This window comes from Pituophis catenifer, unplaced genomic scaffold, assembly GCF_029215685.1.
Source record: "Pituophis catenifer annectens isolate HBS135680 unplaced genomic scaffold, rPitCat1.0.hap2 SCAF_3, whole genome shotgun sequence".
NCBI classification, from domain to species: Eukaryota; Metazoa; Chordata; class Lepidosauria; order Squamata; family Colubridae; genus Pituophis; species Pituophis catenifer.
In genome coordinates this window covers 75,761,332-75,883,227 of record NW_027256883.1, presented here as the reverse complement: position 1 = coordinate 75,883,227, position 121,896 = coordinate 75,761,332, and the positions used below count along the sequence as shown (strand labels likewise).

Here is a 121,896-nt window from a genome sequence, read left to right as displayed (position 1 = left end):
AAGTCCACAAGTCTTAAAGTGGCCAAGGTTGAAAACCCCTGTACTAATTTACCAACTGCAGTGATTCGCTTAACAACTGTGGCAAGCAAAGTCGTAAAATGGGGCAAAAATCACTTAGCAACAGAAATGTTGGGCTCCGCTGTGGTCGTAAATTGAGGACTTCCTGTATTTAACGAACGTCCCCTTCCTCACCCCACCCCCTTGCAACTATGGGGAATCGAGCGATTCCCTCAGGCCTGCCGGTATCTTCAGGAACCGGAAATGCAGCGAGGACGATCTCGCGAGAGTTCCTATGCGGAAACCGAGCTCGGAAAGACAGGAGGCGCCCGGGCGCGCGCTCGCGAGAGAGCGAGAGAGGGATTGGTGGGTTGCCGCCGGCTGCTGTGGTAACAGGGTTCGTCTGGGGCGCAGCTCGGAAGAGCGCGCGGCTCTGGGGGGAATTCCTCTTCTCCCAAGATGGCGGTGGTGGGGGGCGGGGGAGTGAACCCCTTCCTCAGTGACTCCGAAGAGTCCGAGCCAGAGGAGACCAGGCCGGGGGGCAGCAGCAGCAGCGACCCCGGCGTCTTGGGCGCTCCTCTCCCGGTGTCGTCTTCCACCTCCTCTTCGCCACCCCTTCAGCAACTGTTGCCGCCGCCTGCACAGGCCGAGGAACCGCCCCGGGTGCCCGTGGATGCTTTAGCGGCTCAGCTGCTGCGCGACCAGTTCGTGTTGACGGCGCTGGAATTGCACACGGAGCTTCTGGAGAGCGGCCGAGAGCTGCCTCGCCTGCGCGACTATTTTTCCAATCCTGGCAACTTCGAGCGGCAAAGTGCGGGCGGCGCCGGAGCCCTGGCACCGACTCCTTCCGCCTCAGTAGCTCCCGGGATCATAGCGATGGTCGGAGGCGGTAAGGAGCCTGGCGCCGGACAGCTCCGTAAGTGGATAGCCGTGCTTAACAAAGGGAAGCTTAGAAGGACTCACACTCTCTCTCTCCTTTTTAAAAAAAATATTTCTTCCCCTTGCCAGGTTTCAGCCCTTGGTTGACCTTGGCTTGGGTGTGTTATTTTCAATAAATTCCCCTCATTTGGTGTTGGAGCGTTTGTCAAATCTTGGTAGAAAAGAGGCAGGGATTGCCTCTGTTCTGCAGACATTTCATTACCTTAAAATAGGTAGTAAAGAGTTCTGTTTGCTGTCAGTTTGTATTCTGGTGTCTTGCCTGTCTGTGTGGGTGGGAGTGGACAAGACAGGTAAGATACCAGAATATAAACTGACAGCAAACAGCACTTCTTACTGGCACTGATGATGTTATGGAGTTAGGATATAGGATAATGAAATGTCTGCAAGAAAACAAGCAAGCTCAGAGAGCACCAAGGATCCCTCATTTCAAACACTAAGCTACAAATATTCTCCCTCATTGGTGCATGTATGAACTGTTGATCATTTAGATGACATAGATTGCAACTGCTGCCTATTATGAGGCTTTTACTATTTTTATAGCAAGGTTTTTTTAGGGCCATGATGGGTTGAATTATACAGCATAAATTTAAAGTTTTTGGGTAGTTCATGCATCACCATAGAAAAGAATAGTCTGTGATTTCAGCTGATTTGATAATCTGAATTTTATATACACACACAAACACAATACTTTCACCTGTCACAAACATTTCAGTTCAGAGATAAGTTTGGGAGAGATTCTTAATTTTAGAAGGTCATCATATGAACTTGCTATGGTATGCAAGTCATTCTAAGTCATTAGAATAAGACCCCAGCCAGTTGTGATTTAGTGAACAAACTAGGAGTAAACATAGTGTGATTGATGGCAATAATCAAGTTGGTGTTGACTCTTAATGAGTCAACCTCATCTTGATTACCAGCATCATGTTGGTAGATTTTCTTCATAGTGATGTGTCCTTTATCTGGTTTTTCAGGTTTTCTAATGGTGTACCCATTACTACTGAAATCATGTCCATATATTATGCTGCTGGTTGGTCCCTTTTTATTATTCTCAGCATTATAAATTACTCAAGAGAGCTTGGTTATACATAATACATCCAAAATGTGATAATTTGAGCATGGTCATTTATACCACAAGTAAGAACTCTGAATCGATTTGATCATTTATTTTCTTGTCTATCCTTTATATTTTCAGGAGTCTTTGGTAACACCAAAGTTTAAAAGCCTCAATATTGTAATGCAGTATGTAAAACCAGTCCTGAGTTCTGAATCAGCTGGAGTTTTTCTGGTTCCTCTTGCCATTTGCAATTTGATAGAAACTAAAAAGTCATAGCTAAAGAAGCCGCAGTTTTTAATCTGTACTAAACCATTGGCAAAATAAAGATATTAAGTTAATACACTTTATTGATTTTAGCTCTTGCTCTTTCAAAGACAACATCTTGAAATATCAATGCAGGTACATGCTTTGTTTTAGAATACTGTGGTGGTATAATTAATGCCGAGATATTGGATTAGATAATAGAAGTTTCATTGAAAATGTATGTGTTGTGTATATTGCTTATAGCTTCAGATTGTGGGAGGATGTTTGGACAATACTCAGTAAATCCTGTTCAACTTAATGTAAGAATAATAAGAAATATTTCCATGCCAATGTCAATCTTTAGTATCAATATAGTGATAAGTGATTTTCTAAAATGTTAAGTCATTTCTAGTTTTTATTGGAAGATTATGAAGAAATATACACTGGGAAGTCAACAACATATCTCATTAGACGGCTAGTGTCTAATAATGTTGAGTCAGGAAAGACTTTATGTAAATGATACCATGTAAATGCTTGTAACTACAATAACTACCAAGAAATGCATACACTATACAAAAGGTAGAACATTTTAAGCACTTCAGCAGTTTAGAGAGAGAACAGCATTCTCCAGCTAACCAGAAAGCGTCAGTCAGGCTGGGATACGCCTCGTCTAGCGTATGACCGAGTCTTGCAAATTTAAAGCTCCGCCCTTCCGGATGCCCCAGTTCTTCGGCTCGGTCTACGCGTGACGAGACGTGTCTTCACCTTCTGATCGCTTTCCTAGCTGGAATTTCTTCTATACAGGTCTGATTACCTTTAAAAACTGTTTCTGCGAATTAACTGACTTAAAAATTGCCGCGGAGGCTTGCGGCGGACTCGCGCCCCTCAGCTGGGCTCCTCCGGCGAAGGAAGTTGCTGCATCTAAAAGGCCTTTGCCTAGCAGCTTGATTATCGGCTGGAGCGGCTGCTCGCCGATCGGAGTCGCTTTGAAGCCGGACGGCTCGCGACTGGGCTCCAGTTTCCTGAGATTGTGGATTCAGCGCCGGGGCTGGTCGGAGCAGCTTGCGAACGCCCCGCTCATTTCTAAACCACGGAGGAGTCTCTCTCTCAGCATTTCTCTCTGCCTTTGCTAGTCGAAAGACCTTTTATAGAACCGGCTCAGTTTTCCGCTTCTTACAAGCGCTCACTTATTGCTCCGTTGAGGCTAGAGCGGGTGTCGGGGCCTTTTAAAAGAGCGGTTTGCTAGCCGGGAGCTTATAATTAACGGCGCAATTCGCCCTCGAGGCTTGGCGCCTTTTCCCTCAATTGAAAGACCCAGGGAGCTTTTCTTGTGCCGCCTTCACCTCAGCCTCTCTTCTCAAAATGGCGGACGCCATGAGGTCTGGCTCCAACGGGCGCGGATCCTCCTCTCGTCGCCCTCTGGATAGTGATCCACTTGAGGGCACTTCCCGGGACCATCCCCCACCTGCTAAAAAATCCAGGTCTCGGAAGGGGGCATCTTCCTCAACAACCCGCGAGGAGCAAAGGAGGCATAATGCCTTTGAAAAGGCCTTCCAAAAGGCGCGCTCTCAGGCACCTGCAAGAGAACCCGATAGGCCTGATCCTTCTCCATCCCCTAGGCCCAGATCCCCACGTTCTGTGCGGGATCTTTCCCCGGATCTACCTGGTTCGCCTTCACGTTCTCCTGTTCCAGATGCGCAACACCTGTTCCAAGCCCTTCCAGACTCTGGCCTAGCTCCTCTGGCGCCTCCCTCTGGACCATCGCCAGCGCCTCTTCCCAACCCGATGGCAGACTCCTTGGAGGCCTTCATCGCTCGGGCCATCCGCCAGAGTCTGTCTGAGTTCTGGCATCAGGCTCCTCCTCCGTCGGCTCAGGCTCCTCAACCGGCCTTTCAGCACGATTCTAACAATTCTAACCTCAGAGAGGATTCTATCCTGGATGGGGACCAGGATCCTTACCATGACCAAACTGATCAGGTTTCGATTTCAGAAGCGGGTGAATTTCAGGACCAGGCTTGGTCAGATGATGAAGGTCTGGGTCCGGACCCCCCTTCGTTTGTGGGCTTATTTAAGCCGCATCTTTTTCGGTCTTTACTTTTCAAAGCTATTGCCACAACTCGCTTGGGCGGTCCCCCTCCTGCGGCTACAGCTTCTGATTCTCACGATCCGGCTGCAGCCATGTTTGTGGAACCGACGGTGAATCCGGAAACCATCCCAGCACCCAAGTTGTTCACAGACGTCTTACAACGCCAGTGGGCTCTTCCTGGGGCGGGTCCCAGTCCTAACGGATTGGACAAGCGCCTCTACAATTCGGCGACTCCATTAGCTGATATTTTACAACCTCCTAAAGTGGACGTACCCATTGTGGCTCTGGTGGACCCTGTTCATCCCACGGGTCCGGCAGAAGATTCCCTTCGTCCAGAGGACAAGAGAGCAGAGAAGACCCTCCTTAAGGGTCACCTTGCCACTGCCTGGTCTATCCGCGCTTCCACCTCGGCGTCCTTTTTTAATAGGGCGGCTCTGCTCTGGATCAAACAACTTCAAGCCCGTTTGCCTTTGTCAGATGCAAGATCCCACCAGGATCTGAACAAAATAGCTGCCGCTCTGGAATATTCGGCGGATGCCACCTTGAATTCTGCTAGATTCTCAGCCAGGGCCTTGGGATCCACCGTTACGTCACGACGCCTTTTATGGCTTAGGCATTGGCAGGCCGATATGCGCAGCAAGTGGCAACTGGCCTCTTCTCCCTACTCTCCTGGACATTTGTTCGGGTCCTCCTTGGATCCTCTACTCGTTGAGACCAGAGATCGTCGCAAAGTTCTGCCTCCGGCTTCCCGCAGGGGAGATCCTCGTTCGGCTTCCTCCAGGTTCCAGTCCTTTCGGACCTCAGGGGCCCCTTCCTTTCAACCTCGTTTTCAACGAAGCTTCCCTTCCAGACCCCAACAGGACTTCCAGGTCAGGCCGGGGGCAAGATTCCCCCCTCGTCGGTCCCGGGGTGGGAGGGGAGGGCGGTTTCCTCGCAGGTCTAGATAAGTTCTCTTCCCAGGCACCCATTGGAGGTCGTCTCTCATTATTTTATCACCAGTGGGAGACCTCCACTTCCGATTCCTGGGTGCTCAACACTATTTCTCAGGGTCTTTCCCTGGAATTTTCCTCCCCTCCCCCTGCCCGCTTTATTCCCTGTCCAGTTACTCGTGACAAGACGAAAAGGGACCTTGTGGAAGCGGCTATAGTTCACCTTCTAGATATTGCCGCTATTGAGCGGGTTCCCCAATCGCAGCAGGGTCATGGTTTTTATTCCCGTCTTTTTGTTGTCCAAAAGCCCTCTGGTGGGTGGAGGCCCATTTTGGACTTAAAATCCTTGAACCGACACATTAGGTACCGTCGGTTCAAGATGCAATCCCTCAGCTCTATTTTAGAATCGGTCCGTCCTTCGGATTACCTGTCATCAATTGATTTAACGGAGGCTTACCTCCACGTTCCCATTTTACCGGCTCACCGTAGATTTCTTCGTTTTGCCTTTAGAGGCTCTCATTATCAATACAGAGCGTTGCCCTTCGGGCTGTCCTCAGCCCCTCGGGTTTTTACAAAAATAATGTCCGCCCTCGTGGGCCACATACGCTCTTCCCCTCTGCGTCTCCAGTTTTATTTAGACGACATTTTAGTACTTTCCTCCTCCCTTTCAGCAGCACGAGTTGATTTGGTTACCGTCCTGAACTCGCTTCAGGCCCATGGTTTTTCTATTAATTGGGCCAAGAGCCACCTTTCCCCCTCAACACGCATACTCCACTTAGGCGCCCTCATTGACACGGTCTCTTCCACTGTGTCGCTTTCCACTGAACGCCAGGCTAACCTTCGCTCCCTGGCTCTCAGGTGTTTACTTGACGGTTCTGCTCCCATCTCTTCCCTTTCTCGATTATTGGGCATGATGGTGTCCTCCTTCGGCATTACTCCATGGTCCCGTTTGCATAGCAGGGACCTCCAGTGGCTGCTGCTACCCTTCCAAAAGTCGTTTCAGGACACATCTCCTCGTCAACTTCGTCTGCCTCCGCATGTCATCGACTCCCTTCGTTGGTGGACCTCGACCGCCTTGTCCCGCGGCTCCTGCTTCCGAGAACCTCATCGAGTTCAGTTAACCACGGATGCCAGTCTCTCGGGTTGGGGGGCCCACCTCCTTCATCACATGGTTCAGGGCCGTTGGTCAGCCTCGGAATCCCGGCTCAACATAAATCTGTTGGAACTCCGGGCTATCCGGCTGGCTCTCCTTCACTTTCAGGACCTTTTAGTAGGGAAAGATGTACTCGTCCTGACGGACAACACGACTGCCAAGGCCCACGTGAACAAATTAGGGGGCACTCGCTCACGCGCCTTGATGGCCGAAGCTCGGCTCCTGGGCCTCTGGTCCGAGACCCATCTGACATCGCTGCGGGCGGACCACATCTCAGGGGCAGCGAATGTCCAGGCAGATTCCCTCAGCCGGACTCAGGTGGATCACGGAGAGTGGTCGATCCCATCTTCCTTATTCCGGGAGATCACGGCCAGGTTCGGAACCCCTCTCGTAGACTTGTTCGCTTCCAAGATGAACCATCAGCTGCCCCGTTATTTCTCGAGATTTCTGGATCTTCAGGCGGAAGCCACGGATGCCCTCCGCAGCCGGTGGCCTCCGGGTCTCCTTTACGCCTTTCCACCCCTTCCAATAATTCCCAAAGTGCTCCGGAAACTTCTTCAAGAACGAGCTCAGCTACTCTTGATCGCCCCATATTGGCCCATGCGCCCGTGGTTCGCGGACTTGATGACCCTGTCCGTCGCTCCTCCTTGGAGGATTCCCAACTCCAAGATCCAATTGTCTCAAGGGGTTCTCTCCCATCCGGATCCGGCCTGGCTTCGCTTAACCGTTTGGCGGTTGAGCGGGGCATCCTGACTGCAGCCAGAATTCCATCTCCTATCGTCTCAACTATCCAGGCGGCCCGCCGTCCTTCTACGATCCGCGTATATGATTCTACATGGCGTTCCTTTGTTTCCTGGTGTACTTCAGTTTCAGTTGCCCCTACTGATGCCTCCATCTTGCACGTTCTTTCCTTCCTTCAACGTGGTCTGGACAACGGCCTCGCCCCCAACACGCTGCGTCGCCAAGTGGCTGCCTTGGCATCAGTTCTGTCCTGTGGCTCTCCTGATCCCATATCTCGCCATCCCATAATTCACGACTTTCTACGGGGCGCCACTAACTTACGCCCTCCCACCATTCACCGATACCCGTCATGGAATTTGAACAAGGTTCTCACCGCTCTGATGTCACCTCCATTTGAGCCTCTCCGCTCTGTTCCTCTCCGATTTCTTTCGTTGAAGGTATCTTTCCTGGTGGCGATTACCTCCGCTCGCCGCATTTCGGAACTGGCGGCGTTATCAGTTCGGGCGGATCTCTGTATTTTTCATACAGACAGAGTAGTGCTTCGCCTGGATCCGGCCTTTCTAACCAAGGTAAACTCAACCTTCCACAGAGCGCAGGAACTCGTCCTTCCAGACTTTTGTCCTCGCCCTTCACACCGTCTGGAACGATCTTGGCACACTCTCGACGTGCGACGAGCTCTGAAGATTTATATAGCTCGGACAGCCGCACATCGCAAGTCAGAGTCTCTCTTTGTCGCTTTTCACCCTGCTTCCATCGGGTCCCGGGTTTCGGCTTCCACGCTGGGACGTTGGATAAGAGCCACCATCTCCTTGGCCTACCGCCATTCGGACTTACCTCCTCCTCACAGAATCACGGCTCATTCTACCAGGAGCGCTGCAACATCGGCTGCCTGGTCGACTCAGGCATCTCTGGAGGACATCTGTCGGGCAGCCACCTGGACGTCTATCAGTCCTTTCATCAGGCACTATAGAGTGGACTCGTTTGCCTCGTCCGATGCTGCTTTTGGCAGACGAGTACTTCAGGCCGTACACCTCTCCTGAGAACCACCGGAGCCGTCTCGCCCGCCCGGGTACATCAGGCTTTGGTATGTCCCCAGCCTGACTGACGCTTTCTGGTTAGCTGGAGAATGGACGTTGGTCTTACCTGATACGTCCCTTCTCAGCATGTAGAAAGCGTCAGTCAGCCCCGCCCCTCTCTCTCCGGTCCGGTGGGAGGTTGGGGGGGGTTGTATGCTAATTCTTTCTCGTTACAGGGAGACACGTCTCACGAGTCTACACTTCGCCCTCGACGAAGAACTGGGGCATCCGGAAGGGCGGAGCTTTAAATTTGCAAGACTCGGTCATACGCTAGACGAGGCGTATCCCAGCCTGACTGACGCTTTCTACATGCTGAGAAGGGACGTATCAGGTAAGACCAACGTCCATTTTGTGATTCTATTGAGAAGCTTCCATAAATAACACATCTGCATGCAAACAAACATCTGCAGCAGCCAGATTACACCAATGCTAGAATTTTTGCAAAATGTCTGTTATTATGAAGAGTAATTTTAGTTCTTTATTTCAGTCACTTATATTAATAAAAATAAGGAGTTTTTTAGTGTTTGCAAATAACATCAAACCATAATGTTATTTGTTTATTTTTGATTTACACATTTTTTCTAAGCCAATAATATGTGGATTACTGTATGTTGTGATTTATTTAGCAAACTAAATCAGTTTAGTATCAATATCTGATACTGATAAGGTACTGGGATCACATAAGGTACAATACTATACATGTGACTATTTGTACAGGCAATGTAGGACCAACTAATTCACCTCCTTCTGTGAATTGAAAAACTACAATGTAATATCTAATTAGCAAAAACATAGGCTTTAAATATACTGCTTACTAAAACTGCTCATATGAATATTTATTTGCCAGTACAGCTGGTACTGTATAAGAATAAAGAATTACTGTATATAAGAATAATGAACCTAATTTAGTATTATATTAGGAAAATATATTTTCCTTAAGGCAGGGGTAGAGATCATATAGTATATGTTGAACTTACATGGTATTTATTTCTTTTGTGCTTTTTTAAGCATCTGAAGATGTGAGATTTGATACCATTTATTTTTTTACTAGCATGCAATTATCAATTATTTTGTGAAGCAATCATGTGACAGAACTTATGAGATGGCTGACTGTGGTAATGTGGTAGTTTCTTAGTTTGATTTTACAGTTTTGTAAGCTTTTTGTTAGCTTAATATTGAGATTAGTGATTGATAAGATTTTATTCCTAAGTACTTGCTATTATTGTAAATACTGATTAGTGTAAATTAGGGATGTCATCAGGCTATTCAGTTTGTTTTGTAGGTTGTAATACAGGTAATCCTTGACTTACTACAGTTCGTTTAATGACTGTTCAAAATTCCAGCAGCTCTCAAAAAAGTGACTTATCATTTTTCACACTTGCTACCATTGCAGCATCCCCATGTTCACATGATTAAAATTCAGACACTTTGCAACTGACTCATATTTATGATGGTTGCAGTGTCCTGGGGTCATGTGATTACCTTTTGTGACCTTCTGACAAGCAAAGTCAGTGGGGAGGCAAATTCATTTAACAACTATATGACTAACAACTGCAGTGATTCACTTAACAACTGTGGCAAGAAAGGTTGTAAAATGAGGCAAAACTCACTTAACAAATGTCTTACTTCGTAATTGAAATTTTGGGCTCAGTTATGGTCATAAGTTGACTATTAGCATATCACCAGAGAATCCTGCAGCTCTCTGCCTTGGTTAGGCATCTGTATATAGAACATATCCTTGGAGTAGAAGACACTAGAATTTCTTGCTGATCTTTCATTGTTGTTTAGCCTGGCAGAACTATCCTTCACTAGATATCTTTGCTTTCACATGGACATCGACAACAGCAGAAGTTTATATGTAGGCTCACCCATACTCCCTTGCTTGTCCATCAGATTTTTAGTAAAATTTGATAAAAGCCTTCTGACAAATGTTATCTCTAGTTTTTAGCTAAAATTACATTCGTAACATTTTTTTAACCTATGTATTGTAATGTTATTTGCTAGGACTATTAAGAAATAAAATAACAAGAAAGATGAAGAAAAGAAGATTAGAAAAATTGGCCAAATTTTCTTGTTTCTCCTGCTGTAAAAGCTTGTGCTTAACTGAACAATGGTTCATTAAATTAACATGATTGAGTTTACATAACATATTAACTACTCCATAGATTTAACTACATGGACTAAACTATGTTGGCTAATTTGGAGAACCAGAATGTTATGTTTATATACCCTATTCGTTGTTTCTCATTTTGTTGTTTCCCTCTTGTTCTATTCACTGTTATTGTGTAAATTGTTTTAGCTATTGGTCATAAGTAACTAATATTGTTAATGGTTCACCACTAATTACGACTGAAGGATTCAGAAAAGTTATTCCAGAGTGGAAAACCCCAAAACTTTCTCCTTTGAACAAAAAAAAAAAATATCTTCTTAATAAAATAGAGTATATTTATATTCATTATACATGCTTCATATTTTCCTTTCTCTGTAAATGAGGAAATGATTGCAGCTCATAAAACAAATGAAATAGAAACCAGAGGACTTGATGTAATTACTCCAAGAGCTGGAGCAGTTATTCTATGTAATTTGCTTGTCAATGAAATAGTACTTCAAAACTGTGATTAGGCAAAACTGTAAACATATTAGCACTTAAACAACTTTAATCTTGAAATAATGTCAGAGACAAAGTCATCAAGGGTTTAATGTTAAGTTAGCACAACTAAAATGTAATTAATAGATAATTAAAAATTAACTACTTTTCTGTATTCTTTAATTCTTACTCTCAAAGAACCATAAAAAGGCTGATATTAGAGGCCATTTCTTAAGATTGTATAATTTAAAGACAGGTCTTTATTTAAACACATTACAAGCTAGTATTTCAAGAGTGATTTTAGAAAACTATACGACTGTCACACCCATATAAGGCTCATTGTTGTTGAGCTACATTGTGGTTGTTACTACATACCCTGTTTCCCCCAAAATAAGACATCCCCTGATAATACGCCCAATCGGGCTTTTGAGCACATGGCAATAAGGCCAAACACTTAGTTCAAAAAAATATAAGATAGGGTCCTATTTCGGGGAAACAGGTAGTTATCATCAACTACATCTACAACTAGTTTTTAATTTTATAACACCTTGCATCTGTACTGCAACGCGAGGGAAAGCATGCCACTGGAATTCTTTTGAATAATAGTTCTGTATTATGTAACCAGAAAGAAGGGAGAGTTTAAAGTAGAAGAGTCTGCAAAATTCTGTCCAAGTGTTTGATCATTAAGGAATTCATCTTTCCTTATACATTAACCTTTACACAAACATTTAAGCTTGCAGATTTTTTTCCAAGTCACTTATCATAAGTCACATCAGTAAATCAGCCTCTAATGAGCAATAACTAACCCAGCTGACAAAATGTTATTCATCTTGTGATGATAGAGGTAAATAATTGTCGTAGTACAAGACTAGCAGTTAATAGAGTACTGTATTCTTTCTATTCGGGGAAAAAATAAAAATATTGCAACTGCCATCTGAAGTGGAGGACTAGTAGAATATTTGTGTGTTCATTCTTAGGAATATAGCAGCCTGTAACACTTTTATTCTCTGTACACACAGAAGAGAAAAACAGTATAATCTGAAATGTCATCCTTCAGAATTTTGATTGAATTAATTCCTAACAGTAAAAGTTGGGATATTATCCAAGTTGAGCTCCTTATAGAATGTATACCCGAGGTCACCTCAGAAAGTGTTAAGACCACTAGAATAAAATAAAACCTAAAATAAAATAAAAAAGGGTGAGAGAAAATCTTTCCAGAATTACATTGATAGTATGCTGGATATTTTGAGCTATGAATTTAGCATGCTTCATATGGAACCTAGTAAAATGGAAGTAATCTCCCAATTTTAGAAGCTGTAAATTCATTCAGTAACAATGTTTACACAATCCGATGTTTTGATTTATTATCTTAAATAAAATGTTCCAATGGGCGATTGCCTAGACTAGAGAACTCCCCCCTGAACTATATTTAACATGTAGCATGTAACATATTCACACATCATACGTGTCTACTAAGTTTGCTATTGTGTAGAAGTTTGAACTGGCAAGTTGTTTGAGTACACAGTTAATATAAAGATTAATAACAGAGGGGCAAAAATGCTAGCAGCAGTTCATGTTAAAAGGTTTAAAAAGTATTTTGGGTCACACATCAATGTACACATACTTGTTACTTGCAATTTCTAAACCCTAAATACACTTTACCTAGGATCTTGTGACATTATAACAAAGGCTAGGTCAGCACTTATTTGTTCGGCAACACACCTTTTTGACTCTTAATTCAAAATACTGCACTCCCATATAAAATGTATCCATTTTACCGTTATTGAGTTTGGAATAGAGGTAGAAGAACTACCCACTAATTCGATATCTTACTCTGAAAGAAACGTTATCATGATAGGAACTGTTAATAAATGATAATAGACAATAGTCCATTGCAGAGTCTTTTAGAGTTTTGGCCTATGGATTAAATCAAAGCTTTAAAATCAGAAACTGCCACTTAAGTGGGATGCTGCTTTATTTTTAATTATATATATGTTGGGGATTCTACAGTTGATCTCCCTTCTCAAATCCTATCTGTTGTACAGCAATTAGTTTTTCTTTTTCAATCCATTTGTGTAATTTCTAGAACAGATTTTTGTACATAGTTTGGGGGTCATATTCATTGAATAGGTTCATTGCCCAAAGTGATGATACCAAAATTTGTTTGTACTGCATGCAATGCAATGCTATAGTGTTTCAACTGGGATCAAGATTTTTCTGTATTTTGTCTCTCCATCTCATAGGAGGTCAGTCTTACGGCCAAAGTTATAAAGTTACCTGTTTGTTGTCCAGGTCCATGTTGCTGTGCATGCATACATGTTCTGCTCATTGATAGCTTTTGGGCTACTTTGATGACATCTTGGTTTTTTATTTTTTTATAAAGTTTGATTTGAGATAAAATACAAATAGAAACAAAAATGAGGAAAGATAAAGAAGAAAGTAAAGGGGTGTAAAAAAAGGAAGAAGAAAAAAGTAGTGATTTCTGACTTTAAGTGCTCAACCTTTTGCTTTACATTTCTGTCTATTTCAGACCACTTCTATTAACAACAAAACCAATCTAATCACCAGTACCTTAAATCAAAGTTTCCTTTTTTTCAGTTTTGAGCACAAAATCCAGAAGCGGTTTCCAAACAGAAACAAAACTAGATAGATTCTTCTCTTAAATTAAAACAGTCAGTTTTGTCATCTCTGCCAACTCTATCACCTTTACTATTCATTCTTCCATTGTGTCTATCCATCTTTGTACATAAGCTCTTTATCCATCAAATCTAAAAAGAACTACTTTGATGATGTCTTTAAATCACCATAAGTTTCTGCATTCCAGATTTGGTCTCTTGAGTTAGATTTCTGTAGTACTTGCCTCTTGATTACGCACTGCATTAGTAGAAACTTCTCTGTTTCTGTTTATTTTAGAGTTCTGCTCTTCACAGCAGTAGTTCATCATTAGCTAAAGGATCTGATTTTGCTTTGACGTTTCCCATCTGTTGTAGAATTTGCTTTATCAAAGGATATTCAACCATTGACCATTCTTCCTGGTTTTAAACTGTCAAATTGCAAGGAGAATCACATCTAATTAATTTTTGATGCCATTAGATATAATCTGAGTAATGGTGCTCTATGTTGGCTATTTTTGAAGCAAAAAGATCAGTATAAAAATGCTAATTTTCAGCTTCAGTTTTTTGTCAATCAGATGTGATTATCCTTCTTGACTCCTTCAAAACTCATTGGTTGCATTTTTCCCCAGCCCTTTTGATATTGCTTTTCTGTTGTTTTTACAAGTTGTTGTATTGGGTAATTTTCATAGTCTTTTGATTTTTGCTTTAACTTGCAGTTCTGCTCACACAGTACAATCATATCAAATTTATTTTCTCCCTTGAGTTCTTCTTAATTGCTGTCTAATTTTATTGCTGGAAAGAAGTTCTTCCAGTTATTTTTCTGAATTTTTGTGGCTGCTACCATTTTTTAAAAAATAAATTGTTTATAGTGTCGCGTTATTATACCAATTTTATTGTAGAATTTGTTTCTCAAGTAGAATTGTACCTACTGTCATATTTCTTAAGAATTGCCATTGAGAAGGGATGTTCAGGTTAGGCATTTAAATTGGTTTATATGTACTGCCAATATTGAGTTAGTGCTGTACTTTAACACTTGGGATAAAATTGGCATCTTTGCATAGTATGTAGTTGATCTCTGCTTTCCTTTCCAAGTTAGGGGAGTGTCAGGTCCAGTATTTCCCTGCTAATTTCTCAAAGTATTGAAGGTGTTTATCATCTGTTTCTTTATAATTAAGATTGCTAATTGTTCATCATACTCATTTTACTTCTCTTTTGAGAAAAGGCCCATAGTTTTCACCCACTCCACATGAGCCTACTTAAGCATGTGGATATCCTTTGATGAACTTTTTGTAGGCCAGTTGAGCTAGTTGTTGTTTAAGTTCTTCATAAAAGCATTGGTTTGATCTTTGTCCAAATTACTGTAGGGAACATAACATGGGATGATGAGCAGTTGGTCATTCTGCCTTTTATTTTTAATTTGAGGGTTGTAAGACATTTGCAACTATTTGTACTGACTGAATGTTTTGTACTTGTTGGTTGGCAACAATGATGCCAACTCCACCATTATGTGGGGTTTTGCCTAGGGCTATTATTATCCCATTTGGATAATATGGATTAATGCTCTTGTTTTGCTGAGACCAATGATGTCATAGTTTAATTTTATGACTTCTTCAAAGAGGTGGCTTTGGCATGCAGCCCTGAATCCACTCTTAGTGTGAAAGGGAATTTAGAATTTGGTTGGGCTGTCTCTTTAAATCCATATTTTTGTTCTACAAGCTGATTAGTACTTGTAGAAATTAGAGTCCTCCAAAATACCATTCTTTGTCTCCTTTGGCTCACCTTTGAAACGCCCTCTTGTTTTTTTTCCCCCACTAGCAATGAAGATGGATGGTTTACTCCTTGTTGTTTTCTAGTCCTGGCAGAGATGCAGGTCTGAAATTTCAATTGTAGGATGTTTCTGACTGCCCCATGGATGAGTTGACATATAGTTTTATTACGTTTAAAAGTCTAAACGTATGTGAAAAGAAACTGTTTCACACATTGACATGTAAATATGTGTATTTGAGAAAAACGTTCAATACAATATGGTTATTTATTTATTTTATTTATTTTTATTAATTTAATTTATATACCGCCCTTCTCCCAAAGGGACTCAGGGCAGTGTACAGCCAGAATAAAACACACAGATATAAAATTTAAAAAACAATTTAAAAAATATTAAATAGTTTGGCCCATATCTAATTAAAATAAAAACTACCCATTTTAAACATATAAAATTAAGAATTGACGATTAAAAAATTTAAAAAATTAGGCCAGCCTGGCTTGTTGAAATAAAAGCGTCTTGAGGCCTGGCGGAAGGTGTGTAAATCGGGAATCCTCCACATCTCGGGGGGCAGTTCATTCCAGAGGGCAGGAGCACCCACAGAGAAGGTTCTTCCCCTGGGGGTCGCCAGCTGACATTGCTTGGCTGACGACATCCGGAGAAGCCCCTCTCTGTGGGAGCGAATTGGCCGGTGGGAGGCTATTGGTAGCAGCAGGCGGTCTTGTAGATACCCACGTCCTAAGCCACGGAGTGCTCTAAAGGTGGTAACCAATACCTTGAATCGCACCCGGAGGACCACCGGGAGCCAGTGCAGCTCGCACAGGAGAGGTGTTACATGGGAGCGCCATGACACTCCCATAATCACCTGTGCGGCCACATTCTGGACCAGTTGGAGCCTCCGAGTGCTCTTCAAGGGGAGCCCCATGTAGAGAGCATTACAGTAGTCCAGGCGGGAAGTGACGAGGGCATGAGTGACCATGCGTAGGGAGTCCCAATCCAGAAAGGGACGCAACTGACGGATCAGGCGAACCTGATAAAAAGCCCCCCTGGCCACGGCCGTCACATGTTCTTCTAAGGACAGCTGTGCATCCAGGAGGACACCTAAGTTGCGAGCCCGCTCCATGGGGGCCAACGACTCACCCCCAATAGTCAGAGATGGCACCAACTGACTATATCGGGACGCCGGAAGCCACAGCCACTCAGTCTTGGATGGGTTGAGCTTGAGCCTGTTTCTCCCCATCTAGATCCGCACGGCCTCCAGACACCGGGACATCACATCAAGGGCATCATTGGGGTGGTCCGGGGTGGAGATGTACAGCTGGATGTCATGAGCATACTGGTGGAACTGCACCCCGAAACCACGGATGATCTCACCCAGCAGCTTCACATAAATGTTGAATAGAAGGGACGAGAGGACCGATCCCTGCGGCACCCCACACATAAGGCGCTTTGAGGTCGACCTCTGGCCCCCTATCAACACAAACTGCGACCGATCAGAGGGAAAGGAGGAGAACCACTTCAGCATGGTGCCTCCCACTCCTAACCCCTCTAACCGGCGCAGCATGATATCATGGTCGATGGTATCAAAAGCCGCTGAGAAATCTAATAGGATCAGGACAGAGGAAAAACCCCTGTCCCGAGCCTTCCAAAGATCATCAACCAATGCGACCAATGCCATTTCCGTGCTGTACCCAGGTCTGAAGCCCGACTGGAATGGATCAAGATAGACCGCTTCATCCAGGTACTGGGGAAACTGTCGCGCCACCACATTCTCAACAACCTTCGCCACAAAGCGGAGGTTGGAGACTGGATGATAATTCGCTGAAGCCTCTTTCAAGGCGGCAGGAAAGCAACCGTCACTCAAAGAAGCGTTGATAATCCTCTGGTGCCAGCCTCGTGTAACCTCCCAGGAAGCCAGCACCAGCCAGGAAGGACAAGGGTCCAATAAACATGTGGCCGCGCTAAGTCTACCCATAATCCTGTCCATGTCTTCAGGAGTCACCGGGTCAAACTTCTCCCAGATATCACTGTCAAGACCTTCCTCCATCACCCCGTCTGAACCTATCCCATCGGAGTCCAAGCCTTCCCGAATTTGAGCAATTTTGTCATGCAGATACTGTACAAAATCCTCAGCTCTACCCTCCAAGGGGTATTCCCGTGCTCCCAGATGGAGCAGGGCATGGGTCACCCTAAACAGGGCGGCTGGGCGGTTATCTGCAGACGCGATAAGAGCGGAAAAGTAGTCAGACTTTGCCGCTTTTATCGCCACTAGGTAGGTCTTAATATGAGACCTCACCAGTGTTCGGTCAGATTCGTACCGGCTGGCCCTCCAACCGCGCTCTAGGCGTCTTTTCTGGCACTTCATTTCCCTCAGCTCCTCAGAAAACAAGGGAGCCACCTGGGATCGGCACCGGGTCAGAGGCTGCAAAGGCACAACGTGGTCCAAATCTCCAGTGGCCGCCCTATCCCAGGCGGCCACCAGGTCTTCAGCTGCGTCATAAGCCAGAACCTCAGGGAATGGTCCAAGCTCCGTCTGGAACCTATCAGGGTCCATCAGGCACCTGGGGCGGAACCACCTGATCGGTTCCGCCTCCCTGCTGTGAGGTGTAGCGGTTTGAAGGTCAAGTCGAAGGAGAGAATGGTTTGACCATGACAAGGGCTCGATCACAATATCCCCTTTATCAAAACCATTCCGCCACTGGCCAGAGACAAAAACCAGGTCCAGAGTATGTCCCCCCCATGTGAGTGGGGCCATGAACTAACTGGGTCAGGTCCATGGCCGTCATGGAAGCCATGAACTCCCGAGCCACCTCAGACGTTCCACCGATAGATGGCAGGTTGAAATCCCCCATGACCATAAACCTGGGGGTATCAACCGCCACCTCGGCTATCACGTTGGGCAGCTCAGGCAAGGCCGCCGCCATGTGGCAGGGAGCCAGGTACGCGACCAGCAAGCCCATCTGGCCCCCACGGTCCCATTTCACAAGGAAGGACTCACATCCGGCTATCTGAGGCACAGTGGCCTCCCTCGGACCAAGACCTTCCTTAATAACAATCGCCAACCCCCCCCTCCCCTGAGACCTTGGCTGATGGAATACGCAGAAACCTGATGGGCACATTTCAACAAGGAGGACTCCCCCCTCCAGGCCCAACAAGGTCTCTGTAATACCCGCCAGGTCCGCTCCCCCCTCCTGAACGAGATCACAAATGAGGGGGGCTTTATTTACCACGGACCTGGTGTTGCACAACATCAACCGAAGGGCCGGGCCCTGAGGATCTGCGCAACCCAGGGAACAAGAAGAGCATAGGGGGCCGGAGCGCGCAATCGCTCGAACATAACGAGTATGCACTCCCCTAACATGATATGGCCCCCTGCTCCCGCCATATCTGCCCCTCCCACACACAGTACCGATGGACCAGCCCTCATTGGTATGGAAACTAGCCCCCTTCTCAACCCCCGACCCCGCACCCCCAGTCACATAGCCCTCTGGCGGACTAGGCCCAACCCCTCATGGGTTAGCCCCCCAAACCCACATTCATAAAACCCACTATCCCCCTCCCAGAACCCCTTAAAAATTTAACAAAGGACACAGCTAAAAAACCCCACAGCCTCCTTTTTGCCAAATGCCACCTCTCAGGGCTCCAAAGCCCGTCATCAAGATAGGTCCTCGATAGAGTGGAGGTTCTTAGATTGAACACATAGATTTAGGTGAGTTGGGAAAGGTAGAGTAGATCTTTAACTAAAGCATCACAATAAATTCAGCAATGCTTAAATAGAATTACTAATCTGACAAAAGTCACACAAGTCCTCTCAAGAAAGTGGCCTTGAGTGACTAAAAATGGATTAAAAATGAAGTGAAACCTATTTCCTCATAGCACAATTCTACCAGGAAGAAACTGATCAAAAATTTCAAAGTAATATCTGGCCATAACCAGAAAGATGTGACCTCTGTTATTACATTGTTAAGTAAATTATAAGTTTATATGGTGACTCTAAAGGTTCTTAATATTTCTTTTAAATTTATTGTTTCTTATGTCAATATATGGTCATTGAGCAAAAAAGCAAAAGGTTGAGAAAAGAATACAAGAGTGCAAATATCTAGTAAAACAAAAACCACTTGTACCTGAAACTAAACATATCACAGTCAGATCCAGTAACGACTATTAATTCTGTGGCACAAAATTTGCCCACCATTCTGGAAACCTCTTGGTCCTGGTACTTTGGAAGATAATGCACAATCACTTTGGGAGATTGATTTGAGTAGTTTCTGATAAGAGGAAAGATTAGCTCTATCCTCCATAGGTGACAAATATGCATTTCATAAGTATATGTGCTCTGGTCTTGACTTAAGATCTGAACAATATTGGTAAGGAATCCATTAAAATTTCCCAACAGTACCATTGCTGGAAATATATCCAAGCCTGCCAGTGTGAAAGCCTTCCTATACAATGGGACAAACAAATCCTATTTTACATTATACTAGTGAATTTTGAAAAAAAAGCCCCATGTTTTATTGTTTTATTGCCTCAATATTCAGAAATAAATAAGTACTGTAAATAGAAAAATAGAAACAGAAACAAAAAAAGAGCAGTGCACATTTTTAAAAGTTCAGTTCTTAAAACATTTAAACTTTGATCACATGTTTAAAGTATAAATTACATTACTGAAAGGATTACTTTATAAAATAAGCTTTATGCCACATTATGAAGGAAAGCAGAACTCGGCCAGTCTTGGATGTAGTTTGCCTGGCAAACAAGGAACAAAGCCATGTTTATCTAAAACATGGTCTCCTTAGTTTTGGCTTTGTGAATCTAAACATGGTGGTTTTTAAATCATGGTACCACACAACCCCTTAAAAAGAGCTAATTGTGCTAGGGACCCACTACTTTTTGGAACAAAAAAAGTGAATGTTGATCCAGTGTATTCTGTAAAGCTATAAAAGTACACTTTTGGGTGGGGTTTGTTTAACCAGAAACTCTCAATCTATTAATAGAAACTCAGTGAAGCCCATATCACAATTTGCATCAGTCACAGTGCTTCAGAATTACAGAAAAGTTCATACTAAAGCACAGGTGCTAAACTCACATCACGTGATGTTTCACAATGTTTTTCCCATTCGCAGAGCTGGAGTGGGTGTGGCCTGTGCATGATGCATCCTGCCCGCGGACTGCCAGTTTGACACCCCTGTCAGTGCATTCACACTCTTTTTCTCACTACTGTAGTTTTATGTTTGCATCGTTTGCATTCAGAAAGTTGTCTCTAAAGTAACATTTTTGTGGGAAAAGGCAAATGAAAGGAAAACAGATGTTTATTTTTATAAATATAAGAAATATAACTTTACTTTTGTTAATTTAGTTATGTCCTGCCTTTATTATTTTTTATAAATAACTCAGGGTTGCAAATATACATAATACTCTTTCCTCCTCCTCCTCTCCTTACAACAACAAACCTGAAAGGTGGATTGGGCTGAGAGAGAGAGTGACTGGCCCAAGGTAACCCAGCTGGCTTTCATGCCTAAAACCAGACTAGAACTCATGTCTCCTGGTTTCTAGTTTGGTACTTTAACCACTAGACCAGCTGACTATGAAAGTTGATAGCCATTAAAGTTGAAAGGTGGGCACTTCATGGTTCTAGTGAAGACAGTCATAAAACTTAACCTTTTGCAAATCACTTTTTTAAAATGAAATTCATTGTAGGTTGTGGCAAAACTAATATACAACTCTCATGAAAACTATCCTTTGCATGTCGTTTTATCCTATTTGAAAACAAAAGATATTTCCCTTTATTTTTTTCTTTAGATCGAGCTGGAAGCATTAGCACTCTTGATTCCTTGGATTTTGCAAGATATTCAGATGATGGAAATAGGGAGACTGATGAGCGAGTAGCTGGTGAGTAAAATTTCAATAAGATGCCAAGTGGGCTTTGCACAAATCATGCTTCTTGGTGAATTTTTATTGGTATCAATGTTTGTAAATCACACACTGCCTAATATTATGTTATAAATTTAATTTACAGAGTATTGTCTAGAAACAAGTTATTGAATGGATGGTTACATTATTAACATCTTCACATTTCTTCACATTAAAATAAAGTTCATTATAGAAATTATTTTCTTGCATGATTTTTCCATTACTGTATTTGTCACAAATCAGTGGTAGTACAAGTGTTCCTGAGAAGCTCAAGTTCTTTTAAATAATGAAACTTTTCAATTTACTTTATTTTTCTGCTAATAGATTCTTATTCATTAGAAAGCATCATAAAAATGTAGTGATATGAATTAAATTCTTTGTGGTAAGATTAAGAAAAGTGGAAAATATATACAAATCACATATTTATTACAAATATGAGCAACTCTAATGCAACAATAGAAAACAAAACAATATGTTACTTTTTTGCATTTTTGTGTTGACTGACCAGATTCGGAATCATAGGGAAATACATTCGATCCTATAATATATTAGTGGTTATAAAGATGATGGAACATTCCATTTATGCAAATCTGCCACCATTCACACCCAGTAGTTGAAGGATGGCTAAAATCACTTTCCAGAGCAGATATATAAAGCAGAAAAAAATAATGGCTGCTTTAATTGTTTGTGAAAAGATGCCCCATCCATAATCTTACACATTTTGAAGCTTCCTTTTTTAAGGAATTGCACAGTCCTAATAACTAGAGATGAGAAGGGAAATGAGAAGAACGTTGTTGTTTCATTTATTTAACAGTAATCTTCAGCTTGAGATTGGTCTCAGGATGTTGATATGGAAAAGAGTATTTTGTTAAAAGCAGAATTGTCAGAGCATCATTGTTTTCCATCCATCTCAAATCCAGGCTGAGATTAGCAAATAATAGCTTAGAAAACAATGGAATATGGGTGGATAGCCTAACTTTGGGGAAGGTCTATCTTTTTTTTTGTTTTTTGCTAGATTTGTTTTGCTTCTCTGAATCTGTTTTCATAGATCAGTTTTCTTTCTCTGTCTCTCTCTCTTTCTCTCTCTCTCTCTCTATTTTGTTGTTTGTTTCTCCTCATTCACTTCCCTTTTTGAATTTATCTTCTTTTTCTGTTCCCCTCCACCAGCTCTACATATGATATGGTACTATTTTGTGATGGTGCATATAATGTGATATTTGAATGTAGCCATTGCAAATTAAGCATCTTGGAAAACTTTAGTAATTTATTTTTTGCAAATCACGTTAAAAACAGTGACACATTTCAAACATAACATTGCCTTTCTTAAGTTTAGGTAATAAAAATATGTGTTGATTATACAATTATTTCCAGAGCTAGTGAACCTTCAGGTGTTCATTGCAAAATGATAGCTGCTGCAAATATAGAGTACACAGAGGTGGAACCTCTGAAAATTTAATTCTTGCTTGAATTACGTAGCTGTCTCTTTTAGTAAATGCAGTTTAATTCTGTAGCCTTAAAAGAGTAACAAGTGAAAGTCTTTTGCATATTTATGTACTATGGGCATTTGTGTAACAATTATGAAAAATGGCACAGGGTGGGATCTACAAAAGAGGAAACTGGGGATTTGGGTAGGATCTTAGGATAGTAAATTATAGTATGCTTCTAAAGGCTGCCTGAATCCCAATCTAACACATTTATTACTACATAAACATTTTAGGATAGGTATGCGTTATTATGTCATTTTTCTAAAGTGAATGTGGGAATAAGAGAATTAAGTATTTGTTTAGTTCCATATTAAGTTGAACTCTGTTCTGATTTAATTTGAGCCAAATATAATTACTTAATTCTGGATGAACAGTGTGTTTTGTTACAGCTATGAGTCATTGTGGATATGTTATTGAATTAACTAGCTGTTTCAAAATATTAAGATATCTGAAGAGAAAGCATGCAGCAGAGTAAACTGTTTTAATAAAACAAATAGGCATACCGTAATTATAAAATCTGCTCTGTATGTAGTAGGATGTCATAATTAGATAATGGAAATACTTTGCCATCTGATATACTGCAGGTATATGTTATATGAGTTTTCTGGATTTCTGTGCTCTCAGTGATTTGTCTCGCTACTGAACTTCAGTTTTCTTTTTGGAATTCCTGAGCTTCTCCACAATTTGTTTTTTGGTGTGGTTTTTTTTTTTTTTTTTTTTTGCTATTTTTCTTAAAAAAAACCTTTCTATCATCCTGTTGCAGGGCATTTCTGATCTGCAATAGTTCTGTAACCATGCATTTCTACATTTTAAGGAAGAAATATTGCTCATCATAAATTCTTTTAAGCTAAATTAAATTTTCAAAAGATAAGCTTATCCAGATGTTGAAAACATCTTTGTTGCACAGAAATATTTGCAGATCAGCATTGCTGACTACCACAGATTTTTTTTTTATACTTTTCCATCAAATCTTCAGTTATGCTTTTATATTTCTGCATTAAAATTCTGTGCATCAAACAGGTTATTTTCGTGTAGTAGTTGTGATGTACTCTAATTATGCCTTCTGTTTTTGAAGAAGAAAAATGCAAACTGAGTGAATATTTTTTCCATATAGTCCTATTACTAACCTATCGGTATTACCAATAAATGGAGCATTTGTAGAAAAAAATGTTCTAAAAAATCTGTAGAATATTTCTAATGATAAAGAAATACCTATAAAGAAGTAGCTAGTAATTGCCTGTTAGTGTACCTTGGTGTCTTAACCAAGATCAATTACAGGAAATGTTCAAAGATTAGATAATCTTTTATGAATCACTTTTCTATGGCAGAAAGCAATTCATAAAATTTCAGGTAACTTAAATCATGAAATCAATGTTCTTTATGAAAAGAAATATTAAATGATTTTTTTCAAAGTTTGCAGATATTTAAGAACTCAGTTGACATGATAAGCTGCTCTACCCAACCGACATGTCACATAACATGCCACAAAATGGGAATTAAACCATCCTTTGTAAATGGCATTAACATGAATTATTTCATTTTTGTAATTACAGATTATTCAATTCTTTTTTTTACAAAACTATAGTTTTAATCATTCTCCTTATTCCCTAAAAGCAAGATGGCCTCATATTTCCATTTGTATAAGGTAAAAACTTTAAAAGCTTAAAATATAATAATAGTTTGTAATGTGAAATTTTCAAGATGTTCAAAAAGAGATACATTTTATTTCTTAAAACATGTAGTACTCCTTGTCAGAAAGCTTAGATTTTTTAACTAAAATTAGGTTTGAATCATGGAAACCTTTCACCAGTTTGCTGCAGTCTAACTCTGCTGCATGCGTTCATGAGTTCCATAAAGATTGCATGCTCTGTCTTTAATACAAATTGTATTTTATTTTTACACCCATCCTTGCTTTTTTATATTTCATTTTTGTTTCCCTATTCTTGATTGGATGCCTGTGTATGTTTAATCCAAATCCTTGTCCAGTCCTGGAGTTTGAACTACGGAAAGCAAAAGAGACCATTCAGGCCCTCCGAGCCAACCTGACTCAGGCTGCAGGTGGTGTACACAAACCTTTTCCTCAGTTTTTTGTATTTTGATAAAATAGAAAGAGGTGGTGCATTACTGCCTGAAGAATAATATTTTTTATGTATTGCTGTTTTCAGAAAATGAAGTTCCTTTGCAGGAACGAAGAAATTATAAATCAAGTCCTGAAATTCAGGTGAGTGATCCAATGTGCTACATCTGCTGTTACTGTAGAGCAGGGATGTCAAACTCAATTTCATTGAGGGTCACATCAGGGCTGTGGTTGACCTCGGGGGGCCAGGCAAGCGTGGCTGACTGTTTCTTCTTCGCATTGGGTAGACCGGGCAGAAACGACCAGGGGTAGGTTCTACTTACCTTTACTACCGGTTCGCAACGGGGCCACACACATGCGCAGAAGCTTCTGTGCATGCAGAGAAGCTTCCAGATGATATCCGAGTCGGTGGCCGGAGTCTCCCGCTGGTTTTACTACCAATTCTTGTGAACCGGTCCGAACTGGGGGCCACCCACCACTGGAAGCGATGTGGGTAGACCGGGCAGATGTGAAGCGGGCCAGCCCCTTACATTTTCCAGGGTGGCCCCACAGGCTGGATCCAGCCCACGGGCCTTGAGTTTGATACCCCTGCTTTAGAGCAATGTTATGTTCCCAGCATTCTCACATCTAACCAAATAACATGCTTAGGTGCAGAAGTTCAAGCCTATAGGTTTTATTTTGAAATGGGTAATCAACTCGTTTAATATCTGTTAAACATAATAGGAAAATGTTTTAATGACATCAAGATTTAAATGTTATATGCATTTATTTTTCCTAGGAACCAATTAAACCTCTTGAAAAAAGAGCTTTAAACTTCTTAGTCAATGAATTTTTGTTAAAGAATGGATACAAGCTTACTTCAATAACTTTTTCAGATGAGAACGATGATCAGGTAAGTTGGAATGGCACCTTTGTGACATTCTGAGCTTGGGTCTTTTTCCCTTTTGTTCCTAACGTGGTCTAGTTATTTTTAATTTATTTTCAAAAAAAAATTCTTTGTTTATTGTGTATCTCTCACATAAGTTAATTAAAGTAGGATTATTGCTTTATTCATAGTAAAGAATAATAAGCTAATTCTTAACTGTAATGCTGGTGTTTTGAACTCCAGATTACCAGGTCCAGGAGCACTAGAAGAAAATAGATTTCTTTTTCACCCTTCTGCAATGTTCTCTTTCTGGTTTATAAAGTGCTAAACATATGAAGTGTTAGGTCTGAATCTGAATGCATCATTGTTTTAGAACAAATAAATAACAACAAAAAAGCTGATCATAAAGTTCCCAAAATAGTTGGGAATATTTTTTTTAATACACTCTGTTCATTCCTGCCCACTCCATCTTAATGCTTTCTCCCTGCTTCAGTCTGGGATACATAAGGGAGGAGAGATGAATTTCATAAAAAGGATAGAAAAGAATATAATTTTCTTTCTTTTTGAAACATCAGTAACAAGGATTCTGTTGTGAATAACTGCAATTAAAAAGGTCCCCATAAAAAGCATTTAATGGATGCAGAAATAATTCCACCAAAATCCATAGATATATCAGCTGGTTTATTATGGATACTGGTATCTGGTGTGCATAATGAGGGCCATCTTTTTAATACAAGGAGAACAGAGGTGGGTTCTACTTACCTTTACTACTGGTTCGCAACAGGAGTGTGTGCGCTAGCTTCACTTGCACACACACGCTTCTGTGCATGCATAGAAGCTTTTGCACATACGCAGATCATCAATTAGGACGTCTGGGCGGTGGCCGGAGCCTCCCGCCTCTTTTACTACCGGTTCTAAAGAACTGGACAGAACCGGGAGCAGCCCACCACTGAAGGAGAAATAATTTTTATCTCTTGATATAAATCATAAATTCCAATGATTCATCTATTCTGTATTATTAATTTTGTTCCAATAAGGCTGATTTTAATGTATGAATGATCAAAAGCTGATGACCTACTGTGAAGCTACACCACTGATGCTTTTGATGGAAAATCCTGAGCTGATGTATAGCTAGGAAGTTTTCCCGAATCTTATATTAGTGAAACAAATGTCATAAAATAAAGTAGTACAGACTGTTCTTGACAGCCATCCCTTTTTCCTACTTCCCAATAATCAGTCAGTACTTGTAGACCTTAAGTGTGATGAACCTTCTTTCTCCTATATTTAATCACTTCATACTCCATTGTGATCTAGCAATTATTGGTGGCTTACATGATATTTTGAAAGTTCACCCTTCTTGATTTGTTTTTAATTCTGGGGGGTTTGTAGTTTCCCCTAATTTGCTTAAATATTCTTATTTCCAGGAGTAAATAAACACCATCTATTTATATATGTTAGAGGGGTGCACTGTATTTTCCAGGCCATGTACTACATTGCAATTTTGAGTAGCAGGCTGGAGAATGTACTCCCCAAAGTAATGAACAGGACCAGGTTTGAATATGTTTAATTAGTGGCAGCTAGAATGAAGCCAATAACTAAAGTTTTCTTCTGGAAGTTGCATTTTATCATTTGATGTGATAACTTGCACACTTATTTATGGAACCTCATAAATATTTTAATTTTGCATATATAAAGGATTTTGAACTGTGGGATGATGTAGGACTGAACATTCCAAAACCTCCAGACTTGCTACAACTGTACCGTGATTTTGGAAATCACCAAGTTATTGCAAAAGATATTGTAGATGTAGCAGTTGGTCCAGAAGAGGATGAATTAGAGGCAACTACTCCTATCCTAGAAAACATTCCTGTATTTGGAACATCAGAATCAATAGAGGTATAATTCATTTTGAATGATGGCAAATTAAATTTATTTATTTATTCAATTTAAATTAATTAATTTAATTATTTTTTTCTGGTCATATTCCTTTTATTTAGCAATGTGTGTTGGTGCAGAAATTGGAAGATCAAATTAATGCATTAAGCACAGAAAAATGGTCTCTTATGGAGCAGATACAAAGGCTTGAAAGGTATGTTAATGTGTTGACATTTTAAAAAATTATACAAAATAAGCAATTTGCTGTACATGAACCAGTGTATCCATCTCAGTTTATTATGCCTTTAAGTGAATATGGCATTGAGTTAAACTGCTTTTAAAAACTTGTTTCTCTGCATTTTAGTTTAACAGCTTTCATTACCAAAACCTATTATATGCCTCAAGGTATCTTTGTCAGAATTATTTTCATGCATCAAAAGGAATGAAGAAAATAGATTTTGCAGGGATGCTGGATATGAATAAACCAGCATGGCGGTAGCTTATTTTATTATTTATTAAATATATATGCTGCCCATCTTCCTGATAAGGCAGATCTGGGTGGCTTACAGATAATAAAATATAAATAGAAAAGCTGTTTAACTTTTAAAACATTGCATATTAAAATTTTTAAACTATGCAAAAAAAAAAAAAAACAGGACCAAGATATGGACGGTATAGGGATGAGATCTTACCTCATCATCCACCTCCAGCAATGAGCGTCCCCTTGGGCCTAGAGTCACCCAGCAAAACCGAGTTCTCCTCTCCAGTGGTAAGAATGTTCCACAGAGTTTGGGCCACTATATTGCTATATTTTTAAATTTGTGGTAGATGTGTCCCAATAAAATATTTCATAAAATTCATTCATGAACTAGATAAGTCATTAAAGGTGATTTATTTCATACTAATTTTTTGTTTCAGAAGCTTTTTCTTTTCTCTGTTGCAGTGAAATAGACTACTTGAGAAGTCAAAAAACTTCTATTCCAATGATATGTGACACAGTACAGTCATCTTCAGCCGAAGTGCCTCCCACGCTCCCAGATGATAATGGAAAATATTTAGACATTAAAAGTTCAAGTAATGATGATAAACTTGGGAGAACTGAAGAAGAAATAACTTTAATGGAATCTGAATGTAGGACTTCTAAAGAGGATATTGGAATACCTTTTGCTTATAAAGAAAGAGAAAAATTTCTACCTTGTTCCCCATCAAATAAAGCTGCCATACATTTTGATAAACCTAATAGGTTAGTTAAATTCATCTATTCTTTGTTTTTACCATAAAATACTGTATTGAACATTTAACAACTATATTCAGGTTCTGAATTTATACTATCAGCACACAAAAATGCTTGTGAGGTTTCTTTCTTTCTTTCTTTCTTTCTTTCTTTCTTTCTTTCTTCCTTCCTTCCTTCCTTCCTTCCTTCCTTCCTTCCTTCCTTCCTTCCTTTCTTTCTTTCTTTCTTTCTTTCTTTCTTTCTTTTTTGAAGTAGGAGTTTTATCATCTCCACCTTTAATTAAATAGCTACCCTACCAGGTTTGATGTAGTACATTAAGGTTATGGGATTCCGTGTGAACATTCTTAGCTCCAAATTTCTCTTTAAATACTGGCCATCAATTATCCATGTTTTCTTACCCATGTAGCAGTCATTTATTTGGAGTGAAATCCAGAAATGCATAGGATTATATTAACCATGACGAATTGTAATGTCTTAATGGAAGGAATCTTGACATGCTGATTATTTTTCAGTTGTCTTCCTGTTTCAGTTACAACATGATTTCAGAAATTAATTTATTATATTTCTCTAAGTATAGACATATTTTGCCAAGCCATAACATAATTTTTCATTTTTGGCTTAGCATGTTGTATAAATGATAAATTATGGTTTAAGGTTTAAGATATTGAGCAACTCCAGTCAGCTGTGCTTTATTCAATAACTTATGATTAAATAAAATATAACACACTTGGTGAATCCTGTAAATTATACCTCTGAAAATTGTTCAGGCTCCAATATAGAATTCTTAATTAAACTTTTAAACTGAACATTTATTTTTTAATTATTACGATAGTTGTGAAATAAATAGATTTGTACAAGTAACTTTTTGTTATGTTTTATATTTCCTTTCCATCCCATTATTTCAGGAAGTTATCACCTGCATTCCATCAAGCATTGCTGTCATTTTGCCAGATGTCAGCAGAGAGCCGTTTGGGATCAGAGGTACATTTATTTTTGTAAAATAGTAATTCCTTTTGAATCATAAGAATTAAGCAAAGGAACCTATTTCAACTTTGATTGTTAGTCTTTCATTGTTCTTTCATTGTACCTCTGCCACTTGCTTATGCATTTGAGCTGATAATATATTTGACCACCTTACCCAATTGTCACATGAGTATGTTGGTCTAGGTACCATTTTTTGAAATCTAGGTATATACTAATCTAATATCCTTTGGACAGTCATTCACACAGTGGTACTTTCTCATTATCCCAGTGTGTTCTCTGAATCAATTACATAATTACATTCAGATAGCTTTTACTTTTCCCCAATATGTTTAAGGTGTGCATTTTATTTTAGATTTGAGTTGTGTGCTAATTTCTGAAAGAAATTCAAACCATTTTTATCGAAGACTTATTGAATAACTCAATTGCTGTATATGACTTTGCCAAAAATATTGCAATTTAGGTGTCTCGAATTGCTGATAGTGAAAAAAGTGTCATGCTGATGCTTGGACGTTGTTTACCACATATTGTTCCTAATGTCCTGCTTGCAAAACGAGAGGTAAGAAATATAGGAATATTTGTTTAGTTTCATGCAATATTTCTATTCATTTAGAATTATGTATTATTTATTATACTGAAGTCTGTTACTTGCAATCATCTTCTCACTTTTGTACATGCATCTCTACTCTCAGAAAATGGTTGCACATCTATGTCAGGTAAGTTTTTAGCAAAACAGCATGGTATCCTGCTATTTATCCTTTTGCTTAAGATCCTTAAGGCACTTTGCAGGGCTGTTACTGTGAGTCCATCTGTTTTGCCCTTAAGTTTGCTTACTTACATTAGCTAAACTCGGTTCTAGTGTTGTTATATTTGAGTAGAACCTAAATTTTAAATTGAAGTGAACTTGCCTGTTACGTTATTTCTAAAAATGATACGCATTTAATTGTTTACCCTTCTTATTAACAGCCATATTCAGACAGACAGCATGGCTAGATTGAACTGTCAGTAGTTTGCACCAATAATTGGGAGTGGTTAGAGCAAGATCTGTATGTTGCTCACTCATTGGCAGGCCAGAACCCCGAAGTCTGGTTTGCTGTTATCAACATGGGCTTTTAGTGTAATTTTAACTGAGAATTTGGCTCTTAGTGATGCATTTCTAATCATACAATGAAGTCTGAGCTGAAGATGAGTTGGTACTATATGCGTTTTCTTTATTTTAATTCAGAATTGCTTTTCGAGCCAGCTTAGCTTTACCTGTTAATCTAGATATCTAGTAATGCACTTTGGCATTTAACTTTGTGAGCTTTATGAAAAGGTAACTAAGTCAAGAAATGTGTACTGATCCTTCAGGTTACAGTCACTAACTACATTTTCCAATAGTTAATGCTTTATTGTGGGATTCAATTTTTGACTATATATGCTGCATATATATTGTATGAAATAATACATCTGTTTAAGTTACAGTAGATGATATTATATGGGCTACATTAAATTGTCAGGATCAGTTACCAATTTCTGGCTGTTGCCAATCAGCTTACCAGAATGCTGCTTTAGTTCTTCTTTGCAGTTCCTAGTTATATTTCAATATTATATATTTCTGCAGTCCTAATTTTTGCTTATTTAATCCTTGCACATGTGTGGAAATAGATAATCAAAATTTTGAGTTGATACGTAATTCATAAAAGTTAGTAAATATATATTAGTATCTTGATTTTTTGCATGTGAAATAGCCAAATAATCAATAACAGAATGCTAACAACTTTCAATTACCAAGTTATTAGTATCCTTCAAATCTAATAGTTCTGAATTTAGAACAAAAGAAGAATTAATGGTTCTCCTACTTAATAGGAACACAGGCTCCTATTTATGCACTAGCATAAAGATCATGCTTCTGTTCCTCTCCTCTCCATTGGAATAATTTCATCCAGGAATGTCCTTTCCTTATTTTGTATAAGATTTACTACCAGTTAATCTGATTTCCCATATACTGCATTATCACAAAACCAAACAAACAAATCAAAAATGGATGGCTAGATTTATACTTTAATTTTTACATGTTATATTTCTGAAACAATCCAAAATCAATAGGAAGTATTACTTATTTAGCTCATTCCAATTTTCGTACTATAGCGTTAATTTAAAATATAGAATTGGGAGAAATAGTATTCACAGTTTACTTATATTAGTTATCCATACCTAAATAATTAATTTTAGCAGAAACAGTAACATCGTAGATGCTACTTAATGACATGTATACGAACAGGCTTTTAAGGTCAAGTTCTAAACCAGGAGTGACAAATTTGATTTCATTGAGGGCTACATCGGGGTTTTGTTTGACCTCAGGGGGTTGGAGTAGGCGTCAGGGTGGGAGTGGCCAGCTTGACGTCACTCGTGTTGGGGGCACCTGTGGTGGCCTGAGCAAAAACGGGCTCCCAAGCTCCGTTTTCAGCTGCGATGGCCTCCTGCAACCCTCTGCCAGCAAAAACATAGCTCGCAAGGGTTGTCCACGCCCCTCCCAAACTCCATTTTCACTGGCAGAGGCACTGTAGGCCAGTCCTTCGCTGTTTCCAGGGCAGCACTGCGGGCCAAATCTAAGTACCCTGCGGGCCGGATCTAGCCCCCAGGTCTTGAGTTTGCCACCTCTGTTCTAAACTAACATGAGATTAGTTTTATGAAACTAAAAGGGCTTTAGAATTTATTGTTTTTCATGCTGATTGAGAAACCATTTCTTGAACTGAATAAAATTTCAGAATTAGTTTTGATATCTTATAGAGATCAGCTATTTAAAAATAAATCAAAAACTCCAATTAACTTGAAGAAGCTCTAAACATTTCCCAGGCAAAATATGCATTCCAGAATTTTTTTTTCAATAATTTTAGTAAGACTTATAGCAAAAGATATAATATGTTCTATGCAAAGCTGTAATAAACAGCTTCTTGAAATACTTTTTGCAAACATTTTTAATTCCTATTTCCAAAACCAAAAACAGCTGGCCTTCATATATCCTATGATTTCTTTTCATTGGAAGGTTCATTTCTTGGAAAATTATGCAGTTGCGCAGCTAATTTGCTTAGTCAGTTATTATATTTCCATGTTATAATTGTGGTACAATAATTCTCTGAAGCTTCACAGCTGAAGCTGCTATCTGTAGGATTTTTTGTAACAGAGAGACAAATAATTCTATATGCAGCCATTGGACATAATATGCTGATATTTTTCATGGAACAAGTGTAGGCATCTTTTTTTTTTTTTTTTAAGGTTATATGGCAGTGCTGGAAAGGTAAGGTTGGAGTCAAAATGTGTGAAACCACCTTTTCTTTCCATCTTCATTCCCCTCAAGAAATTAGTAGAGATGAGCATTCTTACTTCTAAGTGGCTCCATCATGAAATCATAGGTAGTCATTGAGTTATGACTATAACTGAGCCTGGCAATTGTGATCATAAGTCATGATGGTTGTAAAATGGGTCACCCTGTGGTTTGGTCCAATTTTACAACCTTTTTCACAGCAGGGTGTGTGTGTAAAAGCGCCTACACCTCCTCACCCCGGGCTGCCAAACCAGAAAGGTTGGGGAACGCTGTCTTAGAGTGTATAATTTGTTGACAACTTTATGCGTCTTTAGTTGCTTTCAATTTCCCATGGTATTCTTATAATCTATTTTTAAAGGCCTTTTCAGTTTCAAAAATTATTTGTCACACAACTAAGGGGAGTAGCATCAGGAAACTAAAGTTTAAATTCCCATTGGATGTGCAGAAATAGCTATATAATTCATTGGATGTTAGCCAAAATGTTCTAATAGAATTATAACAAATTACATTGTCAATTTCTGTAGAAATCCTGAATTCAGTGGGGAAAAAAAGTTCTGGCATTGGGCTAGCATTGCGGGAAGAAAAGAGAATATCATTTGATGGCATCAATATTTTTTTACAAGAAAATCAGTTAACTTTCCCTAAAATGGTCAATGAATTTATGCCATCCTATCATGATTAAATCTAATGATTTTATGAGGTTAGGATTGGATAAGAAATAATCCTTTTACTAAGGCATTTCCTTGTACTGTCTTAGCCTTTGTTAAGTTTTTCAGCACTACTGATAGTTTAGCCATCTTTCTTTTCCATTTATAAGTCAATAATTTTTTTCATTCTGAAATACTAAAAACACAGGACAAGTATATTGAACTTCACTAATATATATAAGTCTTCAAACATTCAAAAAATGATGGTTGTATACATATATACGTACACCATGCTAGACGTCATCAACCAGTAAGAGACATATATACCAGTTACAGCAATTTTATGTCTGATTTTAATCTGTTGTGAGACCTATAGTTCAAACTAACACTCGGAACTCACTCTAGGCTTTGCATTAGTAAAGTAGAAATACTGTCAAAACTTGTTCTGGGCTTTGCTTTTGTTCTTTTGTTTTGCAAGCCCCCTGTGGGTATGCCCAGGCAAAACAGGGTCAGGCTTTGACAGCGCTTACAGAAAGTGCTTACACTTTGCTTGGGCATGCCTGACTAGGGTTAAAAAATACTGTCCCCCAACCCTACACAAGTAATTTCATCACCTTTAGAGTCATGGACTACATCTTGAGAACTTTGGGGTTATGTTTTTACCTCTTTGGGCAAAAAAAAATATGTTAAGTAATATGTTATCATTTGAAAGTATGGCAAAATAGAAGTAAATGATCAGGGTATGTCTGTGAAAGATGCCACGATAGGCAAATTTAAAAATGTATATTTCATTACTTTGGCACACATGGTATAACTTCCCAACAGGCAAGAATCACTTTATTTATAAAAGTGGAAGCCTCTTTCCTTGGCATTGATCACATGCTGCCGTTTTCATGGGCAGATTATTTTTCATTCTTTTCCTTCAGGAAGTAAATTTAGCTAGCATTTTGGATGTGTCTTTTTTTATGGAAATCTTGTTAAAATAGTAATCGTGCATATGCACAGTAATTATATACCTTGAATCTTAGGAATAGCCTCCAGCAAAATCCTTAAATTCAGAAGAATTTGATCTGTATTCTTCCTGTAAGATTAGACATTCTTGCACTTCTTGATTCACTAAGAAATAAGGCAGTGGAAATCAATTCAGGTAAGTGTGCGTAAGAGTGCAGCACACTAAAGGCAGCTATATTCTCTCTTTTACTGGAAGAGTTCTCAAGTAAAAAAAAAAATCTAAGCTACCTTCAAGTGTAGGGAGTCCTTATATAGCATTTGAACTCTTTCCGCATTACTTCCCATTCAGTAAAACTTCTTGTCCTTCTGCCTCTGTCATTCCTTTTCTTTCCCCTTCATTGACTAAACATGGAACATGCATTAGGACATTCAAGAAGGTTTCTCATTGTTTCTCCACTCCCATTGATAGAAGGAAGTTTAGAAGCACTGATGCAGCGATGCAGAGAACGCTCCAATCCTATAATATGCATGAAAGAATATGACCAATGGACGTGGACACACAACTAATTCCAACAGAGTCAGTATCCAGCTTTCTGCAAGGTAAAAGCATCAGCCTTGTATCTGCCCCATATCAACCAATCTAGATAGCATGAAACAACCTTGCAAAAGATAATAGACTGATAACCTTGTTATGTCACTGATTTTATCCAATAATATTTTTCAGTTGAAGGGAAAATAGAATCTCAAAACTATTTTCAAAAGACTTAATACATTTAATTAAAAAGTCTGCATAATTCTACATGCCTAAATAGACTAATCAATTTTAAAAGTTTCAGAATCAGTTTGTAGAATGGAGATTTGCTGTTTATATGATCATTAAAAATTCCACTTAATAAAAACTAAGTAGAACCTCAGAATTAAAAATTCAACAAATATTTCAGCTATTATTCTGCTGCATATTGTTTTTAACTCTCAAAGTAGTAATTTCCTTCAACTCTTTATCATTTGTTTATATTTTCAAACTACTGTAAAACCCAATTTAAATATCCATTCTCATTTCTAGAAAATGACAGTAAATATACTTCCAAGATCATCTTTATTGCCAGATGATTTAAACAAATGGTTTATTGGAAGTTTGACTACTAATTTATCATAAAATATAATAAACATCTAACCACTGTCTAAAATCTAATAATCATCCTTAGAGTTACTGACAAGCATTATCATGCCGTTTAATACTGATCACTTTTTGAATGTACCTCTTCTGGTGGAATACTTTCCAAACTGTTTCTGCTTTCCAAGTATGTAGTTTAATACTTTATAAAATACACTTCTCAGCATCGTGTATTTATGCTCCTTAATTAATATTCCGGATTTTTCTTCTCTAAATCTTATACACAAAGACACTATGTACTATGTACTAAATCTTGGATAACTAAAATGTTGGTGTTTTAATGTAAGATAACTAATACATTACATAGATAAAGATTAAAAATCTTCTGTAACTGGAGTTTTTTTCTAATCCCCTTTAACCCAATGAAAGTTTTCATTCACTGCCTCCATTCTAATTACATAAATATCCCTATCATCTTCCATTATGAAATTTTTATTATTTATTTATTTATTTATTTAGTGATCTTGAAGCAGAATAATAAAACTTTTACTATCTTTAGTCCACTTGATCAAATTCAGAGTATAGTCCTATTGAAACAATACATGTATATATATATATATATATTCTTGTGGGAATGGGAACAGGATTATTTAATTAGAGAAGTACAAAATATAGGAAGTTCAAGTAATTATTATTTAAAATCAGTTACTGCACATCTATTCTTGTGGAAATGGGAACAAAAATATTTAATTAAAAAAATAAGAAATATAGGAAGTGCAAGTAATCATTTTACTTTAAAAATCAGTTACTATTATCTGAATCCATATATCCGCCATATATTCTTTTGTATGACAAATTCATTATTATTCCACAATGCCATTATAGACTTTTTGTTTTTAAAGACACCTGAATGTTTTCTTTTTTTTAATTACAATATTCTACTTCATTGTAGAATATTGAAAAGGACCTTCATCTTGACAAGGTTTCCCAATCCAATATTTGATAACCATTAAAGCCTTTTTATGTTGAATAAATATGCAATAAATATTTGTCCTGATCTTTTTTTTCTGTATGGACAGAAGGCATGGAACATATTCATGCTTATACTAGTATATAGTTGTATGTCAGTAATACTTATGTATAATACAACACAGTTTGGTATTTTTACTAAGAATTCAATAGCACTGACTGTTTACAGGCAATGCAAGGCCATGGTAGTATTAATTGGGCAACAAGGAAGTCCCTGTTATATGAAACTAAATTCCTGTTACTAGGCAAAGACAATCCAAAATTTAATTTCACTTGATTTTTCTGTTCACTGTGCAAATTAGGAATTATGACTTTTTAAAAATTCTCGCCAATACCTCTTCAGATTTTTAAAAAAACACTCAAGGTTTGATATTGATTTATCACTTAAAATCACAACTCCTAAATTGTATGTAAAGAAAAAGGGATATTGCTTTTTATTTATTTAATGTTACATAAATCCAGCAAACTTGTAAAGAGGATTAATGCTACTACATATATGTTCAGGATTACTTCTCCTCTGATATTTCAAAATATAAAAAATAAGCATACAAAGTGTGTATGTGTATAAAAACAACAATATAAATGATTTTGCACCCCACAGCATCATTGGATATTCAGATAATGTGATCAAATAGAGTTTTTGGATTAACTAAATTAAATATCAATTAAAACCAAAATTCTCCCCAGTTGTATATTATGAGATTAATATTGTATATGTTCTTGTGCAATTGCTATGTCAGCAGTCTTGCATCAAGATGTGACTCCACTTAGTAAAACAGATATTTCCTGTTTTATCATATTTAGAATCTAATTTGTAAATACAGTCTCGTCTTTTTCTGTTATGAAACTAGTGAAATCTTCTCCGTTCATCAAGTCTATTTCAAGAGACTTTCAAAAATACTGGATGTCCTTGTCATACTTAATTATGTTTACATTACCTTTATAGATCCTTCTTTATGTATATTCTTATATCTTATTTGAAAAATAATAACATGTATTCTTAGATATATAGAAAGTTTAGGGAGTATACGTTAGCTAGCTAGTTGTTTTGTTGAGAAAAGTCTTAATCCCCTTTCAGGGCATTCTCTTCAGCCAAGATATTCTCCATTCTTTGATCTTTTTTATTTGTAAAGAATTGTTTCATTTTGGATTTCTCCTTTTGGAAACTAGTTTCTTGGAGAGACTTTTACAGCCATAATGTTTTGCATTGCATTCCTTGAAATAATATTCTATAAAAATAGTCATTTCTTTAGATCTGATTCAAAGAATCTGTTATATTGATTCAACTTTTAAAATGGGGTGGTGTTTTGCCTATTAACCTCTTTTAGTAGTTGGGCCTACTTAAATGCAAGATTATTGAAGCTGAGAAAGACTTGAATTCTGAAGCAAGCAAAAATAGAGCCCTTGGCAAGGTTTTTTTTTTCATACAATCAACATTTGATATTAAGTTATATAATTAGATTGGAATGGAAGAAGAAATGTCATGATAATAGAAACTGCAATAAACATAAAGAAACTGAACTCTGTCTTATAGCCTTTCCTTTTACTAATAAAGCTTGTTTCCAAATCTTTCATGTAGTTAGTCTTCTTGTCTTTCAAGATAATTTTATATTTTTTTATTGTTGAAAGGCAGTATAATGGGGTTCAGTGCTAGTCAACTGAGAAATAGCCAGTCAATTTGTAAAAACCTATAAAGTCTAACTGCTTTTATATTGTATTTTTCTACCATTCATGAGAATAAATACTTTGATGGGGACAGAATCAAATACATGATTGTAAAATTACCAATTCAAGAGATAAGCAATCAGGTATCCTCCAGAAGGGCTTGGACTTTAACTGTTATTAATATTTTATCTCATTACATAATACCTTTTTTTTCTGAAGGAGAAACTTGGGCATCCAATTTTATCATACTGAAATACTCTCTATTGCTACATGTACTCTCCAGACTTGGAATAAATTGGGATTTATTTTAATTTCTTAGTATTCTAAAATCTAAGTTTTATGTTTGCTTTGGTTGTTTGGTTTTGTTAATGAATTGCAGAGAATATGTGGAATTTAAAGTAGTCTATTCAGATAATCTTTCATTGTTTAAAGATTTAAGGAAATACATTTTTTCTATTCATCTTCTTATTAAAGTCTTCCTAATTTGGGGTATTGTTGAAAATGTCTAGTTTGGACATAAAAATCAAGGAAAGAGTTTTTTTAAAAGTCACAGCTGCCTTTGGGAATCTATACCATCTGATTTAGAGATTATATTGAAAAGCTATCTATATAGAAAGATTTTTGCTTTTAATATACAGACTTAACCATAGTTTAGTGAAATGTAGGTACTTCCATGCAAACAAATGTATTTCTTTTAACAGCAGTAGAATGATCCTTTATATATCTGATTGATAGTGATATTGCAAAAAATAAAAAAAAATTAGGAACTAGACAAATGAAACATTTCTGAATTATCCCCATTTTCTTTGAATTTTTTCCTGATTCAGGAGGCATATTGTTTAGTAGCATAAATACATGAAGTAGCTAAAATATTGGAATTCTAATATAAATTGCTTGCAAAACAGATTAAACTTCTGTAAATAGGAATAAAGTCATTTTTGCTATAAAGATGTCTTTATATAAAATGTATCAAAATAAAAATGAATTAAGTTTATTGTATGGCAATCAGCATAATGAAAAGTTAATCTTATACTCAATCTCATTTTCAGTGGTTTAAACCACTTTCTTTTCTTCAGTTTCAAGTAAGGAAATTTAGATTAAGACAAGATTGTTCAGATACTAGAACTTACAGCTATAATGTTTATGGACAATGTTTTCTGAGTTCATGAGATGCTTGTGTGCAAATAAATTGTGTTGATAATGAATTAAATATGTGGAATAATTTTATTACTCTTTAGAGTTTCAAATGTTTCTTCTATGTTCTTTAATATCACTTGATAGCTTTTGCTTTCCTTCCTACTCACACTCTTTTTAGGAATTGATTCCACTCATTCTGTGTACAGCTTGCCTCCATCCTGAACCTAAAGAAAGAGATCAACTCCTACACATACTGTTCAACTTGATCAAAAGGCCAGATGATGAGCAAAGGTGTGTGCTTTATATTAGCAGGAGGCTTTCTCTTTCTGACTTTTTTTTTAAATCAGGAATTACTTATTTACTGCAGACTTTCTCTCAATAAATTTTTAGTCTAGTTTAAATATTATAGCTGTATAAATTGCCAAAGATAACATAAGCATTTTTCAGCAATGTTCTAAGTGGCAACATAATTTTCATATCAGTATAGACCACAGCTTTCAAACTCGCGGCCTGCAGATTGAATGTGTCACACGCTGGCCACACCCAGTTTAGCAAAGAGGAAAAAAGTCCCAATACGTCATGTAACAACACAAGTTTGATAGCCCTGGTATAGACTAACAGAGTTAAAAAACTTGTGTCTGTATAAGTTCCTAATAATCTTTATTCCCTTGATATATTCAGCATTTAGGACTAAGGAATAGGAGCGGTGTGGTGGCCTAGTGGTGAAGACAGTCACCTCCCACTCGGAAGGTTGAAAGTTTGATCCTAGGTAGCGGCAGATGCTTCTCGCTCAAAGTGCAAAGAGAAGATACCTGCTGTGAACGCCACGTAGGCATCAGGAAGGTCATCCGGCCAGTAAACACTCAGCTCCATTTAGTCATCCCAACGCTACCCAGAATTAACAATTACAAGATTGTAAAAAGAAAAAAAAAGGACTGAGGAATAGGTGCATATTATTTCCAATGGATTATTGACTGAATTATATTGATATCTGAGGGGAAATTCTACAAGTAGCTATCCCTGATTATAAAAACAAAAAAACTAAATTGCTGCACTTTATCTGATCAGCCATCTAACTTTGCCTAATGACAAAATTACCCTTACGTTTGCCCACTTTGAAAAACATAAGCTTTTGTTTCATTTCATATTAACATTCATTGAGTTATAAAATAAAAAATGTTTGCCCTGTTCAGTATTACGTAACCATATAAATAGGCCACTTTTCATTCAGTTCTCCTGAAATCTAATCTTTTTATTTCAAAATAGTTTTTTATTTTTAAAACTCATTTTGATTTCTTCATATTATCTCTCTTGTATAAACCACTTGAGTATATATTTTTAAAAATGTTTAGATATTCCATCTATTTGTCTTATTTTTAGCTACTATTTTTATATTCATAATTTATTTCAAATTGGAAAAATTTCATAGTGTAATATTACTGAGCAATCATAAATCTACCATTGATTGGTTTGAAATAAATACTATATATCCATTCCCTGTTCAGAAAACTTAGAGTAAATATGACCAATCCTCAAACTTTGAATCTACTCCTTGATATAGCCTTGGGGTAGTAACAGAACAAAAAAAAAAAGTAATTGTCAAGTTCTAATCATCAGGCTGTGTCTCATGAGACTATCCTTAGGAAAATATTAAAAAAAATCAAATTATCTAAGAAGTTACCTTGGCTTTGCAGCACAGATTTAGAGCAATCTGCAGATTCTTCAAGCAGAATTTAATTTTTGAAGGGAGATGATGCAGTGCTAATTGAGGAACTGACATCTTTATATAGTTTAGAAGACTATTTCTACCCCTCTGTTGAATGGTAGGTAGTGGGTACTTACATTTCTTAAAAACATTTTTAAAATTAAATATAGTGTGAGATTCAGTTTCATAGAGATTCAGTTTCACAGAAAAATAAATATTCAGCTATATGTTGCTAGTTTTAACACATTATGGGCTAAATTTGATATATGGGAGATATTAACTAAATATTCTTTAGTTTCAAACAAATCATCAGTACAATATAGATCAAATCCTCTGATTTTATAACAGGATAAACAGTTCTGATCATTTTGAAGTTTTTACATATATTAATAAAAGATCTATTTTTCCCCCTCTTTCCTTTTTTTCAATTTGTAGCTTACATTAAGTATATCTTTAATTTTGCACAATATAAATTATCTAGACTTTATTCTGTTATAGTATATATTCACATTGTGGATCTTTTTTTTTTTACAGCATTTTTCTTACAGTGTGTATATTTTATATATTCACTTATGAAAAAGCATGACTGCATTTATTTTGTTTTCCAAAATATGAGCAGCAGTTTTATACAGGTAGTCCTCATTTAGCTATCACATTGGGGCCAGTTACTCAATCATTAAGCAAAAAGGTCCCTAAATGGAATCATGATTGTGTTTATGATATTACTTCAGCTTTGCTTTCCAGGCCTGAGAAGCTTATAATTACAATGACTGCCATAAAATTACTTTTTCATCACCATGGTAACTGCGAGTGGTTGCTAAACAAGACAATCACTATACAAGGACTACCTGTAAAGTCAATTCCATTGTATACAAAAGCAAGATAAAAGTGTGCATTTCCCATAGAAATAAAGAAAAACATATTTTTTAAAAGAACTTGTTTTTTTTAAGTTATTTGTGTTATCAATTGTTGACTGGCTGTGAGTAAAAGGGCCATCTGGTTCAGTTATCTTAATTATTCTTTCAGATGGTGCATCTGCTGTTTGTTAAATGTTTGCAGGTTACACTAGCATGTTTTTTCTTTATAGGCTTGTTTCTTTTTTTTTTAACTAGGCAAATGATTTTGACTGGGTGTGTGGCATTTGCACAGCATGTTGGACCTACACGTGTAGAAGCTGAACTCTTGCCACAGTGCTGGGAGCAGGTATAGTTTCTGTTTGCATTTAATTAACTATAAAACCATATTTTTCCAGCCATAGTAATAAGATTAGTAGCATTTTTAAAATCGCATATGGTGAAATATAAATCTGCTGGAACAAATTCCAGGCTAACAAAAATCAAGAAGAGATTGAATCAGAATCTGAATAGGCCATATATCAAATCAAATGTTGGTGATCTAGCTTTTCTGTGGAAATCAAAGAAATGTTATGTTCAGTCTATACAGTAAATAGAAGATAATTCCATAGTACTGAAATGCACCGTTAGAATTCACTTTTTAGTATGGGATTTATAAAAAAATATTGTAAGCAAAAATAAAGGAATAAATATTAACAAATATTAATGAAATAATTGTCTCCCACAGATCAATCACAAATATCCAGAAAGGCGGCTATTAGTAGCAGAGTCTTGTGGAGCATTGGCACCATATCTTCCTGTAAGTGTTCTATGTGCAGTTGTTGTTGTTGCTGCTGCTGCTGCTGTTATTATTACTACTTTAAGTAGTAATCAAGAGTTTAAAGCTGTAGTCTACAACCAAAATCCAATAAGACTCAAGGAATAGGTTTGTACTAGTGTCATCATATGTCTTGACTTATTGTTAGGGGCAAATACAAACCTCATGGTCTATTATAAAAACTAAGTAATCTATGGTATTCTATTCTATTTCATTTTTATATCCTCCCCAAATTATACTGCCAAAACTGGAAGGATTTCAGAAAGTTTGGAGTAGTAGCCAATTATCAGTTATATTTTGTTGGCAGTTGCATTTTTTTATATTTAACCAAGAGTTCAGGTTCATTTTATTTTATTTAACACTTTTTAAATATTTAATTTTTTTAAAAAAGGTTTTAAAACCATCTAACATATTTTTTAAAATCATGCTTTACTTTTAAAGTACCTTTCCTAAAATCAAAGTTAAAATATAATATAAACCAAGATGAATCAGTTTTCAGGAGCTGCAAAAACAAACAAAAAGCAAATCTTTAAAAAAGTAAAACTAAATAAAGTATATTGAGTCAGAGGGTTCCTTAAGTGGCATGTTTTTAATCCACCAACCATCTGAAACAACAGAGTGGTGAACATATGAGAAGTTTAATAATCATCCTCTTGAAGTCTTAAAAAAAATTCATTTGCCATTTCCTTGTAGCTAATTTTTTGACTAAAAGTTGATAGAAATATCTTGCTACTAATTTGCCTTTGCAGTTTTGAATTATGTAATGCTGGCTAATACCAGGGTCCTATTTGTATTTTCAGAAAGAAATTCGTAGTTCATTGGTTCTTTCCATGCTACAGCAGATGCTAATGGAAGATAAAGCAGATTTGGTACGAGAAGCTGTAATCAAAAGTCTTGGTATCATCATGGGATACATTGATGATCCAGACAAATACCAGCAGGTATTGTGCCTGATTATATGTATATGAGTACAAGCATATGAAATATATTGTTTACAGGGATCCAGGATAAAATATTTTGTACAATTACTGAATAACCTTGATTACTTAAATTATTCAGAGTCATCAGTATCTAGAATGCTTGTGCGCTTTTTATATGAATGATGTTACTCATTTTCTTATAAATCATATTTACTCTGTAATTTTACAAATTTAGAACAAGTATTTACTTTTTCTTGTTTTGTTGTTTTTCCTGAGGTCTTAAAACAGAATTATATTTTTAATGTTTAAACACAGTTTAACATAAAATCCTAAATCAAAACATTTCCTATGGACTTCTGTTTTGCTGTATCAAAGAATCCAGTTGTGACTGTGAAGGTGATCAGATTTGTTATTTCTGCTTTTTATTTATTCTTCTGTTTTTCTATTTGGAAAGGACACAGCATAGAGTTGCAAAATCGCAATAGAATTACAACTAAGCCTCCTAAAATGTACATAAAATTCTGCTGGTATTTTGTTATGTATCTAAACTAAATAAAACTTCTACATGTGTTTTTCCTTGCATTGCCAGGGATTTGAACTGCTACTCTCAGCATTGGGTGATCCCTCAGAACGAGTGGTTAGTGCAACTCATCAAGTATTCTTACCAGCTTATGCTGCTTGGACTACAGAATTAGGAAATTTACAGTTGCATCTTATACCTACATTGCTTAGTAAAATTGAAAAATTACTCAAGGTAAATATATAAAATATATAAAAAGTCAGATATTTTTTATTATTTGCCTACTTCAAGGCACAGATGTATTGATATAATTGGTTGTGGACAGGACCATCATCTGTCTTTCTTATTATTCTACTAAACATTTTTCTTAAGACCTTTGAGTTGCCTATTTAAGTTTGTACCATAATTTGTGATGTATGTAAAAACATTGGAAATATACATACAGGTAGTTCTCAACTTATGATCATATCTGAGCCCAACATTTCTGTTACTAAGCAGGATAGTTATTAAGTGAGTTTTGACCCATTTCATTACCTTTCTTGCCATAGTTGTTAGTGAATCACTGCAATTGTGAAGTTAGTAACATGGTTGTTAAGTGAATTTGGCTTCTTCATTTACTTTGCTTGTCATAAGGTCGCAAAAGTGGATCACATGATCCTGGGACACAGCAACTGTCGTAAATACATACTGTTGCCAAGCATCCAAATTTTGATTACATGACTATGAAGTTGTTGCAACACTCATAAGAGTGAAAAATGATCATGTCACTTTTAACACACTTGCAACAGCTGTGCATGAAGGAAATTCAGGAAAATCTGTTATTCTTTAAGATTCTGTCCTTGTGGCAAAGGGGAAGTTGGAAACTGCTGCTGCTTTCGTGTTGGAAATACTGATGCACTTCCAGAATAAAAAAACTTGCCGGTGACATCATCACTGCTCAGGGGATGCCCGGTTTGGGGCTCCTTTCATGATCCTGTTAATGTGCCCACCAAAGTAGAACCTATCTATCTAATTGTGGTTACTCACTGAATTAACAGGAGCTCGCTTTGCCATACAGCAGCACTTGGGTCTTGAATGCATGCTTGCCAATTGTCAACCCAGCATCCTAACCACATGACCCACCATTCAGGTCTCAAATGTGGGCTTGCCTGATTGTCAACCAAGCATCCTAATTATGTGGCAGTTGAAAATATGATCCTTGTATTGTTGTAATGCCCATTTTATAAAAACACACAGCTACATTTTATATTTCCTCTAATGATTAAATTTCCAGGTTATTCAGTTTATTTTTTGTACAGTTGTTAGCAAATCAATGTGGTTGAGTTTCTTTGAATGTAGTCAAAGTTTCTTGTATTGTTTGTAAAACCTATTTTGGTTTTACAAACAATACAATCATATTGTTTATGTTTATCTTCTTTTATTTTGTTACTTTTCATTTTTACCTTTAAGTGGAAGTCTGGTTATTAATCATAATAAAGATCTGACTGATCAACTGACTATATATATACTTTTTAGGAAATGCTGTTGAGTGGCTGTTTAGTAAAAAAGCCAAGTTTTAACTTAGATTTCTGGCATATGTTTCAGGAAAGTGAACATGGACTGGATGAACATAAACTCCACATGTATCTTTCTGCTTTACAATCCTTGATACCTTCTCTTTTTGCACTGGTGTTGCAAGATGCCCCCTTTACAAACAAAGCTAAGCTTCAGGGAGAAGTCCCACATATAGAAGGTACCTGCTTCAATATTTTCTGTAAAGCTTTATTTAGAAATAAGATATCAGAGAAATGCTGATTTAGTTGCTGGAGTTGTTCAACCATTTTTCTTTGTTTAGATTAGAAATTTTAATGCTTGTTTGAGAAATAATATCATTTGACAGCAGGCATCGGAATTTCGTTTTAATGTGTGCCATTGTGTAGACAGAAAAGTGACAATAAAGGTTATCTTATCTTTTTCCCATGTTATCAGAAAATAAAATGTTTGAGCTCACTTCCTGGAGATTGCATGGATACATGCATGTGATTTTCTCGGTTACAATATAAATATTATTTCTTGTCTCCTGGATTTATTTTAAATATCAATTTAACTAAAGCCTGAGTTTTTTTAAAAAAAATTTCTTACGCAATCCTGATGAGCTTTTTAAGGACAGCTAAGTTGATTTATTAACACTAAATTGAGTAGTTTTGAAAATATTTGTTATCTCTTATGTTTTTTTTTTAATTGTTGGTTTGCCTGATGCAAAAACTATGCAGAGGTCCATTTGTTTTCTTAATATTATAAAAAAAACCAAAACAATAGTCCTTGATTTAGCAACACGTGATTTCCATTAGTAATTTAAAACCCTCTAGGTCAGTGGGTCTCAACCTTCCTAATGCCGCGACCCTTTAATACAGTTCCTCATGTTGTGGTGACCCCCAACCATAATATTATTCCTAAAACCATTGAAAATATGTGTCTTAGGCGACCCCTGTGAAAGGGTCGTTCGACTCCCAAAGGGGTCCCGACCCACAGGTTGAGAACCACTGCTCTAGGTTATTGTTATCTGTGAATGCAGTTGGTTCCTTTCAGATATATTTTTCCTAGTTCAGTACTAAACTGATACGGTTCTCAGCAATTTTGTGTTTCAATCATAAAGCTTCCAAAAGGATTCATATCAGTATTGTTGTTATCATGTCGTCTAGATATTGTTGAACTCAACCCCCATTACTCCTAATCAGTATTTATTATTTATTTATTTTTATTTATTTATTTTTATATGCCGCCCTTCTCCGGAGACTCAGGGCGGCTTACAATGCGTTAAGCAATAGCCTTCATACTTTTGTATATTTTATACAAAGTCAGCTTATTGCCCCCTCAAACTGGGTCCTCATTTTACCCACCTTAGAAAGGATGGAAGGCTGAGTCGACCTTGAGCCTGGTGAGAATTGAACTCGCAGTAATTGCAGGCAGCTGGATGTTAAATGCTGCCTTAGTAGGAGGCATTAGCCTCCTACACCACTCAGGCACCACTCAGTATGACCAGCGGTGAAAAATAAGAGTTTTAGCTAAACAGTATTTAAAAGCTGTATGTTGCAGCCATCCCAACACGTCCATAGTCATATGATTATGATCTGGATGCTTGGCAACTGACTTACAATTACTGTATGATGATTGGAGCATCCCACAGTCATATAATCAATATTTGCATTCCCACAGGCAAAGTCTAAAATAAATCTAGATATTCCTTATAATAAAATAATAAAACCACAGGTTCCTATAAAACATAATATTAAGTATAATGTATAACAATACCTCAGAAACAAAATCTCAGAATATTGTTACTTAAATCTCATCATACCTCAATACCTCAGCATCAGTCATGCTGACTAAAATTGATAATATTCAGAATACCTGGAGAAACAGAGATAAATCCATCCTTTCTTTATTAATGCTTTTTGGAACACAAATTGAATAAAAATTTAGGATTAAAAATTAATCAAACCTATTATTTCTTTTCCTGATTCTTATTGGATCAACCAAAGATAAATATTTTGGTTGTTTGCTTTCAGTAACAAGGTTCCCAAGACCTGTATCACCTCTACAGGATGTGGCCACTATAATCGGAAGTCGTGAACAACTAGCTGTATTGTTGCAGCTTTATGATTACCAGTTAGAACATGAGGGTACTACAGGATGGGATACCTTGCTATGGGTTGTCAATCAACTGTGAGTTCTCCTTGTTTTGTTCTATTTGATAGTTTTGTTTTTAAATAATGTTTTTAATGTCTTTCAAAACTTACGATATAATCTGTTTCAACATTTTCAGATGACTACAGGTAGCATGCAAAACTTTTTCATATTTAAACCTCTTAATTCAGAAACATTACTTTAAGATTAAGATGAAGTGTCTCAACATTGCTAGACTTTTTTCAACACTGTTCTGACCATTCCAGAAATGCTGCAAACTGAATTTTAAATTGTTTAAAGCTCTAGATGTTTCAGGAATGGCCAGAACTTAGGATTCTCATACTCAGTTTCAAACTTAACAGTTCTGAACTCAGAACATTTTAAATTTAAAAAAATTAAAATATGTAAATTTAAAATATTAAAATAAAATTTAAAATATTCTGCACAGTTCTATTTAGTATTGATCACATTCTCATAGTTGACTCCTGGCGATGTCGCAAGCACTGCCATATAATGTTATCAGGAACTGCTTAATGACCAGCCATTTAGCAAAAATTCAAAGTTATGACAGACTCCCCAAAAGGTTTTTATAGTTCTGGAGTTCCAGTGGTAGCTACCATCAGCCCCTGCAGTCATATGACCGCATTTGAGTTGTTTAGCAACTGATTCACGTTTACAGCATTCTATAGTCTCATGACTTCAATTTATAATGTTTTATAATAGAAATGAATGGATTTATTTAACGATTGTGTCATTCACTTTACAATCACAGCATTCACTTAATCAGATTGGTCCTGTAGGTGTCTGTAGGTGTCTCAACTTACAATCATTGTAACTAATGCTAGAATTTCCAGTTTCCATTACAGTTGTATGTAAAAATGTATACAAAAATGGAACCATTGTCATTAACAGTTGTAATATATCTTAATTAATTTTAGGAAGCTTGAATAATATAAGTTTATATTTGTAATCACATCAGAATTGTAAATAAAAATAAAATAACTTGTTTGGGCCTAAACACCAAGAACAGCAGAGTCTTCCTGGAAAAGAATCAGCTTGCTTATGTTAATCTTAATCTTGATTTTTCAGGTTGCCTCAACTTATTGAAATTGTTGGTAAAATCAATGTAGCTTCAACAGCATGTGTTCATGAATTCTCAAGGTTTTTCTGGCGACTTTGCCGAACATTTGGAAAAATTTTCACCAATACAAAGGTATAATGAAATATAACAATTCTCTGTGGAATGATAACATGGAATTATAGATTTAGAAAGGATTTAAAAGACAATTTAGCTTTCCTCTTCTCAGGCAATTTTTTCTATTAAAAGGATACTACAGATAATCTTACCATGATTTTGCCTAATGTTTCCTTATCTATTAATAATCTTTTCTTGTTAATTATGCTTTTTCTATTGTAGCAGGTAGACCTTAAATGCTTTTATTTCACCACTATTAGAAAATGTGCCTGCCAACACATTTTTCCACTGTACGCTGCAATTATCCATTTAAACCCAAAGTAGGTATTAAAATCCAATAGATGCAATTTCCCAGAAAGATTAGATTGTCAGATTAAGTTACATTAATTCAAATGCATACTAAGGCACAGATACCCTACCTACTAACAATCTTGATGAAAGAGGCTCACATATCCTCAGCCATTTAGATAAAGATAGGGAATTTTTCCGTGGTTTCCATTCTTATCCAGATCTTTGTGGAAAGGCAGAATAATTTCTCCCTTGCAAGGATAGCTTTTCAGAAAAACTATCCTTGCCAAATATTTTAGTGCATGGTTCTAGAATAGCAATAGCAGCTAAACAAATGTTCTTAAAACTTTCTGAATGTGATTGCCTATAATTTCATATGTTAACTGTAACTCTTCACTTCTAAAAGCAATAATCAGTTTCAGAAAATATTTTTCTACTTTTCTTTTCTTATATGACTGTAGTTTTGCTACAGTATTGCTAGTTTTGAATCAGGTTGCAGAGAAAACTTTATAAACAAAGTTGGAGTCATAATATTTTGGAGATAAAATTCCATTAGAAGAAAATATATGTAGTTCAGGTTGAATTGTGGAGTCTTTGAGGCTCTCTGACTCTGATATTTGCTTGCAGATGTTTCATTCCTCAACTAGGTAACATCATCAGTGTAGTAGCTTGCCCTGACAGTGTTGGTAAATATATGGTTTTCTCCTAGGATTAGGGTATTAGATTCTGCTTCATTGTTTGATATTAATAACCTGCTTATCTCAATGTTGGCTGCTGGAAAGAATGTATTCTGATCTTTTTATTGTCTCTTTTGTATGTTATATAAATATGGTTAATTTCTTTGTGTTTAATGATGGCTGATTTACCCAAACCTGGAGGCCAAGCTACTGTATGTAGACAAGGAACAAATGCCACACTTACTTGTATTGAAGATGTTATCTAGTTGGGAAATGAAATATCTACTAGCGAACAGCCAAACTCAACAAGCAGCAAGGACTCCATAAAAACAGTTTTTTTCTGTGCAATGTAACATTACCAAAGCTACACCCAGGTGATTAAAAACAAATAAAAGAATTCCTTCAAGGCCTTCTCCAACATCAGTTGCATTGTGACCTCAGTGAAAATTCAGCCCATCTTCTTTCTTATATGCAATAAGAAACTCTTCATATGTAGAGTTCTACACAGGGAGACTTCCAGGCAACCCCAAAAGCTGCATTCAGTTAAAGCTCTTACGGAAGCTTAGTTATGTAACTCTATACTCAGACTCCTTGCAATCAGTTTTTGGCTAATGTTACAGCATGATGTATCAAACGGAGAGGCTGGTGACTCTATTAACACTGTGAGATCTGTACATTTGTTTGTATCATCTGAATGTCCAAAAAAAGTGTTCTTTCTCTCTTAAATAAAATGGTGTATTTCCTTAAATTTATTAATAGTGCTGTTACTTACAAATTAGCTTTTCAAGTTAATATCTTATATGTATATATCAGCCATTGTCTTCCTAGATTTAAATAACAGTGGCTCAGGTAAAATAGCAAATGATTTTGAAAAACCATTTCCAAATGAATAACCATTAATTTCTAGGTGAAAAAAATGAAAAACACAAATATAAAATAAAATGTGTTTCATTTTTCTAGACCTTTTTCGTCCAGTGTCCTTAATGTTTAATGTATGAGGGAAATATAGATACAAATATTTTAAAGGATTATGCTTTTACATTATGCTTTACAATTTTGAAGAAGAGTAAAGTGATAGCTTTGGTTTCTGTTCCATGTTTTAGGTAAAACCACAATTCCAGGAAATTTTACGGCTCTCTGAGGAGAACATTGGTAAGTATATTTTTCCTATAAATTTGTTCTTAAATACTTAATTGGAAAGAAATATCAAGACAATCAGTTCTATAAATAAAATTTTGAAACACAATTTAATTTATTTTTAAAAAGTAAAGGATAATAAAGTGCCTGAATGAACTTTGAAAAAAGTTATTGTTTTAATATATAAAAAAAGAAAAAAGTAACAAACACATCAAAATATACTACATATAGGAAACATTTCATTATAAATCCTTTATTTCATGGGTTGAGGTCATATTGATCAGTCATTTCATTGCTTTAATAAAGAGCCACTTCATCAACAAGAAGGAAAATATAGCTATGATCTAAAACTGTAAATCTGGGGTCATGTTGTTTTTCAACCATTTTTGTGCTGTCCTTCCCATGCTTTATAAATCCCAAAAGATAAGGTACAATTCTAAGAAATAAAAAATAAATATTTGTATAGTGATGAATTTCATTTTTATGTGTAATTCAGAAGTACATCCTGAAATTATATTTAATATTATAAGGTGTTAACCTTATTAACAAATTTAGTTGGATATTATAAAATGGAACAATATAGGGATCAACCCATATCATGTGTATATGTGTGCCTTCACCTATTCCAAGGTTAGCAGTCAACCCTTTTTAAACATTCTCTGGAGTGTCCACTAAGCATAAAAAAAATTATTGAATTATTTCATTTGAAGATTATAAGGTACTTAATATTACATAAACCTCTTAGCTGTTTATTTAATTAACTATAGCTGCCTTTCTCAACAAGTGACTATTGATTTCTTAATATATTACAGAGTTTTAGCAGGTAACTAATATGCTACTTAGCTATACTTCTTAATTGTTTATTTCAAGTTAATATAAATTTGGGATTATCCAAGACTTTCCAGAGCCAATAGTAATTTGGGAGTTTAAATTTTCCTCATATTTAAACATTCCTCCTGGCCTAAGTTACAAAATCAAGAGATATTTTAATTCTATGTGCTACGATTTTGCAACAGATACAGTACTAATAATTTTTAAAAATTGTATGCCACCTGATTCTCAATGACTGAATGATTAAAATATAGAATACTATCTATTTCTAGACCTGTATCTGCAGAACTGTTCCTTGTGCAAAAAGCTAGATAACAAAAATATTATTATTATTATTATTATTATTATTATTATTATTATTATTATTATTATTATTATACCACTTTATCTAATTTGAGAGAATAAACATTGCTAACTTTTTTTTCTCACAGCACTTTTGATCAGTTTTACTCTCTGAATTTGTCTTACTTAGTTCTGTAGAAATAGAAACTGGGTGAATAGAGGAGGTGTCCCTGATTTTGACTGGGCATTTTTAACAATTTTAGGTAATAGCATTATATAAACATGTATCAAATTGAGCATCATAAATAACTTCAAGACTTTTATTTCTTAATTTCAGATGCTGCAGCAGGGAATGGAGTACTAACAAAAGCCACAGTTCCTATCTACGCAACAGGTGTACTTACATGTTACATCCAGGTAAACCCTATTCTTCAATTATGAATTTGAAAAGACAATAATTATATTTACTTAAACCTTCTAAATAAAATTTAAGTAATTCGAAGAATACTTACGCTTTTCCTTAGATCCTAAATTATATTATTTTCAAAAGTGTATAGAAAGAGATTTCACCTTCCTTCTATGGCTACTTCTAAATAAAATTTTGCCTCCATTTTTTGCCTTCATTAACCTTGCACACTCCATCTCACGCTATCAAAAAGGTCAACTCTTACTGTCAAGAGATTTGGGGGGGAGGTGAATGCAGTTGACTGGAATAGAAAATAGAAAACTTGCTATTTTCTGATAAAGATTTCATTTCTTTAAAAAATATGTTACAATGTTATTACCACCAAAGTCCTTTTCCCTTCTGTTTCCAGGGAAAAAATCTTGAAAACTTATATTAAACTTTTTATCATGCAAAGTTAGATTTCCCCAGTATTTGCTGTGCTCTAGTAAAGTATTACTATTTTCAGTATTATAAAATGAATGCATTAATATTTTCAGTATTCCTTTTAGTAAAAGGAACAGAATTAGATAAAGCCATTAGTTATACAAGCATACAATAATCCCTGTTTGTTTAATTGTGAACTTTGGAATTTGATATAAGCTGCAGGGAGGGTTCGATCATTATTACATAGTTTCATTTTAATAGAGAAGTAACCAAATTAGTACACATTCAAAACTGAACTTTAAAAATTAAGGTTGGCTGGAATGACAAACATAGCAAGAGAATCCAAGTCAAAATGAAGCATTCAGTATTATAGGAATATGCTTTGACAAAGAACAGTAGATGCAAAATTATTATTATTCATAGCATGTAGTAATTGCTAGTTTGCAAGCATTGTATATGTTTATGCTTTATGAGTTTTTATATACAGTTGATTTCACACTTTAAGGATATAGTGACTACAATCTATATTCATTTAACCAATGATTCAGTGAAAATATTGATATCATTGTTTGTGGTTCTCTGACTAATGATTTGGTATGACACGACAGGGAATAGACATCCTATCCCATTCTAGAGCAAAGTGCTGAGAGCCGGGACAGTATCTCCTGATCAAAGGCCACAATTGAGCCATGAGTCCCAAAATATTACTAGGTTTCCTTTAGTTAAAATCTTAATGTGGTCCACTTCCTGATAATATGACAGGAAATTTAAATGTATGTTTTTAAACCTCTACTTTCAGGAAGAAGACCGCAAGCTGTTAGTAGGATTTTTAGAAGATGTGATGACTATGCTTTCATTATCTCACGCTCCCCTTGATAGCCTAAAAGCATCTTTTGTGGAATTAGGGTAAAGTATATTACTGAAACTGGTATAAAGGGACAATTGTTTACATACAACAACAGATCTAAGAATTTAATCTCAAAGATTTTGGAATTCTGGTCCTAAACATTTGCATTTTAAAGCAATAATCTATGAGTCTGCAGGACAAGAATGCTGTTATGTTTTTGTGACATTTTTCCATCAAAAAATGGCAGAGTATCTTACAGTCTTTTGTGCTCTGACATACAGTAGCAATTTTATCAGATTACCTCATAATTAATTGGAGAAAAAAGTTATATAATAACCAATTTGATAAATAGTACAAATATATATTTTGATTTAAAAAGATATTGAAAATATAGTTGGAAATTTGCAGTATTAGATCAACCTGCTACAAAACCTATATTTGAACTCTCCTTGTTCATGTAGTCCATGCAGTAAACAGATAGTCCTTGACTTACGACCACAATTAACCCCTGAAACCTTTATTGCTAAGTGAGAACATTTGTTAAGTGAGTTTTTCCCCATTTTATGAATTTTGTTGCCACAGTTGTTGCCACTGCAGTTGTTAAGTTAGTAACAGGGTTGTTAAGTGAATCTGGCTTCCTCATTGAGTTTGCTTGTCAGAAAGTTGCAAAAGATGATCACATGATTCTACTGTAATCATCATAAATGTGAGTCTGTTGTCAAGCATCTGAATGTAAATCATATGACCGTGGGAATGAAGTATGAAAAATGGTCATAAGTCATTTCTTTCAGTGCCATTGTAACTTCGAACTGTCACAAAATGAACTGTTGTAAGTCAAGGACTATCTGTAAATGGCAACATTTGAGATAGTCAAACGTTTGCTCTAAAAAGCTCCTCCTACTCTAAAAATACACTTTTGGGGATAAATGTGGTTGAACATGAATAGATTGTAACTGCAGGCACTTTGCTTTTGTTTAGACTGATTCAGGTTAGCTGAGAAAATATTTGAGGAGAGAAGGAAAGTGCAAAATAAGTGCAGTTGTTTGAAAGCAAATTACTATTTGAGCTGATTGTTTTGTGTTCTCAGTGCAAACCCAGCATACCATGAATTGCTGCTAACTGTATTATGGTACGGAGTTGTCCATACTTCAGCACTTGTTCGATGTACAGCTGCCAGAATGTTTGAGGTAAGTGTTTATTAAACATATTTTAGATATTACTAATTCTATTCCCTCCAGAAATACTGGTTGCCCTTCCCTGTGCCTATCACCATTTAATTCCTCTTTTCTCAAGACCCTAGATATGAGACAGAGGGGAAGCCTTACAGTCAAGTGGATATGGTATGATGCTTCAGAATACATCCATTTTTACAGAGGGAACTGGTTATGTTAAAAATACTGTCAGATAAAATCGTAATTTATCTGATCTAATATATTTAGATTCCTAAAAGTACATTTTAAAATTATACTCTGTTTTAAAATATTTTAAAGTAGTTGTGCACTGTGTGATGGAGCAGGATGTTAATCCTATAGTTTGAAATGAATTTTTCATTTTTCATTTCTTTTTTTTTTTTAAAGTATTGCTGTGTTACATGTGTTTGTGAAACATTTCAGGGGAACAGGCCAAATTAGACTTTTATTTCCGACCTGAATTGGTGCATTGCTTGCTTAAAAACTTCTGTTAGCTCTGAGAAATCATTTCAGTGCTGAATTCAGTGTTCAAACCAGCCATCAATTGTAAATACGTTGTGAATTGGACAGTATCTATAAAAATGTTCAATTGCTTCCAATGATAACAACTGAAATTGCCTGTTCTGTGATTAAAATAAATATTAAGTAAGGAAAAGAACAGCATGCTTTTCTTGTTTTGCCTGATATCGCTGGTACATAGAACTGAAAGAAAGGGGGTAAAAAAAAATCACGTATGGTTCCTGTTCTAACCACACAGCATACTGTACAAGCTGCAACATGGAGATACTCCTTTTCAGCTTTGTATCACATTATCCACTAGTTTTAAGTTACTCCTCAGATTTTACCAATGTCACTTTAGTAGTACCTAAACTACTAAGTGGGAAGATAGGCCATACCTTTAATGAATAGATACAATTCTTTGGAGCATTTTCATGTCCTAAAATAAATCTTTTGACCCTGATCAAAGGATGACCATAAGGATGATGAAGGACCATAAGGGTCATCTTGCCATTTTCCCTACATTCACAAAGATACTGGTCTAATTTTAAGTCTTCATAGCAGTGCAATTAAAGATAAGAAATTAAATAGAAATGTTAGTAATGTGTTACTTGCTTCTAAAGGCCATTTAAATCTTTAAAAAATACTGCAGGTGACAAAGCATATAAGGTCAAAAATAGGGTTTTATTTTGTTTTGCCACATATTTTTTTCTTCATAATAAGGTGAACTCATTTGACAGTATTGGGAACTCAGTCTTTATTTGAATTGTACTTCTGTTTTCAAATATACCCAGAGGCTATATTCATTATTATTCTGTGAGTCTCTTTCCTCGCCTAACCTTTTTTTAAAAATGACAATTGTCAAATGGAGAAAATGGCTAAATTAATCTCTGCCAATAAATTTTTCTAGTTTACTTTTTTTAAAATTAAGTTGTAAATGCTATTTTCTATGCTAGGTGTATTTCCTTTTTATAATTCAGCTGAAATAGCAATAATACACATCTATAATTAACTCTAATATGATTATACAAAGGTTTAATTGGGAAGTATTTGATGTTGGTCTAAACTAACATGCTGTTTTTGACTTAGTTTTCCCTTTTGCTCTGTATGTTTGTGTGTGCTTGCGTGTCATGCATTAATATTAAACTGAACATAATCTTGAGTACTCTGTGTTGATCCAGATTTGATCCTGGTTTGAACACTTATCCATGCACAGTAAGGACATCAACTGGAATCTCTGTTATAGTACATAAGTTAAAACCATGGGTGGGCATTGATTCTCTGTTACCTATTTACCTGCTGAGTGTTTAAAGTTTTATATAGATTGCAAGACTAAGTAGCTCATTATTTGGTATAGCCAGGCATTTATAATTTTATGCAAGAGTACCAATTCAAAGTTCTATTAATGTGAATTAATTATGTTTTTAGTCACTAGATATCTGAAACTGTACTCTTGCTTTTTAAATTAAAATATGTTAATGATCTACACAAATGCTATAGTATAAAAGCAAAAACTGTACAAGACTGAAGTCAGCCCACCCCTGGTTTATAACAAGACAAGTAACCATTGTGGCTTTCTATCAATAAATCCTACTGTTACATCTTAAAATCAAAATACGTTCTAAAATGAGAATCCAGGTTCTCCTTATCTTCTTATTATCTGAAGCTTCTTTTTAATGTTCTTTTTATCTTAGGTATACATGTACTAAGTAATTAAAAGCCTTAGTTAGGATTAAAAACTTTTATTTTTTTTAAAAAAAAAGCTGATGAAATACTCTTATTTCATTAGAAATAATTAGATTAGATAATTGATTAGAAATAGGAATTATGTCAGATTGGTGCATTGTTTGGATTTCCAGTAAAGTGTTTCCCAACCTCCTGTTCTTTACAATTATACCTTACAGCAGGGGTGTCAAACTGGCGGCCTGCAGGCTGGATGTGTCATGCACAGGCCACACCCATCCCAGCTCCGCGAAGGGAAAAGCGTTGCAATAGGTCACATGACAGCAACATGACACTGCGAGTTTGACACCCATGCCTTACAGAATCCCTGCCGCTATAGACATCCTTAGTACAGAAACACAGACAATTAAAATCAAGGTTATGCTCCTTTTCAGAGCAGGATGGTTTGCTTCTGGGATTAAAATATTCCAACACACCTGAGTTTGGTGAGTCAGGTTTTAATACTCAAATGCCAGCCCCAGACCAACCCTAATAGAATTTGTTGCCATTTTCTACATGTTTATCCGATCTTTTAAATTCTTATCTTTTATTAGTGACAATAGAGCCTAGTTTATGCTCACAAATCACAAGAACTGTTTTGGAGTTCTTAGTTATCCGTTCTTCATATGGAATCGGGATTTTTTTTTTTTCATTTAGTGAACATGACACATTCCTACATTTCAGAAAAACTCAGTTACTATAAATAGAAAAACTAGAGCTATAACAAGGTAGCCATAATGGAGCTTTGTAAACTTCAAACATTACTTTGAAATGTAAACATCCTAAACTAGCATTCAGGATACTGTCAGGATCTTTTGTTGTCTAACAGCTCTGTAGTTGGTCTGTATTGCCTGCTTGGGCCACTTAACGCTTTCATCATGCCTTCTGCCTAGTTATATTAAAAGAGCACTTTAGTGTAGCGATACTTGCTTCTAATTTTGGTTTGCCTTTTGTGTTTCTCTTCCTCTTGGTTACGCTGTTCTTCCCATGATACTGTGCTCACTCTTTCCGCACATCACCTGTGATATACCCCTCTGCTCTGCCCACTCAGCTGTTGGTGAAGGGGGTACATGAAACTCTGGTAGCTCAGAGAGTGGTTCCTGCTCTCATTACTCTCTCCAGTGACCCTGAAATGTAAGTTTCCCCAACTGTCTTCTACAACTAGCTCCCTCTTACAACCTGTCAAGAAATAAACCTCCAGAATGCATTTGTTGATATGCAGCTTTTTTTAAAAAAATCACTAAGTATTAAATATACTCAATATCTTTAGCAACTAAAAGAGTAAGTACTTTATTCTTACAAGCAAGCTCAAGCTCATTCAAAACACTTAACTAGTAAAATAGTTGGAAGAATAATGCAACCTTAAACTTAATTCTTTCTGAAACAAAACTATAATAACTTTTATAGTAAATAATGACATGTCTGAATAAGTTTCAGATGTTATCATACTGCTGTTTGTTTCTTCCATGCTGAAGAGGGATGCTAATTTCACTAACACATTACTGCCAGTAAAAAGCATGAGGAGAGTCCTTACTTATTTTAATGCGTGTGGGTGACTAAACTTAGAAAGACTGGTGATTCTGCCTGCCCATCCTCAGTCACAGCTAACTTAGTTATCCTTCCAGTTTAAAACCATTTTTATTGCATGTTGACTGGTTTACAGCTGACTCTTCGAGGCATGCGTGAAGCCTTAGTTGACAAGCGGGTTGCTCCGGCCCTTGTTACCTTGTCCAGTGATCCTGAATTGTGAGTTTCTGAATGTGACCTTGAGTTAATCTTTCTGTGTCTTTCTCTCTTTTTTTTTTTTAATTTTGATACTACTTCCTGGTCTAATTCCTGTCACTGCTAGCAGTTAATACCTTAATGGAGTTTCAAAATTAGTATTCTATTTTTAATTAAACACTTATTTTACTGTTAACAGCTGAGTATTTGTTTTGCTTTGTTTTGCCCCTAGCTCTGTAAGAATAGCCACAATTCCTGCTTTTGGGACCATCATGGAAACGGTCACTCAGAGAGAGGTAGGATTTCTGTGTATTGTATTAGGATATTCCCAGTTTGTAATCACTAACTACTGAACTCTGTTTAAAAAAAATGTTTTCAGGATATCTGGATTGGTCAAAGTTGTAATTAAAATGAGCAACTTTTTCATTCCAGTGAGCTATTTACAGCAATGTGCAATACAAGTACTCTTTGTTTAGCAACTACAATTTGCCTTTGCGAAGTGGTTGCTAAGTGGTCGCTTACAATCCTATTTCAGTTTTCCTTTGGTTTATAGACCTACAAAGGTCATAAATGCAGAAATTGGTCACAAAGTTATTTTTTTATCACTGTTGTAATTGCAAATGTTCACTGTATAAGGCAGTCGTTTAAGTGAGAAGTAGCTGTATACGTGCAGTTTTATCCCACTGATGGTGTGGCACACAAGCAAGATAGCAAGGTCCTTGTCTCCATTTTGTCATACACCAAAGAGACTTTGCCTTTATCCTCTTTTGCCTGTACTGAGCACCCATCACATAATTCACCTCCTCATACTTCAGCTCTTGATAGAATCCTTCTTAGTTGTAAATGGAGTACATAATTAAAAAGGGGGAAATTATATGTGATGATGATTTAATGTGCTCTAATCTTCATCCCAATCACTCTGTGTTGTTCACAAACTGTTCGGTGGGCTGCTTGGAGCAGTAAGTATTAATTAGCTGGTTTCTATAGCCACCCATCTTGCATATGCAACTTTGGGCAGCTACCAACACATTAAAGGCAATTTTTTAAAAGAGAGCAAAAGCATAAAAACTCTAATGGTCACAAACCCAATTAACAATAATACCATGCTCTAAAATACACCTTGGGCTTCAGGGCTTTCTGAAGGCCATCAGGGTTGGAACAAATCTAATCTCCAGTGGAATGATGTTCCATGCCCACATTTCAGACTTAGTGGGATAACTAGAAATAACGAGAGATATATAAATAATCCATCCCCATGCCTTGAAGGGTTTCATAGGTGACTACCAGCATTTTGAATTCCAACCATAAACCCTGGGAGCCAGTGCATCTTATGGAGCAGAGGTGTAGCATGGGCATATCAATGTCTATAGCTCCCTAAGCTACCACATTCTGGACCAGTTATATCTTCTCAATAATCTTCAAGGACAACCCCATGTAGAGAACATTGCAACAATCCATTTAGGAGGTGACTAGAGCATGAGCGACCATGAAAGTCCAGGAAAGAATTCCCTCCTGGCTATGGTTACCACTTGCCCTTCAAACAGGACTCCTGGGTTCATGAGGACCCGCTATCCCCCGTGCGCCCTCCCACCCCCATTGTATAATAGTTCTATTTGATGTTGTACAGCTACATTCAGAAGGAAAGAGGGAAAACTGGCTCCATGTGGTCATAAAACCCAAAGCCACTTAAGTCATGCTAGGGTTGAGCTGAAGTTTATGCTTCCCATTCAAACTTTCACAGCTTCCAACACTAAAATAGAAATTCCATAATAGTACCTGATCTGGGGCAAAGATGTAATACTGGGTATCATTATCAGCCTTAGACTTCAATCAGCAGCTTCATGTAGATGTTAAATAGGAGTGGAGAGAATGGAAAACTGGGAGAGAGAAAGAATGGAAAACTGGGAGAAAGGCTTATGTACTACCTGTCTGCTACCCATTAACACAAACTAAACCCAGAAGAAGGCGAAGAACCGGCCCAGAATTCTGCTTTTCACTTATAACTACCTAAGTCAGTCCAGAAGGATACTCCCTATGATTGATGATATCAAAAGCACATGAGCCGCATCATACTCCCACCAGAGATCATCCACCAATGTGATCAATGCTGTTTCAATCCTCTGCCCAGGTCTGAAGCCTGATTAAAAAGATCCAAGATACTGTGTTTCCCCGAAAATAAGACCCTGTCTTACATTTTTTTGAACCCCGAAATAAGCGCTTGGCCTTATTTTCGGGGAGGTGTTATTATTTTGGGGCACGTGGAGCAAGATGGAGCTCCTTTTGCCATCTTACCTGATTTCCAGTTCTGTGTTGAAATATTTTCAGGGAGGGCTTATTATCGGGGGAGGCTTATTTTATGCGCTCAAAAGCCCGATTGGGCTTATTATCAAGGGATGTCTTATTTTCAGGGAAACAGGGTAGTATATGACCAGGACTGCATGTAATTCCCACACATTCACTATTGAAGAACTTCTCAAACAGATTTTACAGGGGTAACTAGGCTTTAGTTGACTCATGCCATGCAGCAATTCATATCTTTATAAAAAGCTTAATAGAAAGCAGCCCTCAGTTTATGACTTTCCTGGGGGGATATGTACAATCCAGTTCCGAAGTTCCAATGGCCACATGACTCTACATTTAGAGCCATTTTCAGTGTCCCACAATCATGTAACTGCATTTTGCAACTGTCTTGCTTAATGACCGTGGTGGCTGCTTTATGGCCACACTGTTGCTTAATGGCCACAACAAAATAGGTCACAAAATTGGATCAGTCGGTGACTCCAATTACAATCATCACAACTTACAACCATGATGGGCATGCTCTATTATGGTCAAAAGTTGAGGACTACTTGTATGCATTCTGAATCAATGTGCCTTCAAAGAGAGCATTGTAGTTATCAGAATGGTGCAAACTCCTTGCTATCTGGTCATTTTTCCACACATCGTCATGTTGCCGTCATGTGACATATCGCAACTTTTTTTCCCTTCAGAGCTGGGGTGGGTGTGGCCTGTGCGTGATGCATCTGGCCTGTGGGCTGCCAGTTTGACATTCCTGGTCTATGTATAATAAAGTTATTAAAATCTTGAAATAGTAAAGAAAGGACACCAAATTCTGACATTGCAAATAAGTGAAAATAAAAAATATTGTAATCATTACTGCATGTGTCCAGAATTTCTGTTGTGCTTTTTCAAAGCCACTCTTTATATTCAGGCTTACAGGTTAATAATATTCATAATATAGAAGGGAAATATAGAATGGCCAAAGAATGTGAACTTCCATGCCTTCCATGCCTTTATCTAGTTTTGATAAAATTAACTTGGAGAGAAATATTTCTTTTAAATGTACTGCCATACGATGCAGTCAGGGAGCATGGTAGAGCATGGTTACATAGACTTAAATCTCACTTTGCTTTTTTTTGGAAGTAGGAAACCTAACATATTTTAATATAGAACTATAGTAGAAACTATATATAACAAGAAATGTGTTAATTTTTTCATTCTTAAATTTCATTTCATTATATGCTCAGGAAAAAAAAACATTGAATGGGCAGCCCATATTTTCAAAAACTTGTGAATTAACGAATAAGCTGTTTCTGATGGTTAAAAAATATAGCAGAGTTTGCATTTGTATAATTTCAGACTGTTCCTTATTTTCTAAAATAACATAGTAGAGGAAATGGAACTGAACATTTGTACTGAGTCATACTTGTGTGCTGAATAAGTAGTAATAGGTTAGTTTAAATACATAAATCCACATTTGTACTATGGAGTTAATTACATATTGATGTTTTGTTGGGGTTAATGGAATTTAGAAATTTGAAAATGGGTATTCAAGAGACTTTAGTCAGCATCATTTTTTTAAAAGTGCATACATTTTAGAGAAGGATTTTCTACAGAGGAGATGTTGAGGATGGGGTTTGCTTAAGAGATAAAAGTATTAATGCTAGGATTTTTTGTAACAATAAAAATCTGATAATGTTAAGTAAGTAACAAGTAAGTAAAACAAGTAAAATGTTAAAAGTTATTTTCTTTTTGGTGTTATTAATTTTTGCTTATTTCTACAATAACGTTTTCATATCTTATAAATTATATTTCCTTTTAAGCTTTTGGAAAGAGTCAAAATGCAGTTGGCCTCTTTCCTGGAAGATCCCCAGTATCAAGACCAACACTCTCTGCACACAGAAATAATTAAAACCTTTGGAAGAGTCGGTCCAAATGCTGAGCCAAGATTTAGAGATGAATGTGAGTTTGAATAACAAAACATAAAGACATCTGTTTTTCAGTTTGTCAACAATTACAGCTCTATTCTTGCACACTTTGGTGATGTTATTATAAATTTTTCCCCAAATATTCCTCTTTCCAGTTGTTCTTCCACATTTGCATAAACTTGCCTTGGTTAATAACCAGCAATCTGCAGACTCAAAACGACTGGACATAGCTACTCATCTCTTTGAAGCCTATAGCGCACTCTCCTGCTGTTGTATCCTTATTTGATTTGAAATTATAATTTGATATTTGTACAAACTATTGAAAAATACTCCGTCTCTTCACAAATTGTAATATTGAGTGACGTGTAATGTTTCCATCAGGTTTTGCTGAGAATATTAAAGGCAGACAAATTAAACAGCTTTTACGAATGAAGGCAAATATATATGTCTCAGGATAATGTTGCAGGATCCAATCTGGCTTGGTCACCGGGACCAGAGGTTTTGTCTTCCGAGCTTTCGGACTTGTGCAGGACCCAATCTTCAGGGAACTTCTCTTATAGCAGAGTATTAAACAGCTCTTAATAATTGCACAAAGGCATCTACATTGCAGTGGCAACAATAAGAGTTGTACCCTTTAGAGTCAGAAGTGGTACACAGGCTCTCTCGGATGGAGATACTTTTCCATTTTCTGAAACTGATCCATTCTTGAAAGCTAAGGACATTCTTAACTGTCCCACCCAACAGTTGCAAATCTTGAAGAGGCAAGAATTTGCACCCCATAGCCTCCATGGTTCTGAAATTTGTGGCATCAAAAAAGCTAGTGTCCCTTTCTGGCAGGCTGTTGCATTTCTAAACTTCAGCTAACTATAAAGTCTGACCAGCATTTTATGGATATTTATTTTAAGTACATATTGTCATTGAGGTCTTTTCACATACTGTATTTTTCAGAGTATAAGACGCACCTTTTTCCCCCCCAAAAGGGGGTGAAAATTTATGTGCATCTTATACACCAAATGTAGCCCCGCCTATCCACTGGCCCCCACCCTTTGGCCTCTGCCTTGCAGCAGTTATCTCCTTGCAAGCAAACAGCAAGAAAAAACAGCTCCTTTCAGCTTCAGCACAGCCTATTTAGCACAAGTTGATTGGATCGGCCTCCCGACTCTCAGCTGATTTGCTCTCAGCTGTTTTGGGCAGGGATCTGCTGCTTGTTGCAAAGAGGTAAATTGCTGGAACAGATTTTTTTTCCTTGTGCTAATCAAGCTATGCTGAAAATGAAAATGAAAGTAAAGCAGGCTGTTTGCTGTTTGCTACAACGAGGCAAAATTGCTCAGAGGCAAAGGCAGAGGGAGATTTCTTTTTCCTCTTTTCCTCACCAAAAAAGGTAGGTGCGTTTTATACTCCGGTGCGTCTTATACTCTGAAAAATACGGTATGTAGATCAAAGATCAATGACGCCATAGTGTTTTAAGAGTTCAGTGAAAGTAAGCTCAGTTTCATCTCTTCCTCTGGAGCTAGAGGGAGAGGCAGCTATTAGTGATAATCTCCCTGCTCATCCCTCTTCCTTTCACTAGGATCCTTCTCTCCCTCCAGGAAGCTCCTATAATATTTCTGCTAAGCAGAGGAACATTTTGCTGCTCCCCACACAATGGCTTTTTTCCCTCTCAATAAAAAGCTAATGCCATAAAATGAAAGGCAAAACTACAGCATTGGTTTTTGCTGCTTCCACATTGGCTGGCTGGGTGGAGCTATGGGTGAGATAAGTAGCCTTCATTGATATTCAGACTGCTGCTTGACATTTGGATAGGAAGGGTGGTGGCATAATGTGGAAGTGCCCAAGATTTTAAAAGCCTTGAGTATAGAAATGTAACTTTAAGAATGGTAAATTTTAAAAAAAGAATATTTTGTGTTAACAATAAATTACACCATATCAATGTTGTTCAAGTGAACTCTGCAGTTTCAGAAAGTAGATATAAGGATATAAGCTATCTCTTTTTAGTGGACTCTTAACAATAAGTGATACAGGTTCTGCCTTCTTCTCTACTGTGGTCAAAGTGTACTTTGAATAAGAGAAAAGGGAACATAAGTGACAGAGGTTTGAGCTATACTCCCAGTAGTAGAAGAAGAGAAAGAAATGATAAACATTGTGGAATACAGTAGCAATCAGTGGTGGGTTTCAGCAGGTAGCGGAAATTTTGAGATGTTTGGAGAACCGGTAAATACCACCTGTGACTGGCCCCACCCCCATCTATTCTCTGCCTCCTGAGTCCCAGCTGATCGGGAGGAAATGGGGATTTTGCAGTAACCTTCCCATGGAATGGGGTGGGAATGGAGATTTTACAGTATCCTTCCCCTGCCATGGCCACCAAGCCATACCCACAGAACCAGTAGTAAAAAATTTTGAAATCCACCACTGGTAGCAATATTATTTAAGATCTGAGGTAAAGAAGCAGCAGTAGGTTGAATTAAGAGATTGGTTGTAAACATTTTAGTTATTCTTTAATTGCAGCATTTTTAATTAATATTTAAAACATGCATAAACAATAATATCTTGTAAACATGTTAATTACCTCAATATTATATGACTGCCATACATTTTATATGCAGTTATTTTATTTATGGAATTATTGATAAAATTTATATGGTTGTCCATCTCATGGAAAGTGACTCTGAGTGGCATGCAACAATCCAATAAAAAAAAATATATATAAAACAGTCGTGACCTAAAACCATCATAAAATAATTATTAAAAAAACTATAAAAGCAGAACTAAGCATGGGAAAAAATATTAGACAGAGAGATGTTGATAATAAGAGAGCAACCACATATTTTCATTCATCCTCTTTTGGTCTTTGAACACTACTAAGAAACTTCATTTGCGGGAAAATGCTGCAATCCATGTCCTAGCAGATGAGAAATGTTAGGAATGCAAGGTCAGCAAAATACACTTGTACTCTGGGTACAAGTTAGCCACCAGTTTGCTTCCCTGTAAAATACAAAATGCTGGTTAGAGCTTTTAAAGCCCTTTGAGTTTAGTTTATCTGTGGTACTGTGTTCTCTGAATACAGTCTGGTTGCTCTGTGCCTTCAGGCCAAGACAAAAACCCTTCTAGTCCCTTCCTTCAGGAAAGGGAAAAGCCCAAAGGCAGTTATTCTGAGTGTTGAACTCAACTCTGTGGAGTATCTTGTTCCCCAAGGTTAGAATGCCCCCCACCAATTTGTATTTAAAAAGAGGATTAATTTCAAAGTCTGAAGTATTTACTAATAGGGCTGCTACTTGTTTCATTCAAATTTATAATTTTATGTTACTTTGCTTTTCAGTGTATTTTGATTTATCAGGATTGTATTAATGGATTATGTCATTTTATTGGATATAAGCCAGAGTTATTGGATAGAGATGAAGAGTGTTTTTTTGTAAATAAATGAAATCTTAATTGTAGCTAAATTCAATACTTAGAACTGGTTTCTTTCTCTCTGTTTTATGTTATTTTAAAAAATATTTTTTCTGTTCTATTAAGATTGTATTGTTGCAAATATATTGCATTTCTTAATAATTATTTCAAATACTTCATTCTTATACTAAGGCAATAAAATAGTAACATTCAGAGTTAACCCTTTGAAGTTAGCTAAACATACTATGGTTTTTGCACATTATGTTCCAGTTTTGACTTGAGATGAAGCAGATCGCAAGCCAATTTTTTTTTCTGTCAGACCTTAACTGATTTACCTTTTAGTTATTTCAGAAGAGTTAATGATCAGTCACTTCTTACCTGGACTCAGGTGTTTAAGAAATGACATGGAAGCTCTCTCACCAGAACATGAGGTGAATATATGAGTTTCAATTTTATCTTTAATGTTTATAAAAACATAAGAAATGTATATTATTAGCATAATACTGCCAAATTAGAAATAATTTTAAGATTAAGTTGCAAGTATTAAATTGCTAAAAATTATTAGGTAAAATAAAATATATCATTTTTGATCTCAGTAGTAATGAAGTATACCATAATTTCAGTTTTCATTAATTTTAAGCCTTGTAGCCAACAATACTTCATTCTTAAGATATTAGCAAAAATACTGAAGTGTAATGTACCTCTCAAGTTTGATTCTGTTCATTTACATAACATGAATTGTCATAAATATTATCTGTGTTCTGAACATTTGTCCTCTCCTACGTCTTAGGTAATTTTAAGTTCCATGATAAAAGAATGTGAACAGAAAGTGGAAAATAGGAGTGTTCAAGAACCACAAGGGTAATGTGTGTTTTTTTATACAAGGCCCGAATTATATGGGCAACACTATTGATGAAGCATTGTTATCAAAGCAGAACATTTGTATTCATTTAATAATTTTTATTCTTTGCTGAAAAGACATTGGCTAATATAGTGGAAGAAAATTGAAAAACAGTTGTAAAAGAAAGTCATCCACACCACTTTATTAAATGTTGTATAAATCCCAGCGGTAATAAGAAATAAGAAAGAAATAAGTAGTCCTTTTGCCTTTTGGTTTCATTTTCAAGGGACGTAACGGGAAATCCAAGTTTGTTGGGGAAAATAATTTGTTTCTTGGTATCTGGAACAACTGCTTTTAAAAGATCCTGGAACAACTGATCTTAAATTATTTATTTATTTATTATATTTATATACCGCTCTTCTCCCGAAGGACTCAGGGCGGTGAACAGCCACAATCAAATACATAAATATAAAAGTTAAAAAACAATTTAAAACCAGATTAAATACTTTGGCCCACAATTAAGAACATCCCATTAAAATCCAATTTAAAACCGTTAAAATTAGGCTAGCCCGGCTTGCTGGAATAACAAAGTCTTCAGGGCACGGCGGAAGGTGCGCAAGTCTGGGATCCTCCATACCTCCAGGGGCAGCTCGTTCCAGAGGGCAGGAGCCCCCACTGAGAAGGCTCTTCCCCGGGGGGTCACCAGTCGACATTGTCTGACCGACAGCACCCCGAGGAGCCCTGCCCTGTGGGAGCGTATTGGCCAGTGGGAGGCTGTCGGTAGCAGAAGGCGGTCCCGTAAGTACCCAGGTCCTAAGCCATGGAGCCCTTTAAAGATATTAATCAACACCTTGAATTGCACCCGGAAGACCACTGGGAGCCAATGCAGCTCGCGCAGGAGAGGTGTTACATGGGAGCACCACGCTGTTCCCATAATCACCCGTGCAGCCACATTTTGGACCAGCTGGAGCCTCCAGATGCTCTTCAAGGGGAGCCTCATGTAGAGAGCATTGCAGTAGTCCAGTCAGGAAGAGACAAGGGCATGAGTGACCATGCGCAGGGAGTCCCGATCCAGAAAGGGATGCAACTGGTGGATCAGGCGAACCTGATAAAAAGTCCCCCTGGCCACGGCCGTCATATGCTCTTCTAAAGACAGCCGCGCGTCCAGGAGGACACCCAAGTTGCGAACCCTCTCCGTGGGGGCCAATGACTCGCCCCCAATAGCCAGCGATGGCACCAACTGGCTATATCGGGACGCCGGGAGCCACAGCCACTCAGTCTTGGAGGGATTGAGTCAGAGTCTGTTTCTCCCCATCCAGACCCGCACGGCCTCCAGGCACCGGGACATCACTTCAAGGATATCATTGGGGTGGTCTGGGTGATACAGTGTTTTGAGAACTAATCTGTCATTCCCGTTCCCTCGTCAGATCTTATTCTTAACATCCAACTACATGCCAGAAGTGCAGTTTTATGGATAAATTTTAACTAAAAACAGGTTGAGTTTCAGAATTTTATCCTATCTTGTTATTCAATGGTATAATTCCACAGAGGGCTTGAATTTCCTACTGAAGCAACATATAGCCTTTATTGGTAGCTGAATTTTGCATTTTGGAAAAAAATTCTTTCAAGTTTGGAAACTATCATTCTATTGTAATGACAAATTATTTTGATTACAATTAAAAAAACTTATTTGGGATAAATAAACCATCTTATACTAAATTAGATAATGAGCATATCTAATTTAATGAAAAGACGGACTGGGGTGACATGATAGCAGTGTTCCAATATCTCAGGGGTTGCCACAGAGAAGAGGGAGTCAAGCGATTCTCCAAAGCACCTGAAGACAGGACAAGAAGCAATGGAGGGAAACTAATCAAGGAAAGAAGCAACCTAGAAGAAATTTTCTGACAGTTAGAACAATTAATCAGTGGAATAAGTTGCCTCCAGAATGTTGTGAATGTTCCAACACTGGAAGTTTTTAAGAAGAGATTGGACAACTATTTGTCTGAAATAGTATAGGGTTTCCTGCTTGAGCAGGGGGTTGGACTAGAAGACCTCCAAGGTCCCTTCCAATTCTGTTATTCTATTCTATTCTAAATCAGATCTGCTGTTAAACTTAATACTGCTGTCTTTAAGAACAGTTTTTCAAAGTCTCGTGTAAGAGGTTTTCTTCTGCCCAACTATTTTAGATTGTTGTGATTGATGATGTTATAAATCAACTTACTTTTCTTTCTCCCTAGTTCTATGTCAATTGCAGCAAGCCTTGTGAGTGAAGATACCAAGACCAAGTTTCTGAATAAAATGGGCCAGTTAACCACTTCAGGTGCCATGCTGGCTAATGTATTCCAGAGGAAGAAGTAAATTGGAATTAAGAATTAAAGAACATTAACACTGAGAGACCTCATTAAGACTTGTTCCTTGTACTTGAAGTACTTGTCTTTTTATTTTACGTCTTATGTTCTTGTAGTATAATTTTACTCTAATCTACAAAGATATTTGCACTGCTCTTGAATATTGCTACATATCTGTTAATTTGGGGCAAAATGTGGTTGATTATAAAACTAAATTAAGTCTGTATCAAGTCCCTGTCCTGTGTTCTTGTCTTTCCAGCATTTTTTTATATATATATAGTGGGTTTTTTAATTTCCTGATGGGTTCTTGGCTGATATCTGTATTATACATGGAACTGTTATGATGGTACTTAAAATAATGTAAATTTGAAGTCACAGTTATAAAGTAATAAAAGTGGAGATTACTTATGTATTTAAGTTATAAGAGGGGTAATGCAGAGCTTTTTTAATGTTTCTAAAATGAAAGGTAAGAGCCACCAGCACTGATTCCTGGATTGTTTTTGTAAGTTATTGTATATTTGAATTACAGAAGTGAATGGAGGATATAATGTACCACGGAATTCCTTGCACTACTAGTACTACAATATATTCCAGAACAGATGAATTCAACAGATTTTTTAAAATTGTCACTCATACATGTATTGGCATTTTCAATGTGTATAAAGCAGCTTAGTATTAACCTTTCTGCAAGGCAATTTATACCAGGAAGGGGAGGAGAAATAAATAGTGCAAACTTAATCATATGTACCTTGATGAAAGCCATACTGATTTCAATGAAGATTTCTTTCATATGAATGAGTCTAATATTGCCTTCTTAGAATAAACTTTTAAGTGATACTGCTCTTCATAAATGCTTCAAGCCAACATCATGTTTCTGCATATAACAATCCTGTGTTTGAAGTGTGTCCTTGCTAAAGTAACATCTACTTAAATACCCCTCCAAAAAAATAATTGACATAGAACATTCTGGGCACTACATAAGGTAAACGATTTATAGGATACTAGGCAAAAGGACTGGTTTCAGCAGTAAGAGATTGGCTAGCATTTTGTTTAACTTGGGATTTAAATCTTGCAGGGCAAGGATGAAAGAAAATGTGTCATCCGGTGCCCCAAGTAGCACAGAAGTGACTGAAAGCAATAATTTATTAAATTTTAAATGCAATGCCATATAATATCTTCTTAACATCCTGATATTTTTAAAATTGCAACCAATGATCTTCTATCCTTGTAGCATTTTTCAATGGTGAATTAATCTAAGCCCATCCATTGTTTCATAACTATAAATATCCAGATGCAAATTCTACTAATATAGCTTTCACCCTTTCTACATTTTCTCCATACTACATATTTTGTAAATATGCATGCACATACACATTATTTTCAAAAATAAAAGGAAGACGTTACCTAATGCTGTGCCTATTTTAATGAAATTGTTACTTTTGTGTTAAATCTCGGGTAGAGACAAACAGACCTGAAACATTTATATAGAATCCTACTATAAGTATCAGTAAATCTGTTATACATATGGTCAAGCTCAATCCCACTGTTATTTCAATGGAAAGGAATAGCTTTTCTGTTATTGCTCTTTTTTTTTTTAGTAAATTGTGATTAACACACTTCAATAATTTATCTTGGAAAGAAATATCACAAATATCCTCAGCCCATTGCTAGATTAAATTCCCATCAATTCCATCCACCAGTGTCCAAAACTATTTCTGGGTAGAGCTGATAGAAGTTGCATTCCAGATTCTGTGACAGGTAGCAGGTTGGGAAAGCTTGCCTTATTATATACTTCAGGATTTCTGTGCTGAGAAGTAGAAAAATATTAATTAAAACTTGTCTAAAAGAAGTGCATATGCATATGTCATCAGTTTTTCACTGTACTAGGCTGGATTGCATCTGGAGTATTTTTACATTCCCAATATACATCAGAAGAGACAACGCACTTGGAAAATAATCCGTCTTGCATTAAAAGTGCAAATGTACCCATTTTGAAATCCGATGATGATGAATGATGAATGGGTTTTCACCAGTTGTACTAACTGTATTGCAAATGCTGTCTTAGTAGACCATCTGATAATGAAATGCTGGGGCGTTCCAGAAGAAGTAAAAGTGGCTAACTCTCCTGTTCTTTCTTGAATTAAATAAAATGTTTTGCATACCTGTTTTGGATGTTTATTTAAGGAATTCTAAGTGATTTGGCATTTGTTTGGAGGGTTTGACATTTAATATTTGAGAATTTAATGTTCATGTAACATACATTCCTTTTCATTTTTCTAAATAATGCAGTCCATTATATAAATACATATTTTTAAAATATAAAGATTGCTGAAATTTCTCCTTGCAGCCACTGCCTAATTGCATTTAACTATAGCTTTTCATTCATAGCACTGAAGTAACAACCATACTGTGCCAAATGAGGGATAGAATTTTTTGGCCTGTTCATCAAATCGATTAGTGAAAACATCTCTTACATACTTCAGATGTCAGGATTTCCAACCTGGAAAATCCTAAATATGGATCGCTAAGAGTTGGATGGCCTATAAATGTAATGTTATTGCAATTTTTTTAAAAAATAGCATAGTTATGACATATTTGCATATCATAGAGTGACAAATATATGTGACCTTTTCTGGAACTTTTGATAGGCATATTATCTGCAACAACTTCAATCTAAGAGGTACATCATAATACGGCAGGATTTTTGCTAATATTGCCTAGTATCCTGAAGCAGCTATTATTTTAAATATGCATGGACGTTTCATAAGTTGTGATCCAAGAAAAAGCAGTATGTAGAGGCCAGCTTTACTTAACTGTTGGCCAAGCAAATATCACTGGAGAATATAGAGTAACAAGATTTTTTTAGTCCTTTAGTAGCAAGGTATCTAGAGCTTTAGTTTAAAATCAATAGCTTAAATTCGCCCTACTCCTTTACAAGTAGCCACTGCAGCACTATGAAGATCAATCATTATAGTGTATGATTCCACTTAGCTACCCCATTTAAAAATCTGACATATGTTCTGCATCAGTTACATCTATCCCATGCAGGATAGAATCAAATCCTAAGGATACTAAGACATAGATTAATAAGTGAGGGATCCCAGGTAGGATTGTACCTGGTGCCAGGAAAATCAAAGCACAGAGCACAGAATGGTACTTTAATACATCATCTTCCTAATCGCAGGTTTCAAATGAGCTGGTCACACTTCAGTTAGATTTAAATTTTGCTTGTGAGTCCTCATCCAATCCAGCATAAACCCTCCTAATTAAAATGGGAAGGAGAGAGAAAAGTTGATTTTCATTAACATACTGATAACATGTTCCAAATCACTAGCAGCTTCATAATAGACACTGAAGAGCCATATTAGTCTATACATTTGATAAATCTAAAATAGTTGAAGTTTATTTTATGCCAATCCCCCACTGGCACATAGTTTTGTACCATATTATTGGAAAGATGGAAAGTAGTTTTTTGGAGTTTCACGAGTGATCTTTGGGGAGAGGTCAAGTCAATTATGTATATGGAAAAGAAATAAACTTATACAGGCTCTTCCCCAAACCAAGTTCAAGTATTGTCCACCATTCCATGATCCAGGAGAAAACTATTCCAGCATAAATATGGCTTCCCTACTGATACTTCCTTGCCCTACCACAGGGATCATACTGGCAAATAATGCTGTCTCTGTGATGCAAAAGGCACATTCATAGACATTGCTGGATGCCTCTAGGTTTATTTACTTTTCCTCCCTCCCACCAAACAGTAACCAGCTGGTGAGAAAACATCAATCCTCTTTTCAACATGGGCTAGAGGTAGGGCTAGTGTGGAAGCAAGTTTTGACATGTAGCTAAAGTGGGCTTAGACATCAGTCAAAACTCTGGTTTTGCACAAGTGTTCTGCGTAGATGGAGCACCTAATTATTTTATCAGCTGAAGACACATAGAAAGTTGTACTGTGAAGCAGGATAAAGAGAGGTTGATCTCTTAAGCACTAGATTGGTGCAGAGATAAGTAGGCACACGATGATTAAGTTTGAAAGAACTGGCTCCCTTCCATAACCAAAGCAGGACTGCCCTGGAATATCATGCCTAGAGATCAGAGGCAAAACGAACGTTGCACCAACCTAATGAAGTCAATGGGTGCCAGCATATCCATGCTTTGCTCCCCAGAGGTAATTTGACTATCATTGACAAAATGGTGGACTGTGTTGCTTGTATCCACAGCAAATCTGGTGTTGAGATAAGGGGAAAACATTATTTTTACAGCTAAGAACAGTTTAATGCAGCTCCAACTTAAGTCAACTTCATCTGACACACACAGCAACAACATGAGAGACAGAAGAAAACAAAGAATGTTCAGACATGTTAGAGGTGAGGTGAGGCAGCTGCAGTTTCCATAACCATGACGAGGGCTTTATAACTCAGTAACATCTGCTAGTTCATTGCTGTAGGTAGAAGATTGAAATATGGCTTTGTAAACAGTACTGCATAAAATTGAAACTCTGTCTTTCAAGCAGGGTATATTCTACCTAGGATAGCATTTTCTTTCTGGATGTCAAAGTGATTTTTTTTCTGCCAAAAGTCATACTGTAATTATTGAAGTTCTGTGTGACTATTGAGGAAAGTCTGAGCAAACATTTATTCTAGTTAATGTTTAATACCTAAGCGTTTCTGTTCAAATTAAAGTTACAATATATGTGTTCTAAGTGTTATGGTGTCTGTTATGTAATATCAAGCCATTTTTACACCAGATATTCAAAAGTAGATTGCAAAAATATTTAAGGAGCACTCAACATTTCATTTCACAGATGAGTTATCTGCAGTTGGAGGAGAAATTAATATTTTGCATTTTTAAAACAGATGAGAGGGTTTATTTAAGTACTGCGGTATGCAGCTGGCAATGGTAAAAGGTATACACAGCTCAGGAAGCCTACAGAATAAACAGAATATGGTGGCGTAACTGTCTCCAGATTGGCAAATGAGTGAGACAAGGCTGGAAAGTAATTTATTCAACATATCTGGAAAATGTTGTATATATTAAGGGAAGCTGGATTGGAAGAATTTGAGTGCAGTTTTCAAACTGAAGGAAGAAACATCAATAATCTGCATTACAGCTGAAAAATGTAAAGGATTTGCAAGCTTTAGTAAGGAGCAGAGTGAGAAGTTAATCCAAGATTAAATACAAAGACCAAACGGCAACTAATATAAGGTAATTTCTAATATAAGGTAAGCTCTTCCCCTCCCTCCTGTCCTTCAGCAAGTGTCTAAAGACCTGATTCTGCCAGTTGCCATGGAGACCAGATGGGGGAATTCCATGCTACAGGTGGCTCCTGGATTGATGACAGATTCCACCCCCACCTTTTGCTCCTGGCTTCCTGCTCTCCACCCATCCATCTTTTTGTTATCATGTTGATGTATTATCGTGTTCTTTTCATTGTTTATTTTATTCTATTATTTTACTTCTGTTTATACTTTATTCATTTCTTTTTATTGTTGTAAGCTGCCCGGAGTAGCCTCATGGTAAGATAGGTGGCAAATAAATTTAACAAATAAAATATTACAGCAACCAGCCTTAGACTTGAAAATGAAGACACTGAAGTGATAAATAGCATCTGCATTTTAGGATCAACTATTAAGAGAAAACTGTGTTCAAGAAATATAATGCAGACTAGCACTTAATAGAATTTACCTGGTTATGTATATACTTAGAACAATCGGATAATATAACATAGAATTACAGAATTGGAATGGACCTTGGAGGTCATTACTATGCAGGCAATACTTTTCCTTGTAACACTACAGAAAAAAAAAAGGACTTTAAAGAAACAAGGAAAATATTAAACACATTTGAATTTATAGTAGGTGTTGGAGGACTCGTCTGAGTATATTATGGATAACCAAGAAAATAAAGAAATGAATCATAGAACACATTGTTGGAAGAAATATCCTTCTGGGCTCTGCTCCAAGTGAGGAAAAAGACACTGGAAACATGGAGACTGCTTGGAAAGATGGTTTAATGGTGGACAGGATCACATGGTTTGAGTTCCTGAACAGAAAAGGGGTGAGATGCAGTGAGTCCCCGGGTTTTATGCCCTCTCTGGCTTTGAACTTCCTGGGGCCCAGAAAGAGTATCCTAATTGGTTGTCAGACTCCCAGGGAGTGGGGGTCTTAGCTAGCCTTGCTGGCTGATGTAATCTTCCCAGGTGCCATGTGGTGAGTTTCTGTCCCTATTGTGTTGCAGATGGATCCTATTGTGTTGTGATGGTCCATTGACAAAGATTGAGTTTCTGCCTCTGGCCCATTAACAAAGGTTGGGGGGGGGCAAGAAGGTGGGAGCTGCTTTAAAGCATGCTTCTCCATTTCTCATTCAGAGAAACATAATATTCTGCCTTTTTAATATTTCCCAAAATATTTCATTCCTCTAGGAAAGGGGTGGGTGCTAACTTCCTACAACATCAACTCAGAGTTTCCTCACTTGAGGCACAATGACCAGGATCAAATTATCATATTTTACACATATTAAGCAAATCTATACTTTGGAAAAGTGTGCAATGCTGAGGAAAGTGGAAGGAAAGAGAAGAAAAAAGATGACCTGCAAGGTGGATGAACTCAATGGATACCCTATATAGAAGACCTGAAGGACCAAGACAGTTCAAGATAGATCCCCCTGGAGAAAATCTATCTATATGGTTGTTGAGTTAACACCAATTTGACCATGTAACACTGTACGTGAGGTAAAGTATTTTTTCAGCATGCCAGTATTGTTTTCATACAAATATTTTCTTAAAATTGTTTAAAATACTCTCACATAATTTTGCCTCTGAAAAATTACATTAATATTTACAAGCTCAGCAAGTAAAGTATTTTGCAGGCAAGATAGTTTACATTTAATTTTCTATAAGCCTTTATTAACATTTAAAATCCAAAAATACAAGTTAAAATACATCTATAACAAAAATACTTTCGTAATAATTATACAATTTAATTTTATAATACTAATAATATACTTGAAAGTTGGGAAAAGGAACCACAGTTCAAATGTCAAGGGTCTTTGCCACCCATATTTTATAGTCACAGGCACTTGGTAATATTTTAAAACAGTAGCTATGATTTCTCTAAAAATAGGAAGAATGATCAAATGGTAAATTGAAGCTTTCAAATAACTTCCTTCTTTTTCCCACAATTTGAAAAACTGATGAGTGAAGAAAAACTTAACTGCAAAAGGCAGTAAAACATACTTTTTCCTACGACAACTATTAAAACGAACAACTGTTATGTCACATTTCTCCAGAAGTTTACAGGATATAGAATATAGTTTAGCCACAGAATGCTGTTTCCAAATAATATGCTTAATAATAAATGCAAGATTAATGGTGCTTTATTCCGCATATTATATTGTTTAGTCCTTAATGATTTGAATAATTTTCACATATATCTCAGAAAAAGCTATATTTAATACTGTAAAGCTGTTGAATAAAAAAGTGCATTGCTTTAAGAAAAGCAAAAAGTATTATGAAAATCAGAATCAATTGGACAAAATAACAAAATGATGTAAGTTGTAGTCAGATCTTAGAATTCAACATTTTTTGGAACTAAATGGCTTCTGTTGGTCAGAATTTATTTTTATTTTTAAATCAAGGTATTAGTGTGTAGGAAGTTAGCACCCATCCCTCTCCTAGAAGAATGAAGTATTCTAGGAAATATTAAAAAGGCAGAATATTTCCCCTAAAAGAGAAATAGAAATCTTAAGACAGAAACTCAGCCCCAGCTCCCTGCCCCCAGCAGATAATTTTGTTATTTACAAAACAAAAGGCTGTGCGAGCTAATCTACAACATAAAAGACCTTCACCCTCACGACATAAAGGATTAGCCCTCTACCCATCTCACCACATGGTACCTGGGAAGAGTACATCACCCAGCAAGATTCAACCAAGCATGGGAGTCTGACAACCAATCAGGATACATTTCTTGCCACAGGAACAGGAAGCAAGTTCAAAGCCCAACAGAGGGTATAAATCTCTCTCTTGTTCTCACCCATGTGTGCATTTTGCCCAGGACCCAAAAAACCCATGTGGTCCTGTCCACCATTAAACCATCTTTCCAAGCAGTCTCCATGTTTCCAGGGTCTTTCTCCCCACTTGGAACTGAACCCAGATGGACATTTCTTCCAACAAGTGTTTGTTATAATGCCAAGTTTATACTTAAGATATTTTACATATGGTACCTCAATGGTATCTAAATTCTGCTCAAGGTTACTTCCTGAACAATATCACGTCTATCATACTACTCTCTGTGGGAATATTGAGAGGCACACTTATAATTGTACAATTAATAATATATAATCATTGATATGGAGAAGATAAAACAGAGGCCATTCATATTAATCATGGCACAGAAGTCTATGTTAAGGCAGTTGACCCATAACACTAGCCTACCTCCAAGATTGCATAGTATTCCTGTCCCACTGTCCTCATGTATGAACATTTGTTGGGGCAAACACTACAAAAACTTGATCTCAATCAGGCCTCATTCCACCTCTGACCAAAGCCTCTTGATATAGGTTTACTCCAACAGGTGACCATACTCCATGCATGGATTCTGTGATCAAAACTAAGAAAGCTCCAAGATTTTCATTGGCAATTTGCAATTACAATTTAATTAATTACAATTAATTGTAAAGCAAAATGTACAAAGGTTATGGATACTTCTTTAGAATATTGAAATTAGACATGGAAAAATATTAAAATGTCCAGAGCCAGTAATTTAAAAAAAAAAAAAGAGTATACATCTCTAGTTCAAAATGAGCAGACTGGATCAAGGTTGAGCAACTAATATGTTTAAATTGCAGAATCATATGAGTATGTAAAAAAGAGGAAGACATTAACATTATCTAAACTACAATTCTGGGAACTGCATTGGAAGAACAGATGTCGCCTGAGTCAGAAAATGCTCATACTCTATCCAAAGTACCAAATAAATTAATATGCCTTGTAAAAGAAGCATCTAACCTAAACAATTTGTAATAATTGAATATGTATATTCTGTGTGTGTGCATGCATAGCTATCAACCTAAATGGAATATGCTTGAAACATTAATAATCCACTGAATATAGACTAATTAATAAAAGTCTTCATGTGGAAAAAATTACTGCAACATGAGCTGCAAATTCTCCCTCTCAGAACCTTCATCCTCTCACTCATGGATATAGTCAACAGTTGCCTTAAATAATTTGTGATTCTTAGTTATCTAATAAAGGGCATTAATGCCTTCGTACAGTACATTTCAGATTACTATCTTTCCTCTTCTTTATCACTAGTGCTCATAAAAAAGCCACATTTACCCTTCCCTAACTGGAAAGCAACAAAAATATTTCAAAGGTCCGAAATAATAAAGAAAATTACTTCGTATAACAGGTCAGGAGATAATGCAGAGACAACTTACTACTAGAGACCATTTAATTGTTGTTGTGTTTGAGAAAGAACATCAACTAGTCGACTTCATCAACAAAAGATAAATGTCACTCCTTAACAATAGGCTGGCATCTACCATTTTATTGGCAGAGGCAGTCCTGAATTGGAGGGCAGAAAGGAAAATAATGGAAGGCAAAGGGCAGTAATGGAATTGCAGAATGTATGGTGGCCATACAGGTACTCCTCAACTTACAACAGTTTGTTTAGTTAGTTTGAAGTTACAACAGCGCTGAAAAAAAAGTGATTGATACCATTTTCCATACTTACGACCATTGCAGCATCAATGGTCATGTGATCAAAATTCAAACATTTAGCAACTGGCTCCTATTTAAGAAGACCCCAGGGTTACGGGATCCCCTTTTGTGACCTTCCAACAAGCAAAATCAATGGGAAAGTCAGCTTTATTTAACAACCTATGTTACTAACTTAACACCCCTGCAGCAGGGGTGAAATCCAGCAGGTTCTGAAGAACCAGTAGCGGAAATTTTGAGCAGTTCGGAGAACCAGTAGCGGAAATTTTGAGTAGTTCGGAGAATTGGCAAATACCACCTCTGGCTGGCCCCAGAGTGGGGTGGGAATGGGGATTTTGCAGTATCCTTCCCCTGCCACGCCTACCAAGCCACTCCCCAAGCCACGCCTACAGAACCAGTAGTAAAAAAAATTGGATTTCATCACTGCCCTGCAGCGCTTCATTTAACACACCTGTGGCAAGAAAGGTTGTCAAATGGGGCAAAGTCTCATTTAACGAATGCCTCATTTAGCGACACAAACATTCGGGCTCAATCATGCTCGTCGGTAGGGGACTCCCTTGTATCCTTTCTTTTATTTTGAAAGAAGGGAAAGCTCAGTCGGAACTAGCAGCTAGCGAAGCAAAGTATTCCCGCTCACGAGGCAGAGCAGTAAATCCATCTATAGCAAGGGTCTCCAACCTTGGCAACTTTAAGCCTGGAGGACTTCAACTCCCAGAATTCCCCAGCCAGCAAAGCTGGCTGGGGAATTCTGGGAGTTGAAGTCCTCCAGGTTTAAAGTTGCCAAAGTTGGAGACCCCTGATCTATAAGGCACTTGACGGGGAAAACCCCGCCCTCCGCCCTCCCACCCGAGCTCTGCCACTGCAGCCCTCAGGAAGCCCGCGTGGGCCGCCGAAAGCCGAGGAGGCGGGCTTTCCCTCCCCGCTTCTGTTCTTCACTCGGGGCTGGCACTCGAGCCAGGGAAGAACTCGGTGCCTGGGCTCGGGCGGGAATTTCTTTTCGGCTCCAGCCTCGGTGATTCCACCGACTATGGCAGTTCCGCGGAGCTGCTGGCTAGCGCTTCTGCTCGCCATTGTGGTACCTGACGTGCAGGTAAGGCTGCGCGGAGATGCGGGGGGAGGGATTGCTTGTCTTCCTTGCACCTCCTCGCTCGAGCTTCCCGCGGGGTGGATTTTATTCGGTGGCCGTCCGTTTCTAAAGCTAAAACCAAACCAAAACAAACCCCACTTCGCTTTCTGAAGTCTCGGTGCGCTTGTAATTGGGAACGTGGGGGCTTTCTTTACATTGATTAAAGACCCATTATGCGACGTCGGGTCGTTTTAGACTCCTAGCGTCCGTATATGTTTTGTCCCATCTGGGAACAACCGCCCCCTCCCCACCACCACGGTCACAGCAGATTTGGGGGAGAGGGTGTCCTTTACATGGGCAACGAGGATGGGCTGTACCTGTATATGGTGGGGTTAACAGCGGACAAAACGGTTCAGTTGCATTTCTGCATTCACTTGGAATCCCAAAGGTGCTTTTTCAAGTGGCAACTGGACTTTCTGGTTTTTTCATTGAAGACGTTTCACTTCTCATCCAAGGAGCTTGTTCAGCTCTGGATGAGAAGTGAAACGTCTTCAAAGAAAAACCAGAAAGTCCAGTTGCCTCCTGAAAAAGCACCTTGTGGTCAACCATGACCTGGAGGATTGAGAATCTCCATAGACATTCACTTGGAATGCCTGTCTTGTCTTTTGCATAGATCCTCATAGGTAGGGTTGAAGTGGAGAATTAATTGCATTTAATTCCTACTGGCATTAATGGGGGCTGAAAATAGCAATTATTAACCTTTCCGATTGATTCCGACTGATCTCAAATAACTTCATCTGCAGTTGGTTCACTGTTGGATCGTATTAGTGCTGATATCCTACACAAATATTTTGTGAAACGAGCTCTACTGGATAGTTGCACGTACTGTACTAAACTGTAATTTTGGCTTGTTCGTTTCAGCCTCATGTGTTGTGCAAACCTTGCCATAATGGTTTGCCATCCATCATTTATGGTTGAGCCTGTTGTGCACATGAAAGCAATTGATTATGGATTATTTAAGAAACTGTAGTTCAGCAAAGTATGTGAATCAGGCCACTAAGTTTAATGGAATTAATTTGAATGCTCAAATTGGACTTTCGTCCAGTCATTGAAACAATAGACGAGTGAATTAGAAGTGGAGGGGAGGGGAAGAAATCATTTCTTCTGGCTGGACTTCCTCCTTCTTCAGGTACACCCCATGTGCTGTAACTCACATGGAGACACAAATAGTATAAACCAATGGGGGGGGGGAGGGATCAAGAATTGGAACTGAAATGAACAAAATAAGTACAGATTTATTCCAGCAAATCAAAAGCCCTCTTCAGCAGGAACGTATATTCTGCAAAGAGTAGCATAATAAGCTTCAGAGAATTTTTTAAAAAGGAATCATTCTTTTTAAGGTTTCCAGTTTCCTTCAACTCTCATGTTAAAACCTCATGCTAGTGTTTTTACTTCAGTAAGTTTTGAAAAACAAGCCATTCCTAGCCATCTTTTTTTTATAAAAAGTTTTTATTTTTATTTTTTATAAACACATTTACATGTACAGTCATTTCCATAATTTTTCATTCATCTTTTCTTTTAACTTTCATTTTTCATTTTTATTTTTTCGGGGCTGCTCTTTTACCCTTTACCTTTACTCTTCTTCTCCTCCCCTTCTCTTCCTTCCTGTTTCTCCTCCTACTTCCTTCGTTCTTCCTCTCCTTTTCTTTCCTACTTCCCCTTCTCTTCCCCCATATTCCCCAGGATATGTTGCACCCAGTAAAGCTTTATAGTGGAAGACTACAGTATTGCAGAATATAGTTTGCATGTGCTGAAAAATAGTGGATTAGAATGCATACAAAGCACAACTATCTGCTTACTGTACTCATGTTTGTGTTTTCAAACCTTCACTGGGAACAGACTGTATAGTTCACTCAGCAGTGGTTTTTCACTCCTATCAGTCTTTAGGAACAGACTTCCAGCTGGAAAAGTCTCTGGTGATGTGGCTTTCACCACTTCCCTTGGGAAGCTACCCTGTAAACTACTCTGTATTTAAACATTAAGATGTTTTTTATATTTATATGGGTGAGTCTCTTGTTTCATTCCCACTGAGGTTTGACTGTATTATTCTCAGCTACATTGCAATTTTTTTTTTAAAAAAAGTGGTTTTTTTTACTTTAAAATGTTCAAGAAGTAGTTTGAGCAGCTCGGGGTTAAATGTGATAATCTGCAAGAAATTTTGAAGAAATCCATGTTATTTTTCTATAAAGGTCAAGTATATACATTATTAAATGTTTTTGTGCTTCTTAAGTGTGGTATAAGTCAATTCATAAAGTATATAGTAGTACTATACTCCTAGTCTAAAATGTGCTGTGAATCAGGAAGTAATAGTGTTGAATTTTACCTCTCTTATTAGCATAGCTGATAACTATAAATCATATGCAGCTACCTATCTGTAATGTATCTTAGTAGTATTTCTTATACTCTCAAGAGTCAATACTGGACCAATAAATATTGTTCTGGAAAGACCATATAACATGAATGAAGTGCTTTGAAGACTCAAGGATATGGCAGGGTTCATTGAGCTGCATGTTTTTCTTGCAGATGTTTGCTTGCCAATCTAGCTAACATTGACAGTACTTTGATGATGTTTTAATGATGTTTGGTAATGATAAGTCTACAAGAAGAAAAGCAAATTCAATTAATATCAAGATCGTAACATTTCACCTTGGGATCTTAAAAATCACTATAATTACTATTGTGTAATTACACTGTTTTCTATATATATTCAAAAGGCAAAGCATGATTTGGAGCATCAGTGAATGTGTTGAGAACATTATAAACCCAAAATATTTTTTTCTTGGAATTGTGTGCCACCAGCAGAGGGCATGTACATGAGCCCAGGGAAAGATACAGCCACTTTAAATACATGTGTGACCAGGTACATTCTGAGTTACATTTTGCCTTTTGAATCTGAATCTTTGCACATCTCTATAATTTTTAGTCTTTGGCTCCCCCCTTATGCCCAAAACCATCATTTCAACTAAGTCATGTTGTTTATTTTATTTTATCCATATAAAAACAGAAAGGCATAATTCCATTATTTTTATTCTGTATACATTGGTTTATACCGGTATTATACTATAATCATATGCAATGCAGAACGGAACAATCCACAATAGAACATCAACTTTAATCTATGGGCCTTTATAGTGACAGAAAAGATTCCAGCCTTTTAAATTCCACTCCCCATACTCTATTAATCAAGCCTTAGAATTAAGGTACAGTTAGTAATGATATAATTATGGTGCAGTACTGTAGACAAAATTGTTGCAGTTGGATTGTGCCAAATAGTGAAAAACATGCAACAGCAGTTGTAAAATCTGTGAGAGAAAGAGTAAATAATGTGTAATAGAGTATGTCACTAAGCTCTGTAACATGTTCTCTTACACGTTAGGTCTTAGACCAGTCAGTGTCAATTATCTTGGCTTTACAATTAACTGAGACAAGAGATGACAACCAGAATAACTCTTAAATAACTCCTGAATAACTCCACATTATACTTTTTTGATTTCAAGGTCAAGGATGAAACATGAGTCCCAGTATGCTTTTTTTTTTTTTTTTTGCATTGGATTAAGAAGAGAGAATGACTGGAAACCCTCATCTTTATGTTCTTTCCACAAATCATACTAGCTTTTGTGTGTATTTTATTTTTGCATAATGCCTTGCCTCCTGATAATTAAGAGGGAAATGCATGAAGTAAGATTTATTTCTTTTATTTGTTTGATGTTGAATATATAAGGGCACCAAAATTTATGGCTTCCCAAAATGTCTTCGTATTAATCATTACAGTTGAATGTGCTGTCAGCAATTCAAGTCAATACTTCCTCCCTGAGTCTTACTAAATCTTTGGATTCAACCACATCCTGACATCAAGTTCCTCATTCTTTTTTTATAGATAGTGTGAAGAACAGTATTGTTTTTTATTCCATGTATTTTAATTGTACTTTTGGAAAAGGGAAGGGAGAAAAAATAAATCAATTCAAAAAGGTGTAGGCAAAGTCATATGTTTTTTTAAAAAAAATCATAGTGCAAAAATGAAGGTACCAGTGAAGCAAAGCATGTGAAGAAATATTTTGTATTAATAATAATTGTGGTACAGAATTATGCAAGGATGATGTTTTTCTCTGGACTGGCAATTTTTTAAATGTAGACTAGACCCCTGTTGCCAACACAGTTTTAATTATGTAATAAAGATATAGCGTAACAAAACTGTGAAGGCTCTTGCTACCACTACTATTAGCAGTATGCTAATAATTAGTGATTTTTCTAAAATTGGAAAGCTTTTTTAGTTGAGAGCATTTAAAATATTTTTTTCATCCTGCACATAATAGTATAGCGAACCAGTGGTGTAGTGGTTAGGGTACCAGGCTAGAAACCAAGAGTTCTTCTAGTTCTTCCTTAGGCACAAAGCCACCTGGGTGGGTAACCTTCAATTTAAGAAAAGGTTAAAAACTAAACAACAACAACAAAGATGTAACAATATAGAACAGTGGTCCCCAACCTTTTTATCGCCGCGGACCAATCAGCCTTTGATAATTTTACCGTGGCCCGCTGAGCGCGCGCAGGGGTGGGAGCTTTGGGCCACACGTGCGTACCTGTGCGGGGCTCTCTTCCCTGGAGCCTTTGCACACGGCCCAGGAGCTTTTGCGCACGGCCCAGGAGCTTTTGCGCACGGCCCAGGAGCCTTTGCGCTGCAGCGTTCATGTCCCCCGGCTGCTGCGCGGCCCGGTGCCAGGTACTCCACGGCCCGGCACCGGTCCGCGGACCGGGGGTTGGGGACCACTGATATAGAATACTCAAATACTGAGTATTTACACAGAATACTCAAATATCGAGGAACAGCCATAATTCATAACCCTTCAGTTTCTAAAAAGGAAAACATCTTTTCAAATGTTGAAATCATTCTGAAGCAATCAGGTGTTTGTTGCATTACAGAAGGTTAATAGGAGTGGGGCATGTTTGATATTGGAAAACTCTGTTCCTGAGAATTGGTGCAGTAACTCTTGAGGCTTAACTATTGGATCCTTGCAGATGGCATTTCCAAAAAGAGTCACAATCTATAGAGAACCTATTCTTCCAGATCTCAAATGACAGCAAATACCACACAGGGAAGGTGGTCCCACAGATATCCTGACCCTGGAAACATGGAAGGTCTTTAAAGTTGGTAACCAGCAGCTTGAAATAAACCGATACCAATGCAGGTCTTGGAGCTGAGATGTTAAATATACAAGCTACATGTCTCTCATACTTGGATCACTTGAAGTTGTTTGGTGATTTTCAAAGACAATCCATGTAGAGTGTAATTGTGTAATCCAACTGTGAAGTGACTAAGGCGTGAGTGATGATTTACAAAGTTTCTTGACCCAGAAAAGGCAGAAACTAGTGCACAATGTAAAAGACCTTCTAGATATGGCTGCTACTTGCTCTTCACTTGCTCTAGTATGTGAGTTCCAGAGGTCCCCAGATTGCAAACCAGCTCTGCACAATTCTGTTAAAGACCAAAGACAGAGATTGCCTGGAATTGGAAAGCTGCTTCATCCAAAACTTACTCTCTCTTGCTAGGATTGAGTTCAGGCCCTTACAGCTCTAGCCAATGGGCAGAATCGCCACCACATTTCTTTTTTTTTTTTTTAATTGAAAAAGTTTTACAATTACATTTTCTCCCCAATTTCCCCCCTCCCTGACCTCCCTAACCCTCCCTAACCCCCACTAACCCTCCCCTCCCCCCCAGACTTCCACAAAATATATTCCAAATCAAAATCCCCTTTTTATAAAACTTGAACCCCTCCAGCCCCCTATATATTTTTCACATCTTCACAAAATTCTATTATTCTATCCCTATATAATACTTTCAGTTAAAAGCTATCTGATATTTCCTAGTTTGATATTTATTCTGCACATAATCTATCCACTTTTTCCACTCCCATACATAAGTCTCTTGTGAGCGATCTTTTAAATATGCTGAAATCTTCGCCATCTCTGCAAAACTGGCCATCTTCAAAGTCCATTCTTCAATAGTAGGCATAGCTTCATTTTTCCAATATTGACCTATCAGTAATCTCGCAGCTGTTATCATATACAATATCAACTTTGTTTCACCCAATGTAAAACCCTTAACTATACCCAATAAAAACAATTATGGAGAAAACTGATTTTTTTTCTTCAAAACATTCTGCATAACCCACCAAATTTTTATCCAAAAAGCCTTCACTTTCTTACAAGTCCACCACATATGATAATATGTGGCATCTAGACAATCACATCTCCAGCATTTTGGTTGAACATTAGGGTACATGCACGACAATTTCTTAGGATCTAAATGCCATCTATAAAACATTTTATAAAAATTTTACCTCAAATTCTGCGACTGTGTAAATTTAACATTCTGAACCCATATTTTTTCCCATGTTTCCAACATCACTGGTTCTGCAAAATTTTGTGCCCACTTTATCATACAATCTTTAACCAATTCAGTTTCTGAATCCCTTTCTAACAAAACATTATAGACCCTTTTAATATGCATTGGACCTTTCTCTTTTATATGTCTAACCAATTCTTCCTCATGCATCATTATACCAGTTTTTTGATCCTCTTTCCATCTCAATTAAGTTGATTATACTGTAACCAGGTTAAATTAATCCCTTCTTCCAACAATGTTTCTAAAGTCTTCAGTTGCCATCTGCCCGCATCTGCAAAAAGAACTTCTTTATATAACCCCCCCCCCCCCGAGTGACATTATATTTGTATTCCACATGATATGACCAAGATCCAGCCATAACGGTATTTTGTAATCCCATTTGAGTCGGTGCTTCTTCCAAACTCTCATCAAAGAGTTTCTAAGTATGTGGCTTTTGAATCCACCACATTTCTTGTTCAGCCTATTGATACCTAACTCCATGCTGGCATTTAGCTTCATGTAGATGTGTAAATAAGAGGAGAGGAAGTATTGATCCATGTGTCACACATAGGTCCATCTTCCCATGGTTGGTAGCCCAGTCAACTCTATGGCAATCAGAGTGCTCTAATGGAGGATCTAACTGCACTTGTAGTTGAACTTGCTTCTGGCTTGTATTCATGCTGGCTTGACTCTAAACCAGTTTAAAATAATCCTGTCCAGACTAAGATATCTTGGTAACACTTGCAAATAGTCTGGACTGCAGGGTTTCACAATCTGCCAGTGGACAGTTACTCTTCTGGTGGGCCTCTCCACATTTTCGTTTTGAAAAACGTAATTGCCAGTTATTTTCTTTCTTCTCTATGTGTTTTCATGGACTATACATTATACATGTGTGTGTAAACACACACATACAGACTTAAATGAAATTTATATTTGCAAGGTTAAAGCATAAAGATAGAATATTTTCACTCCAGCTCCCAAACAGTCCATAGATTAAGTGAAAATTCAGTGACTAGAAATGTTATTAGGAAAAAGATAATGGAACTGAAAAAACTCAGAAAGAAAATTTGTAATGAAAAGAAAAGTTTCTGATAGGTTTGAAACCAGCAAAATCTGAGATACAAGGGGAACATTGTACTGGCTCTACTTCTGTAAATACCAGGATGGTTCCATGGGAATAAAATGTTTTTATAGCAGTTTGTCTCTAAAATTATTTTCCTGATTGAAATATTATTATTCCTGAATTATGTGATAGTCTCTCTCCCCTAGTGTTTTCCACAAGTGCAGGATCCACCTTTTTCAGGTCAACCAAAAATGGCCCAAAGTTATCTGCCAGGATTTGTGCCCAAGGTGGGATTAGAAACCTCAGTCTTCAGATTTCTAGTCTAACCACTAGATTAGACCAAAGTGGCTCTCAACCTGATGGGCTCATACAACTGAATGAAATATCAAACTGCTTATTTAATCATAAAAATTAACAATGATACTGCTAAAAATTTAACTAAATATTCTTTTAAAATCATTGGTACCTTTGCTTCTACAACTTATCGGCACCCCGATATAGTCAGCAGGTGCCATCGCTGACTATTGGGGGTGAATCTCTGCCCCCCACAGAGAGGGCTCGCAATCTAGGTGTCCTTCTGGATGCACGGCTGTCTTTAGAAGAGCATATGACGGCCGTGGCCAGGGGGGCCTTTTATCAGGTTCGCCTGATTCACCAGTTGCAGCCCTTTCTGGATCGGGACGCCCTACGCACGGTCACTCATGCCCTTGTTACTTCCCGGTTGGACTATTGTAATGCTCTCTACATGGGGCTCCCCTTGAAGAGCACTCGGAGGCTCCAACTGGTCCAGAATGCTGCCGCGCGGGTGGTTATGGGCGCAACTCGTTGTGCCCATGTGACACCCCTCCTGCGCGAGCTGCACTGGCTCCCAGTGGTCTTCCGGGTGCGATTCAAGGTGTTAGTTACCACCTTTAAAGCACTCCATGGCATAGGACCCGGGTACCTCCGAGACCGTCTCCTGCCACCAATAGCCTCCCACCGACCAGTCTGTTCCCACAGAGAGGGTCTCCTCAGGGTGCCGTCAACCAAGTTATGTCGACTGGCGGCGCCCAGGGGGAGGGCCTTCTCTGTGGGAGCCCCATCCCTGTGGAACGAACTGCCCCCGGAAATTCGTAAGATCTCCGATCTCCGGGCGTTTCGCTGCGCACTGAAGACCCTATTATTCCACCAGGCCGGACTAACAACACAATAGCTTTTAAATTGGGATATTTAAATTTATTGGGGTTTTAAATCTGAGCCACTTTATTTAATTATTTTAAATTTTATATTGTTGTTTTGTTTGTGTTTTTTAAACAGGCTGTACACCGCCCTGAGTCCTTCGGGAGAAGGGCGGTATAGAAATAAAATTATTATTATTATTATTATTTATTATTATTAAAATTTCTACAAAATAACATGAATTGTAGCATTTTTGAAATAAATATTACAGCTTCCTAACATCTACTACTGCCTTATGTACAAGTGAGATTTATCTGTTCTGAAAGAAGCTACCCTAATCACTACTTATCATTAAGTAAATTATAGATGTAGTGGGGTTTCTTAATAAGCAAGCATGGATAGAAGTTTTGTCTAAAATTAAGACATTCTATCCATGCTTACTTATTAACAAATCCCACTTCAATGAGTGGGCTTGTTCTTTAATCAAAAGCTGGATTCACAGGGCGCATTGAGTTATTGTCTTTGTATTTGGCTTAGCAAAATATGTGAGCTCAGCTTGTAAACATTCTTAATATTTTATGTGAATCATAATCACTATGACATTTAACAAACTGGGTTTAAAAGAAATGAGTGTTTGCACTACGTTTCTTTAGCACTATAGCCGTGATGGCGAACATATGGCACTTGTGCCAGAGGTGGCACGCAACACCCTCTCTGATGGCACACAAGCCGTTGGCCCAGTTAAACTCCATTGTGCATGTGCTTGTGCCTTCCGCCGGCCAGCTGGTCTTTGGGTCTCTGCTGCGCGTGCGCGGCAATGGGGGTATGCGGGTGGGCGTGCATGCATGGGGTATGAGGTGCAGGTGGGCAGTATGGACGCATGTGCGAGGGCACATGTGGGGGCACATGTGGGAGTGTGGGGCCGCACACGCATTGCATTTTGGGGGTCAGGCATGTGTGCGCTTTGGGCACTGAGTCCGGAAAAGGTTAGCCATCACTACACTATAGCATTTAATCCTGTAAATTCATATAGTAGTTGAAATAGATTTATTCCACTAAAGACAGAAACGTGTGCTTAATTTTCCTTAAAAAAATGGAACTTGGAACATATTCATTTTTTAAACTTTTCAGTTAACTACAGATACTTAGATGATTTAAGGGGGTGCAGTGGCTCAGCAATTAAAGACACTAAGCTTGAAAAGCTGACATCCCAGGTTCAATACCCAAGTGCTAAACAATGGGGTGAGCTCCAGTGGTGGGTTCTAACCGGCTTTACTACTGGTTCTTTTTGTTCGTGCGCTTTGCGCGCGATCGCCTCTTCTCCTGCCCACCTAGCAGTTCGAAAGCATGCAAATGCAAGTAGGTAAATAGGTACCATTTCAGTGGGAAGATAACAGTGTTCTGTGTGCCACGGCGTATCAACTTCCTGGGTACATAACCATGGAATTGTCCTCAGACAACATTAGCTCCTTCAGCTAAGAAATGGAGATGAACACCACCCCCTAGAGTCGGATATGACTGAACAGGGGAAATCTTTACCTTGACCTTTTATTTAAATTATTTAATTATGAGTTTCTCTATCTTTATTGGATATTATACGAAGTCATCTCCCAGTGCATTGATTCCCTCATACTATAACCATTTTAAAGTTTTCACATCCTTCATTTTTTTTAAAAAAAGAAAGAGAAGTAGTGATTTTTTTTTCATTTTGCTTTAGCTTGTTGCATTTCCTAACTGTATATTTGCTTTATGGGATGGAAATTTGTGATGTGGTTAAAAACGCTTCATTGGAAAATTGACATCATGAAAACCATTTCCTTCATGGTTTAAGAATTGTTTTGAATTATAGACCTGGAAGTGAATGTGTGGAGCAGCAGAGTCTCTTTTAGGTCATATCTGAGAAAATGAAATGTTTTATTTAAATTAAGCCAGCTCCTGAGTTTATAAGGGTTCAAGAGAATATGAATTTTAGATGAAAGAAACGGAACACAGCTTTTACGCTTAGGCAAATGGTTAATTACAGTTAATATTGATTAAAGTAGTGACAGTGAATACAATTAATATTTTGTTTCAGGTTCTTTTTCTTAATAGGCAATTATTACTTGCTAGTGCTACATTTTTTTCAGTCTTATTAAATAAATATAACTCATAAATGTAAGATATATGAAAGTAAAATTTATAGGCATGAAACACAAGGAATGAAACATAAGGAAAAAAGTGGGCTTTTCTTTAATCTGTGATCCCACTTTACTATTATATTGTGAGGAGAAAGTTGATTAAGTTACTATCCTAGCAATGTGCATTTCAAGCAGACTTCCTACAGTGACATGACAACAGTATATTTGTTCTTCTACTTTAAGTTAAATAAAAAACTAAAATGGCTACAAAACCATTCTCAGAATTGAAGAAAGGTTCTTTAGTGATGCAATAAGCAATTAGAAGGACACTACATCTAAGCTGCAACAATCCAAGTAGCAATCAGATGGTAGGACGGAGTTGTGGCCTTTGCTATCACGTAGTAGTCATCCAGACTTGAACTTTGCAGTTTTGTTTAAAAAAAGATTTAAGCATAATCCATTGTTTTGTAGTCTTTGAGAAGTATTGTATATACAAGTAGTCCTTGATTTACGACCAGAATGGAGCCCAAAATTTTTGTTGCTAAGTGAGATATTTGTTAAGTGAATTTTGCCCCATTTTACGACCTTTCTTGTCACAGTTGTTAAGTGAATCACTTCAATTATTAAATTAGTAACACAGTTTTTAAGTCAATCTGGCTTCCTCATTGACTTTGCTTGTCAAAAGCTCGCAAACGGTGATCACATGACCCTGGGACAAGGCAACCGTCATAAATATGAGTCAGTTGCCAAGCATCCAAATTTTGATCATGTGACCATGGAGATGCTGCAATGGTCATAAGTGTGAAAAATTGTCACAAGTCAGTTTTTTCAGTGCTGTTGTAACTTCAAATGGTCGCTAAACGAACTGGACAACCTGTATGTGCAGATAAACCAAGAATAACCCCCAAAATAGGGCTTGGCTTATCTGTGGGTGGGAAATTCCTTGCAAAATTACGAAAAAAACATAGAAAATGTTGAGGGTCAGCTTATCTGCAGGTAGCACAGTTTTCATGTATTTGGGTTAAAAAAATCAAGGTTGGCTTATATGCAAGAATATATGGTAGTTGTGCATGTCTCATCAGTTCTTTGACAGAGCATGGTACTGGATGCAAATACTGTGTGGAAGAAATAGCTATTATTCTTTCCCAGCCTTTAAAAAAAAGAGAGAGAAAGAGAGAGAGAGCTGAAGTTCCTGTGAACAGAAAGCAAGTCTTTTGTCTTGAAAATGGAACCTCCTATCAAAACTAAAATTATCTCCCAAAGATTAACTCCACCAAATTTCACTTCTGTTTTGTATTTACACACATTAAGAATTTAAAAAGATTAAAAAGTTATTGATGGTGGAGGAGCGATAAAAGCTGTCATTCTGCTCATCCATTTGAGTTCAAGACACGACTTTGCAATTGGAGCTTGACGGCATCATAATAGCATGTCATAGTTTGAGCAAGACCATTGTATGTCACTTGTAATAAAAAAGAGTACAGGTAGTCCTCAACTTATAACAATTCATTTAGTGACCGTTCAAAGTTACAACGGCACTGCAAAAAGTGACTTATGACCTTTTTTCCACAGTTACAACCTTTGCAGGATCCCCAGGATCGTGTGATCAAAATTCAGAGGCTTGGCAACTGGTTCATACTTATGACCTTTGCTGTGTCCCGGGGTCATGTGTTCCCCTTTTGTGACCTTCTGACAAGCAAATCAATGGGGAGAAGCCAGATTCGCTTAATAACCAGTTACTAACTTATCAACTGCAGTGATTCACTTAACAACTTTGGCAAGCAAGGTTGTAAAATGGGGTAAAACTCACTTAACAAATGGCTCACTTAACATAAATTTTGGGCTCAATTGTGGTCGTAAGTCGAGGACTACCTGTAATGATATTCATCTATTGCTACCATTCTCATTCAGAAAGATAGGAAGAGTCATTTTAGTTTTACAAAATAATAATTCTGATATTGATGATAATAGTTGAAATAATAGTAATAATAATGATCAATTTACTTTACACTCAATACTAATAACAATAATAGTACTATTCAGGTATATCTGATAATAGTCTTTCAACTTCTAACATTTGCGTCTACATGTTAATTGTAATATATTATATAGCATGTGTATAGCATATATTGAGCATAAAGTAAATTGATCATTATTATTACTATCAGAATTATTATTATTTTTTTGTAAACCTAAAATGACTCAAACAATACAATGTTCATTAAGCACCTATGTATGTTTAAGAGGAAAAAATGGATAAATAAAATTTTTTAAAAAGATAGGAAGAGGATTATATTTTCCCAACAGTGTACTGCTCTTTGAATAAATACTATATTTATATAAATATTTTGTAAAGACCAACGAATAACAAAACTAGTTTTTCAATCTACAATCAAGCTACCTGGGCTAATTATTAGGGCCCATTGGTTAATAGCTGATATCCAGTATAAGTAAGAAACTACCACCAAAAACTTATTAAAAAAAACAACCTCAAAATTTATGGACCTTTACTATCTAATGACAAAACTGAAAACAATGATCCATCTGAACAGCTAATTATTTGTATGCTTTAAAGGTGCCAGGTTTTTATACTCCATCTGGTACTTGCAACAGCTTATCACAGCAGGTTGTGTCTTGCTAACTTCAAATTGATATGGTTACTTTCGCACAACAGGTGGAGTTTAAAACAAACAGCTTTTAAAACGATCTTAGTATTATAAAAAAAATAATATACAACATTATTGGCTCACATCAGTCCATCAAAAGATCCATGGAAACTCCCTAGATTGCTTGGTCAGGTTTTATTTCCCTTAGAAAAGGAGGAATAGTGCAACTCTATCCTCTATCAATAATGTGCCTTGCTCATAATCAACTGAGCGAAAAGTAAGTTTAGTGGCCTGTGGATGCCCAATTTAGGTGACATTGATTAATAATTTTTAAAATATTTTTTCTCTTTCAACTTTTCATTAGATTATAGAATAAAATGCAAAAATGCAAAAGCAAATGAAACAGTGAGAGGGAGAAGGGGAAAGAGAAGTGAGGGGAGGAGGGAGAAAAGAAAAAAAGAAGCGTTGACTTCCGACTCCCTCTGTTGCGGTAAAATAAAGCATTAACATCGAACCTCAACTTTTTACTTTTTCATAATAATATAAACTAACCGTTTCTATAAAAACTAATCAGTCTAATCAGTAAAACCCAAAATCAAAGTTTCATTTTTTTCCCCACCTCAAGCACAAAGTCCAGAAGCCGTCTCCATGTAGCAACAAAAGTGCTGTAGGAAGTTAGCACCCACCCCTCTCCTAGGAAAATGAAATATTCTAGGAAATATTAAAAAGGCAGAATATTATACTTTCCCTAAAGGAGAAACATGTTTTTAAAGACAAAGCAGCTCCCTTCACCCCCTCTCATTTCAGCTCCAGGGTGATGGGGTTAAGACCTTCACCCTCAGGACATGATAGGATTAGCTTCATTACCTCATCACCCCGCAAGATTCAACCAAGCTGCCACTCAAGACAATCTACAAAGTTACCCTTGCATGGCCCCATGGGAGTCTGACAACCAATCAGAATACATTTCTTACACAGAAACAGGAAGCTACAAGGCAGGGCCCAAGAGACGGTATAAATCTCTCTCTCTCTTTCACCCATGTGCTCTTTTTGTCCAGGACCTGAAACCATGTGGTCCTGTCCACCATTAAACCATCTGTCCAGTCTACATATTTCCAGTGTCTTTCTTTCCACTTGGAACTGAACCCAAATGGACATTTCTTCCAACAATACTTATATTTTTTTCTTTGATCAAAACGGTCAATTTAGCTATTTCTGGCAACACAATCAGCTTCTGTAGCCATTCGTCCAAGGTGGGAATCGAAATGTCCTTCCATTTTTGTGCGTACAGTAGTCTTAATGCTGTCAACATATACTGTAAGATCAAAGTTCCAATTTTTTTCCCAAGTCTTTTTCCATTAAACCCAAAAGAAAAGTTTCTGGTTTCATCTTCATCTTCATCTTAAGAATTTTCTGTATTAAAATATGAATCTTACTCCAAAATTTCTTTGCTTTGTCACATGACAATAATTTTTTAATACTGTGTTTCCCCAAAAATAAGACCCTGTCTTATATTTTTTGAACCCCGAAATAAGTGCTTGGCCTTATTTTTGGGAAGGTCTTATTATTTTGGGGCATGTGGAACAAGACAAGATTCCTCTTGCCGTCTTACCTGATTTCCAGCTCTGTCTCCCTAACCCTAACCAGAGGAAGTGGCGGGGACCGGCTGCGCATGTGGTTAAATATTTTCAGGGAGGACTTATTTTGGGGGAGGGCTTATTTTTTATACCCGATGCTAAATAAAGCTGAACTGAAGCATTTCTTGCAGAGGAAAAAAAAATACATTTGGTTTAGAAGTGAAAACTGCAATTTTGTGCATGCTTAAACTGGAGATATCCCACTGAATTAATGCGACTTTATCCTGATTATAAATATTTATACTGCAATGCATTAGTGTACTTATGTACTGTGTTATACATTAAAACATTAAAAGTCCAGCAATAAACTCATTTAAGATAAGTAAGTGGCAAGGGTTGGGTTTTTTGGGGTGGATCTGGTTGTACATCATAATAAAAGTGAAAATAGTCTTTTTATCGCTTTATTGTGGACTGTCTATCAAGGAAGTAAACGAATTTGTTATACAAAAACTTATCTTCAAAGAAGGTGGAGGGTAGTTTAAAACATGTAGCAACAAGACTTCCTTTTGCTACAAAAGTTTGGAGAAGAGGTTTATGAGTTACTATAATACAAAAAAAAAAAAGAAAGAAAAATAAAAGAAAAAGAAACTGGTTTGAGTGTGCTTAGGTTTTCTGATACTCTTTACAATTTGACTGTGTTCTTTGGAGTTTTGCAAATTGTTCCTTAAAGTAAAGGACTTTGCCCTTGTTTACCTCCAAGTCATTGTTAAATCTCTCCAATAAAGAGGAACTTTCAGACTGAACAAAGCATGATTTTTTTTCAAACCACATTTTATGAATGCGAACTTTGTAAGTACCCATTTCTTGAGTAAAAAAAGTGTGCATGACTTGCAAGACTTCCTCTCTCTTAAGAGTATCTCTTAAGTTGGATAGGGTAGGGTAGGCATGCTCCATTCTCTTTCTCTTAACATTGTCATCTTTTGAGAATTTGGAGACATGTTTTCTCTGTGGGTGCTGCAGCTATTTGTGACAGCTTCCTACCCGTTTGCCTGGATATGATGAATGTTTGTACTGAAGATACAATTGTTTTATTGCTATTTTACTGACTTTGTTTTAAAATTTCCCTAGGATGATTGCATATCTTATTGCAAATCATTTATTGCATAAAACAGGTGACATATGCTTAATTAATCCTAATAGTGGTAAATCAATTGGGATATCCAGAAAAATAAGGCTCAGCTTGATATGCCACCACATTGTAATGGGGCACAGCTTTGTCCTATTGATATAACTTCAATAGATAATCGAATATCCACGACAGCGTATGCTTCCTTAGCCCCTTTTCTACTGAATTGTTGCATTGAATATTTTTTTGTCTGCCATTTGTTCTTTAGAAATTGAGCTGAGTTTAATTATAAATAATAAAATATGGGGTCCTTAGTAGTACTATCCGAGCTTGGTAGATTTCTTGAAAACGTTTCATTACCAAACTAGGTAATCTCATCAGAATAAATTCAACTGTTTTCTTAAATAATAACTACTTTTCTTAATAATAAATCCTTTGTCTAGCTAACTGTTGTAGAAATTATATAGTTACAGATAGTTCTTGACTTATGGGCACAATTGTGTCCAATACTTCTGTTGCTAAGTGAGACAGTTGCTAAGTGAATTTTGCCCCATTAACTACCTTTCTGGCCACAGTTGTTAAGGGAATCACGACAGTTGCTAAGTTAGTAATATGATTGCTCAGCGAATCTGGCTTCCCCATTGACTTGGCTTGTCAGAAGATGATCACATGACCCTGGGACACTGAACATCTCAACATCACTTGTGTCGGGGGGCATTTGTGGTGGCCCGAACACACTGCCAGCAAAAACAGGCTCCTGAGCTCCGTTTTCGGCTGCAATAGCCTCCTGCAACCCTCTGCCAGTGAAAATGGAGCTCAGGAGGGCCATGAGCTCCATTTTCACTGGGAGAAGCACAGTGGGCTGGTCCTTCACTGTTTCCAGGGCAGCCCCGTGGGTCAAATCTAAGTACCCACAGGCCAAATCCGGCCTCCGGGCCTTGAGTTTGACACCCCTGCTCTACAGTATGATATGACATGGTTACATCATTTTATCATTTGTTTATTGTCCATGTGTTGTTGTTTTGATATCATCCTGGTTTCTAAAAAAATCTATGAAATAAAATCTTGTTTCCTCCAACTCCTATTCACTGACTAGAATCACACTTCACTATGCTCCATTTCTATGTTGAAAATTATAGGGCCCAGGGAGGGATTTTCATACCATCTCAGGACAATCTCCAGTAATGGAGCATTGAGGTGCGGAGGGAGGAAGATTAGGAATGACTATACAAACTTCAATTATGTTCCTAGATTTGAAATCTGGAATTACTATTTTTGTGAGAGTCTACTGAGATTGTGGAGCCCCTTCTGTATGTAAACTCTGTATTCAGGAAAGGGGAAAGTTACACAACTGAGCCCCTCTGCAGAGTTTACATAAAAGATTGTTTGCCAAGGCTTCAATAAAATTAGATCTATTTTGTTACGTTATAAATATTGCTAAGGAGTTGCCTTATTTGTTGATTACATTTGTATATTAGTTTTTAACCAAGTCCAGGTACATTGATGATGTGACTATTTGAGTAAGTTGTTCAAACAGTTCCAGACTACTACTGCAAAGTATCACAAAAGTATAGTTGATTAATTATCATGGATAGAAGGGAGTGGATTATAACTTCTGAAAATTGGGAAATTCCCCATCTCCCTTGCATTATCTTCTGATGAAATGAAACTCTATGAAGCATGTATTAATACTGATTTAATCTACTTAAAAGAACTGTATATGTTGGAAGTTACTCAATTTTCAAGCAGAAACTGTCAGAAGAAGCTTTTTTTATAATTTCTCCCCAGTGTGAACATAATTTAGATAAAAAGATAGATGTGTATAATAGAAGCATCATGCCATATGTCCAGCAAAGTGGTAATTCAAGTTTTTGTGTAGTATTTCAAAAAGTGATTGACTAAAGACATAATACAAAGATAAAACAAATATGTTTTGAAAATGCTACTTTTTAAAAACCCTCTAGGTTTTTAAGGTCTTTAATCTATCTTGGGCTACTACAGTTAGGTTGTGACACAACATTGTGATATGTGTTTTCTCACTTTTTCTGCCCATTCTTCATATGACCATAGCTATTAGTTTAATTTCTCTATATTCACTATGCAGTTATATTACTTTTCTTAATGCAAGCAGATTGCCTTAATATTAACACCTTATATCAGGGCTGTCAAACTCACGGCCGCAGGCTGGATGAGTCGCGTGCTGGCCACACCCATGCCTTAGCGAAGGGAAAAAAAGTCCCGATATGTCACGGGATGCTGCGAGTTTGACACCCCTGTCTTATATGGAATTACCTAAAATACAGTCATGGCCGTAAATGTTGGCACCCCTGAAATTTTTCCAGAAAATGAAGTATTTCTCACAGAAAAGTATTGCAGTAACACATGTTTTGCTATACACATGTTTATTCCCTTTGTGTGTATTGGAACAAAACCAAAAAAGGGAAGAATAAAAGCAAATTGGACATAATGTCACACAAAACTCCAAAAATGGGCTGGACAAAATCATTGGCACCCTTTCAAAATTGTGGATAAATAAGATTGTTTCAAGCATGTGATGCTCCTTTCAACTCACCTGGGGCAAGTAACAGGTGTGGGCAATATAAAACTCACCTGAAAGCAGATAAAAAGGAGAGAAGTTCACTTAGTCTTTGCATGGTGTGTCTGTGTGTGCCACACTAAGCATGGACAACAGAAAGAGGAGAAGAGAACTGTCTGAGGACTTGAGAACCAAAATTGTGGAAAAATATCACCAATCTCAAGGTTACAAGTCTATCTCCAGAGATCTAGATTTGCCTTTGTCCACAGTGCGCAACATTATCAAGAAGTTTGCAACCCATGGCATTGTAGCTAATCTCCCTGGGCGTGGATGGAAGAGAAAAATTGATGAAAGGTGCCAACGCAGGATAGTCCGGATGGTGGATAAGCAGCCCCAATCAAGTTCCAAAGCAATTCAAGCTGTCCTGCAGGCTCAGGGAGCATCAGTGTCAGCGCGAACTATCCGTCGACATTTAAATGAAATGAAACGCTATGGCAGGAGACCCAGGAGGACCCCACTGCTGACACAGAGACATAAAAAAGCAAGACTACAGTTTGCCAACATGTACTTGAGTAAGCCAAAATCCTTCTGGGCAAACGTCCAGACCAAGATAGAGCTTTTTGGTAAAGCACATCATTCTACTGTTTACCGCAAACGGAATGAGGCCTACAAAGAAAAGAACACAGTACCTACAGTGAAATATGGTGGAGGTTCACTGATGTTTTGGGGTTGTTTTGCTGCCTCTGGCACTGGGTGCCTTGAATGTGTGCAAGGCATCATGAAATCTGAGGATTACCAAGGGATTTTGGGTCGCACTGTAGAGCCCAGTGTCAGAAAGCTGGGTTTGCGTCGGAAATCTTGGGTCTTCCAGCAGGACAATGACCCCAAACATACGTCAAAAAGCATCCAGAAATGGATGGCAACAAAGTGCTGGAGAGTTCTGAAGTGGCCAGCAATGAGTCCAGATCTCTATCCCATTGAACACCTGTGGAGAGATCTTAAAATTGCTGTTGGGAAGAGGCGCCCTTCCAATAAGAGAGACCTGGAGCAGTTTGCAAAGGAAGAGTGGTCCAAAATTCCGGGTGAGAGGTGTAAGAGGCTTATTGATGGTTATCGGAAGCGACTGATTTCAGTTATTTATTCCAAAGGGTGTGCAACCAAATATTAAGTAAAGGGTGCCAATGATTTTGTCCAGCCCATTTTTGGAGTTTTGTGTGACATTATGTCCAATTTGCTTTTTTTCCTCCCTTTTTTGGTTTTGTTCCAATACACACAAAGGGAATAAACGTGTATAGCAAAACATGTGTTACTGCAATACTTTTCTGTGAGAAATACTTCATTTTCTGGAAAAATTTCAGGGGTGCCAACATTTACGGCCATGACTGTAGCAGGCCAGGAAGAATAGGAGCCAAAAAGGATATAAATCCAGCTGCAAAAATTTGGATGACCTGTAAACAGCAGCAAAGAGAGTTTACTGTTTCTCTTTGCTGCCATCTAGTATTTACTTGGATTTTAGCCACCCAGATATGGTAAACCTAAACATAAAGACAGAAAACAGGTCCAAAAGTAGTTACAAATCATCAGTTATATATATTCATATAAAGGTAGTCCTTGTTTAGCAACCAAAATTGGAATTGACAACTCAGTTGCTAAGTGAAAAATCGCAGGACTACAAGTGTGCTTACAATTTTACTTCAGCTTTCCTTTGCTTTACAGCAGGGGTGTAAACTAGGGAATATGGCAAATATATGAGAGAGAAAGATGTGAAGATCATAAATATGACTATTAATTGAAATCTTTTTCAATATCATTTAACTACAAACAGTTGCTATACGAGGCAATCGCTAAACAAGGACTATCTGTACAGCTGTTTCTAAATTTGCGCTCTTCTGAAATGTTGATTTATAACATCTATTCCCCTAATTGGGAATACGGTGGAAATCATTGTACAACATACCTGAAGAGTACCAAATTAACGAAGACCGGTGTCATTGTAATGATATAAATGTATATTTTAAACACAATCGGAAATAAAACTTGGGTATCCTTGAAAGATGTCTTAAACTAAAAGCAACTAAAGTATTATTACTGTTCTGTTCTGTCCTTCAGTTGTACTTACAAGTCAAGCCTTCCTGTAGCAGTGAGCAACATTATGAATATTCTGGCCGATGCTGCAACAAATGTGAACCAGGTAATACGCTAACAACAATTTTCTCACACCTAAGTCAAAATTGATTTTTAAGTAAAAGAATAATCTCATTATTATTGTTATTATTTTTAAATCTGATGTCTCATTAGGGAGAGGGTGAATTGCATTCTTATAACACTTTATGTTTCTCAAGAGCAGAACTGTGCAAACCAGAGATGGGTTTCAGCAGGTTCTGACCAGTTCTGAAGAACCAGTAGCGGAAATTTTGAGTAGTTTGGAAAACCGGTAAATACCACTTCTGACTGGCCCTGCCCACATCTATTCTCTGCCTCCCGAGTTCCAGCTGATCAGGAGGAAATGGGGATTTTGCAGTAACCTTCCCCTGGAGTGGGGAGGGAATGGAGATTTTACAGTATTCTTGTCCTGCCATGCCCATCAAGCCATGCTCACCAAGCTATGCCACGCCCACCAAGCCACGCCCACAGAACCGGTAATATAAAATTTTGAAACCCACCGCTGGTGCAAACATTTTTAGGGTAAAACCCACACTTGGATTTTAAATGGCGAGCTGTGGAGCAAAAATTCAAAGAGTGAGTTACAAGCAGTCCTAATTTATACAACAGTCCAAGCTGTTGTATAACAACTGTTTGAAATTACCACAGACTTCAAAAACAACTACCTATGACTTGTCCTTGAAGTTATGACTCCTACACACAAGCAAACATACACATGTAAGGTGGTCACATTTCAGACATTTGGCAACTGTCTTGCATTTATAACTGATTGCAGAGTCTTGCAGACACATTATCCCAATTTATGATTTTTTTGCTGTTTTTCCAATAAAAACACCCATTGGATATGTTGGATTTGCTTACCAAATAACCAAATCACCAAATAACCATGTGATTTGCTTAATGACTCCAAGAACAGTTGTAATTTTGTGTCAGGTCATTGATGACCACAATTACTTAGGACCAAAATTCTGAATTGAATTGTGGTCGTACGTCGAGGATTACCTGTATATGTTTAAAATTAATTAGATGTAGTTAGTAGAATTATTATAGGAGTATGTAATCCTTTCCACTCCAATATAGTAAAGTGAAATCTTTGAGGTAATTTGAGTATGGGGAGTGCTCCACTTGAGGGCAAAATAGAATCCTTAGCCCACAAATTTTGTACCTACATTCAGACAATTTTTCCTCATAAAATCAGGAATCTGTATAGTAACTAGCTGAGTATTACCGGTATCTCATTATATGCAGGGTGATTTGAAAAGGGAAATTGTAGAATGTTTACCTATTGAGATAACTAACAGAGATTTATATTCCTGATTAAAAAATAAAAATTTTAAAATAACTTTTTTTATTTGAAGGAGAATGTAGAGGCTACTCAGAACTGTGTTTGCCAGTTATCTCCTCAGGCTGTGTATTCTGCATTGGTTAATTTATCAATGCAATGTCTCCTGCACTGATATTTAGGAATATGGATTCTACACAGCAGTTGGGAAAACCTTGAGTCTCAAAGGATAAATCAGTTCAGAAAGAAATTTTCTGAACTCATTTTGAACAATTTCCTCCTAGGTGGTCATGCTCAGAACAGACAGTGCTTCTGAATCACATAAGCTATTTAAAGAGAATGAATCATAGCTTCAGCATTTAAAACCAATCAGAAGATGCCTTCAAGAAAGAACTTGAAAGACTTGTGGTGCTTCCAGGCAGATTCTGTTATAATATGAAAAACCATTGTGTGCTTATTTCTTCCTTTTCTCTGAAATTTTGAAATATGAATACTTGGAAAATGTGGGAATACAGGTAGTCCTCAATTTACAACCACAATTTAGCCCAAAATTTATGTTGCTAAGTGAAACATTTGTTAAGTGAGTTTTGTCCCATTTTACTATTTTTTTCGCCACAGTCGTTACTTCAGTTGTTAAATTAGTAACATGGTTGTTAAGTGAATCTGGCTTTTCCATTGACATTGCTTGTCAGAAGCAAAAAAACTGATCACATGATTCCAAGCCGTTGCAACCGTCAAAAATATGAACCAGTTGCAAAGCATCTGAATTTTGATCTCATCACTGTGGGGATGCAGCAGCGGTCATAACTGTGAAAAATAGTCATGTCACTTTTTCCGTGCTGTTGCAACTTTGAACGGTCACCAAGTGAACTGTTGTAAATCAAGGACTATCTGTATTACAAATGGAAAACAATAACTGAGCAATCTACTGTATAAATTCTCGCGCATAAGGCAGTGGGATTGTACATTAAAAACATCTTGAAATTCCATGTTTTACATAGACAGTGATTGTTTAGTACCTCATATCCAAGCTAACTACATGCTTCACTATGAATTGTCCAATTCTGTTGTTAAATCAATTCGATTAACCAAGTGTTTGATTCTGATAATGTAATAAGCATCTAAACTTATGGCATTATAATGTGTTTTGGTTGTTCAGCCCACTAATTCAGTCATAATTGGCCATATTTTGCCATGTGCTGACTCCCCTAAGGCGATCCATGTAAGCCTGAGAGAGCCAATATTGCTAATTCTGAAGTATTTAACATTTCATCACTCTTTTCTGTTGTTCTTCTCAGGAAAGTACATGGCCAAAAAATGCACTGCCTTTTCAGAGACTGTATGCAAACCCTGTGGCTCAAATGAGTATATGGACATCTGGAATGAAGAGGAAAAGTGCTTTCTTCATAAAATATGTGATAGAGGTAAGGGAAACACATGGACTGTTAAATTGCTTCTCATTTGTCAGGGAGATGACTTTTAGGAGAGCAGATGAAGACTTTTATTTTGAGTTGGTAGAGGTGGAAAAGAGGGATATGCAATAGAACAGGGGTCCCAAAATCTTTTTGAGCTTTAATCAAAATCTCTTAGGATGTCAGGACAACTCTCACAAAATGACTGCTTAGATGACAAGAATCTTGCCATAAGCGTGGCCTGTCCCAAAACACGAATATCCCAGAAGGCAAATTGATGAAGTCTGAGATAAATAACATAGTCAAGGTACTGTATGTAAAAGATGGGATTTGAACATCAAAGTTAAGATCCTATCTTTGGACCCAGGTTCCAATCCTGAGTTTGGGTCAGTTAGATTCTCTTAACCCTTGACTGAGAAGTTGAAAACATCTATCAACTTATCGTCATGGGGGATTTCAACCTTCCATCCGCGGGTGAGGCGTCAGAGGCGGCTCGGGAGTTCATGGCTTCCATGACGGCCATGGACCTGACCCAGTTAGTTCAAGGCCCCACTCACATAGGGGGACACACTCTGGACCTGATTTTTGTCTCTGGTCAGTGGTTGAATGATCTTGGTAGAGGGGACCTAGATATTAAACCCTTGTCATGGACAGATCATTCGCTCCTCCAACTAGACTTTCCTACCGCCGCCCCCCGCCGCAGGGAGACGGAGCCAATTAGATGGTTCCGTCCCAGGCGCCTGATGGAACCCGAAAGGTTCCTGACGGAGCTTGGGCCGTGCCCTGAGACCCTAACACACGACTCGACTGAAGAGCTGGTGGCCGCCTGGGAAAGGGCGGCCGCTGGAGCTTTGGACCGCGTCGTGCCTTTGCGGCCTCTGACCCGATGCCGATCTCAACTGGCTCCTTGGTTTTCTGAGGAGCTGAGAGAGATGAAGCGTCGGAAAAGACGCCTAGAGAGCATTTGGAGGACTAGCCAATCCGATTCCGACCGGACACAGGTGAGGTCTTATATCAAGACCTACCTAGTGGCGATAAAAGTGGCAAAGTCTAACCACTTTTCCGCTCTTATCGCATCTGCAGAGAACCGCCCAGCCGCCTTGTTTAGGGTGACCCACTCCCTCCTCCGGGGGGGAGTGCGGGAAGATCCCTTGCAGGGTCGTGCTGAGGATTTTGTGCAATTCCTGCACGATAAAGTCGCTCGGATTCGGGATGGCTTGGACTCCGACTGGATGAGTCCACGGGAGGAGACGAGGGCAGGTCTTGAGAATGTTACCTGGGAGGAGTTTGATCCTGTGACTCCCGAGGATGTGGACAGGGTTCTGGGTAAGATTAGTGCCGCCACGTGTTTATTGGACCCGTGTCCCTCCTGGTTGGTGCTGGCCTCCCGGGAGGTTACACGAGGCTGGCTCCAGGGGATTATAAGTGCTTCTCTGAGTGAGGGTGCCTTTCCTGCCGCCTTGAAAGAGGCGGTAGTGAGGCCCCTCCTCAAGAAGCCTTCCCTGGACCCGGCTGAATTAGCCAACTATCGTCCAGTCTCCAACCTTCGTTTTGTGGCGAAGGTTGTTGAGAGTGTGGTGGCACGACAACTTCCCCGGCACCTGGATGAAGCTATCTATCTAGACCCGTACCAGTCGGGCTTCAGGCAGGGGTACAGCACTGAAACGGCATTGGTCGCGTTGGTGGATGATCTCTGGAGGGCTCGGGACAGGGGCTGCTCCTCTGTCCTAGTCCTATTAGACCTCTCGGCGGCTTTTGATACCATCGACCATGGTATCATGCTGCAGCGGTTGAGGGGGTTAGGAATAGGGGGCACCGTTTTGCGGTGGTTCTCCTCCTTCCTCTCCGACCGCTCGCAGTTTGTGTTGGCAGGGGGACAGAGGTCGACCTCGAGGCATCTCGCATGGGGAGTGCCGCAAGGGTCGGTCCTCTCGCCTCTCCTGTTCAACATTTATGTGAAGCCGCTGGGTGAGATCATCCGTGGTTTCGGGGTGAAGTGTCATCTGTACGCTGATGATACTCAGCTGTACATCTCCACCCCAGACCACCTCAACGATGCCTTTGATGTGATGTCCCGCTGCCTGGAGGCCGTGCGGGCCTGGATGGGGAGGAACAGGCTCAGACTCAACCCCTCCAAGACCGAGTGGCTGTGGCTTCCGGCGCCCCGATATAGTCAGCAGGTGCCATCGCTGACTATTGGGGGTGAATCTTTGCCCCCCACAGAGAGGGCTCGCAATCTGGGTGTCCTCCTGGACGCACGGCTGTCTTTAGAAGAGCACATGACGGCCGTGGCCAGGGGGGCCTTTTATCAGGTTCGCCTGATTCGCCAGTTGCAGCCCTTTCTGGATCGGGACGCCTTGCGCACGGTCACTCACGCCCTTGTCACCTCCCGGTTGGACTATTGTAATGCTCTCTACATGGGGCTCCCCTTGAAGAGCACTCGGAGGCTCCAACTGGTCCAGAATGCGGCCGCGCGGGTGGTTATGGGTGCAACCCGTTGCGCCCACGTGACACCCCTCCTGCGCGAGCTGCACTGGCTCCCAGTGGTCTTCCGGGTGCGATTCAAGGTGTTGGTTACCACCTTTAAAGCGCTCCATGGCATAGGACCCGGGTACCTTCGGGACCGACTTCTGCCACCAATAGCCTCCCACCGACCAGTCCGCTCCCACAGAGAGGGTCTCCTCCGGGTGCCATCAGCCAAGTTATGTCGGCTGGCGACACCCAGGGGGAGGGCCTTCTCTGTGGGAGCTCCAGCCCTGTGGAATGAACTGCCCCCCGAAATACGAAAGATTTCCGACCTCCGGGTGTTTCGCTGCGCTCTGAAGACCCTGTTGTTCCGCCAGGCAGGGTTATTAACATAACGTTTTAAATTGGGGTATTTTAAATTTCTGGGATTTTAATTGGAGCCTAATTATTTAATGATTTTAAATTTTAAATTGTTGTTGTGTTTTTTGTGTTTTTAAATAGGTTGTACACCGCCCTGAGTCCTTCGGGAGAAGGGCGGTATAGAAATAAAATTATTATTATTATTATTATTATCATGTACTGGACCAGCCTGGTAAATTACAATACATAACCTTCAATGAAGAGACCCATATAAACTCCTATAAATTAAACAACATCATGCTCAGCTGTGACATTCAATTTTAGTCCATTTTTTCTGCAGTAAACCAGGAACATTCAGTTTTTCCATAAGAACCTCTTCAAATCATCCTGAAATGGATTGATTTGGGCCGATAGTGAAATATTCAACACAAAGACACAAGCATGCCACGAGCTGAGCATAGACACATACAGTATATCTTACCAAAGCAAAACAGAAAGAAAGAACTTGGCTTTTTGCTATACCCTTTAGTTCTATAGAACAGTGGCCCCCAACCTTTTGAGCACCAGGAACCAGTTCCATGGAGAGAGGTTTTTCCACGGACTGGAGGGGGCATGGTTACGTGTGCTGACTCCCCATCCCGCGGAATGGGCTTCACTTGTTTGTGCAGCTTGGTTTCTGGCATACCGTGGCCCAGTGCCAGTCCATGACCCAAGGTTTGTTGGGGATCCCTGCTGTAGAATGTTCTTCATCAGCCCTTAATTCAAGGACACTTATCAGCTTCAAAATACAGGACTATAACTCAGGGGTGAAATCCAGCAGGTTCTGATAGGTTCTGGAGAACCAGTAATGGAAATTTTGAGTAGTTCGGAGAACCGGTAGCGGAAATTTTGAGTAGTTCAGAGAACCAGCAAATGCCACCTCTGGCTGGCCCCAGAGTGGGGTGGGAATGGAGATTTTGCAGTATCCTTCCCCTGCCATGCCCACCAAGCCACACCACGCCCACCAAACCGATAGTAAGAAAATTTGGATTTCATCACTGCTATATTGTGATTTTTTTTTAAAATTAGGTAAGGATGCCTTTCTTAGAAAGGCAAGCAAAAGGTGGGTATTACTTGAATTCGTTTAGGCACCTTATTTGAAATTCTACAAGAAAAAGGACATCTCTATTTAAATCATCCCTTTAGCCTCCATAAAGAGATTTCTTGTGTGACCCTTATAACCTCCTACAACATTGAGCAACATCATGATCAACTGTGACATTGAATTCTAGGCCATGAATACTCAGTTTTTCCCATAAGACTCTCTTCTATTCTCACCACTTACCACATATTTACTTGTTTCCCTATAGTTTCATTTACGGTACGATTGATTGACATATTGAATGTTTATTATTGCTTAATACTTGACATAGCAGCTAATACTTATTCCTGGTATATCACTTTGAATTGCAACAGGCAGCATTCAGAATCAGTCATGAATGAGGAAATCTGTACATTATGCAAGCAGCAACATTGCCTCACTTGAAAAGAATGCTCACTTGTGTGTCTGTTATGATACAAACTTTATGTCAACTTTCATTTCCACCTGCTTTCCGCTTTTTTGCATTTAAAGGAAAAGCTTTAATAGAAGTGATTCCAGGAAACAGCACATTCCAAAGACAATGTGCCTGTACTGCTGGCTACCATTGGAACAGTGACTGTGATTGTTGTCGGCGAAACACAAAATGCTCACCTGGTTCTGGAGTAAAATTTCCTGGTAAGATTTAAATTAACATCTCTGAAAGTTTTATTTTATTTGTCAACCCTGCTGAATGTACCGTACTACTGATGAGCTGGATTGACAGTGGAGGTGTCCTGTTAATGAAACTTCTTGGAAAGATGTGGTTTTCTTCCACATTGCTTAATATTAGATATGTAGAATTATGCCACTGAAATTGGGGTAAATTTCAGTCCTGGGTGATATGCCTCAATTAATCTTATAATGTTATATCTTTTTATTATTATTATTTTGTCTGATTGTTAGTTAACAGTTTTATCATGGGAGGAATAGTGTGTAGAAATAATACTTAAAACATCATGTTGGTTCTTTAGCACGTTCTTGGTATTATAATAGCATGAAAGAGTAGGTATATATCTGTATGTATATAAACCTGCTTATATGCAAAAATAATCAGTGTGCTTGTTTCCAATGCCTTGAAACATTTAAAAACCAGTTTTTTATCCAATAAGTTCAAAAAGTCAAAAAGGCTGAAGTGTTCTAAATAGTAACACTTCAGTGTGTGCAAAAATACATCTTAAATATTTGGTTATCAGCAAATTGTTTTCAAGTGATGCTTTTCAGAGAAGTGGGGCTCTGCTCAGCGTGTTGTTATATTTCCACAGTACAGCAAGATAAGAATACAGTGTGTGTACCATGTCCCACTGGTTATTTTTCTAATGTCTCCTCTGCAACTGATGCATGCAAAGCCTGGACAAAGTAAGTTTCATATACATTTAACAGTGCACTAGGAAAGACACAAAGGAAATCTTTGGATGTCTGTGTTGTATTGTATTTAGAAACACTGATGTTGGTTGCAGAAAATGAAATAATTTGTCATTGCCAGTAATTAGCCTCGGAACATTAGAATCTAGAAATCCTCACTTACTTGATCATGCATATTTAGTGGCATGAACATATTCATATTAAAATTGCTTTAATTTTGTAATAGCTGTGTTTGCTCCTTTTCTCAGCACCAATTCTTAAGTATTTGGGTTTTATCTAAAATTGAGACCTGCAGTAGGCAGAGTTTTTCCTCCTCAGCAACTTTACCATGTAGAGACTTCATCTCCCAGAATTCCTTGGGAGATAAAGTCCACATCTCTTAAAATAGCTGAGGGTGAGAAACACAGCAAGAGGAAAATGAGAAATAAAAAGGAAGTAGGAATATTGTTTACTCTTTGAAATTAAGGAAATTCATTTCTCTTCCATTCCTTTCATTTCGTTAGTTAACATGAAATGAATAAATTGAAAAATTAATTGTTTGTTTAAGTATGAAAAGACCATTTAAATCAGGGGTCCCCAACCTGTGGGCCGCGGCCAACTAGTGGGCCATGAGGGGTTTGCAACCAGGCTGCAGAAACTGCCGGTGAGCATGGATGTGCATGCGCATCCTCATTTGCGCAAGCAGCAGGCAAGTGCATGTGCACACTCCATTTAAATGAGCAACAGGTGTGCATGCACACCACTTGCACAAAAGGAGCTGTGCGCTCACTTGCTGGCCACTTGCGCGGAACCATCCCCTCTCCCCCCACCAGTCTACAAAGTCAGAAAGGTTGGGGAACTCTGATTTAAGGCAATATAAATAAGAACTACCCTTAAAAAATTGAACTATTTTTTAAATTGTTTTAACTGAGTAGCAATTAGGGATCACCATAATGCAATTTATTGTAAACCCATCTGTTATGACATAATGTTACTGTGTGATATGTCATGATAACCTGGTTCAACAAAACTTGCTTTAAAAATTCAGGCATAGTGTTGCATCCATATATGCAAATGCAATCATTGGCTTGCTGTAGAAAATCAACAGGCCTCCTTACTGATCATTAATTCTCACAGTCCCATATGAGACTAACAGGATTAAACAATGTAGGAATAAATATTTACAAATTTGGTTTTGAACTTCATTAGATATTAAATATTATACATGAAATTGGCTTTCTTTTTCCTCTTTTGTCATAATATCAATGTCAGCCTTCTACAGTCTGCTTCTCTCCAGATCAGATAGCCTGATATACCATGCCATTCCCATGTGGTGGGGAATTATGGGAGAGATTGTAGAGAGTCCAGGTGACTCTGGGGGAAATAAGGAAGAATTATCATATATAAGCAAAGAGGGTTAAAACATTCCTTAAAGCCTGGGAAACAAGATAGTATTTGGAAAATATCATGTAGGATTCTCCCTAGTTCACTGGAATGTAAAAGGGAGGGGAAGTAAAGTATAATCAGGCTTATAATATTCTCTTATTACAGCCTACGGTATTTTAATAAAATTCTAGTCTTGCGTGGAATTGGTTTCTTGATCTGGTCCACCTTATAGGCTGGCAGGAGTCTATCATATCTAAAGAACACAAAAATTTACTAAAGGAAATACAGTATGAGGTATGAATGTCATTGCATTAAGCATTGCCTCACTACCTCTTTATGCTATTAGTATGTTCTCCAAAACGTACATTACTTTATTAGCATGTCTCATCCAAAAGCAATATAATTTATCACTTTCCATTTTATTTAATTTAGTTGCACAGCTTTGGGAACTGAGGAAAAGATTCCTGGGAATAATTGGTCTGATGCAGTTTGTAAGATACAAGAGAAAACACATTCAGAAGATGGTAAATACGAAAGCACCAACTGAACAGTAATATTATTTTAAGATTTTCTGACATTTCTATAATTAAAGTTACCTTTTGTTTTGGTTTCATCCCATGATATGGTGAACTGCTCAATAGCTTTAGTAATGCTATGAGTGATGTTAGCAGGAGCTCCTGGTAGGGTTTCATTGCTGGTAAGAGTTGAATTGGAGTTGGGTAGCTAATCATTCCAAATAAATAAAATTCCAAAAGGTAAGAGTGATACTAATAAAAATCCACAACAGAGCTAAGGATAGGTAGAGAACTCTAGTGGCATAAGGAAAGCCAACTTGCCTATTAAGTAGGAACTCCACAATCAAACTCCAAAAAAGAAATGGCAAATTGCTTTGGTATTTTGACAACAAATGTATATGAGCATGCCTGAAATATGAAGTAAAGTTTAAGTGCCCAATGAGGAGAATATGAAGCAGGAACGTACTCTTCCAATTATTGGGGAACTATAGTGAATTCGTGTGAATAGAACTGAATGTGATGACATGACTAGACCAAAGAAAATCTAATCACTGATCGTGTCAGTATTGAAAGCAATTTCTTGTTTTACAAGGACATGTTGCAATTGTAACATGAAAAGCATGAACCAAGAACAATTTGAAATTGTAAATGCATAAATGAAGTGAATGAATTTGGTGGACATCAATGGGCCACTTTACATTAATACTGTTATCAGAAATTGATATTTTTTTTCTGCCAGTTTTTGGCAATATAATCCAAGGCTGCTCTCTGGGTTAACAAATTGGGGCTGGGTTTATGGGTTGCCCAGTTCTACTTTAACCAGAATACAAGAGGCCTAAAAAGGGAAAAAATTAACCAAGTTAAATTGGACAGACATAACCCACAACTTTACTAGTTAACACATTGGTTCTCAGAATTCATATCTTAAATGCTATTTAGCAATGTTCGGAATATCTATGTCCTGCTGTGATATAAAGAAAAACTTCAATTTTTCAAAGAAATACATTTATATGTTATTATCCATTCTGTTATTGTAAGTTTTAAAGATTCAGTTACAGGTAGTGTTCATTTAACTACTTGTTCAGTGACTGTTTAAAGTTACAACAGCACTGAATGAGTGGCATTTACAGCCAGTCCTCATAATTGGGGCTATTACCAAATCCCTGCAGTCACATGATTGAGATCCAGGCTCTTGGTGACTGGCTCACAACTCGTAGCTTCCAACAAGCTAGTCAATGGGGAAACTAACAGATTACAAAAGATGACCACATGATAACCCACTTAATGAAGGCATGGAATTTGGTTAACAATAAGAAGTGCTGGAGTCGTTGCCACTAAGTCTTCGGAGAAAGGCAGCATAGAAGTTGAATGAATGAATGAATGAATGAATGAATGAATGAATGAATGAATGAATAAATAAATAAATAAATAAATAAATAAATAAATAAATAAATAAATAAATAAATAAACTAAGCGGTGCAATCACATAACTTTGTGCTTCCTGGCTATGTTGCTTAGCGATGATCCTAATTGCCATCATTAAGCATGGACTACCAATAAAGTCTCAGTATCTTCTATGCTAGGGGTCCCCAACCCCCAGTCTATGGACTGTTACTGGTTGATGGCATGCCAGAAACCAGGCCACACAAATAAGCGAAACCCCATCTGCAGGATGCAGGCAGCACATGAAACCATAACTCCTCCGGTCCACAGAAAAAAACCTCTCTCTATGGAACTAGTCCCTGATGCCCAAAAAGTTGGGGCCATTGTTCTAGGCTACAGAAAACTACTAGGATAATATATGTGCACATGGAATAGAGCCTATTCTTGTTCTACTGCCCCTCATGTGCTCAGATATGTGGGACTCTCATCAAATAATCATCAACAACTTAAACTATTTCTGTGACTTTAGCTCAGCTATTTGGGACAGGACTATAGTATGACTTACTCCAAAATGAGGTGGGCCATCACAATACCTTCAAAATATCTTAATGTTGTGTCTGCTTTTTCCAGCATGAAAATTCATGGATAAAAGTTAATCTTAGATGTGGATAGGGTATGTGTGAATTATCTTGCAGGACACAAATAGTGCAAGCATAGATTGAAAATTGCATATGCTGTAAACTATAACCAGCTTCTAGTTTGTCCTTTTGTTTTTTATTTAAAATATTTCTATTTTCAATAATGAAAGACAGTGAAATTTAATAGTCAACCACTGCAATGTTTCCCTGTACTATTTGATTAAGAAATAGGTTTGGTTTTTTAAAAAAGTAGATCCAACGTGATATTTTCTGAGTCTAAACTTTTTAATTCATTGTCAGTTTTTCATTTTCCAGAAAACAAAAAATTATTTTATGTATTGATTGTTCCACTTCTCCTCATTGCCTTGGCTGCTATAATTATCCTTACTGTATATTATCGAAGTAAGGGAAAACTACTGACAGGTATGTAATACCTAATGACTTCTTATATTATTATAAAAACTACATTTAACAGACATTTTTATTTAAATCTCTTAATCTGGTTATTATAAAAGCCAGATTACTTTTTTACACTTTTCTTTTTATATATTGTTTTAGTTCTAACTTTTAGACATCCATTGCAGTTTTCACAAATGTACCCGTGTGATCTAAGGGTATGTAGGAGCGTCCAATGTTTTCTAGGCTGAAGGTCACACTTGGCTTTTGGGTGGTATCTTGGCAGCTGCAACTGGAAAAGTGAGGCCAGAGCAAAGAAGTTGCTGCAGGCAGGACAGAATCCAAGTTTGACATATTTAAGTTAGAATTTAAATTAAATAGAGTAGATTGTGATTACTGTCTATGTATTTAATAATGTCTGTGTTGTATGAAAAATTGGGGGAAGGACACATACAGTAAGGCTGCCAATTGTGTAACTCCGATCTACAGCTAAGGACTCTGTCCCTCTTACAACTTGAGAAGTAACTCTCTCAAGCCATTTCTTGAGCCAAAATTAAATGAAAAGTGCTATACCCATAGGTGCTTTATTAATGGAATAAATGGAAGCGTGCAATTATGAAAGTATTGCCCAGTTCTTTGATCTTCACATTTATATCATCTTGTGTGTCAGACTCTAGAAGGGTGGCTGACAGGCATACAAACATTTACGTCTGTTTCAAAGGAAGATTTAATTGCAAGTAATTGCACTTTGCTTCTTCCATTGAAATAATAGTACTCCTTATAAGAAATTGCTGTAACAGGGCTATTTGTCTCCATCTCACTCATCATCAATAGATTTTCTGAAGCTGAAAATAGGATTTTGAGGCTGGTTTGATGCAGCTAAATATAGTTGGACAAAAAGGCTTCACATCTGAATTGGGAGCTGATTTAAGGCTATGGGCCAACCTGAAACAATTCAATTTCAAAATTGAGTGTCAGTCAAGGTTAAGTGGCTTTTGCTCTCTGGGAATAATCCTCTAAATCAGGAGTGTCAAACTCACAGCCCACGGGCTGGATAAGTCACACGCTGGCCAAGCCCACTCCCATTTTAGCGAAGGGGAGACAGTCACGATACATCATGTTACAACGTGACACCGCGAGTTTGACACCCCTGCTCTAAATGAAAAGGAGGACACTAGTAGCTCCTAGAGCAAATCAAGGCATAGTAGTTTCTGAATTTGATAAATTTGTATGTATCATTTAGAATTTTAGGGCAAGAGAAAGATATTTTTATAATATCATTCTCTTAACTTTTTTAGTCTAATAATTAAATCTGTATATGACATTCTTTCAGCAACAGGCATAAATAAATGCATTCTTCCACATAAAAAGCAAACAGTTTTTTGATCCAAATTGTTCTTTTGGTAATTCATGTGATATTCCCTGCAACAGACTAGCCAACCAATCACCCACAGACAGCTAGGTCATTAGCAAGTCAGTCATAAATTGATGGCACATGATATGGAACAAAGACCCAAGTGATATGGAATGTTCTGTTTTAGTCATGGATAGATTGTCGAGATAGACACATCTTCCGTTTGTAAGGTGAAGGGGGGCATCGGGAATCATTTTGCAACTCACATTTTACCACAAACCCTTCAAAAGCAAACTATTTTTAGCAAAGTATATTTAAAAACAAATTGACACAATATTTAAGAATGAACTATTCAAGCTTTCTTAATATGTGCATACGTGTCATCTTTTTCACTTACTCTTAAGTCAGTGAACACAATTATAGCAAGTGTACAAGTCTATTGAAATTAATGTTTTAAGTGCGCTTCACTCTGTGAGAAAATTTAATGTTATATATCTATTATGATAATATGTCTCAATCTGATGGTTCACTGTGAATAAATAGTTCAATCCTATCTTTAATATTTATAAGTGTTTTTGTAAAGATTTTTTAATATAGCTAGCCATAATGTGTATAGTTGCATTTGTGGTTCACTAATATTCTGCTAAAATGCTAGACTGTTACTGAATACTGTTTCTATATTTCCCTCCAGCAGATTTACAATACTGGGCTCAGGAAATATGCCACCAAATAAAAGGGAAAAAGGTGACTTCTAAGGCTTTATGGATGTTTATAGCTTTTCATGTTTTTTCCTGGTTTGTTCTGTTCTGAGATCTTCGTTTGTCGGAGAATTCTTTAAGTGGTGAAATAAAGTTGTAATTTGTAAAACTGCTTGGTTGACATAAGGTCAAAAGGAAATGATGAAAGTATAAGAAACAAAAAACCACAAAGACTCCCTTGGCTTTAAGCCATAGGAACTTTTTTAAAAATTGTTGCAATTTGTCTGCAGTTTGCTGGGTTTACTTAACAGATTATCAATACTACTATAGGAAACGGTATATTCTTTTCTTTGCAGGATTCTTCTTGTGATACATTTGTAAACACAAATGTAGCGCATCCTTCTGGCCTTCAGCTTTTGGGAGAGACTTATTTGCTGGATCTTGACAAATATTGCTTTCCAGATGAGGTACATTACTCATGTGAGCATCTCCTGAGTGGAAAAGACGATCCTGAGAAAATACTTTACGGATCAAGGGAAAATTTCCCGGCATTGTTTCTAACTACCATTTCTGAAGACGACTCCTTTAGACAGATTCCTATGGAAGATGAATATATGGACAAAGTATCCCATGGGCAATGTTACTTACCTTTAGTCAGCCAATCTGATAGCAAACCAGCATCGCCCTTCTCTGAACCGCTAGAAGTGGGAGAGAATGATAGTTTGAATTACTTCTTCACAGGAACGGAAAATCTGGAGGAATTAGTACACTGCTGTTGCTTGGACCCTATTCATGCTTCCTCAGATAAATACCTGCAGAGTTCTTGTAATCATTTCACTTGTGCCAAGATGAGAGATGTTGATACTGAAGATGCTGGTACTTCCCTACTATTGTCCGAAGAAGAGCATAGCTTTGCCAGCTCATCTTGTAGACAACCTCCTAACAAACTGGACAATGCTGTAGATTCCTTAAAAGAAAATGGATCGTCTCTGCTAGGCACCTGTGGTTTGGAATCTTCTTCTGTAGACCAAAATGGGTCGGCAAACAATATTGGAGACCAAAGTGACTCATCTGACGGAAAGGACCAGAATACAAAAAGAACCTCTGAGTCAAGCTGCAATGTTTCAGATCCACCAGCAGCATCCGGTAAGCCCTCTATAGGAAGCCCACTTTATTGTTAGTAAAAAGAAAAGGTAAAGGAGTCCCTGCGAATTATATTCCTCTAGTCGTTGCCGACTATAGGGGATGGAGCTCATCTGCGTTTCAAAGCCATTGAACCAGCGCTGTTTGAAGACATTTCCAATGTCATGTAGTCGCCATGACATCACAGAGCAGTTACCTTTCACGTAGCGCTGTTATCTTTCCACCAAAGTGGTACCTTTCTATCTACGTACTTACATTTGCATGCTTTCAAATTGCTAGGTGTGCAGGAGCTGGGGTGAGGACGAAAGTTCATACATTGTGTGGCACTCAGGTCTCAAACCTGGGCTGCTGTTTCCAGCCAACAAGCCCAATATCTTAACCACTGAGCCACCACGCTGCCCGCTTTTATTGTTAGTGAGGGGTAGATATTATTAAGCATCTACAGAGCAGATTGCAGCACCCACCTTATATTGAAAAAAGCTAAATAAAGACAGGTTTTGTTAGTATTTGTATGTGAGACTAAGAGATCTGAGTTCTGTAGGTTATGTTGGGAAATTAAATCAATAGGAAACAATTTATGTATTGAAGTCAAGACAACATACATAGATGTAGCAGTATACAGTATACAATTCTAGAGATCAATGCAGAAGACGAAGAAGAAAGGCAAGTCAAATGAAGGCATTGTAGACCTTAGATCTATACAAATCTGAACATTGAAATTACATTTGTTCTTTACTCATTTTTGAGATTACAGTATAAAAATCTAAGATTCAGGCAGAAAAGTGGAAAATCATGTTTAAAGCAATTACTTCATATTGCTTCATAGTAAGGTTGGCTCTGCATGTTAATCTAGCAGTTAATTTTAAAGATCATTTAAATAAGGCAAGAACATTTATTTTTTTCTGGGATTTTGGAAAGGTTAGATCCAATGTGATTATATTCTGGTGCCAGTGGTTTTTCTCCACCCAGCAAACAAAGTATGCTTTTTGGCACTCTTTATCTTGGTCAAGCTAGTTGGCTAACCAATGTTGTGGTGATGGTTAAAAGGAAAAAAAACATTCACAGTGAACCTCCAATTACAAATAGAGATGTACAACTAAAGGAGATGAAAATATTAGTCATACTTTTTTATGGCATCCTTTATACTATATTGTACATTTTCCAAATATGCTGGGCTATGGTCCTCATCATTTACAGTTGAGAAACGATTAGCTACAATAGTAGACACTGTAGTTTCATGCGAGTGTAGAGAAGATTGTTGCATAGAAGCACTTGAACAGTATTTTCAGGATAATTTGATAATTATTTTTTGCCCCTTGACAGTTATTCTGTTGAACAAAATATGGAATATTCACAATGATAACCAAAATTCATTAAATTTGGGGAGAATTCATTCTAGGCAGCAGGTGGTGCTATAGAGAAGGCACAAGTCTTGATAAATGAGTGTTTAATTGAAGGAACCTGGAAAGTGCTATCCCTGCAGGATCAGATATTACAGGACAGAGGTCCCAAACCTTTCCAGCTTAGCAGCCCAGCCCAGCGCAGGATGACAATGTGTGAATGGCAGGCCACATGTACACACACAGCTCCATTTGCGTGAGTGGCGGGCACACACACTCTCCACTCATGCAAATGGACCTTCGCGAGTGGAGGATGCTTGCGCTTACGCACAAAGCTCAACTTGCACGAGTGTCAGGCACTTGGCTCGTGCGCAAAGCTCCACTCACATGACCAGAGGGCACTTCAGTTTGCACGTGAAGCTCCACTCACACTTGCCCATCTCTCCCGAGGCCCGGTTTCAAACAGGCCATGGCCCGGTAGTAGGCTGCGGCTCGGGGGTTGGGGACCCCAGTTATAAGAGACAGGTGGTTGCTCAATAAACCAGGCTGTATGCCATGTAGGGCTTTATAGGTAACAACCAGCATCTTGAAATTGCACCTAGAAACAAAGGATGAGATCCAGAAGACTAAATAAGAGCTAATTATCAACAAACGTACTTACAAGTCTTTGACCTATATAATGAGGGTAATTGGGACCAGAATTTCCATTGCTAAGTGATGCAGTGGTCAAGAACTATGCCACATGATTTAGCAATGGAAATTCTGGCACTTCTAGCTGCTGTTGTTAAGTGAAATCACATGGTTGTTAAGTGAGGAATCACATGGTTGCCATTTGGAACTTCCTGGTGGCTTCCCCATTAACTTTTCTTGTAATTGTGAGCCAGGCACTAAGCACAACCATATGATCATGGGAACACAGCAATTGATGTAAGTACAAAGACTAGTCATAAGGTAACATTGTTCAGCACCAATGTAATTCAATCACTGAACAAGTATGCATTAAACAAGGACCACTTGCAGAGTCAATCTCAGTGCTTTCCAAGCATTGCATTCAGTGGGATCTATCAGTAGAAGAGAATACCCTTCCCTTTTTAATCTCTGCATACTCTCCAAATTTAATTCAAATGTTTGGAGGAATCTCAAGAACAGATGGGCGAGACATTCATGCAGTGAACACAACATTCACAAATATTGGACGAGGCCTGGAAATTATGTTGCATTTTCAAAAATTTTCCTCTTCTGGTAATTAATTCCTTAGCAACATAACTCTTCTCATCCTTGTTCCTCTACTTCAGTTCCTAGTTATTTTGGATCAGGAGTCCACAATTTATCTGTTTTTGCGCCACTCTAAATTATTAATCAAAAGTTGATGAGAAAAATCATAGCAGTGCCCCTATTTCTCACATGAAAAGTAAATGTTTCCCTAAGAGATTGCCTTGGAAAATGTTGTAAAATGTTTTCTGTCTTTTTAAAATATGGGCGTCACCTCCTTTTTTCTACAGATAATAGAAATGTACACTTCAGCAAGAAGCAGGGGAGGAATTGTTCATAAGTTTTTTTCTGACATAGGATTAGAGCAGAGATTTTCAAACTTGGCAACTTTAAGATTTGTGGACTTCAGTTCCCAGAATTCTCCAGCCAGCATAGCTATAGCTCCAGCTATAGCTCCATAGCTATAGCTATGCTGGCTGGAGAATTCTGGGAATTGAAGTCCACAAGTCTTAAAGCTGCCAAATTTGAAGACCTCTGGATTAGAGTCTGGTGCAGAAATGTAAAACTAATTGATGCCTTAATAGTGGTTAGATGATCAGGGTGCTCAAGTGTTCCCCAGCAATAATCCTCTTTTCTAAGCTAAACAAATAAACACACTGATACATTTCTTTAATCAATATGTTGAATACATACAGCGACTGGCTTCATATAATATACTAAATTAAGACAAAACAAAATACTATAGGACTTAGCATATTGTGTCTATCCTGTGTTCTGCTCTTAATGTTTGTCATCATGGGAATAAAATAGAATCTAATTATATTATAAATTATCCAATCCAAACATAAGCCATTGTATTAAGCCATGGATAACTAGCTAAATCACAATTACCTGAATTTATACAACAAACCAACATAAACTTTAATTTGCTTGCAGGGTTCACATCACATGTTAAACTAAAACTAAATTAAGCATATTATGGCTCAAGTGCAATTTATGCAAACCTGATGCCAAAATGCTAATTGGTAGAATGTGCAAACCTGCAATATACTGCCAATATCTTAATTCTGATTAGGTGCTTTGGTAGTGATACAGTGCCACATACAGGTAGTGCTGTATTTATTTTTATTTATTTATAGTACTTATTATCTGAGTATATGTTTAAAATGTCCCATTTTGGCTATTTTCAAAGAGTATCCCCATTAATCTGCTAAGTAACTTGAATGATAATTTTTTTTCAGAAATGCAAACAAGGTTTATGAAGACAGTATTTTATCTCCAGTTGATGTTGGCTTGGGATACCAATTTTTATTTTTGCAAAAACTGTATCCTTTCTTGGAATATTGACTAGTTGCAGCTCTTACTGTCATATTAATTATGTCTGCACCTATTTCCCTCTGCTTTGACCCTTTTTAGGAAATGTGACAGGAAACGGGAACTCTACATTCATTTCAAGTGGACAAGTCATGAATTTTAAGGGTGAAATTATTTTTGTCTATGTTAGTCAGAACTCCCAGGAAGGGTCAATGTCTCCTGGATCAAGTGACGACAGCCTGGGGAACCCAGTGCAAGAGGAAAACTTAAACCGCTGTGAGACATTTGCAGGCAATGCTGACCAGTATAAAGAAAAATGTGCTGAAATCAATACATATCACAGCATGGAATCTGGAGAACCTCAAAGCACCACAGAAGGATACAAGAGGACTTTTGGGCCTATTGGTCAAGAAGAAAATTGTGAAAGCCAGAAGAAGCACCACTCTCACGAAGGCTCACAGCCTATACAAGAGGAAGGGAAGCCAGGATATTCTTAAAGGACATGGTGTATTGATGCAGACTAATGCTTGTTATTGGTATTCAGTCAAAAGAACTGACACAACTACCATTCACTGAACGTGATCTGGAACGCGGATAGCGCTAATTAAGCAAAGGAAGCCTTCTGTCGGTTGCTGAGATGTCAGATTGCCGACTGCTGGTTTACAAGGGGGTTCTTTGCTCCAATATAAAAATGGTAGAGGAGAAAGTTGAATACTATTAATGTTATGTGGAATATTTTGGTTTTCCAAGAAAAGGGTTGTGTTTTGGGATTCAGAGATGAGATGCGTTGTGTCACTGCTGTTCTTCCAGATGCCAAGGATTCTGTTCCTGTGGAATTGACACATGCTGCTTAAGACTCATCCATAGAATGTTTTTAGAATGGTAGCTTTTGTTTGTGTACAGTGGTAACGTTAACACAGCTGCCTTAATCTTTACTGTAGAAAATACAGATGAAAGTTCAGTAAAAACATAACTTAGTTTTGTCTATCCTCATGTTGCAGATAAGATTTCTGCCTGTCTTT

At 37.6% G+C, this 121,896-nt stretch overlaps 2 protein-coding genes across 4 annotated transcripts; both read left to right on the top strand.

Moving 5' to 3' along the window:
- The first annotated feature begins 456 nt into the window (after positions 1-456).
- RELCH (RAB11 binding and LisH domain, coiled-coil and HEAT repeat containing) lies at positions 457-72,105 on the top strand. Of its 3 annotated transcripts, none has more exons than XM_070940761.1 (29): positions 457-913; positions 20,982-21,071; positions 24,563-24,634; positions 24,742-24,797; positions 25,432-25,545; positions 27,214-27,414; positions 27,516-27,607; positions 28,337-28,636; positions 29,533-29,608; positions 30,072-30,167; positions 39,637-39,749; positions 42,276-42,366; positions 42,745-42,816; positions 43,635-43,775; positions 44,344-44,508; positions 45,859-46,006; positions 47,823-47,979; positions 49,030-49,153; positions 51,204-51,252; positions 52,688-52,767; positions 53,979-54,085; positions 55,114-55,213; positions 59,100-59,182; positions 59,391-59,454; positions 63,262-63,400; positions 63,522-63,638; positions 67,096-67,184; positions 67,544-67,614; positions 69,835-72,105. In XM_070940761.1, exons 1-29 carry the CDS (start codon positions 457-459, stop codon positions 69,953-69,955), a joined length of 3,585 nt encoding a protein of 1,194 aa, XP_070796862.1. In that variant the 3' UTR covers positions 69,956-72,105. The 3 variants fall into 3 exon arrangements, with proteins under 3 accessions (XP_070796862.1, XP_070796860.1, XP_070796861.1); XM_070940759.1 differs by lacking the exon at positions 59,100-59,182 and adding an exon at positions 58,488-58,570; XM_070940760.1 differs by lacking the exons at positions 457-913; positions 20,982-21,071; positions 24,563-24,634; ... (6 more) ...; positions 30,072-30,167; positions 59,100-59,182 and adding exons at positions 35,040-35,113; positions 58,488-58,570.
- An 8,585-nt stretch (positions 72,106-80,690) lies between these two features.
- On the top strand, positions 80,691-121,371 carry TNFRSF11A (TNF receptor superfamily member 11a). The gene is made up of 10 exons (XM_070942563.1): positions 80,691-80,753; positions 101,461-101,542; positions 104,095-104,220; positions 108,647-108,790; positions 109,417-109,510; positions 111,314-111,405; positions 113,733-113,840; positions 115,859-115,911; positions 116,222-117,011; positions 120,977-121,371. Exons 1-10 carry the CDS (start codon positions 80,691-80,693, stop codon positions 121,369-121,371), a joined length of 1,947 nt encoding a protein of 648 aa, XP_070798664.1.
- The last annotated feature ends 525 nt before the right edge of the window (positions 121,372-121,896 follow it).

Bases quoted from the DNA above. Each gene is read 5' to 3' on its own strand.
- RELCH (XM_070940761.1), top strand. From the start codon at position 457: ATGGCGGTGGTGGGGGGCGGGGGAGTGAACCCCTTCCTCAGTGACTCC. The intron at 27,608-28,336 runs GTATGTTAATGT...TCTCTGTTGCAG, and splicing joins CAGATACAAAGGCTTGAAAG to TGAAATAGACTACTTGAGAA. The intron at 67,185-67,543 runs GTGAATATATGA...CCTACGTCTTAG, and splicing joins CTCTCTCACCAGAACATGAG to GTAATTTTAAGTTCCATGAT.
- TNFRSF11A (XM_070942563.1), top strand. From the start codon at position 80,691: ATGGCAGTTCCGCGGAGCTGCTGGCTAGCGCTTCTGCTCGCCATTGTG. The intron at 80,754-101,460 runs GTAAGGCTGCGC...TCTGTCCTTCAG, and splicing joins TTGTGGTACCTGACGTGCAG to TTGTACTTACAAGTCAAGCC. The intron at 117,012-120,976 runs GTAAGCCCTCTA...GACCCTTTTTAG, and splicing joins AGATCCACCAGCAGCATCCG to GAAATGTGACAGGAAACGGG.